Here is a 121,896-nt window from a genome sequence, read left to right as displayed (position 1 = left end):
AATTCAAAATACTTGATAATATTTATGACATTAAAAGAGATTTTTGTTTGTTTTGTCTTTAAGATGGTAAAGGCATGGTAATATTTTAAAAAGAGTATGTGGGATGTTTATGACATTTCATCTTTGTCTGAATCACCCAACAATTGTTGATTTTGGCTGTGTTTGGAACTCTGTTCGGATAAAGCACTTTACTCCAGGTCAGATCCAGTTGGAGATCATTCCACCTCTGAAAATCTTGCCCAGCCAATTAGGTTTTTTTCTCACTATTAAACATTTGACAGTGAATTCTAAGCATTTCCAAATGATACTTTTTCTTCTTTATAAAGTCAACAGAGTCTCCATTGACTACTTTGAAGTAATCCCACAGATGTGATTTATTATGCGAGCTTTAATACTTTGCCAAGAGATCTGTAGGGAAGATAACACTTGAATCAAGCCCTTCTATAAAGTATGCCTTATGCCTAGGGAATGTAGCCACATTGTTTTAAGAGCCATATAGTATAATGATTCCAAAGAAAACCAATAGATCACTCCACCTTGTACTCCTTCCACCCCCAAATCCCAAACATTTATCAGTGTCTTCCTGCCAAAGACTACCATGAACTCCTGAAATTGGTCAAGTAGTACTAACCAATTCTTTGTTTCAGTGAGGGAAAACTTGCCAAGGAGAGCTGGGAGGCATCTCATCTGATGATCTGATTTGTACTTTGATTGGGTGTTTTGGAGATTGTGTTCCATTTTTGAATTGGAATAATATGTAAAATGGGGGATAACACTGGTTTTTACTGGGTGTATCAATATCTCCACACTTTTTTTTTTCGTCCTGAGAATGGAAGTTAAGGCCTTTGGAGAAGTGCTACCAAAGCTTGACCCCTGAGCTGCATGCCAAGCCCTCACTAAATCTCTGTAAGAAGGGCAGACGATAATGAGACTAAAGATGCAGTGGCATGTAAGCAGCTAGTACAGAGACTGGGAGAAGGACACAAGTGGTATTTCATGGATTAGACAAGGCTCACATACCATCTGTGTTTACATGTGATTGTAGGGGGATCTTTATTTTCTCTTGTTCCTACGTGATATTGAGGTTCTATAAAACTTTATATTTTCCAACGTGAGAATGCAAACTTCTAGCTGTGAAGGCCAGAGCAACCTCTAGCAAATACCAGGGCAATAGTAGAGGCAGTTTCAAGAAGTCAGAGGTTGCTTTTCTCTTTGTGGACTTCTTTCCAGAGGCCATCACATTAAAGAGTCCTTTTTAAAGCATGCTTAATCACAGCGCAAATGTGTGTGTGTGTGTGTGTGTGTGTGTGTGTGTGTGTGTGTGTGTGTGCCTGCCCAAGACTGACCCCATGTGCCTTCCTTGATTGCTCTGCACCTCATTCATTGAGGTAGGATTTATTCAATAAACCCAGGGCTGGATGATTCGGGAGTCTGATTGTTTCAGAAATCTCCATCTTTATTTTCCAAATTCTGAATTCATAGGCATGCTGGCACACCCATTTCATATTTATGTGAGCTCTGTGGGTCCTAACTCTGGTTCTCATGACCAGCACATGACAAGCACATTCACTGCTGTGCTATTTTCCCATTTAAGAATCTAGATTCTTAAATATTAATTTTCGCATTTTATTGTATTTAGTTATAAAGTAAACAGCTTCTTCTTTGACTAATAAACCCTTTTGTTCTCACATGTGCCTCCCTGAATAGAGTCATCAGATATACACTCACATATACCTCCCTGTACATAGTCATCAGATATACTCTCACATATACCTCCCTGTACATAGTCATCAGATATACTCTCACATATACCTCCCTGTACATACATAGTCATCAGATATACACTCACATATACCTCCCTGTATAGAGTCATCAGATATACACTTACATATACCTCCCTGTACATAGTCATCAGATATACTCTCACATATACCTCCCTGTACATACATAGTCATCAAATATACACTCACATATACCTCCCTGTACATACATAGTCATCAAATATACACTCACATATACCCCCCTGTACCTAGTCATCAGATATACACTTCTTGGGCCCTTCTTAGTAATAGACTTAATATTTATTTGAAGCAATGGTCGATCTTTTTATTGTTTTGGCTGTGTAAATACACATTTACATTTGTTCCTCTTTCTCTTTCTAGATTCATATTAATTGGACTACTTCATTAAATCTTTAATAACACTAAACTCCCTTCCCCCTACCCTTGACTGTGAATCTCTGCGTTTTTCTTTGATCTTTCTAAGGTCTTTTTGACTGCTTTTTTTTTCCTGACCATGTACTAGTTTGAAATTTTTCTGTTAATATATTTTAATTTCTGAGTTCCTTCTCTAGAGGCAAAGTTTTCATTTTTGTAAAGAAAATCTTTTCTGGTTTGATGGGAGGAGAGGTACATTTTCTTGTTTTATCCCAGAGTGTGGTAAATTTAAGTACCTTTGTGGTTGGTATTTTCTTCTCTTCCTTGTGTTGGCTGGATTTCTTCAAATGCCTTATATGACTTTCATATATATATATATGACAGTTCAGCCCCTAGCTTTCTACTAGAGGCTTTTGTAGATGCTGGACCTCGTTGGCTATATCCCTATATTTTAAACTCGAGGTATTAAATGCACTGTTTGCAAGCTTGACATTCATAGGTAGGGCTTAAGACTAAGAGCCTCATTGTTGGTTGGACAATCCTGTGAGGTCTGAGCAGGTTCTGAAGGGCTGGGAGTGGGGGAGGGGCACTGAATGATTCAATCCCGGATGTTTATCTTTTACAGTGCTACGGCAAGGACTCTGCATTCTGTTTCGGAGGTTATAATTGTCCATCCACACTCTCATAGGTGAGAAGCTGAAATAAGGCCTTCAGGTTCTCTGCTGATGTCTTTTCTGGGAAGACTCTCAAGCTTTGGTGAGTAGGGAAAAGGCAGTGACCTCACCGTGAAACTGATGGTGGGCCATAGACACCTACCTGCTTCCAATCCAGTCACAACAAAAACTATTCACTATGTGAAGTTCCTTCTCACGTCCAGGAGCACCAGGCTTTTCTAAGTGCTGGGACTTTGTGAGCATCTCTGGTGCACGCTAGCCCCGTCCCCTTTCACCATTTATATTCTTGAGTTTCAGTTCTCTTCTTGCGTCACACAGTTGACTACTTTGAACCGTTTTGGACTTTGTTGACCTCTTTCTCCAATCATAATTTGTTTTCTTTTTCCTAGTGGAATATATTATTATTTTTTTCTTTTTCTGGGGATTTGAGGAAGAAGCAGAGTAAAAACAAAAAGGAGGAGCATCAAATCCATCTCTACAAACAGATGTGTTGGCTTTGATTATTACTATTTGATTGATTGATTGATTTACTATTTTATTTATTTATTTGAGCATTCACAATAATGGGATTCATCATGGCATCTTCATATCTTTATACACACAGGTCATTATACTTCCTTCTTATTCAAGCCCCTCTCTTGCCACCCTCCATTAGGTCTCTCCCTCCTCCATCAGGTGATCTTTTATGTTTGTTTTTGTTTTTGTTTTTGTTTTTCTTTTTTGGTTTTTCTAGACAGGGTTTCTTTGTAGCTTTGGAGCCTGTCCTGGACTAGCTCTGTAGACCAGGCTAGCCTTGAACTCACAGAGATCCGCCTGCCTCTGCCTCCCAAGTGCTGGGATTACAGGCGTGCGCCACCACCACCCAGCTGAGGATTGAACCCAGGGCCTTGCCTTTGCTAAGCAAGTGCTCTTCCACTGAGCTAAATCCCCAATCCCTCATGTGTTCTTTTGAAACATTTTAAAACTGATAAGCACGTTGACAATATTTACATTTAGTTTATATTTAAAGCTCTTGTGCTGACATCTGAACCATGAACCACTAACCATCAGGACTTTTATTAAAATACTACACCAAAACATTAAACACTATTGTTTTTATCCCTTGTTTTGAATCAGTAATTTATCCAACTACTGTAGTTTTATATCTTTAGAGAAAATACTAGTAACTGCCCTACTTCCCTGTTTTAATATTTGACTGGATACTTTTAAGGACTGTCATCTTTTTAACCATATAATATTTTATATGAATTCAAGATCATGCGTTAATTTGTTTCTTGTTAGTGAAGTACAGGCTGCTTAGTAGGAAATCGAAAGCAGTCTTAATGAGCCTCAACAATGATGGTTTTAAGGTAGTGTGAAAATCATCAGATGAACTTCTGCAGTTGATTTATTTGAGTGTCTCTACTGTAAATGTCAAGTTTTTATTGTGGTCAATGACATCAATTAATTGAAAACAAAATGCAGAAACATGCAGACGCCTGTTTAAACAAGTGCATGCAGCGTGGCCTGTGGTAGGTTTTCTTTTGCAAACAGTGCCTATTCTTTAGAAGCTAGAGAGAAAACAAGTGCAGACTTGAAAAGAGCCGTGTCGGATTGAAGGAGGAAGGTTTCAGGTGTTCCTTCTTATCCTAACATAGAGGGTTTCCCACACAACTATAAGGAAATAAACATCAATGGATCTAGTGATCTTGCATTTAGTAATGTTTCACTCAATATTTAAAATGTGCATGGTATAAGTTCTTCATTGTCTTCTACTACAAGGGACTCATTCTCCACCTATTTACAGAAAATGCTCAAATATTTGGTAATACTCTTCTAACCTGTCTGCTACATTTAATACAATCTCAATGATTTTCCTGAGCTAACTTGAAAGCTACAAATCTAACATCAATCAAATTCCATTCCAACAAACCTAAAGTCCCTCATATATTTCTTAATACATTTACCAACTAGGAAGTGACCTAAGTGAACTAAGAGGCTTAGTTATATTCCATTGCCTATAACAGTTCTTTTATCAGTGACCAATAAATAAATGGGCATATGCCCAATGCTTTCAGTCCGTCTGATCGTTTGGTAAATTATATATACTCTACTCCAAATTCAATCTGCTTTCAAGATGTCCACTTTTGTTGCTTGCCCTTAATGTAGACCCTCAAGCCTCTCAAGAATTAAATCTATGACATCAGTGCCATATGTGACATGTAGCACAGATCTCATCATTTTTGTTATTTGGTTTAAAACATATAACCTCTCACTTCTATCCACAAAACCAAATTCCGATTTCACTAGTCTTTCTAAATTCTGGATGCGACTTTTCTCATCCGTCCTGACTGAGCCTTTCCCTAAAACCACACCTTTCTACTACCATTCCACGGGATAATTTCTCATATCCATACCTTCGATGATACGGTTTCTCATCAGAAATGGGCCTTCTTTGTGTTTTCTTGCCTGCTCCTCTTTAGGTTCCTAGTTTGAATACCTCCATCAGTTAAGTTTTCATGCTTTGGATCTAGCTCTCAAGAGTCTAGATGCAATTATGTACTCATGCATCTGCCTCTCTTAAAAGGCCTGAAATCATAGCTTACAGTACATAGTGGGGAATTTTCAGAATTAGTCTCGAATAAAAGCCATTTGTATATGATCTGGGAAGTTATATATAGATTTCAGCACTTAGCCAAAAGAATAGGCTAAGATGCAACAAGAATGTCTTGGAAACCGAAAAGAATGTGAAAACATTTTAATGTAATCTTTTATATGACATGGATTAAAATTTTTAAAAAATGAGTTTCACTGGAAAATAAGACTTAATTTGTATTTTTTTAAATGAAAATATGATTACATCATTTCTCCACTCTCCTTCCTCCAGCCCCTCCCCCTGCTACATGTTCCCTCTCTTCCCCCCAAATTGACAGCCTCCTCTTCTCCAATGGTTCTTGTCATTCCTGCGTGCACATGTAAGCACACAAATGTATAAACACAACTTCCTGAGTCCATTTCGTGTCGCTTGTATGTATATAACTGCAGTGCTGACCATTTGGTGTTGGATAGCCAATGAGCGGCTCATCCTCTTGGGTGACAGTGTCTCCCTCTCTCAGCAGTTACTAGTTCCCTGAAAGGTAGGATATAGGGAGACACACTCTGGATCTCCCAGCTCTTCTGTGTTCTTCTCCATGTCCTTTGGAGTCTAGGAACCAGGGAGGGAGGGTTGTGCACGCTACAGGTCTGTGTGTTTTCACTCTTCCTTCTCCATCCCCTGAGACTCCTTCCCTCAGTGGTTTGTGTATTCTAAGTGAAGGCCTCAGAACCTCAGTGCTTAAGATGAAATAATGTTGCTGTAGAGCGGAAAGCATTCTATTCCCCGCTTTTGAGAGGTTTTATTTTCTTCCAGGTCCTCTAGGGAGCATGAGTTGTTTTTAAACTTACAATCCCTTCTCCCTTTGCTGTGTGTTCTCTTTTCTTAGGAAAGGAGAATTGGAGGAGAGGAAGCAGGCTGTTCTGCAGGACACCTTAGCCTCCCCTGTGTCAAGCTCTGTGTTGCAATGATCCCATGTATAATGTGCCCACTGGACAGGTAGCATGGTGAGAACATGCTACATCTGAGTTTTAATTGCACTGGTAGTAAATACTCCTTGTTAGCCCAGAGGAAGCCACTCTTCAAGTTCGCTTTCTTTTTGTAAAGAAGCACTTGGCACAATTAGAGAGAAATTATCAAAGGGCAGAGCTGAGACCAAGTTCCTATCTCAATCTTGATGTACACTTACCTATAAGAAAGTAGTAATTATACTTACTAAACAATGGTATTAGGCTATGCTCCAGCAGAGGGATGTTCTTTCTTTTAACTCTTGCTGTGGTTGTTGGTGACTAGGTCTCACTATGGAGCTCTGACTGGTCTTGCACTTGAAGCAATCATCCTGCCCCTAACTCCCAGGTGCTATGATTAGACCCATAAGTCACCATGCCTGGACTTCCTCTAACTCTTTGTTTTAACTTTAAATCTTTACTTCTTATTTTACATGTATATAAGTTAAAAAAAAATATGTAACTTCATCCAGTTCCAACAAATTCTAATTTTATGGCCAATCTTATTTTTCTAAACTTTATTCATATACTTCCAAATTATTTTAAAGCAAACCATATATTTCATTAGTAAGTATTTATAAAGATATACACAGGAATTTTAGTAGCAGTATTGTAATAAAAGAGAAAAGAAAAAAAACTCAAGAGTTTGCTTTAATTAATGAAGTTCATCTTCTACATGAGATACATATTTTGTTACTGAAAAAGTTAAGGAGATGTGGGGTTTCCATAGCATATTGAATTTGCAAAGTTTACATGGAGGTATGATTATGTGAGCTAACTCTGTCTCGGTGATTAATCTCCTCCGTACACAATAGCACTAGGGTTCAGGAACGCCCCTCTTCTGGTCACCTAGTAACTTTTCACTGGTCAACAACAAGCTAAATAAACTCTTAGGTTGCAGAAGAATGTTTGGCTGACTTGGATCATCTATGAGATTTTAGAAGAAATAACCATCGCTAAGTTTGAATGTGCTAAACCTTTAACAGGAGATACATATATTATATTGTTTTTGGAGCTTAAAAATGGATACAGAAGACAAGGGCTTCGGTAAATTAGGACAAATACTGAAGCATATTTGGAGACAAAACCAACTGTTAAAGCAGGCTCTCCTGGGTGATAGTCTTTGTGAGGTGGCTGGGGGAGCCACTTGGCTAGCCACAGTGATCTTTTTGGGTCAAGGGCTCAGTGAAGCCCTTCATCAACTGTTGGATCACACTGTAGGGACCCTTCAGTCCACCTGCCAGAAGCTGCATATACTACTTGAGAAGGATAATCAATGTGTCTGGAGACAAGGCAAGTAGTCTGTTTTGTTTGCTTGGGTTGACACTTTCTTTTGAAATACTCATCTGGTCAATATTTTAAGGAAGGGAATTTACAGCTCTGCTAGCAAATATGTAGTATTTAAACTGATGCCTAAGCAACTAATTGGAGGCATGCAACTGGAAATTCAGGTGCTTGGGCTGTTATTTGCAAGACCAAAGCCTTAGAGGAAGGAAAGTCCAGGACTAATTAAAGCAGAACAGGCCGTTTTTCTATGTTGGAAGAGCATGTTCTAACTCCAGAGTCATTTGAGCCTAGTCCTACTAATTACAAAACCATGGGAAAGGCTAGATGTGCTAGAAGAAACTGGATCCCAAAGACTGAGAGCAGGATGTAAATTCTTGGGAATATGACCAGGTGTGTGCACTAAAAAGTATAGTAACCATGGAGAATGCAGTATCTGAGGACAGTGGTCTTAACATCAATGCTTTCAGAATCTAGGTGGCATTATGAAATCCAGCTCTCAGACATATAGTGTCATGTCAAGGTGAGCAGATGGACCTCACTCAGGTATCCACAGTAGACAGCACTAAGGAGTTCTGTCTAGAGACCAAATAGTGAATATCAGAGAATCTCTCCCACAGCATGTGACCCCAGGACCATCAGCAGGAGCTCACCACCAGTCAGTCTCTGGAAGGATTGAACACAGTCCTAGACAACAAGCTAAGGCATTTAGTAAGCTACCTAGAAGGATGAGTTCAAAATAAGCATGGGATCGCAGGCATCAGACAAAGACCAAGTTGTCAGAACTGCAGTGCAAAGGCAAGCCCAGACTAGTGAAAGGATGATTTGGTGACAGTGAGATGTGTGACCTTCGGATATGGACTCCTAGCTCAGAGCTGAGAGTCTAGAACGGTTCAGCCTGAGAGAAGCTTGAGAAGTGAGAGGCACAGATAGGAGCTTAGGATGGAGTGAGAATTGGATTGACTCGGGTTTGATGTTGCTTAGCCTTGGAGTAAAGCAATTTGTCTTAGTTTGGTTGTCATTGATCAACCACTGCAGGGTCCAGTCAGAGAATGATACGGTCAACGTTATTCTTTGAAAGAACAATTTGACATATTTTAGTGATCACATGCTCAGTAGGGGAAGGATTGAATTTCCGACCAATATACAGCATCTGTGTCATCATAAATCACATAGCTGTTGCCTTTCTGCTATTGACCTGTCCTGGGTGTTCAGATAAATATATGTCTGATATTTGAAATGGACAATTGATATAGTATAGTATCTCCCAAGGCAAAGGAACAATTGTCAAATATTCCAAATGATTGAGGAGTTCTTGCCTCCATCCTTATTAAGGAGAAGGATTCTCACATTTTTCTATAAGGTTTAAAGCATACTTATGGGGGGGAAAAGGCCCAGTTTCACTACTTGGCTACTATGTTAAAAGTAGAATTTTCTTTCCTTGTAGTTATATAAGTGTTAAAAGCTGGCAAATTGTGCAGATAATTCCTTCATCTGTGTAGAAGCATAATTTGACTTAGTTTTTACTTCTTTGTGTGTCTACATGTGCAGAAATTATTGCTTTCATAGAGTGCCTCATGAAAATGAATGAACATTTGGGGAACACTGCTATGCTTCTAAGGAAAGAAGAAAAGGAGATGTGTAATTTATGCAGCCTGCATGAGGACCGTACTCCACAGCAGACAATATCGGCCATTCAAGATACCAAAGCAACAGACATTGCTCCAAGAAGGGAACTAAATGTCATGGAAACAGCTACTGTTTCTCCTACAAATGTAGAGGAACGTCATTACACAAACCAGGTCCAGTTAAAAGAAAATCAAACCCAGATAAATTCTGAATTAGGGGGGAAAGAAAACAATGCATCATTGAGTGGAAATGTAATAGGGCAAGAAGAATCACAGAGCGCAGTGTTCCCAGATAATGCAGAAAATGAAGATGAAAAACAAATAGAACACATGACTGCTGAGAACATAAATGGCAACAAGGAAGACATTCATGATGCAATTCAGACAACAAGGGAAACTCGAGAGACCTCAGAAAACAGAGGAGAAGAGATTATCATATCCCCAACAGCATGGGATGTCTCCAGTAAGGATGTGAATAGTCTTCATAATGACTCAGAGAGTCCAAAACAAAAGAATAACATAATGGAAAAGGAGTGAGTAAAGACACCGTGAGAAATGTTTATATATGCCTACTTCTACATTTGTTTCTGTAGTTCTTAAATGCCTTAATCCTGCTGCTATGACAAACTACCACAAACTTGGTTTTTTGTTTTTTTTTTTTGAGTGAAAGATTTCTTAGAGTTCTAGAGGTGGAGAGACAAGGAAGGCACAGGAGATTCGGTGTCTACTCAAAGCTTACTGATTCACAGATGGTACTTTCTTGTTGCATTCTCAAATGGTGTAAGGGGCAGACCAGCTTCAAGGTCCTTTATTAATGATGCAAATCCCATCCATGAGGACTGTGCTATGACCTAATTAGGTCCTGCAACGGCCCCGTTTCCTAACAATCCACTATGGGATAAAAATCTCAACATATGATATGAGGGAACACTCAATGTTTTATAATTTTGTGTCATGTCTCCAACATTTAGTGTAAACCAGTGATTCAAGTTAAAATCAACCCACAGAAATTTATGTGGCTGCTATTGCTAGTATCACTCTGTTCTTCATTGTTTCAGGAAACACTACTATTAAGTAGTGCTCTAAAGGAAAAATAATAAGTTATGAAAGTAATTCAGAGCAGCTGTTCAGATCATGAACACTTTTCTAAATAACAAATTCAGTTTTTAATAAGAAAAATGATTTCAGAAGGTTAAAAAATTAAAAGACAATTTGCTAATATGATTATGGTTATCTCTAAGATAATTGTCATCAGTCTTTAAACCTTGCCTCCAGAGCTCCAAGGAATTTATGGATAGGCTTTCCAGGGTTCTTAAAGGTAAATATGATGGTCACATCTATTCAACTCAGAAAATTGTCAGAAGTTTTTTGTTTGTTTGTTTGTTTGCTGTTTTTAATCAGATTCTCTAAAAGTCCATGGAATAAAGAAGGGGAGAAAGATTAATATATTTTATGAGCTATCTCCCCGCCACTGAAAGGGAGCATTGATTCTTGATTTGTCTAAATTGATAGTTTCTAACTATATTTTCCCAGATAAATACAACATCTTCCTTAGCAATGTGATATAGTGGGGAAAAATATTTGGGGAGCAGGACAAAATTAATTTTTATTTTCTGTCTTATTATTAGCAAGTTATTTTGAAACTGGGCAACTTGCTTCATGTTTTCTTTTCCCTTCTTTTTATTTGTGTGTTCATTTTTGGTCTCAGTTTCTCAGTCTCTTCTTCTTTGGCACATGTGATTAGCAAATGAGACAATCACAGAGGGAACTAGTGTTGGGTCCCTCTGTCAGTGTTCACACTCAGCCAGATGTTAGTATGTTATGTGATGTCATGCTCCATAAGATGAATCATTAAACAGTCTTATTAACAAAACAAAACAAAACAAACAAACAAAAAAACAGGAGCCAAATATTGGGGTGAAAACAGAGATCAGAGGATAGGACAAGCCACAGCCAACCTCACCTTACCAACTCCTCAGCCTCCAGAGAGAACTACTTCCTTTATACTGATGCATATATGCCTTTCTGTGCCCTGCCATCTTACTTCCTGTCTGTCTGTACATACCTCCAAACCTCCATGGTTAGTGCTGGGATTAAAGGCATGTGCCACCATGCCTGGCTCTGTTCCCAGTGTAGCCTTGAACTCACAGAGATCCAGATGAATCTCTACCTCTTGAAGGCTAGGATTAAAGGCATGTGTTACCGCTGCCTGACCTCTATGTTTAATATAGTGGCTGGCTTTGTCCTCTGATCCCCACATAAGCTTTATTGGGGTGCACAGATAAAATATCATCACACAGCCCAGCTACTTTCACTATCCTACCACTCCTCTCTGCTGTTCTACACCTGTATCCTTCTTGGCATAACATTGCTGATGGTCTACTGTGTGGGCAGGAACACAACACCGTTCCCAGGAAAACATCACCGAGTCTATGTTCTTCAGCAAGCACTTTGCTTATCTTGATCATAGGACTCTATAAAAAAATGAAAACAGAAAATAATGTATCCACAGCAAAGAGAATTTAATGAATTCTGTTGATGAATCTTTCAATGCATGAAGACCTCCATGGTTTGCAAGCATTACTGTCCCTGACAAACAACCTCTAAAGATGTCAATATGTGGTTTCCCATTTCACTTGAGAAAAACATTGACACTTCACATCCTCCCATTTAGAAATGACTCAAAAGACCAGCTTGTGAATCATTGCCTGCACCACTCCCTCTAACACCTCCTTTAGGTGTTCCCTGGTGAGCGACTTCCTCTGTGGCATTGAACCAATTGTGCTTGGCTTGCATATTTACCAAGATGACTCTTCAGTGCAGTCCCCCAGGCTAGGAAGCCATCACACCACATAAAAGTGTATGCAATCAACAAAACCTTGCTTGGGATCTTTTGTGGTTCCTCAAATTTCAGTTTCCCAAAAGCCCCATTCTTTGGAGGTAGCTGTACTAATGTGTACACAAAGAGAGGGAAAAAACCCTAAACTAAACTAATGTAATCTATTTAATAACAAGACTAGTCATAGTTGATTAAGACTGTAGAGAATGGATCTATTTACAAATCTCCTGTACACTTTACTTGTCATTTGGGGACCACACCTTATAGAGGTGGGGTGTGTGGAGATGGTTTCCAGGATACAGAAGAGGGCATTCCTGGACTTAAATGAAGCCAGTTCACTGCATCTTCAGCTGAATAATGTTTCTTTTTCTGAATTATCATTATCTCTATGAACAAAAAAGTTAAGCAGATCAATGTGCTGGAGATCTTTTTTTTTTAAGTTCAGAACTGTATACATAAATAAATGACCTCTATGAGTTAAATGTTTAATTATATTTCTTTATGAAATTATAAATTATATTTAACAGTAAACTTCAAACTCTATTAACAGTAAAGGAGAAACAGCTAAAACTTTATTAATATATAACTGAGAAAATGATGCTGTGTTATACATAGATCCTGTCATATACCTTCAACATTGCCTTTGTTTCTATTATTTCTCTGTTGTGAAATAAATATCAAGAAGAGAACCTCAAGTGAATGGTGTTAACATAGAGATCAAACCATTATTGATCATGCAGTTTATTCAGATCCATTACTATTAAATAGGTTTAAATATTAGATCTCATTTAAACTTCACAATATCATAGATTAGATATTAGTTTCAAGCTGTAACGGATGGAGCAATCATTACTTAGGGAAGATTTGAGACAGGCATGACAATATTGAGAGCTTTTACTTCCACATGAAGAAGCATAGAGTAAACTTTTAGTTCTAAAACTGAACATCTATGAGATTTGTAACAAGTTAAAAATCTCAGCCTCAGTTTCCCTATCTGCAAAATAGTAGAGATAATAATATCTCTTGACACAGAAGCTATAAAAATTAAGTAAAACTATGTGCTAAAACCTGACCAACAGGAAGCATTAAACTATTGACTATTCTGAGAGGTTGTGATATTTATGGGCAAACAAATAGGAAATTCCTGGTCTCAAATTTGAATTCAAATGTATAAGGCTCTAAAAATCTGTGCAAAGATGGTGTTGAGGAGAAATAAAATAGTTAAACTTTTCAAGTGATAATCTGAGGATTAGAAATAATCTATTTGTGTTTAATAGGATTAGTGTACAAAAACTTAAATATCACTATTTGACTTAGTGTACTTGAACAATTTCTGTTCTTCATATTCATCACGTCTTGACGCAATAGGCATCATACAGATCCCTTACCTGCAGGTAAACAGGCAAATAAATAAGAGGTTTTAGGTAGATTAATATACTTTATACTTAAGCATTTAAGATGGGCAACTTCCTCATTCTTCTTCTTCTCCAAGTCAAGGACTTGGTGGCCTTTTTCCCTCCAGACAGAACTTTCAAGTCTCTCAAGGCAGGTGGTGAGTCAGGAGTGAGGGCCTGAAAGGGAGCAATTAGCTTTTCTTCTTTGTCTGGATTATTCAGTGTCCTGCAATCACCCAAACTAGCCACTTTTGAGGAAGAAAAGGAATCCACTCTACCCCTAATCATATGTAGAGTCTGAATATCTATGCACTGTTTCAGTCTTATCTCTCTGTCTCTCTCTTTCTCTCTGTCTCTCTGTCTGTCTTTATCTCTGCCTGTCTCTTTCTGTGTATGAGTGTGTTTGTGTATGTGTGTTAGTGTGTGTGTGTGTGGGGGGGCGTTGTGTGTGCATGTGTGCTTTTGCTTTCAATAAGATTGGAGGGATGCTGGGACTTTTCTTTTTCTGACTTTTTACTTTTAAATCAGAAAAAAAAATTCATTCTTCCAATCCTAGAGGACCTCACCATAAAGGCATCTCTCTCCTCACAGTTAAGTAAACTACTAATTTACTTTAAAACATCATTAATTTTTAAATTTTATTATAGGATGAACAATAATGAGGAATAAATCAATCACTTTGATAATACAATTAGTCAAAAATATTTATAGCTTATGTGAAGTAGATATTGCTTTCAACCCATATTGCAGGAAATTGTGGTATACAGAGGTTTAGCATCTTTTTGATTACAGGGTTAATAACTGGGAACATTAAAGTCCACATCAAAGCAATGTGCCTTACATTTTGTGACCTTCTGCATTTGTCTATAAAGTACATGGATAGAATGGCTGGAAAATGAAGCTCACTTTTTTTTTTTTTTTTTTTTTTTTTTTTTTTTTGGCAGGTATCATGATGTGCTGAGTGCTGGGACTGACCCTCAAGTGTCTTGTTACATCACAGCACCATCGCATGTCCTGCAACAGCTGGATTGCCAGATAATTAACAGCATGAGCTCATTTATAGTGAGTGCTAATGAAGAGCTGGTCAGCAATGTCATCGCTGTTGAATGCTCAGATAAGGGAAAGAAAATCCCATTCCCAATATGCATTGCAATTCCTTTCAAGGCAAGCTACAAGGGCAATTACAGAGACATCCTGGTGAAAATGACTGACACAAACTTTCAGTCCAGTTACCTAACTCCAAATTCATTGGAAGGAATGAGGGGAACTGATAAGGTCAGTAAGGCCTGAGCTGCAACTGTGTTTGTTGTTTCTCTTCCCTTCTTGTAATTCAGAATATTGCGTAGTAATGTAGTAATAATTGTTCCATTATGTAAGTGTAGACATGTTTGTGTTAGAATACTCATTTTTTTTTCTAAATACCATCTATGAAGTTCAAACAGTAGAAATTATTTACCAAAGTTAGTAATAGAGAATGGGTTTAGGGCTCAACAAATGTTACTTTTTTCCTCCTAGAAAACAACCAGCATCATAGCTTAATTCACTTCATGGTTCATGCTAACTTCATAATTACGTATCTACTGTGTTGGACTGCTGCCCACACAGAAGCATTAGAATCTTCAGATGCTATAGTGTTAGTTTTTATTATTCATAGGTTGGGAGAATGTATATAAAATATAAACAGTGTGTATGTGCATGCTCTGATGAATTGATTAAATTTATAAATGGAATTTAGTCTAAACATTGAGGATTGTGTTGTTAGTCATTGGGATGAGGGCAGTAAAGGAAGAAATGTGGTTCCCACATTTGGCTGTAGTGTGAATTTAGATGGATCAAGACACCTCTCTGTGACTCAAGTCTTTGATTTGAAAAGTAATATAAAAATGTCTGCCAGGTAAGATGGCAAAAACTAAATAAACAAACCATTTAAGAAGATGGGAAAAGTCTTTATACAAGCAAGTTGTTAATAAGTTTTCACAATGTGAAACAGACTTTATTGTAATAATATTAAAGCTCTCTATGTCACAAATTCAAATGTTGCTGAGATAGAATCCAGAATTACTGAATTTAGTATTAGAGAACTAATGAGGATTCAAGTTAAGAGTTTTCTGTGGGCTACTGAATTTATTTGTAAACAATTAAGGTGTTTATGTTTTTTATGCAAATGTTTCTTATTTGGTGGGAATAGAAAAGAATACATGTTAAAATCTTTGTAATACATTCTGTCCTTTTGGTTTGTTTACAAATCCAATCAAGGCTGCATAGTTGAATAATAAAGCTAAGTCTGTTCTCATTACTCCTATTCATGCCAGTAATACCTGTTAGATTTTAGACTAGCTGCCTATGAATATGGGAGTCTGATTAGCATTGCTCTAGAGTAGGCCTCTCAATCTTGGCGAGTCTGTGTGTCCTTTATAACAAGTACTTTAGAAACTGCTCACAGTACAAGTGCCTTTCCCAGATGGGCTCAAAAAGATGTTTTGTAAATGAATAATCAAGATACAAGAAAAATTAAGAGGATCATTGTTTACCAGAAAACTATACTTTTCTTTACAGAGTGGGCTAATGAGAGTTGTCTCTAATTTTAGCTCAAGAACATTTGAGTTCTGGATTCCTTCCTCAGTTTTATGTGGGTCCTATGACATTTAACTGCTCTAATTATCAAAGGCCTTTTTAGTTTCCCCGATATCTGCCAAATGTGGTCTCAGTGCTCAGCAACAACCACTTGTTCCCAGGAGACCTTTTCTTCTCACTACTTCCCTCTGGCCACTGAAGCAGGATCATTGTACTCCGAATTTTCCCAACTGTGATATTGTGAAATGTTTCCCTTAGTCAGCTTTCAAATGGTAGATTATTTTCCAGTGTGAATAACCCTGAAATGTTTGTGTGTGTGCATGCGCTATTATCCACTCATGCTGGGTGGAGTCTAGCTGGTATTCGGGAAAGCATGAACAGAGCAAATGATTTCTTGGTCTGCCTCCTTGTTTAAAGCATTGGTGATTATACACGTAGATCATTTTCCTTTCATTTCTGGACTCAGTTCCATTTTGCATGATAAAACCATTGAGTATGTGTTTGGATACATGGTTATTTATTTGAATATAAATACAGAAGAAAGAAACAGTGTATTACTCTGCAGTTATGTTTCCACTGCAGAAAGAAATAGAGACAATGGCTTTATTATGGCATCTGAAGATGTTGTGATCTGTCAGAAGGAAGAATTTTTCTGACAGTACACTTGCTGCAGTGTTAAAGTAAAATGCCCAGGAAATAAAAATTTTACTCCTTGGAATTCTGTAAAATAGCATAGAAACTTCTAGACACGTTCTATATATAAAATTCATTCTATCCAAAAAAAAAAAATCAGTCTAGCCAAAATTGGCTAGGATTTCAGAGTAACTAAAACTTGTGAAGATATTATGACTACCTATTATACATGTGTGAAGATTTAATTTAAGTTACAAAATAATTCGTTTCTCATTTCTCTATTGGGAAGTCCAAGCTTAAGAAACTATTAATATGTCCTTATCCTTTCCCTCAAAAAAAGATCACATCTCAGTGAATGTGATCCCTCCACACCATGGGGGATTATGGGTAGTGTATACATTTTTTGCTTGTTTTGACAGCCCACAAAATATGTGTTATATATGTATTTCTTTAAAATAATGCTAATTGCTTGCTTCAGTAAAGTGTCTTTTACTCCATACAGGGGACTTGTGCTGCAGTGAATGTTTACAAGTTGGGTATGTTTTCAGTAGTGTCATGTTTAAAGAAACAGTCTTTCACAGTGACAAAAAAAGGACTCACTCTAAAGTCAAGTGCAGATGCCCGGGTAGCCTTCAGTTATCCTGCAGGAGTTTTCAGCTCACCAGTGCTTGTCCAGTTAAAGGTAAAAATTAAAAAAGGTAAATTAATTATATTCTGTGTTTAGTGGGCCAAGCATGGTCCTAAAGATGTAGAGATTGTAGATTTGTCATATAACCATGAAGCTTACCTTCTCTTGTATGGGGACTCATCTATAGTGAGTTGAGTGATACAGTAAATATTTTTAGCACATCTGAAACACACCTCTGCTTTCCTAAACAGTCTTCTGCATTACTTGTTTATATTTTTGGCAAACATATGCTGAATGTCTACAAAACAATTGCTGACAAATTTGGGGGTATTTATATAAATCCAGATTTCCAAATAAATTAATGGAAAAAGAGAAGAAGCTACTGATCCATTCAAATGGTTATTACCATGATTTTTGGATTCTATTTACTGAAGAAAATTAGCCTTTTTTGGAACAATAATTTAATGTACACAAACACTATTTTCGTAACATGTAATGCCATATCAATATACATCCCAGAAGATTTATATTCCCCAATGATATGCCTTATCATTTCAGCCTTGTTCTTCCCATTCTCTCTTTCCTATTTTTCCCAGTTCCTATCACAAATAGTAAGACAAGGAGAAAGATTGGGAGGAATGCCTAGCTTTGGTATTTTATTTGAAAATATTTTCTATGACTTTGAGTTGTGTTAGCTCTCTTCTCAATTTTGTGCTGATCACATGACCTAAAAGTGTGATAGAGTTACACAAAATGTCACTTCTGTTTTCTTGGCCATGTTGTTGTTTACAGTTTAGAATGTTTCTAAAACACACACACAACATGTATAAACATAAATAAATGTGTGTGTGTGTTTGTGAGTGTGTATGCATTTATGTGTGTTCATGTGTGTATGCATATATGAATAGGAAACCACATTTTCAGAGATTTTACTCAATTGTGTGCCTTTATATAAAGAATTTTATTTCCAAGCAAGAATGTACAGAGAAACACATAAAAATACATTCCCTAATGTTTTCAGAAAATTGTGTTAGGGCCATGCATCCTCTGAATGTATGTGTACATGTGTGTGTTTGAGTGTGTATACATGGACATGGACATATTTTCCCTTCTTTTTTGTTTAGATCCAGCCAGTCGACCCTTCTCTGGTGTCATATTTAAAAGCACAACAAGATTCCTCCTATTCAGTACAGTCGACAAGTCCTCTTATCCACATCCAGCACCCATCAACTCATTCTTTTCAAAAGCCAGTCACGGTATTCCTTCCTTGTTTTCCTCTCCCCGAAAAAAAGAATCTTGAGTCTGAGAAAGATCACAGGAGACCAGAGAGTGCCATAGTGCACAGGAGCCTGCCAACACCCGTGTACTTCAACAGGTGAGTCAGAGACCTACTACTGCTAACTAATTCAATGGGGGACAAAGAACCTTCCGTGATTACTTGTAATCAGTTGACTTGTATTTAAATATCTGAGTAAAATAGTATGAAGTATGTTCTCACGGTTGACCCACAATAGGAAAGAGTTTTAGTTCTAATGGACTTAAAGCTGTACTATGTGAAAAATGGTGCTTTTTAATAATATAGATATGAGATTAAATCTTTCAAGAATTTATGAGATGGTTAATTATGAGAACGCAACATAGGACTTATAATTCCTTCATTCAATGTATGAATAAGGTAAATTTGATCTTTCAAAATAAAATAAAATTTCCCAGGTGGTGGTGATGCATGCATTAGGCACTTGTGTATCAGAGGCAGGCAGATCTCTATGAGTGTGAAGCCGGTGTCTGGTCTACGGAGTGAGTTCCAGGACAGCCGATGCTACACAGAGAAATCCTGTCTCAGAGTTAATTAATTAATTAACTTAATCTGAATTTACACTTACCTACAAGTGAATTCCTTCTCCCAAGTCATATAATCAAACAACATCTTCATGAATGAAGTCGAATATACATATTAACTCACCAGCCAAAATAAACAAAAAGTGGAAGGCAAGCAAATAGCACATATTGCAGGACATTAAACCTGACCTTAATTCCCATCTTTTAACTTAAGATTAATTGTCTTTCCTAATAGAGGAGACAGAAGAGGATATTCCCATTTGCTACACATGAAAGGACTGGGTTTGGAAAAGAAGAGCTGAGTAAGAGCTACTATTACCTGAGAGGTCACTCTGTGGCAGACTTGGGTGTTGTGGCCTGCATGATCACTTCATCACTGTGAAGACTGAAGCGTAGTGACAATTAGAACCTCTGCAAGTGTGCTAACTAGTGAGGGATGCGGTCATGAACTGAACTCGCACATTTCCTCTCTATTGAGGCTCCGCCATTTGTCTGAGTTAATGGCTGTTCTCGTGTTCCTCTTACACTTGGAGCTTAAGAAACTTGGGGCAGCACTCTGTTGATTTGTGGCTGGAGGAAGATTAAACATTCTTTACTGTAAGATACATGATACGGAACACAGAAATAGACATGATCAGTTGTTTGTAATTTCGCTACTCAACTTCACCAGCTGAGCCAGTTTCTAGCACACTTTCTCACTTCTTTACTTCTGTTACATGTTTCCATAATCATATATCTATGGCAATGTGCCATATAATTTTTCACATTCCCGTTCAAAACACCCCAATGTTAAAAAAATATTCTGACCTTTAAAATATATTTTAAGGTGACATTTGAATTACTGTTTTTAATGTTTTCTTCTAAATTCTCTTATTTGTGTTTGTCACTTACTAAAATTTCCTAAGTTCTTGGTATTCTCTTGCTGCTTAGACCTTAGTCTTGAGAATTCCTATCTGTGGAATTCTGTTTCTTCTGCTAACTGTGACTAGTGGCTGTTTCTTCATTTGGAAGCTTTAATGCCTGGGTGTGCACTATAGGATTTCTGCTGGCATGAAATGGAGCCAGTTGCCTCAGATGGAGTGTATTTCTGTCTCTGTTGAGATCCAACTCTGACTTCAAAACTACTTTCAACAGTTTCAATATGCTTTCATGTTCATCTCTCCAGTGTGCCTGTGATCCCAAGGATGAACAGCTTCATATTCTGCTCACTTGATTATTGTTTACTGCTGCTGGCTTCTGTTTCTTGGTTATTGGAAGAGCATTTATGCACATGGAAATCCCTCATTCCCGTCTGACTGTTCCTCCTGTTGTAACTGTGACCTTACACATCTTTTTTCTTGTCAAAAAGTTTGGGGAATTCTTTCCAGAGTCCCCTGCTTTATGCAAGTCAAAATATTATGGATAAAAATTAAATTTATTATCCTCTGTTTTTGCTTCATTGGGGAAAGAGCCTCATATGTCCCATCGTTACTTATCCCTCTGTGTTATATGTATTAAGTATATAATCTTTTGAAGAATCAATTCGAGAAAGAAACGGTAATGTTATAGATAGTAATTTCACACATGCTGTACCGTCCTTAGGGGAAGGGACAACCTACCATAATAATGTCACAGTTTCAGTGAGACATGGGTTCAGAGAGCTATGGAGCAAATAAAATGTTTCCCTTTTGTTAAACCTGAAGCTATTGCTTTGTAAAGTTTTCAAACATACCATGTACTATTGCATTCAAGAGTATTAAGTTCCTGGAGGGTTGAAAATCCTGCTTTGGAAAATCAAGAGGAAACCCCTCTTGAACACTCCCTAGCAGAATATCTTTCCACTCATGGAAACACATTTTGAAGTGACCAGAAGCAGACCTTTTTATCATGGGATATCATACCTTGTGGTATGATTGAGCATTCCCTGGGTATGTCTTTTATGTGGCACTGGAGGAACTAAGGAAAGGTGAGAAAAGCAAAGTAATAGGTGACTGCCAGGCCTGAGACAGCGACCCTGGGCTGTGTGTCTATCATCCTGTCTCCCTGGCAGATTGTCTAGGGAAATTAACCTAGTTTCTAGAGCTCACCTTTTCTGTCCAAGCAGACTCAATAGGAGATGTCCTTGTTCTCCCTTTCTGTTCTTGATCCAGCTGGGATCTCCTGCTCCCCTAAGCTCCCTTTCCCTCGAACCTTGGTCTTCATTACCCCCACTCATGTCCAGGTTGTTCCTGTAGATCTCATCCATTTCTCTGTCATTGGGCGATCCCTGTGTCTTTCTTAGGGTCCTGTTTTCTAGGTAGCCTCCCTGGAGTTGTGAGTAGCAGTCTAGTCATCTTTGTTTTACATCTAGTATCCTCCTATGAGTGAGTACATACCATGTTTGTCCTTCTGAGTCTGGGTTACCTCACTCAGGACGATTTTTTCTAGATCCATCCATTTGCCTGCAAACCTCATAATGTCATTGTTTTTCTCTACTGAGTAGTACTCTATTTTGTATAGGCACCACATTTTATTTATCCATTCTTCAGTTGAAGGGCATCTAGGTTGTTTCCAGGTCCTGGCTATTCCAAATATTGTTGCTATGAATATAGCTGAGTATGTGCCCTTGTGGTATGATTGAGCATTCCTTGGGAATATGCCCAAGAGTGGTATAACTAGGTCTTGGGGGAAATTGATTCCCAATTTTCTAAGAAAGCACCATATTGATTTCCAAAGTGGTTGTACAAGCTTGCATTCCCACCAAAGTGGAGGAGAGTTCCCCTTGTTCCACATCCTCCCCATCATAAGCTGTCTTCTATGTTTTTGATCTTAGCCATTCTGACAGGTGTAAAGTGGTATCTGAGTATCATTTTGATTTGCATTTCCTTGATGATTAGGGATGTTGAGCAATTCCTTAAATGTCTTTCAGCCATTTGAGCTTCCTCTGTTGAGAATTCTCTGTTTAGCTCTATAGCCCATTTCTTAATTGGACTGTTGAGCATTTTGATGTTTAATTTCTTGAGTTCTTTATATATTCTGGATATCAGCCCTCTGTCAGATGTGGGGTTGGTGAAGATCTTTTCCCATTCTGTAGGCTGTCTCTTTGTCTTGTTGACCTTGTCCTTTTCTCTACAAAAGCTTCTCAGTTTCAAGAGGTCCCATTGATTGATTGTTTCTCTCAGTGTCTGTGCTACTGCTGTTATATTTAGGAAGTGGTCTCCTGTGCCAATGCATTCAAGACTACTTCCTACTTTTTCTTCTATCAGGTTCAGAGTAACTGGATTTGGACCCACTTGATCTTAAGTTTTGTGCACAGTGACAGATATGGATCTGTTTGCAGCCTTCTACATGTTGACATCCAGAAAGGGACCATGATAAATGAAGAACCCATGGGAATAGGAATAAGCAAAGTGCTAGAGAGGTCCCCAGAAATCCTCAAAGATACATCCACAACAGACTACTGGCAATGGTCTAGAGAAAGCCCTAACATACCTACTCTGGTGATCAGATGGCCAAACACCCTAACTGTAGTGGTAGAACTCTCATCCAATGATTGATGGAAGTGGATGCAGAGATCATAGGCCAAGCCCCAGGCAGAGCTCCAGGAGTCCAATTGGTGAGAAAGAGGAGAGATTGTATGATTGAGAATTGTTGAGACCAAGATTGGAAAAAGCACAGGGACAAATAGCTAAACTAGTGAAAACACATGAACTATGAACAAATAGCTGAGGAGCCCCCAACTGGATCAGATCCTCTGGATAAATGAGACAGTTGATTAGCTTGAACTGTTTGGGAGGCCCCCAGGTAGTAGGACCAGGACCTGTCTTTAGTTCATGAGATGGCTGTTTGGAACCTGGGGCCTATGCAGGGACACTTTGCTCAACCTGGGTAAAGGGAGGAGGGGACTGGACCTGCCTGGACTGAATCTACCAGGCTGAGCTGAAACCCCAGGGGAGTGTTTGCCCTGGAGGAGATGGGAATGAGGGGTGGATTGGGGGGAGGGAGGGCGGTGGGAGGAGGGAGGGCAGGGCAATCTGTAGCTGATATGTAAAATTAAATTAAATTATAAAATAAAAAATAGGAGGTTTCCATATTAGTCAGTGTCACTGCTATAAGGAAACTTTGAACCCTAAGTGGCTGACCCTGTGCATGGTCATTGATATGAGAAGAGCTTTGGACTCAAGAAATAGCAACATCAATTTCTTCATTTGTTCACATTTTAACATATAAAGTGAATTTTCTGTTGCTTAGAAATAGATACTCACTGGTAATACAGAAAAATAAAGTAAAGATGAAGAGAAAAATAGGTAACGATGATATTTGTCTTCTACATATAGTTTTTCTAACTTATCTATTTGCTCCATTAACAAACATGTGTTATTATTAATTGCTTCATTTTATAGTTGGGTAAAGTAGATTTAGTTATCTTTTATTTTATCAAAAATAATCTTAACAAATGTTATTTCATTTGTATACTCCTTGGTATATGATGTTAGTTGCCTTGGGGATGGATAGATAAGTAGGTTAGAAACAAGAGCCTCCTGAATGGAAATTGATTGGAGTCATCACCCTTATTTTTCCAAGAAGTACAGCATTATGGAAATATTTCTTCTTTGTTTGTTAGATATTCTGAAGCCTGCTGGAAAGAAAAAAAAAATGAAGAAGGGAATTTGAATGGGTAGACCCTGCAGATCAGTAAAACTGGTTAGCAGTGTATATATTTTCACTTTTGAATAAATAAATGTTTATGCTAGTGCTTAATGTGCAGTGTCTTTGGGAGCACAATCTCAAGGTATAGTAACTGACTTTCATATGAGCTTAACAGTGAAAAGTGTTCTTATATTTTTAAATAATAACTTTTGGATTAGAGACATATGCTAGTGGCTGTACTAATACTGGCAGATCATGAGGAATCCCCAGCTGTCGTGAGCAGATACACATCCACAACACACTGTAGATTATAAGATGGAGTCTGTGATAAGTGTAACTGGGACTAAGGACATTCTCAATCAGGCAAGACCCCAGAAAGTTTATGACTTGATAATTAAACAGAGTAGTTGAACCAGAAAAAAAAACAAAAAACAAAAAACTTTTTTTTCTCAATATCAGTCATTTGAATTGAAATCCCAAAGTGATTATACTGGTAACAAATATTAAATTCAGAGTGCACAATTTGACCAAGAAAATGGTCACCCATTTGCAAACTAAATACAAACCATGTCGAAAATAGACCACCGGAAATTCCTCAGTATGCCATACACCCTAGGCAATGTGACCGTGCATACAGTCATTGTCCATTTACTTTTCTGTGTTAGGTTTTTCTGTTGTTGTGATGACGTTGTGACCCAAAGCAACTTGGGGAGAAAAGGGTTTATCTGGCTTGCACTTCCATATCATAGTCCATCATCACTGAAGGAAGTCTGGGCAGAAATTGAAATAGAGACCATTGAGGAATGCTTCTTACTGGCTTTCTCTCCATGGCTTGCTCAGCCTGCTCTTGTATACAACTCAGGACCACTTGCCCAAGGGTGGCACCACCTTCAGTGGCCTGTCCCATATCAACCATGAATGAGGAAAATGCTCTACAGACTTGCTACAGACAATCTGACGGAAGCATATTTGCAATTGAGGTGTCTCTTCCTGGGTAACTTTAACTTGTGTCAAGTTGACAAATTAAAAAAAAAATGAGTCAGGAAACACTTCTATTTTAAAACGGTTCCATCATCAACATGTATAACTTATAATGGGAGTTGTTTTAGTTTTTTGAGTAAAGAAATTCTATGTAAAAATCAGTACTTTAATGACTAAATTAGTTTTCTGAGAAAAGTTAATCCTAAAGAGTTGACATTCATATTTAAAAGCCCATGCATTATGTATACCACAAAGGGATTGTTCTGAAGGCAAAATGTGATATGAGAATTTTGATAATGTGATTGCTTGCAGCACATGTTTTCTTAGAGATTAATAGCATATTTATTTTAATTAGCATCTTCACAGAACCTGATTCTATTTTGGGAAAAGATGAACATTTTTAAATAAACCATTTTTAGAAAGATGCACTATATTTTATTTATTTTAATTTTTCAACGTGCATGTGTGAGAGTGTGTATGCACATGGGCATGTATGTGGAGATCCTAGGTTAATGTTGGGTGTCTTCCTCAATCACTCTTCACTCTGTCGACTGACAGGGTACCTCCCTGAATGTGGAACAGACTGGCTCAACTAGTCTGTCTCATCAGTTTGTTTCAAGGATTCCATATGTCCATCTCCTGACCAGTGGGATTGTAAAAGGGCAGACACACCTACCCACCCATCATTTACATTAGTAGTAGGGGTCAGAATTCCTGTGCTCATGCTTCATGTTGTGCTAGCCAAACTATCTCCCCAGTTCTGGTTTATATATTTTGGAGAATTGTCATAACATCAAAATGTCATTATTTTTATCTTGACCAAGTACTAGTCATTACTAGGCAACATTATTTGTCAAGGTTTGCTAATAGTGCATAAGTAGGGCATAGTTTAGTAAGAGAGCTGTTAATCCTAGGATGTGTGGATGTATCATGCCATTATTTGACTTAAAGATATATTGCATCTATTATTGCACATTCTGTTCTTTAACTCAGGACTGTTTCTTTCTTGTGTTTTGAGACAGACTCTTGTTCTATAGCTCTTCTGGTACCTCCTGTGTAGCCCAATTGGCCGCACACTCTCTGTTCTCCTTCGACCTCAGCCTACTCAGTCCTAAGGTTACAGGCACATGCTATTAATCTTGGTTAATAAGGACACTTTTTAAGTCACAGAAAAGCAAACAAAAGTCTTCAACTAAAAAGCGCTATAACTTTTTATTTATTTATTTATATTTTTGTGTACTGGGAATAAAACATAGTCTCTCATTTGTGTCCTTTCCTGAACCAATTATATTCTCTGACATGTTTGTACCTCATGCAGATGATACCTACTACATCTTCATAAATCCAAGTCAGACAAAAATAGGAATATTTCCCTCATTTATATGCATAGAATCCTAGAGCTGAACTCCTATTCCAAATTTATTAGATACTCATAACTGGACCTAGAAGAAATACAGAATACAGATCAGCCTATGTTATAAAGTAATAACGAACTTCTCAACAGTCCTTGAATCTTATTATATGTATATAACAACGGTATTTATATCTCATTCCATGCTATGAAAGGCTGCTTCTTGCTTCTTATGCCTGTACTTAGACACAGAACAAACACTTTCTGGTTGCCATCATAACTACAGAACAACTTTGGGTAGATCCACTAGCAATAAGCCTTGTGTTCCCAAAGTGACAAATCTCTCTTCAATTTCCAATTATTTAACTGGAACTAGTCACATGGTCTCACTCAACTATAGTGATAGAGACATGCAACCCCATTGTACACACAAAACAAAGGATTAGCCAATATTTTAGTGGCCATTGCTCATGAATGCCAGATGCACTATTTGGCTGAATCAAGTAACTGTCTGTCCTGCGTCAGGGTGTATGGACTTTCACTACACGTTATAACCTCATGGAAACTCAGAGCATTGGCAGAAAAAAAGTGAATAGTTACTACCATGGGTGAGTTTAGGAAAGGATCAATATTGTATTTAGTGAAATTTATTTCTAGTGAATGATCAATATTCTGATTCAGTTTGAGTATATTCTCTTCAAGGATTAAAAAAATCTACCACATCTGTGATTATAATCTAACATCCCAAAGCCAATTTCCATAATTTTTTATTTTATTTTGTCAGAGTTCCTGAAAAACCAATAGAGGATTTTAAAAATAATGTAAGTTTAGACCAGTTCTTTGTTTCTGCGTCATAGGATATATTGGTCTGTGAAACTGAGGTAAATTTTATAATTCTACTTATCTACACACAGACACACCACATCACATGAATGCAGAGAGAGAGAGAGAGAGAGAGAGAGAGAGAGAGAGAGAGAGAGAGAGAGAGAGAGATCTTGATTTTGGTAGCTAGCTAAATTGTTTCTGTCCCCCAGCAAGTTGCAGGACACTTTTCTCCAAAGATGTCCAGTATCAACAGTTTTTTTGTTTTTGATTGTGAAGAACAGATATTGTTTAAATGAATGCAAGAAGAACATTCATTGAAGGACCTCATATTAGTCTTGGAAGACTCTAATGTCTCTTTCACATTAATTTTTTTCTTACTCCCTTAACATCTAAATTTTCTTCTTAGTATGCACACTATCAGTTGATTTCCTTAGTCCAGAGCTTTGCAACCAAAGGAAAGTGATATGCCACAGTCTCTGAACTCCGACATAGCCAAATTCCAAAGAAAGGGAACCACATTGGCTGGCTCTTAGAAACTGGTCTATGGAATGAACTCTAGCTGGCAAGCAGTAACATGTGGTACTTAAAGCTATTAGACTTTGGGTGTTACATAAGCAAGAAAAGTATTTAAGAAAGAATATCAGCTATTTTCTGCTGTAGGATGTGGTATGGGAATATTAATACCACTTAACACTTTCAATGAATGCTTTGTAAGTATCCACACTTGCATATATAATCCTATAATAAAGATAATATTGTTCTAATATGATAGCCAGTGAATTTGAGATACATAAATATAAAATACGTTATACATGGTCATTTGATTTTTAAGAGACGGAACCCAGCCAGAAGAAATGGTGGTGGAGTTTATGATTTTACCCAACATGCTATACAATCATTCTTGAGTACCCCTAAAGTGTCTGTACTTGTCCCTCTGAGTCCATTATGTTTCTAAGTGTTCCCTTAAACCTTCTTTTGCCAGTAGTAAAATGTATTTCATTCTCTTATTATTATTATTATTGTGTGTTTTAATTTTATACATCAGCCATGGGTTCCATTGTCCTCCCCCCTCCCGCCCCCAACTCCACCTTCCCCCCAGCCCCTCCACTCCATTCCCATGTCCTCCAGGACCAAGACACCCCTGGGGATTCATTTAAACCTTGTGGATTCAGTACAGGCAGGTCCAGTCCCCTCCTTCCAGGCTGAGCACGTGTCCCTGTGTAAGCCCAAGGTTCCAAACATCCAGCTCATGCACCAAGGACAGGTCCTGGTCCCACCGCCTGGGAGCCTCCCAAACAAATTAAGCTATTCAATTGTCTCACTTATCCAGAGGGCCTGATCCAGCTGGGGACTCCACAGCCATTGGTTCATAATTCATGTGCTTCCATTTGATTGGCTATTTGTCCCTGTGCATTTTTCAAACTTGGATTCAACAATTCACGCTCTTGCAGTCCCTCCTCCTTCTTGACAGTTGGACACCTGGAGCTCCACCTGCGGCCTGGCCGAGGATCTCTGCATCCACTTCCATCAGTTATTGGATGAGAGTTCCAAGACAACTGCTAGGGTGTTTAGTCATCTGATCACCAGACTAGGTCAGATCAGGCCCTCCCTTGACCACTGCCAGCAGTCTACAGAGGATATATCATTGTGGATTTCTGGGGACCTCTCGAGCACTCTGCCTATTCCTGTTCTCATGTGGTCTTCATTTATCATGGTCTGTTATTCCTCGTTCTCCCTTTCTGTTCTTGATCTAGCTGGGATCTCCTTCTCCCCTAAGCTTTCTTACCCTCAAATCTTGCCCTTCATTACTCCCACTGTCGTCTAGGTTGTTCATGTAGATCTCATCCATTTCTCTGTCATTGGGTGATCCCTGGGTCTTTCCTAGGGTGCCGTTTTCTGGGTAGCCTCCCTGGAGTTATGTAGCAGTCTAGACATCTTTGTTTTACATCTAGTTTCCTCCTGTGAGTGAGTACATACCATGTTTGTCCTTCTGAGTCTGGGTTACCTCACTCAGGATGATTTTTTCTAGATCCATCCATTTGCCTGCAAACCTCATGATGTCATTGTTTTTCTCTGCTGAGTAGTATTCCATTGTGTGTATGTACCATATTTTCTTTATCCATTCTTCAGTTGAAGGGCATCTAGGTTGTTTCCAGGTTCTGGCTATTACAAACAATGCTGATAATGAACATAGCTGAGCAAATGCCCTTGTGGTATGATTGAGTATTCCTTGGGTATATGCCCAAGAGTGCTACAGCTGGGTCTTGTGGGAGATGAATTCCCAATTTTCTAAGGAAGCACCATATTGATTTCCAAAGTGGCTGTACAAGCTTGCATTCCCACCAGCAGTGGAGGAGAGTTCACACCAGCATTTTTATTCTGCAAACATCCTTGAATAGTATATTTGCTCCTAAACCCCCCATACTTTCTTCTTAGTACCACCCAGACCGTCCCAAGCTATAAACAGGTAGTACTATGATAGTGTGTGGTACTTCTAGAAACAAGGGCTATAATCGTCCACCTTTCTATTCTTGAAGTTAGAAATAATTAGGAATGCATAGCACACATATGATGGATTATTGCTGGATTAGTCACTTCATGAAAAGTAGATTTTTTAAATGTGATTTGTGCTATGTGAATTTTTACCCATTTCTGTTAAACATTTTATAGGACCAAGAGTGCCTCCATCAGAAAACCTGGTAACAATGCTTGTGAAACTTTGAAATTACTAGGATTCAGAAGTAGAGACAGTGGTTGGCTTGGGATTGATGACGTCGTGGTGAGAACTGTCCAGAATGGCTTGGTATCTTTCGAATTGTGTGAACACTTAGAGAGGTAAGGCCATAAGAAAGGATCAGAGGTGGTGGTGCTCTCCTATAGCATATAATTAATGTGTAGGAATGGGATCATAGAAACATATGCTGGCTTTTAGGGTGTATTTAAAATGCAAACCACAATGGACATGGATCCTCTCTTTGCAATTTTGCTTTTGACAGCTTAAGTAGGGCTTTTGAAACTTACCTTCAACATAGGTTTATTTTTATAGGTTTCTCTTACCACAAAAATAGTTTCAAAACAGCACCTTCATTTCTTAAATTCCACAGGAGAGTAATTAACTGTTCGTATTATGCTCATCTCATAACTATGTAGATATAAACTGAATTTGTTATTTCAGTTCCTTCATTTAGCTTTCTCATTTCCATGTATTCTAGATGGCCCATTAAAGGAGTGTTTTAGACAGTTTTCAGGTACATGAGGAGTAGACACTCATAAAGAGAGATAATCACATGTCTAAAGATAGGTTTCCTTTCGTAATGACGACCCGACCTCTGTGATTATCCTCAGGCCAAATTCTGCAGAAACACAGTGTGAGCTATGAGGGCAGGTGGCTGACTGAGGAAGGCCTCTCAAGAAGATCCTGTGAGGAAAGGAAAGAAGTGGAGGAGTCCAGGGAACATGATGGCAAAGCTGGTTTTTGTTGGCTCTTTCCCAGCCTGGTGCCTCAGGGGAGCTCTGGAACACCACAGTGGTTGGCTTTGATGGTTACACCTGGCAGTCCTTGTCTGTGAGAGAAGTCTCCTCTGGATGAGAGCTTCTGGTCTCTGGAGGCCAGTCAAGAGTTAACTTGTCCTGTTCTGGGATCTAAGTCTGTATTAGTTTCCCAGGGGTGCTGTAACAAAATGTCACACATTTATTTATTATCATACAGTTCGAGAGGCCCCAAGTCTTCAATCAGAGCATGTTTAGGGTTTGCTCCCCTTGAGGACTTCAAGGGACGAATCTGCTGGAAGTCTGTCCTTCACTTATAAATGACCATTGTCCTCTGTGCACAGTATTCTGTGTGTTCTTCTTTTTCTGTTGAAAACTCTTGCTTTGAAGTACACCAGTAATATTGAATTAGGGTCATCCTAGTGCCCTCCCCTTGGTTTGAATACCTCTGTAGTGAAATAAAGTGTCACATGAACATTAACATTTGAGGATATGATTTAGGGTGGGACAAAATTAAACCCCCAACAAGACCCATCATAAAAATTCTCACATCACAGAAATGGAGATGAGTATTTCACCCCCAACTACATGTGTTACAGAAATGGATTATTTTCAATATCATTTGCTTCTGTGTTTTGAAGTATTACTTGGATACTTTTCTATAGCCTTACTCTGTTGACTGATGGAATAATGAATATTTCAAACCTTGGCAATTGCACTACCATACAAAGAACACAGTGTACTCACACAAACCTGGGTAGCATAGCCTGGAATAAATCTAAGAGTGTGTGGTTGCAGTTGATTTAAATATAAAATGGCTAGTTTATCAAAATATATTTCAGTATACTAAAAATATTGGATACAAGATGTTTTTAATAGAATAGCTATGTAATGCTTTGGCTGTGGATGAAGCTTGCAAGGCAGGGCATGGTTCTGGGTGAGCCTGAACACTGAATCTGAAGACCTAAGATGTTAATCTACACTGTGGAAGATTTATAAATACTGTGTCATTGGTGAGACTAAATTTACTGTGTTTTCCTTCAATCATAAACAGTATTACTTACTATTATTTTATTATTTCATATATTTGAAAATTTCACATTTTGGGTCATTTGTGTTATCAATTAACTTAAAACAGAAGCATATTGTTTGGCTATATAAAACTGTTTCCCTTACATTCTTTTTTCTTTTCTTTCCTAAGAGTGCAGGAACCTATGATGTTCCAAAGAGAGTGTAGGGTTTCCTAGGACTGAGGGTACTGGTAGTTTTGAGCAGCCTGCTACCAGTGCTAGGAACCTAACTTGGGTCCTACACTAGGACAGAATGTGATCTTAACCACTGAGACATCTCTATATGCCTTGTTTACATTTTATTCTCTGCAAATTTCTATTTTAAGTTGTTATTCATTTATTTATTTCATATTGTTTGAGACAGGATCTTGCTATCTACTCCTGGATATTCTCAAACCTTTCTATTTAGACAAAACTGACCTCATGTTCATGGCAATCCTCCTGCCTCTACCTCCTTACTGCTGGAATTACAGATGCAAACCAAACCATCTGGATTTATTTAATTTTGTTGTTTTTAAAGTCAAAGACACAAATAAACATTATTCTAAGTCTACATAGCATCAGAATCACCCAAATACTGTCTTTTACTTCCTTACTCTGTCCCAAAGAAGCTCTTTAGGGACAACAACATACCTGGAGCTGTCATCTTTTATGAAAGCAGTGTCTTCTTCTGTTCCGCAAACATTATGTAGATTGGAATACATCCTAAACTAATAATCAAAATACATTAAATACAAAAGGCAGTAATATAGTTGCTTATTGTTATCATCAAGTATCATGTACTATGCATAATTATATGTGCTGCAACTTCATACACTTGGCAGGGCAATAGGTTTTTCAAACAACATCACCACATATATATGAGTAATGTCCTTGTACTGTGGTGTTAAGACTACAACATCACTAAGTGATAGAATTTTTCAGCTCCATTATATTCTCATAGGAACAACCAGGTATGTGCAGTCACTGATTTAAATGATATGGAATGCATGACTCTATAATGAAAACATAGAACCACTTTTAGAACTCAGCTGAGACAGAGTGATTACTTTAAGGATATGTTTTAGAGGGAGATATGGTAGGTTTCACTTGTAATCTCATCACATGGAAGGCTGAGGAAGGACTGTGTGAGTTCAAGACTAGCTGGGCTACATAGCAAGAACAAACTACCCAACAATATCCAAAAGCATCTTTTAGAATTTAGCTTGAGACCCAGGGAGAAGTCTTGGTCAGTAAAGTTCCTGCCATGCAAACAACAGGACCTCAATTCAGTTCCCCAGCAGTCAAACACCTTAGTATGACAGCTGACTTGAGTATTGAAGAGAACAGAGACAAGCAGATCTCTGGTACTCATTGGCCAGCAAGTCTAGTGGACCTGGTGAGCTCTCTTAGGTTCACCAAGACACTCTATGAGACAGTCTATCTCAAATAATAAGATGGAAAGGGATGGAGAGATACCTAACATCTAATATTGATCTCTGGCCTCCACATGCATGCATGTACATGTGCCCACACACCCAAATGTACAGATGTATGCACCCATTCAAACAACATGCATATAAAACACACAGCCAAAGACAACAAACAACTTAGTTGATCTGAAATAGTTTCTTGACTGCCTGGGATTTCACTAAAGTGCTTCATTAATACAGGTAGTTGATCATCAGAATGATTGCTCTAAGTGGAAGTTAAGATAAGCAATTTTTTCTTTGGGTTTGTGGTATTTCAATGCTTTGTGTTCACTTTGGGTCTCGCCTCTGTCCTTTTACACAGGTTTATTGTGCTCCACCTGTCTTCCACAGTGGACAACAGCCACTTGGTTTCTTTTGTGAAGTCTTTAGAGGAAGCCTCACTCAGCACCAATGCCTGCATTGTACTGTCACACCAGAAGGACAACCCACACAGAGTGGTCATTTTAGTGGTACCTTCGAAGGAGTTAAATCTGGTACTGAAGGACTTGCGCTCAGAAGGCTTTGGAGGACTTCCAGAATCATCTAGACATTTCCAAGTAAGAGAAGGAGAACAACTTCTTTTAAGGTTTACTGGAAACATATTTGGCTCAAGTAAGTATGAGGAAATATTCTTATGTGTTTTACAGACTATAAGCCACAAACCTTAGATGCAACACCCCAAACTTGTATTACTAAGGAAGACTTCCCTTTAGAGAATTTGGCGAAACATTTACTGACTAGTCTATCTAGGCACTAGTCTTTTTATGTACAGGGGCACATGTGTCTTTTTGGACAGATTCCAAGTGACATTCTTTTAGAAACAGTCTTCTTCATGATTGCTCCTGAGTTCAAGCTAACATCACCTCTTCCTTGTGACAACTCCTTAGCTTCTAAATGCTACCTGCTTCCACCTGGCAATATGAATATGTTTCCCTAAGGAAATAACAATTTGTTGAGAAACATGTCATGTGACAGATGGCCCCCACTTATGATGATTTGACTTAGGAAAGTTTGCTTTATGATATGCAATGGCAATATACATTCAAGTAGAAATGGTACATTCTGAGTTTTGGTCTTTCTCCACCTTATCTGCTTCAGGACTAATACTGTCTGTGATGTCATAGCTCCTAGTTGGCCACTCAGTCTCAAGGGGAAAGAACTAATATTCTGTGGTATGTTGGGTTGCTAAGCCATGATGTTAAGTATTTGACAAGTCTTAAGTGTGTTTTTGACATGATGTATTCTATTTGTTACTTTTGTAAGAAAGTGGTAACAGCACAAATTCAGGAGCATCTGTCTGTCACTTTTCTAGCAGAACTTTATTAGCTTCCATTGCACCTAAATTATCTACATACTCTTTAATGTGTCCGTTAAGAATCTGGCATGGGTCAGTAGACTCCCATGAGATATATGATTAGAAGTATGCCATGTAATTCCTTATTTTAAATTACATGTATTTTATTTTACATATTTTAAAATATATTCTCAGAAATATATTTTATATTTGGAAAGTTGTCTGAGGTACAAACGAAGCTTAAGAATATTATACATGGGTGACACACCCTGCAGATTTCTCATTCCCACATTTACCCAGTATTGCTCTTGTTCTCATTATAAATGACATTAAAATTAGAAATGAGTGGCTCCTAGGTTTGGGTTTTACTCATATTCTCAGGAGACATTCTTCACTGGAATGAAAGTCCATGGCACAGTGAGCATGTCTTCCTCATCTGATGTCCTCTGAGCCTAACAGCACCTTCTTTCATTGACTGTAGAGTGAATGAAGATATGGCAGTGCTGAAGAAGATGAACAAGATGACGGCAGTGGGAAATGCTGTGGGGGAGGGAGAAGTGAGTGGTTGGGGAGATGGAAAAGATTCAAGACAGTGAAAGGGGAAGTGAAAAGAAGAAAAGAGAAGAAGAGTAAAGGGATAGGTAAAAGGAGAGAACAAAAGGTCTTGAGAGGAATTGCCATCTGGGTATTTCTTTTTCATCAACTAGTTCTAATTTCCAATTCCTTCCTTAAGTAAAATAGAATATCAAAGGTATGGTGATAGTGGTGGCATGTGAGAGAGAAGGGTGGATTAAAGGGTGGATTTTGTGGGGAGTTCTGAATCAGGAACCTTACTATGCACTTGACTTGATGTAATATTCTTTGTATATTTATAAATTAATATGTATAATATTGAATCCATGATGCCTACTATCTCTCATTCAAAAAATGGCCCCAAGGACTTATGTGGTATTTGTAGCTCACAAAGAAAATGAGGTTTGAAGCCAGTGCTGACCCTCACAGGGATAAGTGAGACCCATTATTACTCAGTATCTCCCAATCTAAAGTGTCCTTTCCACTCTTACACGTCTGTCACTGGAGGAGAGGAGGAAAGAAGGATGGGAATGATGCCTTTCTACTTAAGTTATGAAGCAGAAACCAAACTTGACACCCAAGGAAGAGAGATAGTCATAACTCAGAAGTACTCCACCCAAACTAATGATGCAAATGATTTTTCTGTACTAACAAAAAAGCAGCTATGTTTACCTACTGTCTTAAACAGGACTGAACTGTTGTCTTTACAGTCAGGGGATCTGTTGTCTTGACTGAGTCCAGGGTCCCATGCTAAATTAAGACAGCCTAAAGATGGACAGCATGTTTGCCAGTCTGTCTATGAGGGATGGAGATGACCTCATCTTCATACAAAGAAATCAAGGCAGGCAGATGCCCATATTCTTTCTATTGTATTTTTCTAGGAGATTCTTGTTCATATTAGGATCCTCACTGGAATTTTCTGGATTGAGGAGGAACATGGCTCTCCACAAAGAGTTGATATCTATCTCTACATCAGAACATGGGAAGCCAAAGGAGATAACCCCAGGTGTCCTTTGCCTGTTGGACCCTCATCTCCTCCGCTGCTTATCTCCAATCCTAATGTCTCCTATTTCATCTTCTTAATGATCATGTTTAAGGATGTGTTCCTTATTCTTCCCCACCACATTTTTTTAGAGCCCTATTTTGTTTTCACAGATGTTCGCCCTTTCTTTTGTGTCCCCTGCCACACATGCCACTTTCTATTTACTTATTTAGTGCCATTTTCCCTATAAACACTCTCATTGGAAGGGAGCAGTCTTGTTGGGGACACCATGCAACCCCTATCACCTAGGATAATACAGGGCAGATAGAAGGAACTCTGTGATTAGAAATGAAAACAAAGGTCTTGGCATTGCACTAATGATTGTGGTGGTTGAATGAATTAACGATGAATAAATTCATTAATACATTATTGAATTTAGACAACTCTTCAGTAAAAACCTCAAAGTCCTCTGACTTACAGATATGCAACATGGATGACTCTTGAGAAAGTTTATAAGGCCTAAACACTGTTCCTATTTCTGAGATGAGACCAAAGGGATGTTTCTGCAGTGTGATCTTTATCGTTTGTTTGTCATTCTTCAGGATAGAGGTAGAGCATGCTTTCATTCTCTGTCAGAGCTGTCAATACAGCACTTACACATTTTGCTGCAGGACCCTTAGGATCCCTTTCAGTGCAAACAAAATCCAGAAAATGCTAACAATTTCTTGGGAGTTTTAATATAGTGATAACTTATTCTCACTCCTAATGTCTAGAAATACTCTGTGCAAGCCCATGTGCCTCAAAGATGTTGTCAGTGTCTTATGTCCTTTGGCTCTGGGACGTGATTCTGCTATGTCCATGGGTAGCATATTCAATTAATCATCCTTTTATTCACTCCATAAAACTTACCAACTATTATGAATACTGTCATCTATCGACAAGACAAAATAAGTAATTAAGTGAATACAATATACAATATAATGCTGACTAAAAAGCAAACTGAAGAAAACCAAAGCAGGAAAAAGATAAAGAAGATGCAGAGTTATATTTTTAAACAATGATTATAGAAGAGCTATTAAGTAGGTGACATTCATACAATTCTTTAAGGACATGAGAGAATGAGCATAATCCCATCTCAGGAAGTTTGTCTCAGGCAAAGGCATTAAAAGTGCACATACATTGTGTGCTTGAGGCCAGCAAAGGCTAAAAAGCAGGATTAGAAGGCATGAGGAGAGGTAGTAGGAGATGCAGACTGATCACGCCTAGGCCCATTACGAAGACTGTCTGAGACACCATTTGAGATGAGTGGTCCACGGAGGAGTAACAAAACAAGTTACACCACAACTCTATTGAGAGTAAGCTGTAAGGTGAGAGTTGACATAAAGAGGCCATATAATAAGCCATTTCTGTAAGGCCATGGCAGACTGTCCAGGAGAAGCTGTGCATAGTCGGTAAGAATCATAAAAACACACAAAGGCACTGTTTTTCTTGGGTTATTTTGGTTCCTCCTATAACTAGCACTTTTGCTTCCTCATTTGCCTTTTCTAGGGAAAGCACTTCTTCTTGTATGTGAATGCCTATGACATCAATAAAAGACATTTAACCCTCATTTCCGAGAAGAATATGTATTGCTGTAAGAAACCTCCAGTAACTCACAAAATATAAATAAATTTTTACCATGGCAAGCATTTGTGCAATAGTGGTTGTCTCAGTTCTCTGCTCAGGGCTATGTGTCTCATATGGTCAGAAGGGGGAAACACTCTCCAAAGGTCAGCCAGCCAATGCTTGCCTTCTCTGAGTTCAAAATGTCGCTTTCATTTTTACTTCTTTGTGTATGTCAGAGGGGGAGGAAAAATACTGTCATTTATTTTATGATTTTCAGGCTTTTGTTCCCTTTTTATTAGAGACTGAAAACCCTCAAAAGATCATGTTTTCTCTTAATCAATACAAGTCCAAATATTTTAAAATTATGTAACAAGTTCTTTATAAGATCGCTCATCTGTTATTGATAATGTCTCAATAATTGCATCCTTATTTAATTTACAGGTGTGAGTTTTAGAGTTCCATTACAGATACTACCAATTTTTAAAAGGTGTTTACACAGTCTAGATCTGAATTTAACCAATGTAGGCTTACCTCCAAATCCTTGCATCCTGTGTATTAATCATCACTTACAAGTAATTGTAAAATTTCACAAGGAAAAAAGAAATTTTCTAAGTCACAGTTGACTAGGTTCAACATAGTTTCTTCTGATAATTCTTGGGGTGGGAAGCAGAGACCTAACCAGGCATTATTCAAGGGATCTGAAAACATCATTTTCCAATATAGATCACATTTTAATCATCCAAAATAGTTTATCACTAAAAAATGCTAACCTGAAACCTTCTTAAGTAACACACTCCTTTCCCCTTAAGTAATTGCCTTCAATGATCTGCTTCAGTCCAGGAACCGGATTGCCACGACACAATCCTAAGCAAAGGGGGCCACTCCTGCCCTTTCCATAATGGAGAGCTTGTCTATTCCTACTTTTAAGTGAAATTTAGAAATTTGCCAAAATGCCTTTTAGCAGCCACAGCAGGGAAACAGCAATATCTTCTAAATCTTTTACTAAATCTCCCCCCCTCCACACACACACACCCCAGGCAAAGCAGAAGGCATTCTTTCTGTGAGAGATAGCTAAGGACCACCAGCTTGATGGCTTCCTAGAGAGCGGAACGTCAGTTTGGTGTTTCCTTACAAGTTTAACTATTTTGTATAGCATACAGATGCAGTACAACAACAGAATCAGGCTTCTTTCTCTTCATGTACTATCGTGCTGTCGTTTCTTCAGCACTGAATATGTACCAGAAGTTGGGGCAATTATATTATTCATATTTCATCGGGTCACTTTTAAGGGTAGTCTTAGATGGTTAATGCTGTTTTTCCTGTTTTGAAGATGAGGAAGTTAAGGACCTCAAAGTTCCCCAAGCGTGGGAGCACTGGGCATACATTACCATGAAGATAAGTGGTGGAGGCTGGACTTGACACTAGACCTTTACACCCCAAATATGCCCCCCCCAGCTGTGCTATCAGAGCTCCCTAAAGATGTTGCATTGATGACACAGGCCAGCACTGTCTGAGGAAGCATAGACATGTCTTCTATTGTTGCAACACGGGGCCCTAACACCTGCAGAGGTGCAAATTCCTGTTCACAAAAGCTTCATTATTTTCAAAGAGAAGACTTATCTATGTCTTTGTTTTCAGAGCATCCACCACATTTTCTTAACAGTTCCCACAAATCCAGTCACTATTCCATTTGGAAGTTCCACAACAGCACTGTCTTTTTCCGTAATTGTGGCAACATTTTATTTCTGTTCTCTTTAATAAGGAAGCCATTAGCTGGGCCATTGTGGCACACACTTTTAATCCCAACACTTGGGAGACACAGGCAGATTTCAAGGCCAGCTGGGTGTATAAAGTGATTTCCAGGATAGCCAGGGCCACACAGAGAGACCTGGTCTTGAAAAACAAAAATGAATCAACTAAACAAAACTAAGCAAGCCTAAGATGTGGTAGACACTGAGCACAGTAAGCATGGGTAGAGTGAGTGACTGAGAAGCTGAATTTTTAAACACATTTTTAAACATTTATTTACGTCCTCTGTGTGTGTGTGTGTGTGTGTCTGTGTGTGTGTGTGTGTGTGTGTGTGTGTAGATGAGAGGACAGGACAACTTGCAGGGGTTTGTTCTCTCCTATTGTGTGGAATATGGGGATTGAAGTCAGGTATTTAGGCTTTGTGGCAAGCACTTTTACCTGTTGAGTCATCGAGGAGGCAAAATAGATGAACTTTTAATGGTCTTTCATTTAATTTTAATTTACACTTAAGCAGCCACATGTCCCAGGAGAATACAGTACTAAAATATCCAGTGTGTGCCCATGGCAGTGTACAATATGAAAGGAAGAGCACAGCGGAAGGAGAAAGGCAATTCTTGAAGAGTGAAGGTGACTTTCTCAGTACTGGAAAACATGAATATTTCCAGAAGTTCCTTGGTAGAAAATCATGGAGAGGAAAAAGAAAAGCAAAAATTATTTGTGTAGGAGCTTCCAGAGAATATGTGGCCCAATTACAGATGAGAAATCGTCCTAATTATCTACAATAAACTGTCGTTGCTGTTAGGGTTAATGCTCACAAGGGGTGACAGCAGGCAAGACACTTGAACTAGATTTGATAAATGAAAGGTCATTGGGATTTTCCAAATTAAAGGAAACCGATTATCTTTTTGGTGACAAATGTATCTCCTTTTCAGGCAATGGGAAGGATTATGGGAAAGACTACAAACTGATCTTTCACCTGCAAAGAAAACCCAGGCTAGAACTCCACATCAAAGAGGTGGATGAATTTGGGAACTATAGCTGCCCTCATTATAAAGGCACCATTGTGGTCTATAAAGTACCCAGAGAGAAGATTGTCCCCAACTTGGATCAATCCCTTCATGAACATCATTACCATTTGCCAGTTTGCAAATTACCACTGAAATTGCCAAAGGTAAGTCCCTCCCCTTCCTGTGTGACAGCTTTTGTCGCTTCTTTGTAATTCCCTATTACAATCAGTTCTGCAAGCAAATGGATACAGAAGGCTAAGAAAGCACAATACCAAATTTGATAAAGAAAGGTTAGGTGCGGCCAACTCTAGAGTGATAGAATGTGCATTGAGTTTCTGCTGTTGCTGATGTTAGTTTTCTCTAACTAGAGCAATGGAAGTAGATTGGTTCCTCACAGCATGTTGTCAATGACCATGGCAACAATGCCGTTCATCTTCTATAACTACATCTGAGGAACTGCGATATCATTTGTGAAAACACTGGGTGCATTGCAGAGTGTATTTGGAGGACAGATCAATCTGAACATGGGACTAACATCAAAAAAACTTTGCTAAGACAAATCTATTCCAGCATGTTTACTTTACAAGTTATTCATATCTAATAATCCGCCTCATGCCAAAAAGTCAGATTAAGTTATTTTCCAAAAGGCTAAACACATTAAAGCATATAAACATTTTATTATTGTACAAGTAATTACTCTCTATGAATGAGTATAACTACCTTGTATTCTTAATGGGAAATAATGCTGAAAAATCATGTTATCACTGTCTTGCAAAAAGACATTTGTTACTTTTAAAGAAAGCCTTTTTCTGTTTTTACCTTCTGTGTTTTGAATCCCAGAACATGTTTTCCATGTACAGATTTTGTGCATTTTTTAGGTGTCATGTAGCTCAGACCAACATAAACTCATGATGCAGCTGAGAATGACCTTGAACTCCAAATCTTCTTACTTAAATTCCAAGCGCTAGGATGATAGGTGTGAACCTTCACAGCCCATCTTTGTACAGGCCTTATCTAACAAATACTAACTGTACTTCTGAAAGAGATTGCTCTCCTACGTGTTATCACAAATACAGTTATAGAAATAAAATGTAGTCAGAAGCTGTGTTGTCCATAATGGAAGCTTCCATCCACCATGGCTATCCTCAAACATAAGACACATGGCTAATCTCAAAGGAGACATCCTGTGTCAGGTAGATCCAGTAAGGAAATACAAATGAATCATAATTTGTAATGTTGAAATTGCACTTTTGTAATATTTTGGTTTAATCAGGTTGAATAACATGTTCCATAAATCAATTTTAGTTTTCCTTAAGTAACTGCTGCATTGAAAAGCACAACTCAAATTCTATGTCTGTGGAATAGCACTTTTGTAAATGAATGTAACCTAGTGCGGAGTATGTAAAACATGTATCTAAAACTGCATTGTAAGATTATAACTGATTAGATAATGGTATAAATAATGCATTAATAGTTATTCAGAAGTTGAAAATAGCATTGCAGGAAGCTGAAAACAGTAGACCTTTTGTGGTGATTACATCATTTTTTTTTTTTTTCTAAACTGTTTTTGTTCTTGGGAATTTAACCACTAGACACGAAGGGAAAACTGGCTTACAGCAAGAAAATGGAATGCATTTGATTGCGATGATAGAAATATCTTAGCAGAAATTCACATTTCAATGAAAGCCATTACCATAATTTCTAAAATACAAAAATCGCTTTAAGTGCTTTTGCATGCACCGTGTCATTAAATCCTCACAGAATCTTTTGGTGCAATGCCATTGTTCTTGCGTTACCAGAAGTGGAGACGGAGCAGGTTCAGTCATGTTGTCTGGGATCCTAGAGCTAAGTGCAGAGGGAGGATTCCAACTCAGGAAATCTGTTTGCCAGGTGTTCAGCAGCCTCTGTACCCTTGCCTCTTAGCAGATAAAACTTTTATTCTTATCCCAGAAAGCAGGATAGAGTTACAGGTACCCAGATTCTCCCTAAAAGTTGTAAGACAAGTCAAAAACAGTAAGAGTGTAGACAAACGATTAGAAAAAGTTAGCAAATAGCATGTCATGGACTTCAGCCAAACCAAAGCAGCCTTAGTGCAGAGAAGCTTCATTACAAAGAGCAAGCACTGAGCCATGTGAACCTTTTCCTTGGCGGTTTGGAGGAGGTACTGGGGTGCTGAGCAGGGAGGCACATGCTGTTAAACCACGGATGGTAGAAACTGCAGAATGTTCAGAACAGTATAGTCATGTAAATGAACACTCACTTCCATTTGTGCATTTTCTGCAATGTTGATGCTTCCATGTTTATTTATAATTTCCTTCTAATAAAGAGTCTACATATTTTAAATTTTATTTCACTTTTTAAATATTTAAAATTATATACAACATTTAAATTTATATAGTTAATATTTAAATTATATATAAAAATATTTAAATTTATATAGTTGATATTTAAATTATATATTAATATTTAAATTATATATATATATATACACAGTATGCAGGTGTGTGTGTATGTGTGTGTATGTGTGCATGTGTGCGTGTGTGCGTGTGTGCGTGTGTGCGTGTGTGCGTGTGTGTGTGTGTGTGTGTGTGTGTGTGTGTGTGTTATATGTCCATGTGTCTGTGAACATATATATGCCACAGTGGAGGTCTGGGAACAATTTGCAGAAATTGGTTCTTTCCTTTGCCCTAGCTCCTACTTTGAGTCTAATGGACAGAATAATTTTACATATTGTCTGGGATATAATGGAGTAAAGAGCATGTGCTTAGCATATGTGAGGTTCTGGGTTCAGTTGCCATCAGCAATAACCAAGGAATGCACATATTTATTATGTAGAACTTTTCGATATATACATAACATATAACGATCAAGTTGTAATAATTAGCATAGCCATCACCTCAAAGTTTATTTTGGAGTACCTAGAAAGGAAGAATTTGAGGGTTCTCCTGTACTCAGCTCTTTAACATTCAAGTCCCTGCCCACATACTATTCACTGTTCTTATTCCTCCATCCCCCATCTCCTAGTCATCTTTTAACCTGGAACCCTCTTTAGGTTTATTTGCTGTATTTACACCTAGTCTGTCCTGGCCAGGTCCTGTCCTGAATGGTGAGAACAGAGCATGACTCAGATCAGGTACTAAATATGTGTGACTACGTGAGAGAGCTGTCCATACAGCCCTCATTAACTTCCTTGGGGATCACAACTCTGGACTGGATGGGACACTCAGACTTTCTCAGATTGGTGTTTTAGAGCTTAGTTGTACGAGCCCTTGCCTGTCAGACTGAGGAGTGGTTCTGCATGAACACATAAAGATGCAAAGTAGAGAATATCCATGAGGGCAGCTCTCCAGGCTGCTTAATTGAGTGTGTTTCTTCCAAAGAGCTGCGTTGTATTCTGCAGCTGTGGCCATCAGAGAGAGACAAAGCCAAGCTCCATAGGACTTTCTAGTAGAAGGAGTCAGGACTTTACTTCCACGGTGCTAGACAATGGGAAGAGAGAACGTATGTACAGAAAAAAAAAACTTCAATTCAAACATGTGGCATACATTGAACTTTCAGTTGTCCGTATTTCCTCTGTGGCCTGTATGATTCTTGAGATAATTAGCCAAGGTAGCTAATTTAGGAGTGTACACAGATTTTCCCTGTGAAAGTTTGTAAGTGATCACCACAAACGTGTCATGAGCTCTTTTCCTGCTCTGACTCTGACACACACTTCTCACCCAGTTGCCTGCTCCTGTTGGCCTCCTCTCGTACCTTTGCCTCAGTGTGACCTCTCCCAGGAAGCTGTGGGTGTTCCTGATATGTAGAGCTACAGATTCTATACTTCATCTGATGTTGTAGTTACCACATTTCATTATAATGCCATGCTTATTGTTTCTCTACCTGCAAACCCTTTTCAACCTTGCTGTCTTTATTGAATTCATGTGGATCTTTTAGACATTTTATTGAATCACTACCAAGCCCTCAGAAATTCCAATACAAACACATTGTATATACATATATATGTGCAAATATGTCTGTTTCAAATAGAAGTATAAACTCTTTTTTAAATCTGTATATATATATCACTTATTTTTATTTTCAAACTCTCCATTATTCCATGCTACCCCCTTCCTTTTCCTCCAATCACTGTCTTCTTTTTTCCACTTAGTCCCCTAGTGGCTACACCATTCGAGAAAATGATACATGTTCCTCTAGCAGCTGTTAACAGTCATTAGCTCTTCAGGAAGGGTGGGGTGTGGAGGGCTACCAAATGGTAAAAATACTTGTAAAAGTGTGTAAAGCCCTGTAACTTTGCTTTATATAATTGAAAAAATAAGTTAAAAAAGAAAGTTTGGAATGGAGGTACCTTTCGTTTATGGGTGGATAATTCTGTTCTAAGAAGCCACAGGCTTTTAAGCAAAATCTGTGTCAGATGTGGAATACCTCCCTATGAGTTGTTGGCCAGAAAGGTCTCAGAGGCTCCAAAACAATGCAGCTTGTGGTCATTGCTCTTGGTTTCCCACCATTGTGATAAAACCTTATCCTGAAGATACTACATACTTTGGTTATAGGACACAGAAATCAAGATGGAACTGAGCTGGGATCTCTCTCTCTCTCTCTCTCTCTCTCTCTCTCTGCTAGCTAGCATCCATAGTATTGGAAGATGCTGTTCAAGTTGCTAGGAAAGTAAACTCATCAATGGCCTCACTCAGCTGTAGACCATGTTTGCTGTAATACTGACCTGCCAGGCAAGACGCCTACTGGTTCAATAGTACCACTACCCCTACTATTTTGGGGAAAATCCACCAACTGCTCTGTAATTGGATGTGAAGCCCACTCTACAAGAAGGAATACAGACCTGGTACTATAAAGCTGATCAAAAGCAAGTGGCTAGAAAAGACATTATCCAACTGGGGCACACACTAGTGTTTCCCAAAATAAGCATGTTGTGAAACTGCCTTTTGAATATTTCTGAATCTCCCTCCCTCCCTCTTTCCTCTCTCCCTCTCTCCCTCTCTCCCTTTCTTCTTTCCTTTCTATCTCCTCATCTTCCCTTCTCTCTTTCTTCCCTCCCTCTCTTCTTTTGGTCACATTCAGGAAAAAACATCCCTCTTTGAGGGCTTTGTTTCTCTAGCTGGTCAGGCATGATTGACAATACAGACTTACAGATTTTTCTACTCAACTCTGCCGTGCTTGTGATAGATCACACGAGTTTAGAGAATGTTTATGAATGACGAGATTGATGAGGTCATTTCTACTAGTCTTAAAATTGTCCAACCTTGAAAGTGATGATCCTGAAACTTCATCATCGTGTTAAATATAGAATGTCTTAAATATCTGCCGCTTTTTGTAGGCTAATTGACTATCAATATGCCATCTGTACTTTCCTTTCCTCCCAGATGGGTTTGTACAGGGCTTTCCAGATTCACACTCTTGGCCATAACTTTTATACAAAGTCTCTGCAAAAAATCTCCCCGGGGTTGAGAAAGAATCTGTCACTGAGGAGGCTTTTCTCCTCTTTTATAACTAATGTAAACCTAAACAGGAATTGAAACTATGACCTTTGTTTTGTGGGAACAGACTACTTCCTCAAAATGTGGAATAAGAAAAAAAAAAAAATCTCCATCTCAGCTAAGCAGCATTAACATGTGTTACTTTTCAGTAAATAGAAGTACCCACAGAAGGCAAACAGAAAATACTTTTAACAGAATAAATGCTGTGGCTTAATTTCCACAAATAGCAGAAGCTATAATGTTAAATACCACTTAGAACAAGCAGGTTGAATACCTTTTCTCTTTAAACGATTCTAGTTTAAAATATACTAACATTTAACGGCCACCACAAACAACTCCACCCTAGAACCTTGGGAAGGTCTAAAGAGCTAAGTGATTGCTACAGGACAAATACAATTTTGAAGGTATTTTATACCTGTAAGTTCAAGACTTTAAGAGTATTTGAAAAACAAGCATCTCAAAGACATGGTGTATCAACAGATGGTCATGATGTGGTGTGTGTGTATATAGTCACACATATTTGCACACAAGTAATCACAAGGTATAATGTGAGGCTCCTCGAAAAGTGAAGATGCGTTTTAGTTTTTATCTGTTTACTTCCTGCTTATGAGAATACCTTACATCCTTCAACTTCCACATTTTGCTCATTCATATATTAATTCATTCAAAAACCATGCTTTGTATGCTGAGGACCAAACATACAATAGTGCTCCTGTATAGACAGTATAATATATATTCACTTTTCTTGTCACTGTGACCAAAATACGTTATGAGAAGCAAGTCAAGATTTGTTCTGGTTCCCAGTTGGAGGTGAGAGTCCACTGTGACAGGAAGACTTGGTGACAGGGGTACTTCACAGGTGCAGCACTGCGGGGGTGGGGGGTGGGGTCTCACATTGACGTGCTTCAGGAGTCATAGAGAAACAAATGCTGGGGTTCGACGACTTCCTTTCTCCTTTTTACCTTTTAATTCAGTCTGTTCCCCCTGTCACAGGGGATTTTGCAGCCCACATTCAGAGAGAGTCTTCCCTTGTTGGTCTACCTTCAATGTACACACTCTCCCAGACACCAGAGGTGTGTCTCCCAGGCAATCCCAAAGTCCCCTAAGACGACAATGAAGCATAATGGCCACAGTCTAAACCTTCCCTGGCCTCTCTGTGGTCCACTTTTGTTTTGAGGACAGAGGTATCTTTAAAAACATCATTGAGATCACATGTCCGTTTCAAACCCTGCAATGACTCTGGTTTCCCTCAGAGCAAGGGCTCCACTCATGTACAGGAAATATGTGCAAAGATTCCCCATGGATGCTAGAAATTATTGAATCCTAAGGGAGTGGATTTTTTATGTATACATAGCTATGATAAAGTTTAGTTATAAATTAGGCAGAGTAAGATATTAATAGGCACAACTAACAATAAAATGGAACAATTGATAATTCACTATAACATAAATTCCTTAAGATTTATGGATTTTTTTTTATTTCTGGGAATTCCTGTTTAATACTTTCAACCATAATTGAGCATGTTATCATGGAGGCTGAAGGATACTAAGTCCAGAAAATACAAACCACTCATAAGGGACAGCTACTGTAGAAGTCTCTATATGACCTACAGGCCCACTGATTCCATATCCTTGTATCCCATCCTCTTCACTTTTTCAGCTGCAATTCTACAGTTATCCTGTTCCTGCTTCTAGAGCACACCACAAAGTCTTCTGATGGAAATCTCAAACTTCATTTTTCAGTCAAATTTCACATTCTCTCTAAAGTCTTCTCTGAATCTATTTAATAAGTGATATACTTCTATTCTCTTAATGCAACACTCTAGTGTATCTGTAAGCTGTCTTAACTTTGTTTTCCTCTAAAGCATTGGAGCCTCATGTATTAGGTATGTTGCAAGTACAAGGACCTACACACAGCAAAAGTGGAGGTAAGCTCCATGACTACAGGAAGTTTGTTCTGTTCCTTCATTATCTAATGGCACAGATGAAGAGCAATGTTTGGCATAGATCACATGTTAAACAAATGCTGGTTGCATGAATGCATTAATAAATACAGCTATATTATAGATAATAAAACATGAGAGGAGGAAATGAGAAACATCAAGGAAGGAGACAAATTAGCATCAGAGGATAAACAAAATTGGTGGCACGTGTGTAAAAGTAAGACAACAGTGAGTTAACTTCTGGGCTGAGGAAGAACACACAAGAAGCCTCTCTACCTACATTTCTAGGAGAACATCAGATGGGGTAAGGAAAACAGATGACTAGACTCTGATGTCTTGAAGGAATATCATTAGAGATATGTGTAATGGTGGCTACGAAGTGGGATAAGGTCTGCAGAAAGGATCAGAGGCTCTTAGTAGTACTTGGTAATCCAGATGCCCTTCTGAAAATGTCAACAATATGTGTGAAAATATGTGGCCACAAAGGACAATAGTTTGCCTATGAATCATTTCTCAGTTGTGCCTTAAACAGTTTTTTTCCAGAGATGCTCAAGAACATTGTATTGATATTACATTCATTTGTATGCTGGCAGAAAGAAAGCACCTTTGAAAAAAAATAAATGAAGAGTTTTGGGGTGGAAGGAAGTGGTTAGAATGTTTGGTGCCAGAACATGTGCTTCTGAAATCCCCCAGATGGCTGGCTCTATGACATTTGGTGACTTTCGTCAGCTTGGGCTGTGACTTCCTTGTACTTCTCCCACCTGTTGGGTGGTTTTGCTTGAATGTGGGAGGGGCTTTTAATCCCCCTGGCTGAAGTCTATGGGAGGCTGGAGTTCCCAGTAATACCTCAATGACATGCTTACATAAGCAACACTGACCCAAGTCCTGCTGAGATAGAACTTCCTTCAAAACAAAAAACAAACAGCAACAACAACAACAACAACAACAAAAAAAAACCTGAGAGATAATGTGTCAGCATTTCCTCTCCCACCACTTGAATAGCAGACCATGTTAAAGGAAGGAAGTGTGTAGGTCCTGCTGCATTAGTTAGTTCATCAGCAGTGTTACTTTCTCTTGATTTTGGACTTTCATTGCATTCTCCCGACCCTGAGAAGAATGATTCTAACACTTTATTTTTTTCCTAAGAACATGAACCCTTAAAGTAATCTTAACTAAATAAATTAGTGGATTCTGGAGTTGGAGAAATGTTTATGGTCACAGGTACCTTAGTTTTGCTTACAATTTTCAGATGTAGTTATTTTGTAAAATTGTATTAGGGTTAATAGCTAAAGTATCAACAGCACATATAGGTAGCACTAACAACACTCGTGAGTTATAAATAAAAATAGTTGGGAGACAAATGTGCTGGGAGACCAGGGAAAAATTAAAGGAGTAGGGTATGGGGATAGAGGTATGATTAAGAAACACTGTATACATGTGCAAGTTTTTCAGGATAAATAAAAATACTATTTTAAAAAGTGGAATTCATTAGTTTGTTTCTAGCTTATAAGAAAACACATTAGGAAAACATATATATAAATATGTTTTAAACACTATCAGAAAAACCAAGGTAAGTTGTTTCTTTCTAGAAACATTGAACTTAAGAGAGTTTTAGAATTTCCTATAACTTAATTCCACATTTCCTATAGTAGAGGCAATTTCAGCAACATGTCTATTGCTTTATGCTCCACCCTTTATCAGTCAGAGAATAAATTCACTAAGATCTTGATAAATTGAAATATTATGTTAAGTTATTCAGAGAATGAGATATCTTGGAACACTCAGTCCTAAATTGGATGTCTCCATCAAATCCCTCCCTTTATAGCTCAGGGAACCCTGCAGAAGAGGAGGCAGAAAGATTGTGATAGCCAGTGGAGATGGAGGATACCAAGAAAACAAGGCCCTCTAAATCTGCATGAGCAACGCTCATAGGAACTGACAGAAACTGAAGAGGCATGCATAGGGCCTGCACGGGCCAGCACCAGGTCCTTGGTGCATATGGTATGCCTTCCCGTTTAATGTTTTTATGGATTCCTGATTGAGTGAACCGGTGGGTGTAACATGAATCTTAAAGCGTTCTTATTAATAAGAACAAACCCGAGGCAGGTTATTGGGGTGAATGCTGGAAGATCAGAGAAGCAGAACAAGCCACAGCTATCTCACCTTGCTAGTTCCTCAGGTGATCTTGTTTCCTCAGGCTGGAAGCTTCTGAGTCCTCCTCCACATGAATCTCAGCTGAACTGTGTTGCTCCAAAGCTTAAACTAACTACATGCTTTTTCCTCTTTAGTTCCTGGTCCTCACGCCTTATATACCCTTTTCTTTCTGCCCCCACTCCCTGGGATTAAAGGCGTGGGTCACCATGCTTAGCTGTTTCTAAAGTGGCCTTGAACTCAGAGATCTGGCTAGCTCTGCCTCCCAAGTGCTGGGATTAAAGGTGTGTACCACCACCGCCCAACTTCTGTTATGGCTTACTCTTCCCATTTTCTAGCCACCATTTCTGGCTCTGTTCTAGTGGCTGTCTGTTCTCTGACCCCAGATATGTTTATTTCGGGGAACACACAATATTTCAGGGAACACAATACCCACCACATTTCCCCTGTTTTTGTCTAAAATTAAAAAAAGGTTATAACTAATACAAGAAAAATCATATCTAATAAGTATACACAATATACACAGTCAAGATTACATTAATGATGTCTGGTCCATTAACATTTGACAGATTCAGGTAAAAAACTCCATTATCTATAATAATGTGCAGTCCAGTAACATTTGATAAACTCAGACAAAAATTTTTCATTACTTATCCTATCTTTTCTTTTTATAATAGATTTAGTAGTCTACCTTTTGTCATTTTTATATCTTCTCCTTTTCCTTTTTAGAGTAGATTCAGTGATCTACCCATTTATCCTATTATTTCTTTATCTTTTTTTCTCAGGGTAGATTCAGTGATCTACCTCATATCTATTTTCTCTTTTTCCTTTTCTTTTTTTTAACAAAACCTCTGAATCTAATCTTCATGTTCAGCTTTTTTCCTGACCATTAACAATTAACAACTTGTAACCATTCATCATAAACAATGACAATATCCAAAACTCATTAAACGACCGAAAACCTCCCATCCCACCTTTTGGGGATGTGGGCGTCGTCCTCTTAAAATTACTTCCATCTTTAGAGGATCCTGAAAAGAAAATTTTTGGGTTAATTGTCAAGTCCTGTATCATTTGTCCCACCGCTGCATAATGAGAAAGTGCAGGGCTTGTTTCAAGTCCTTGTTTAAGTAGTCTGTCAGGCTGTATCATCTCAGCCAGTCATCTCGAAATTGTCCTGAGCAGTTTGTAGTCCAAAGTCAATCTTTCCATGGTGTTAATGGCTTTACCATAGTCCATGTGGCATCATCATTGTGGAGTCCCATCATCCTTTTGAAGATTTCAAAGTCACTGTTAGGCATGATCATGGTTCCCTTTAGATTTTTTTTTTTTTTTTTTTTTTTTTTTTGTGCTTCCTCTGTGGTTTGGAGCAATCACAATCTCATGTCTGTCTGTCTTTCGGAACCATGAACGTTCTTCCCTAGAAGAGAAAATCTTCACAGCAATTTCTCCCCAGCATTTGTCTTGCCAACCTTTTCCAAACTGACCTTTGCCTATGCTTTCTTGTAACATGATGGTCCTGGCAATTCTCTGAACAAGCAGCAGTAAATTCTTTGTTCCAGGTAGCAGCATCACCAAAGTCACCAACATGATGAGAAGCAGCCAGCAACTCAGAGCAGCAGTCTCTGCCTCCATGGTCCCACCAACACTGTTTGTGTCTCTGACCTGGCCAAAGCTTCTCCTAGGCCGGCCTCAACTCTGGATCCTCCTGCCTCTGCCTTCTTCAGTAAATTCTACCGGCATGTGCCACCACAGCCGGCCTAGTGTACCTCTGGCCTGAGCTGGGCCTGCAAGGCCACAGGCAAGAGGCTATTTAATGAATTCGTACCATGAACGTTGGGCACCAGATGTAGTAGGAATCCTAAAGAGTCTTATTAATAAAATCAAACCCGAGGCAGGTTATTGGGGTGAATGCTTGAAGATCAGAGAAGCAGAACAAGCCACAGCTATCTCACCTTGCTAGTTCCTCAGGTGATCCTGTTTCCTCAGGCTGGAAGCTTCTGAGTCCTCATCGCAATGGCTCTCAGCTGAACTGTGCTGCTCCAAAGCCTGAATACTTCTCCAGTTATGCTTAACTACATGCTTTACTCACTACAGCTTTTTTTGGGGTCAGAGAACAGACAGCCACTAGAACAGAGCCAGAAATGGTGGCTAGAAAATGGGAAGAGTAAGCCATAACAGAAGTTGGGCGGTGGTGGTGCACACCTTTAATCCCAGCACTTGGGAGGCAGAGCTAGCCAGATCTCTGAGTTCAAGGCCACTTTAGAAACAGCTAAGCATGGTGACCACACCTTTAATCCCAGGGAGTGCGGGCAGAAAGAAAAAGGTATATAAGGCGTGAGGACCAGGAACTAAAGAGGAAAAAGCATGTAGTTAGTTTAAGCTTTGGAGCAACACAGTTCAGCTGAGATTCATGTGGAGGAGGACTCAGAAGCTTCCAGCCTGAGGAAAAAGGATCACCTGAGGAACTAGCAAGGTGAGCTAGCCATGGCTTGTTCTGCTTTTCTGATCTTCCAGCAATCACCCCAATAACTGGCCTCAGGTTTGATTTCATTATTAAGAACTTTTAAGATTCCTACTACAGGTGGGTGTCTGATTCTTGTGTCTCCTTTTGGGGTCTTTCCTCTCTATTGGTTTGTCTTGTCCAACCTCAATATGATAGTTGTTTTCTCTTATTTTATTTTATTATTTTGTTATTTAAAAAAAATGAATGAATGAAAACCTAGCCACTAGGGGAAAAGTTAACAACTGAACTTTCACTTATATCTGCTGTGAAAATCAGTTTTCTCCAATAGAGTGCCAATGGGTATATCAACCACTCCAGGAAAACTTCATGTTCAGGAGTGGTTCACCAACATATAATGGATGTCACAGTTTTTTTGTTTGTTTGTTTGGTTGGTTTTTTTTTTTTTTTTTTTTTGTCTGTGTGTGTGTGCTTTTTATATGGTCACAGTTTGTGGGAGGGGTTGTTTGTTTCTGTTTTCCTTTTTGAATATTATTGTATTTTGTTTTCTTGGTTTTGGGGGTTTTGTTTTGTTGCATTGAGTTTTTGTTTCCTTTTTGAGAACGAACTTAATGTTGGGTAGCTAAGGATTTGGTGGGACTCAGGGGTGAGTAAGAATATGATCGATTGTTTTAAGTAATGGAAAATATAATAACAAAATAAATAAATAAAAAGAAAAATATGTTTTGTTGTTGTTTTAGCTGTAAGCTAAACTTTACCTCTTGAGCTTAGTTCTGACTCCCCTTGGCTCTCCCTATGGTCCTGCTTGCCTGTCACCCATCAGCGTGAGCCTCAGAGACAGACACAGTTGTGCAGAAACCACTAGAAAACACAAGGGAGAGAGATGAGCAATGCTTTGCCCACCTATGTAATCAGAAGAGATTTCCCTCCCTTCTTCCCAGACCCCTTGCTCTCAATCTTTTCCCTTTTTCTTTTTCTTCTTTTTCTCCCTTCTACCTTTTGTCCTCCCCTCTCCCATCACCTGTCCTTCCTTAGCTTCTGTCCACACAGATTTCTCTGAACAGAAGCCTGAATAACAAGTCAGGAGTTGGGCACTGCATTTTCCTGAATCTTAAATGACTATGTTTAATGAGTTAAAATGGTATTTATTAATTTAGCCACGTGTCTGTCTTCCTTTTGATTCTCACCTAGCTTTGTCTTTTTTCTTTAGACATGCCAGACAGAATATCAGCAAATCATAACATCTTAATACAAACAAGATATATTATAGTGGTAAAATATTCTGTTAATGAAGATCAATGACCGGTCCTTAAGAAAATTTCAAGTTCAGTTTATAAAATAAGCTTCAAACTTTTTCTTCTTTTTTTAAATTAAAAAAATGTTTTTTCATACAATGTATTATGATTATGGTTTACTTCCCCCAACTCCTACCAGGTCCTCTCCACCTCTCCAAGATTCACCTAAATCCACTCTCTTTATGATTTTGTCTTATTAGAAAACAAAAAGGCATCTAGAAATATAAAATAAAATAAGATAAAACAAAAAACAGCTAAACCAGAATAGGACAAAATAAACTGAGAAAACAAGAACCAAAGGAAAAGCCACAAAGTTTCATGCACAGAAATCTCATAACAACAAAACCGGAAACCATAATATATAAGCAAAAGATATGGGGGGGGGGCAGGGGAAACCCAAACACAGCATTACGAGATTAAAATCAAAACAAAACCTCCATAAATACCATGGAGCTCAGTCATGTTGACCTTCTCCTGCTGGATATTGGGCCTGCCCTTCGGTGAGGCTTATATACCTATTGGAGATAACTGATTTTTCCTTTACAATCAGTAAGCAACTGGAGATAGCTTCTGGGGGTAGGGGTCAGGTCATGTCCACTTCCCCTCTTAGCACTGGGATCCCATCTGCCTTCAACTTGTCCAGGCCCTGTATGTACTGCTGCAGTCTCTTGTGAGTTTGTAGGTGCACTAGCCCTGTTGTGTCCAGCAGGCCTTCTTTCCTTGATGTCATCCATCACTACTGACCCTTAACTATTTTTGGCCACCCCTTTCACAGAGTTCTCTGATCCCTGAGGGGAGGGATTTGATGAAGACATCCCACTTAGAACTGAGTATTCCAAGGTTTCCTACTCTTTGCACATTGTCCCATTGTGGGTCTCTGTATTTGTTCCCATCTACTGTAGAAGGAAGCTTCTCTGGTGATAGCTAAGTGAGACATTGATCTGTGAATATAGCAGAATGTGTTTACGAGTCATTATGCTGTTACAATTCTTCAACAGAACAGTACTATTTGGTTTCCCCTTAGGTACCTGGCCTATCTAGTCTTTGGTTCTTGGCCACCCAAGCAGTGTCAAGCGTGAGTTCTATCTCATGGTATGAGCTTTAAATTCAATTAGAGAGTGGCTGGTTATTCCCCCAGCTTCTGAGGCAATATTACACCAGTCTATCTTGCAGATAGGTTGCCATTGTAGATTACAGGTTTATTATTGGGTTTGTGTTTATCTTTCTCCTGTGGTCACATGCAGAGTACTTACCCTCCAGTACCAAGAACACTGGTCAGTAGAGCTGAAGGCTCTAGATAGGCAGCAGGTCAACTTCTCTGTGTTCAATGAGATGTGTAGGTGCTATCTTCAGTAATAGGGCCTTACTATCAATTTGTGGAGAGCAACCAATAGTTTTGGCAATGGCCTGGCTCATTGTGGTTTCCATGGGTCCCCTTTGGCCAACAAGTCAATTATATGTAACACATTCCCTGGCAATGGAAATTTCATTTGGTGGTGAAAGATATCCCAGAAGAACTTTGTCTCTCTGGTTATTTGGTGATTCCATTTAGATTCTGTAGCATGAGTCTTAAGAAGTCTTTTTAATGAAAATAAACCTGAAGCCAGGTACTGGGGTCAATGCTGGAAGATCAGAGAAGCAGAATAAGCCACAGCCACCTCATCTTGCCAATTCCTCAGCTGATCCTGTTTCTTCAGACTGGAAGCCTCTGAATCCTCATCCAAATGAATCTCAGCTGAATTGCTGCTCAAAAGCCTAAAATCTTAATTAGACCTGATTCCTCATCCTCAGCATTAAATACCTTTCTGTTTCCTGCCATCACTTCCTGGGATTAAAGGCTCTTGTTACCACACCTGGCTGTTTCCAAGTGTGGCTTTGAACTCACAGAGATCCAGACAGATCATTGCCTCTGGAATGCTAGGATTAAAGGCATGTGTGCCACCAATTTCTGGCTTCTACATCTAGTGGTTGTTCTGTTCTCTGACCCCAAATAAGTTTATTAGGGCTCACAATATTTTGGGAAACACTATATCACAAGATTCCTTTCATATAGGTATATATTTTAAGAAGCTTCCTCTGTAGTAACTTTCTATACAACTCCTCCAGTGGACCCTAGTCTTAGATATACCACCCCATATATGAGATAAATAGCAACCAAATACAACAATACAACAAAATCCAAGGACAATAATTTATGATAAACTGCCCTCTATGGCTGTGTTTTAGTGTTTTAGAGAGGTGCTAATTCTTATGTGTTATTATGTAACAGTTTCCTCTGAGTCTGAAACTTTTCACCTTGCAGGGAAGCTCTTTAAGCAGGAAAGTTAACAACTTGTAATAGCTTCAGGTAGTCCCTGAAACTGACAAGATTCACTAGGCCCCTCCCTGCCAGAATAACCAATAAAAACTAAGAGTCCCCTTTAGAGGAGGAAGCTGAGCTGCAAAGAAGACTCTCAGAGGAGCAAAACTGCAAAGCAGCCTCGGATACCAGACCAGATTCCTATAAGAAGAAACAGAAACCAGCCAAGCTGCCTAGAAGTTTGGACCAAGTGAGGCGCCTGGAAAAGGCACTCCAACCTGTTCAGCTGCCCGCAGGCTGTGCAGTGTTCTCCAGGTTCTCAGCTTTGTGAGTTGTCCCTCACCCTGGGCTGGGCTTTGTTGATACAGTGAACTGTAGTTGGAATCTAAGCGACATCCCACAGCGGTAAACAGAAACTTCAAAATGGGAAAGAACCAGGTGTATTTCAAGAATGTATAATGAGTCCTTCTTTGAGGCTTGAGTGGGAGGTGTGAAAACTTCATATTGAACTCAACTGAGGAACAATGGTGGAGGGATTTGGATTCCTTGTTTGGGTCACATGAATATCTAATTCATCAGGAGAATGTGATGGACTTTATGACATAGAGAACATGTGCAGTTTTTAAAGATCTTCTCAGAGAGACAGTATGCAATACATAGTAAACAAATCCCAGGTTTCTAATTCATAACTAAATTTAATTTTATAGGAATTTAATTGTAGAGAAATAATTAATAACAAGCCACTAAAAAAGTTTAACTAGGAGAGTAAATGGTAAAATTTTGTTTGTAGTGTCATTGTAATAGATGGAAATATATTCAGGAGATGAGTTACTATCAGTAAATCAATGAGACAGTTAAGTAATTCATGGATGAGATGGTGATGTTGGTAAGAAGAGGAGAAAGACACAGAGGTTTAGGGATGGAGTCAACTGGACTTGTGGATATGGGTGGAGCTAGGAAAGAAAAGCACAGTGGTGAAGAGAGGAAGCTGTGGGAAGGGGCTTTTGGCAGCTGGTGTGACCTGTTGTCTTATGATCATTGTAGTGTATTAGTGAATTACTTTGGAAGTGTTATTCAGATTTGCATTTATTTCTATTCTTCTTAATACAGACCCATTAGAACTGTTTTACCCTGTCTGTAATCAGTGCCTTTTTCTACTGAAGGCCAGCTTTCATATAACTGGAAAGCATGGACTTTCTCAAAAAATCATTAATTTATATCATTCTTACTAAGACTCTCCAATAGGTAGTGGGTGTCCATGGGTCATCTTGGCATAGAAAGCCCTTCACAACTCCCATCCTTTTGCCCCTACAGCCTTTTCATGATACCTTGCCCTTAATAACATCTTTTGTTCCATTTCTTTGACTCATTATAATCATGACCACTTCAGGGTCTCTTAACGTAAGTTCTTATATCAGTAATGACTCTTGCACTTATCTCTGTTGTTACCTCCTTAGAGAAACTTTTACATTTACGAAACAAAAATAAGGGAAGTTGGTTATAGGTGCTGAACAGTCACTGTAACCAATGTATTTGCACATTTACTAATGTATGGTCCACTACAGTTTTTATTTATAGAGAATAATTAGTACTATTAATTCCTACACTCTGATAGCAATTTGATAAAAATTTACCGATGTTAAATGATTTTCTGAAAAAGTACATTGTTGAAGAATGACAGAGAAATTTTCCCCTCAGAAGAAGTAGTACATCAAGTTTAGTAGTACAATAGACCAGATTGGTCTGACTCCAGCATCAGCCAACCTGACCATGACACCCTATTTCACCTTGTGTGACTAAGTTTCTTGGAGCTAGAGGACCTCATTTAATTTAATATTCTCTCCTCAGATGCTTTCAATAACATTTTGCTGAATTCACTGATTAACAAATGAATACATACTAATAGCAATCATGAATAATTGAAGTGTGTTTTAATAATTGACAAAACTTTAACCTATTTTCTACTCAGCTAACAATTAGCAAAAGCCTCTCATGACAGAAAAGCCTTGGTTATTGTTGGGATTTCTTAGACTGTATAAGATCTAGGACTATGTTTGTGAATGTCCAGACCTTTCTGGTAACTTTTATCTCACTGGTGTTTTTAGAAAGTCTGTTCCTAGCTATAAGCCCACCAAACACAAAACAATCAGGAACTCAAAGTTCATTTAGAATAACCTAGAAATAATTATTCTCAGAATTTAGTCACCTTGGTGGATGTTCTGACAAAATCTATTAGGAGTATGATCTTGAAGTGGAGCCTTCAGAAAAAGTTGTTAGGAGTAATGGCTTCTCTTTTTGTTTTCTTGAGCAGCTTTATAAAAAATAAATACCACCTCCCATGTAGTTGCATTTGTGGGTCAAAGAGATTTGCTTTTTGCAGGAGCAAATTGGAAAATTGGGTAGTTTTAAAAACTTATATTAACAATCATGAATATTTATGAAGTTCTGGTAAGTGTGAAATGTTTCATTAACTCCTGTAGCATATCTTTTGCTTTTCTCATTTGTTCGATAATAACAAATGAGAAACCCTGAGGCCAGGGTTATCAATTTAAGACTCATATTGTTCTATTTCAGACTAACTAATGATGTTTTTTAACTGTCTTTAAATACTCCACATGTTTTTTCTGAACGATTCAGATTTCTCCTCACTTTACAAATGCAGCCATTGTTAGAGGCATCTCTTCCTATCTGCCAACTTCCTTAAATTCCTTGAGTTTTTCCTGAATTGATCCATCCTTTTACTAGGGCTTGAAAGCTGTCTCCTTTTATGACTAGATTTATCAAGTCAAAGAGGACATATTCATTTTTTTTCTTATTGACAAAAGCATCATCAGATTAATGTCTTGAAAAGAATGAAATTATTTTTCAATTTCAAGCAATGGTAAAAGTAATGAAGAAGCAATTGTAAAACCTGCTGCATAGAAATCAGCATAGGCTTAAGCAAAGAAGAAGCTGAGCTAGGCAAGTGAAGATGCCTGGTACTTCCATACCAGCAGCACCTGTTTTCATTTCCAAACTTAACTATTCAATTTATTTCCTTGTGATATCTATCCAGATTAAAAGGAAAAGATTGCTCTGAACTCTCAATATTTTGTTCCTTAATGATCATACTTCTCCTTAGGTTCATGCTGCCCTTTCATTGTGAGTACAGAACATCTCTTTCTAGGTCATCAGGGAAGTTCTATGCTGATTATAGAGTTAGCAAAATGTCTATATGACAACAACCGCAGGATATTAGCCCACCCATGCTGGTGTCTTTTAATTTCTTTATTTAAAAATCTTTTTGTGTGTTGTATGTATACACATAAATGTGCACCAAAATAGAGAAAATACAGAAGGAACATTTTTTTCATTATTTTATGCCCAGAATTGATGGTATTACTTCTTCTTATAGGAGAATTTTAAAGCAAATAAAATATGGCATACCATTTCATCTAGAAATAATTACTTGCAAATGTATTTCTAAAGGGTGAAGAAAAAAATTGATCACAATATAATCACTTCCTCCATAATGAGCTGCTGTGAATATCATTCTATATGCTATGAATGTGTTGCTCTGATTTGGTTGATAAATAAAAAGGTGATTGGCCAGTAGCCAGGCAGGAAGTATAGTATAGGAAGGATAAGCAGAGAGGAGAATGTGGGAAACAGGAAGGCTGAGCAGGAGACTCTGCCTGCTGCCTCCATGAGAAGCAAGATGTAAAGATACTGGTAAGCCACAAGCCACATGGCAAGGTACAGATTAATAGAAATGGGTTAATTTAAGATGTAAGATCTAGCTAGCAAGAAGCCTGAGCCATTAAGCCATACAGTCATAATTAATATAAGCCTCTGTGTGTTTATTTGCCGGGCATGGACTGGAGAAAACTTCAGCTACAATGAGCTCCAGCAAGCTTATGTTTTGTGTTTAATGACTAACAATTTTTTTTCCTTTTCTTTTCATGCATAAAATATAGGATCCAACAAGTATTTGCCAACCTCTTTTGAAGTCTTTTTCTTCCCCCCGAGAAAGAATGAGCAATTTTATTTATTTTTCATTGAAAATAGATTTCTCTCCCATACAACACATCCTGATCATAGTTTCCCCTCCCTCTAGTCCTTCCAGCTCTTCTCCATCTCCCCTCTCCCCCAGATGCACTCCCCTTCCATTTCATTTCATAAAAGAGCAGGCCTCCAAGACACAACAACCAAACTATGAGTTGTTGAAACTCAGCTTTGCAGTAGAGTCTTGGATGATGGTTAATCTGTTCACCTGGACATTCTCAGCTTCTACAACAGAAGCAGCCTTCCATAATCACATTGGTTTTAAAGACTTAGTCTCATCTGAACATGCTGGTAAGATTTTTCTGCTCTATTCCAATAGTGACACAGCTCTTAATGTGCCAAGCAGATACTGCAGCTATCCCTCTACCCACCTGGATCTGGCTTTCTCTGATTAGAAAAGTCTTGTTCCCATGATGACTCATCACCCCCATGTTATTAAAATGTTTTCTCTAGAGCTTGGGAAGACACCAACACCGTCCAAACATATTTACCCTGAATGATGTAATTCCCAGAAAGTAAAAAAGGATGCTTTTTTATACAATGTTTGTCCTCAATTTTTGGAGTTGCTGGCAGTGTTTTCATTTATTTCTTAAATTAATACATAAATTACCTTTAAATAAAAAATAGAATCACATGGTGAGGCAGTTGTTCTCTTTTTAGTCCCTTTCTCTGATCTTGTGAATAGAACTCAGGCTGGTGTTAATGTTTCTGCCACTTGCAAAACTCCCCGTATTAGCTGAGAATTGCTCTCAGGTTCAGAAATCTTGCCTAGCAACAGAATTTAGCAATGTTGTTTTGTTTTAATTGCACTTATTTTTAGAGTTTCTCTTTGTTTATATAAATGAACTTCCTTTTAAGTAGGCAACAAGTAGTAATCTTTTAAAAATAAATAAGTAATTACTGGTAATATTTTGAGCACTTTGTTGAACATTATGCCATGATTTAAAGGAACATGATATAATTCAGTGCCTCCTTTCAATGTCACTGGGGAATAGGTGCTATTATTCTTGCTTGTTAAGTGAAGAAAGAGGAAAAGGGGAATATTTTGCTTAAAACTAAATGAATACTAGGGCCAGGAGTCAGACTCTTTACCATCTCATACTACCTCAAAGACCAGAGAAGCAAAGTCAGCACATGAATAAAGACTGTGGTGTAGGAAGTATTAGAGTAACTAAATACAAAATTATATGCTATATCCATTTTATATGCAAGTGTTAGCTTACAGTTATTAATATGCGCTATGATTTTCTTATAGATATTAGCTTGAATGCTATGTCTGTCATTTTGAATGTATATTTTTGGCCAAATTGTTTTCTTTCTTTAAATCTGTCCTCTTCATTTGTAAAATATACATAATAATGACTTCATGGGATACACACAAAACTGCATTTTGCTGCAAAGATAACAGGATATACTTTTTTAGAGTAATTGCTAGTGCATGGTTACTAATCAAAATCATTGGTTAATGTTGCTATCAGGGAACATCATTATCCCCTAAATTAGAGTTTTAAGGAGACCTAGGTTTTAAATCTGATTTTGCAATATCCTAACCATGTTGCCTTGGTAAATTTACATTTGTGAAATAGGCATGATAATTAGTCAAACTGTTGTTTTATCTTTGGAATGAAATAATGTTGTAGAGCATAGAATGAGACAATGCAGATATAAGCTCTTACTTGATTGACAGTTATAATGAATCTATATAGTAGAATTTATGCTAGTATTAATTTTATAGCAGATTACTTATTTGATTAATAGTCTATCTAGCTTGCCTATAATAAGAAATCTTTAAGAAATCAATGTGAACCATGTGTTATAAAACTAAGAAAATAGTCTACAACTATGTTGCTATAAATGCACTCACATGTAAGTGGTAACTATTATTAAAATTCTTTCCACACAAAATAAATAGATTACAGTATGCAGTTGTATTATTTACTTTTCTATTGCTGTGATAAAACACTATGAGCCATGCAACTTATAACATAAAATGTCTAATTGGGCTTACAGTTTCAAAGGGTTCAAGTTAATGATGGAAGAGCAAAGACATGAAGGCATGCAGCTAGAGTGGTAGCAGAGAGCTCATATCCCACTCCACAGCAGAAGGTAGAGAGAGCACACTGGGAATGGTGGAAAGCTTTTGAAGCTTCATAACTTCCTGGTGCCTCCTCTAACAAAACCACACTTCCTAATCCTCCCCAAACAGCCACCCAGTGGGGAACAAGTGTTCAAATACAGAAGCCTATGGAGGTCATTCTCATTCAAATGACCACAACAGTGAATGCCAGAACTTGCTTATGGTGTTTTAAATACTTCTTATAATGCAGACAAATACTAATTAGATACATTTTTGGTCCATTACTAAAATAAACTTGTGTGATTTTAATAACAAAACAAATAATCTGGTCACCAGAAACATCTGTGGCAAGGTGGATGAAGTATGAGGAGTGTAGGGCAGAACAAGATGAAGGAGTTGTTACCACAAGATATTATAATAGGTACCTGCAAAATTATCTTCAGGATTAAGTGCCCCAAGATACATGTTAAAAACATTATGACCTTTCTTATTTTTTGGTAGTGTGAAAGTACTATTTAGTCATTCTACTATATGACATCAATGTGTAAGGATACTCAAAAGAACAAGGAATCTCCATCATTATCTAATAAAAACTGTTTCTTCTCTGGAGACTCCCATAATGGAATGCAGTAGAAACTAAATAAGACAAAGTTATCATTTATTGCTTGTACATCTACCAAATTGTAACATTATTATCATAGATACTTTTGAAATTAATTTACCACTTAAACTATAATTTAAACACACTATTGCTCTATATCTCAAAGATATAGTTTTATTTCATTGTTTATACTTAACCACTTAAGATTCATACAAAATAGTCTAAATGATATAGCTTCCCTGGGTTTTTCTCTTTTAAAGCATCCTTTTCCATTTTACCAGTTATTGTGGTAGACCCTGGGCTTGGGTCACCCCATCATCTTTGCTGTGTTCTCAACTATGACCTACATTCAATCATTTAGGCTGGGAGGGTGTGATGATGAAATGATGTCACCAAGCAAATCACCCTGAAGCCGGCCCACAATGGCTCTTTCTTCCTCTGCATTGTTTTGCCCTTTATTCTCACCCATGTGTTTCTATAGTGACGTTGCCTTGGCTAGTGAATGCACCATCATAAGCTCCCTGAGTGCACATTACAATGGGTTTGAGTCCTAGCTGATACTGAAATGCTGAGTTTTTTTCTAGACCAAAGTACTGTCAGAGATCACATGTTCCACAATAGTTTAGCTATTCCACAAGGGCTGCTGTGAGACACAGCATAGAACACTATTTCTGAGGCTACTGTGCAATGGTGACATTAACTGAGATGGGGCTTCCCTCTAACCAAGCCTCTATTTGCATCATAATTACAAATGGAACTTTGGACACTCATCTATTAGAATGATAGTTGTGTAGAAACCCTTCATACATGCAAAAATGACACCCAGTTCTTCCCAAACTTGTGTGATTAAAAACAGGTGACTTCTACTGAGCATACATTATGTGTCAAGAACTGACCTGGGCCATGGCATTTAAAATGCTTTACAGTCTCTCCGTCTTAATCTCTGTTGCTATAAAGAGTACCAATGAACAATTAGGAGGAATTAATTCTAGAGTCTATAAAACAGTGGGATAACTATTATCTATCTGTCTGCCTGCCTGCCTGTGTATATATGTATGTATGTATGAATCTATCTATCATCTATACGTATATCCATATATTACAGTAAGTAGAACAGTTTGCGATTGCCAACATACAGAGATAATTAGTATAACAAGGAGTGTCAAGACTGATCAAGGCTGGATCTTGGAGAGTGAAAAGACCTACAAGGGGAACATGTAATAGATACCTCTATGTCAATTTGTTGAAAATAACACAGAAAAGCACCTGAACTCACAGAAAAGATCTCAGTTAAATTCTTTAGTAACTTTAATCATTCAGGAAGAGGATTATACTTAGGCAGGACAGAAAGAATGGTCAGCAATGTTTGGAATCCCAACAATAGAAGCTACAAAAGTCAATATTTATACTGTTTCAAGCCTAAGTGGTGTTTTGGGTTTCAGTTCTTTTTAGTGATTTTTTATGAGAAGGGGTTCATAAATAGCAGTATAAATATGTAACACCTGTACCTACCCAAATTATTTATAGCTCATATTGATATCCTTAAGAGGGTTATAGTGGGGAAAAAAAGCTGCCATATAAGTCTTGCTGGTCTCTTTTGTAAGAGAGTAGTGTATTGAGGAAAAAGTTTTGAAAGCATGGAACCATGTTTTGATTTGTTCAACAATCTTCATGTGCCATGAACATTGAAATTGATGAAGAAATTATATTCAACATGCCACAATGTACTAGTTATCATACAAAAAGAGTCCTAATAAAAATAACAAGCCTTCCTTTAGCAGATGGCTAGGGTAACAGAATGGCACCATCTGAGTAGAAAAAAAGAGAAAAAATAAAGGAGAGAAGTGGAGCTGTTTCTGGACAGGAGGCACAGGGAGCCTTCTGGGGACACTGGGACCATTAGAAAGAAAGATTGCATGAGGGCATTCAGAGCCTATTTTGGCTTGGGGGCAGTTCTGGACACAGATAGCTTCAATGGCAATGCTCCAGGCAAAATAGCATACAGACAAGAACTGTGCCCCAGTAAAAACCATGCAAAAAATGGATGGAGTAGTAAGCACAGGCAAGAGAGAACCAGGCAAAGGAAGGTGGCATCAAAAATCTCTTATGATTTCACGACTGAGCACTTGGTATACATACAAGTAATATTATACATACAGAGAAGGTTAGATTTAGGAATATATGTTTTATAAGTATACAAATACAATAACTATTAATGAAAGAAGAGGTCATGAATTTGAAGGAGGATGGGAAGAGGTATATAGGAGGATTAAGATAGAAGAAACGGGAAAGAGAAATGTTATCATATTATAATCTCAAAAATTAAAAAAAAAAAAACAAGCCTTTATGAGGAGACTGGATGGCACATACATGTGAAAAACCCTCTGTATTTAAACATCAGAAACATTGTCATACATCAAGATGCTTTGAGATATCTATTAGCAAAGAACAATTTCTTGGAAGCAGGGAAAAAATTACTGATACATACAGAAAGCAATACCTACGTTTTGCAATGCCCATTGATGGGGAGACAGATTCTGTTGAACAAGATGGCTCAGTGTTTAACAATATTTGCTGCTTAATAAAAAGACCAGAGCTAAAAGATCCCAGCACCCACATATGCTGGTTCACAGACACCTACACCTGAAACTCCAGCTTTACAGCATCTAACACAAAAGCGTGAATGGGTTCCTGCACACATAGATGCTTACACACACATAAATATTAAAATTATATATAAATTGACATATTTCAAATAGTTGATACATCAAAATTAATTTAGATTGAAGTGCTATAGTATAATATACCTGAACATATATTCATTTCTTAATTTTCTCCTATTAAAACTTCTTAATGTAAGTTTTATATTCTTCCATAGAACTGTGAAAAGCATTCCTGTAAGTACTCAGATTCAGTGAACTTGCTGTTTTAAGTGCATAGGATGTGCCACATTTTAACATATAGTGCTTTTATCATTCTTACATCATTGCTCTGAGGTAGTTTTTTTTTTTTTTAATTGGGGTGCTGATAGTATACCTCGATCTTGGTATTAGAACATTTGTTACTACGCATATGGCCACTGGTTTAAACCCAGTACACACACACACACACACACACACACACACACACACACACACACTCAGAGACACATATACTCACACACATACACACACACACACACACACACACACACACACACACAAAGAAAAAAGAAAAGATGGATTTTCAGGAAGTTGGAAAGGTAATAGAGAGAATTATGCCTTTTGCAGCCAATGTTCTTTAGCAATCACATCCCACATGACTGCAATGTACTGTCAAAACCTGGAAGGTGACATTGATATGTTTGTGTATAGCACTGTGCTATCTTATAGCTCGATGAATTGCATACCCATCATAGCATCAGTGCAGGACTGGTTCATTATCACAAAAACCTCTTTGTCCTCCTTTATAGCCATGTCTCCTTGATCCCTACCTATCAGCAATTACTAGTAATCTTTCCCATATTGAAAACAATTGTCATTTTAAGAATGTGATCTAAGAGAAACTAGAATAGGTAACTTTTTAAAACAAATATTTTGCAGTTAGCATAACACCCTATGGCACTTCTATTTAGAAACTATTGGATGTTTCAATTTTTTATCCCTTTTTGTCCCTCAATTATGTGTCTTTTATTTTTTGGTAAGTACTGTTCCATAATTTGGATGTAGCATTCACTTATTTAAGACCATCTTGGTCATTTATGGTTTTTTGTAGTGATAGATGAGACTGCAGTGAACTGTGTGTGAGAGTTGTGGGACAGTTTTAACAAATATATTTCACTGAGATTGATGCAACTTTGCTTCTCAGCCTCTAAGTACATGCTTAAAGCCAGACATTTTTGCTTCATGTCCCGCGCTATTTTTCAATCTTCCACATTAACTGTGTATAAACTGTTCCTCAGGTAGTTTCAAAAGGAATGGTTAACTATGTGATTAGTTCTGGAAAAATAAGTTTTAAAAATATATGCATAACCACTTAACTGTTTTTTTTTGTCTCCTATATACATATCATTCACACAAACCATTGTTTGACTCTCTGTTTGGGTACCAAGTCCTGAGTTGAGTGTTAACGCCCAGTTCTGGCCCACATGGATTTTATGAATTATGGTTTGGGTATAGAGTTTGTGTGGTACTTTACGCTAGTGGCTTTTTAAATTATCTTCCATTTTAATTTCATTTGGAGTTCATGTGGTTTCTATGGTGATACTTAAATGTGTATTACTAAGTGTCAGTTTCCTGAAACATCTGGGTTGTAATTTGCTCTAACACAGGAAAACCACTGTTGAACACACACACACACACACACACACACACACACACACACACACACAATCTACGTTTGCAAGGTGTGTAGTTTGAGTCTTGCAAATAAGGGTGAGGTTTGGGTGGAGACTGAAGCTTATTCATTAGTGTATAATTTCCTCCATTTACTCTGCTTCCCTTTCTCTGAGCAGCACGAAAAAGTAATCAACCGTCCACGGAGCACCAAAAGAGTGTCTACAGACCCTCTAGGTAAGGAACCTTGGCTTTGTCCTGGTCATACTACTTTTTATTTTTATATAGTTTACATATATCTGAGTACTTTTATAAAAAAGAAGTGAGAGAGTGACACTATCATTGCTTGAAAGCCCATCAGTGGACTTCTTTGGGAATTCATGTGTTTATAACCTAAAATAGCATTTGCAAATGTATATGTAATTAAAATTTCATTGTAATTCACAGAACTATGAGCTTTAGAAAGCATTTGGCTCAGATTGTAAGAAATTTCTCACTTTGATAAATACACTCTAGTTCTGTACTATTGCAAAATTGTTCAACTTCAACTCTTTTATTTGTCACTATCTAAATGTTGTCAATTAAGGCCAGCCTTAGAGGTTAGTAGAGATGTAATTGAGGTGTGTATTGCATTGAAACAAGAGAGAGTAGGTTCCATAGTGTAATACTAAACACGTTGAACTCTGAAACCAGAGGGAAAAATATTTTGTTGTGGTTATGCATAATTAGTTAGGTTTCATATTAATAAGTAGGTGGCTACCTAACAAAGATAGGATTTGACACTTTGATTCTATTTAAGCTTTTAAATGTATTATTTAATGATGATAAATCTACAAATTCTATAGTTGGTGCTCTTCAAAGGCATCATGTTATTCACCATGCTTTATTGGCTCCACCAGGAATGGGACAGAATCCTGATTAGCAGGCCTTATGTGTTAGTGAAGAAAATGCAGGCACCCGAACTGCATTGTAGAGAGAATAGGAATAAACCTCATTAGTATGCACTTTATCAAATCAACACTTTTTAGAAGAGAGCAGGTGAAATTCACACAGCTGAAGTGGGTGAAATCCCACAAAGTTTAGCAATGTTAATTTTTAAAGAATTTTATGTTTGATTAAAAACATAATAGTTATTGTTGTCAATGACCATCAGATTGTTGTACAGGAGCCTAACGCTCCCCCTTATGTGTACTAGGAAGTTCCAGGTATCATCAAAGCTTCAGATGGAAGAATGACCATAGATGGAATTAAATTTGGGTTGTTGACCCGTCCCATGACCAGCAAGACTAAGTCTGAAAGACTGAAGGATAGATGTAGAATGAATTTCTAAACAGCCTTGTTAAATAAGAAACACAGAGCCAAATGTGAAAGCCACAGAAATCAGAGAAATAGTGAGAGTCACCAGGTAACCTTAGCTCACCACATCTCCACAGTTGCTTCCCAAGCGAGAGCGACTGCTGGTCTAACCTGTGCCTTTCTTGCCTTGCTGTTCTGTCCTCTCATTGGCTCTTAGCCCAGCCACCTCACTTACTCATCACAGCCTGTCTATACAGACCTCCAGATCTCTATGGTTGGTACTGGGATTAAAGGCATGTGTCACCATGCTTGGCTGTGTGCTGGAACACCCAGAGACTCTGTCTACCATGTGATCGAATTATGGGTGTGTGCTACCACCACCTGACTTTTATTTATGGCTGGCTATGTCCTCTGATCTCCAGGCAAACTTTACTTATTAACATACAAATAAAAAAAATCACCACATTTCAGCATGAATAAAATATCACCACAGATAAATTCCAAAGGTCTGGGTGGAGACAAACTAGGGCACTCCAGGCTTCTGAGCTCTGAAAAGTAGTGCAAACAAAGCACTCCTCATTTTTATTAAGGCAAACAAGAGATAGGGTGATGTTTACGGGTAGATTAAGCAAATATAAGTGCACCGAGGGAATACACTTTATTTTATGTCTCATCATCTTGGTCATGCCGAAAGAATCAAGAATATTCCTCTTAGCCTTTTGCATTTCCCATGGGAGTAATATGGACAGACCAGGGCATTCCTCATGACCTTGCTTTCAAGTGCATTCACTTATCATTGTTGATGCAATTCTTCCTAGAAGGGTACCTTGTGGGAAGAACATTCTGCACCCATCCCATCCATAGTTCACAGTAAGTTCACAGCTTTGCTGCAGAGGCCCCCATAGTAAGTTAACAATCAATAAACAATTACATGTGTAAAATGCCAAATTAAGAAGCCTTAGTAACAGGATTGGCTTTCAATAGATTTATAAAAAAAAGGATCGACAAGATCAAATCAGATCTTAAACCCTTAATAGCTATGTCAAATACAAAGGCCAAAATTGACAGCAAGAATATGAATGAGAACCCTAATTCCTTCCAGCAAGAAGATAGAACACTGCAGCTGTCAGCCTTCCAACACTGACAAATCAACCAAGGACATTGATTTTAAAATGGAAGAGGGCCTGAAGAAATGATTCAGTGGTTAAGAACACTTGTTGCTTGTGCAAAGGAACTCAGTTTGGCTCCCAGCACCCACACAGTGGCTCACAAGCATCTATAACTCCAGTTACAAGGAATCTGATGATCACTTTGGGCCTCTGTTAGTACTGCATCCACAAGATACAAACATAATACAACCAAAACATGAATACATACAAAACAAGACAAATAAATCTTAAAAATATTTGAAATATGAAAAGCTTATTTGGGCTATTTCTCCATGGATTTCTGCCAGTGGAGTGCATTATGGTGGAAGGATATGGCACTAGAGCGATGTTCATCTCATTCCATCAGGAAAAAAAAAAAGAGAGAGAAACAGGAAGACCTCAGAAGCATAGTGTTCCCCCAACAAGAAAGGCCCAATGACCTAATTTCTTCTCACCAGGCTCCACCTCTTAAGGGTTCTTCCATCTCCAAATAGCACCACAGGCTTAGAAACACGGGTCTTTTAAGGACAATATTCAAGATCCCAACTACAGCAAGAATGGTTAATAGTGTGTCAGCAAGGCTGGAAAACAGAATAAATACTTGAAATCTGTAAAGTTGAGGTAGTATTTAGATATAAGAATATGTGAAATGAGGCCGGGCGGTGGTGGCACATGCCTTTAATCCCAGCCCTTGGGAGGCAGAGCCAGGTGGATCTCTGTGAGTGTGAGGCCAGCCTGGTCTACCAAGTGAGTTCCAGGAAAGGCACAAAGCTACACAGAGAAACCCTGTCTCAAGAAAAAACAAACAAAGAGTATGTGAAATGAGCTTTGAGAACATTGAATAATATCTAGTATTTTAGCTTACTTGGCCAAACTATGACATTAAAAATCAAAGAAGCAAACAAATGGAAGGAAAGTCAAGCAGCTAGAAAGAAGAAAAGGCCAAAGGTGATAGTTTTAATTTTATAAATATGATATCTCAGTTACCTGTTCTATAGCCATATTGATGAATTCATCCCTCACCAAGAGGTGAATGTTTCAGTACTATAGTAGGTCCAAAAAAACAAAGCTAAAGATGAAACTATAGTAGATTGGGGTATGTTATATATAGGAGAGAGGTAAGTAAGCAAGAGTGTATGAATTCATTGAGGGGAGACATAAGAAATGGAATAATTGGGTTGGCAAGATGGCTTAGCAGGTAAAAGTGCTCTCTATATAGGCCTAAAGACCTGATTACAATCTCTGGTCTCCATAGTGGGAGAGGATTGACTCCAAATCCCAAACATTATCTTCTAACCTACATATAAACACAATGGATGGCATATGTACACCCACATTCTCATATGTACACCATATACATACACACAAAAGTTAAATTTATAAAACAATAGTTCCTTCAAAAAATTCAAGCAAACTGACACAAGAAGGTTCCACTGAGTTACACTGGGAAGATGAGTTAATAAAGGGAAGAGAGAAAAGAAGGACACCATGAAACACTACTACAATAAATAATAATAATTAAAAAAAAAACAATGTCACCGGGTGGTGGTGGCACATGCCTTTAATCCCAGCACTCGGGAGGCAGAGCCAGGCAGATCTCTGTGAGTTCGAGGCCAGCCTGGTCTACCAAGTGAGTTTCAGGAAAGGCACAAAGCTACACAGGGAAACCCTGTCTCAAAAAAACAAAAATACAAAACAAAACAAACAAACGACAACAACAACAAAAAAAAACAATGTCATGGTCCATGGGTGTCATAGAAGATTCAGAGTAAGAGCCAGTTGCTATAAGTAGTAACCAAATGTCTCTAGGACAGTTTGAATAGACTTAAAGGCAGAAGAAAAGATTCATTGTCATTGATACAGAAAAAATTAAATTGAATTTAGAACAATAACAGATTTCCACGTGCATTGGTCAATACCTCAAATAGTATGCTTGATAGAAAGTTGCCTAGCTGGTTACATTCAACACATTTTTCATAACTCTGGGAAGCCCAAGTACTTTGAAAAGTGTTAAGAAAGCAGGATTAAGGTTGGAAACTGGGAAACAATGAAGGTAAAGAGGAAACACATTTTAAGTTGGTTCAAAGACCATCATGGATAGAGAGTTGAGCCTTTAGAGCAGCAGAGGTTCAGAGGCAGGTGGGACTCTGCATAGATTACTGAGTGAATGGGAGGCACCTATTAGTGATGAAGGGAAGTGCTCATCCTCACAGGAGCAGAGGAATTGGAGCCATGGAAGTCTAGGATGTTGAGGAAAGTAATAATGACGAGAAATTTAGGCCACAGAAAGGGGTTCAGTCTCACTGACTGTGAAGCACAAGATTTTTCAGACTGTGAATGGATGTAGCTCAGTAGTAGAGTTAGCATTCTACAGTGTGGTAGAGTGAGTTCTAACCATGGGTCAGGCCCTGGTCTTGATCTTCAGCAATGCAAAAGAAGAAAAGAAAACAAAAGAAAGGTAAGGGAAAGGAAGGGAAGGGAAAGGAAAGGAAAGGAAAGGAAAGGAAAGGAAAGGAAAAGGAAAGAAAGGAAAGGGAAGGGAAGAAAAGGAAAGGAAAGGGAAGGGAAGGGAAGGGAAGGAAAGGAAAGGAAAGGAAAGGAAAGGAAAGGAAAGGAAAGGAAAGGAAAGGAGAGAAAAGGAAAGGAGAGAAAAGGAAAGGAGAGAAAAGGAAAGGAGAGAAAAGGAAAGGAGAGAAAAGGAAAGGAAAGGAGAGAAATGTGAGGATTGGCTCCTATTTGTTTTTGGAAACAAGACAGGACAATGGGATTGTGGTTAGGGAAGTGAATAGTTACCAGCAAGACTGGGGATGAAGCTGCTTGATAATTGCAGAAGAAGGATGAAGGACATGAGGAGAGGAAGATCTACAAAGTGCAGTGGACACCAAAATGAGTGCATTGCCTGATGGTAGGAGGACATTGTTTGGAAAACCAGGAAGGTTGTATCTGCCCCTCTTCCTCAGTAATCTTCACAGGAAAGTGGATTCAGAGTTTGATTCATGCAGGTAGTAGAAGGTGGGAGTCGTGGCAAAGCTGTGAAAGAAGGGAGTAGGGCAGAATGATGCTCTAAATCACGCACCACAGCCACCAGTAATGACTTCAAAATGGAATCAGAAATATAAGAGACGAACAGGTTGTTTCCAAGCTTGTGCATACTGCACATGCTCAAGATACTTGCAGATCTAAGTGGTACAGAGGTCAATGGAAATTTTAGTGTAAAGGACCGTCCATAGAAATGTCTGCCGGGTACCCTGGCTTTTGTTGCCTTTCCTGTGAAAATGACTAGCTGATGTATTTATCCATCTTATCAGTACTAATAAAGATAAATAACCTGTTTGTACCTGTAAAACATCCTCTAATGCAGTACTTTTCAAAGAGTGGTCTGGACTCCAGTATTAGCATCTACTAGGTAAGTGCTCGTTAAAACACCAAATGCCTTCCTTATCCTATTACCGCTCAATCATAATGTGAATGGGGCATAAAAATCATTTTAACAAGTCCTTCTGGTGCCTAGGGACATTTGCATCTCTAAGCCTCTGCAGTAGCTGGTATCCTTAAATGACGACGGCATTGGCAGATATTTGGCTGCCTGCCTGAATTGTCTCATAGCTTCCCAATTCTCAGAGGCTAAACCTGAAAACAGGTAGATTGCACGTAAGCTGGTGAGGAGAGTTAATTCATCACGTGCCTAAGCAAGAGTCCTAACCTTACTATCCTCACCTAACCTTACACGTGCCCTGACAGAGGCCCTTTGGGATAACTTACTTCATTGGCTGGCCGAGGAGCTCTCTGAAGAAGGCGTTGAGGTGCTCACCACATCCCTACCTCTGCGCCGAAGCACAGTTCAGCTCATCAGACTCAAGCACCCTGATGATCTGACAGAGCAGATCCATGAACTACTTTGCTTCTGGAAACGATCACTACCGACTTCCATGGACAGAATTCGCCTCCTGGCTCGCCATCTCCGCAAGTTGGGCCGGTGTGATCTTGCAGAAGAGCTCAATTTCAAGTGGGAACACAAGGTGTTCACGGAACCTCAGCCCTGGTTTGATGTGACTGCGGAATAAAGGTGTGCTCACTCTTCCTTTACCCTAGAAAAGGGCTCATGGATTTTAAAGATTGGGTGTCAACTTTTTCCAGCTACTGAGTAAGACTGTTTGAAGTGAGTCTGTTTGAAAGACCCACTATTGAGAAATCAGTGGAAACAAAAGGGAATCTTCAGACAACTGAAGGCTTCTCTTGGGTGTCAGTACCTTCAATGATAACTGATGAGTTTTTCTGCAATCAACAGCACCATGGGTTCAGCTAAGCTTAAAGGCATTTGCAATAAAGTTTGCCCCCGTCTTAGTTAGGGTTTTTATTGCTGTGAAGAGACACCATGATCACTGCAACTCTTATAAAGGAAATACATTTAATTGGGATGGCTAACATTTTCGGAGGTTTAATCCATTATCATCACGGTGTGATATGGTGGCATGCAGGCAGACATGATCCTGGAGAAGTAGCTGAGAGTCCTACATCTTGACTTAAAGGCAACAGGAAGTGGTCTGAGACACTAGGCATGGCTTATGTGTGTATAAGATCTCAGTGCCCTCCTCCAGAGTGGCACACTTCTTCCAACAAGACCACACCTACCACAACAAGGTCATACTCCCTTTGTGGGCCATTTTTCTTGTAAACCACCACACCCAGTTTACATTTCAATAGCCGAGGTTGTTTTCTAAGTGTGAAGTAAATATATGTTATAGCAAACGACTTTTAAACAATTGCTAAATAAAATTAAACTAGTATTTTGTGACTCCAAGCAACCAATTCCAGTTACATGATGTCAGAGGCCCAGCTGTGACAATGTGAAATAAAGGATGCCAAATGATAAGTAGTAACAAGTAAATTTTAGGAAATTGAAAAATCTTAAAATCAATTAGTAGTATAAAAGCACTTCAGGCAGTTACTGGCAAAAGCTCTTTTTATAGCAAGGTTACTGACGATTGGTGACATTTCATACTCATTGTTAAGGAAATGAAGCAATACAGAAAAAAAAAGTGAAGTTCTGTAAAGTAACCCAAGATCTCTTTCAATTACTTAAAGAGGGCATTAATTACACAGTTGAAAGAAATCCTATTGCATGAATATTCGGGTTGGAGGCAGGGAAAGAGGCATAATAGTACAGCCTGAGATGTCCCTTTATTAGGGACCTGGACTCAGGTCAAACTGGAGTTAGTGGTTTCAACACAGAAAAGAAGTTCATGACTAGCCTGCATGAAGCAGAGCTGGCATTTACTAGAGATAGTTCAAAACAGGCATCAGCATGCGGATTATGAGAGAAGAGAAACACCCAGAAGGGAGCTGCTCAGACAGAAGTGTGAGGACTTCTCTAAGATAGTCACAATTGACTGTCATAGTTTACCAGTCAAGAAATATTTTTACACAGCACCCAAAAGGTGCAACTTGTATTTTCTTGTGTTCTTGAAGTGAAGAGAACAAAAGAAAACATTTAGTGCTTTTCTGAATGCAAAAAGATTTCATGTTCCTTTTATTCTGCCACTAGAGATTACTATTAAAGATATTGTTTCTTTCAGGTGTCCACCTCTCTTTCAAGAAAAATATTTTCTTTTTATTCATATGGGTTTATGTTTTCACATTCATGTATATGTTTTTGCAAACAACCACCACACACAAGCTTCCTAATATAGATGGCCTCAGTCACTCAGCCCCTTAACCCTATTCATCTCCCCAGCGTCTGTACACACATACACACACACAAGCATATTCATAAGCACACATCTTTTTACACCTCTCACAATCTCACTGTCTAACATACTATTTACGTCACAGTCTCACACTTACCTGTGTACCTCATGTGCATCTGAATAATGTAAGCAACACACCACTTCCACCTATTCAAATACATTTTTCATATACATAATCACATGTACACACATGGGTATATTATCAAATCGACTTGCATACTTTCACATAGACTCACAGGCATATCCTGTCACATATAATCTACTCCCACATGTCATACACATATCAACATGTATATCCTCAAACACACACACACACACACACACACACACACAAAAAAAAATCTTTACCTGCACACTTATCTCTTTTCACACATTCCCTCTTCTCTTACACAATCTACTCTTGCTCTACCACTTTTTCTCTCACACACATTTAAATACATATTTGAAAGGGGAAAACATACATGCATCCCTTCGTACATGCTGACATAGTTTTCCCAGTGTTAAAACATTTCTCATATTATTGCAACATTAAAAACACAAAAAATGCTCCAGAATTCTCTACAGCCACACCCCAGCCTGATGCACCTGCCTTCTGGCTGATGTGCTGACCTACACGGATCACGTTAGTAGAAGCACTGACTTCCAGCGGGGTTTGCTCGCTGGTGAGACAGAGCATGAGACTGGAGGGAGGGAGGGGTGAGGGTTACACTATGTCCCTCTTTCCCTTCCTGTGGTCGTGGTTGTAAAGCTGTGTCTCTCATCTGAACTCCTCTCCAGGAAACCATGCTCCCTGAATTTTGGTCGCTGCTTTACTCCTTTCTTTAGGTCTGGAGATGGCACCCACTTCCTTGTGAGGAACAGCTGCACTATTCCATCTGCTTCCCATGCAATCCCTTCTCTTTTAAGACAAGGCTCCTTTATTCCTACTCAATTACCCCTTCTGTGTCTTATTGAAATCTTGACCCATGTACCTCTACAACCTTGCCTCACGCTCTAGAAACCTGTATGTGCATATTTTACCACAAGAGGAGTCAGGTATTTTGTATACAGTTCATACTTTAAAAAATTAATGTCTTATTTAATTATGTGCATTTTCAATGCCTTTAAGTGTTTTGCATGAAAGATGGTATCATATCATAGTTAATTTTAGAAAATGTTTAAATTGAGGAATATGACATGGATTCTCTGATGTTTGAGTTTTTAATTCGGTTTTATGTTGGTGAAATGCATATTTTGCCACATATGGCCATAGTTTGTTCATTTGCATTATGGTCCAATGTTTCATTATGGAAAAAATAAAATTATGCATATATTCTTTTGTTAATTTTTATTCTTTGTCTTTTCAACACAGGGTTTCTTTGTGTAGCCCTGGATGTCCTGGAACTTGCTCTGTTGACCATGCTGGCCTCAAAATCACAGACATCCACCTGCCTCTGCCTCCTAAACATTGGGATTAAAAGCATTCACCACCACTATCTGGCAAATTATTCATACATTCTATTGTAAATTGGCATTGAAATAAATTCTATTTTCAGATTGTCATATACAGTGCTATTATGAAAATTCTTTGCACACATTTTAGCATATATAGGCATATAATTTTATTTTAGCATACGTTTAAGCATGTATATATACATATATAACTATATGTATATTAATCATTTGTTCCTCTACCTAAGAATGAAATAGTAGGCTGGCAAAATTAGTTTAGCCTTGCTGCTTCTTTTATACCACCAGGGTTAAGGATGATCTACTGTTTATGTTAATCACCAACTTCACCAGTGAAAAACCTATTACCAGCATCATTCTGCTAATTATTAAGCACTTTGTTTTTATAATTAGATAAAATTAACATTTATTATTCAAAATCACAAGGCTTATGGTGCTTAATCATAGTTATCTTGGTTAAATGGTTGTGTCTGCAGTGTGAATTTCTGAAGCATTTCAGAGAAAAATACCCAAGTCTTAGTAAGGAATGAGTGCTTTGAGAACGGTCATAATCCAGTTTTCAAAAGAGTTAACTTCTGTGGGCAACGGTCTACTTTTCCAATGAGCACTTCTCAGAAAGACGCTATGATATTTTAAATGGAATATTACATAAAGAAAAAATTAACCTGGTGGCACAGAAAATGTGGGAGTGGCCAACCAGTGACTGGTCCAGCTTGAGACCCATGCCACAAGAGGGAGCCTGCCCCTGAAGCTGCCTGGAGGATCAGAAACCAGGGGCCAGAAAAAAAATCCCTAGTGAATGATACTCTGTTATACTCAAAAACCAGAGCCTGGCATAATCATCACCAGAGAGACTTCAGCCAGAAACTGATGGGAGCAGCTGCAGAGCCCCAAACATTAGGCTGAGCTTGGTGAATTTTGAGGAAGAGGGGAAGGAAGAGGGAGGAAGGATTGTAGGAGCCAGAAGGGTCAAGGGTATCACAAGAAAACACATGGAATCAACAAGCCTGAACTCATAGCAGCCCACTGAAACTGAACCGACAATCAGGGAGACTGCATGGTCCTAACCTAGGCCTTGTGCATATATGCTATAGTTGTGTAGCTTGGTCTTTTTGCGGGGCTCCTATCAGTGGGAGCATGAGCTGTCTCTGACTCTGTTGTCAGCTTTGGGGAGCCTTTTCCTCCTGCTAGGTTGCCTAGTCTTATTACAACTTGATATGCCACAGTTGGCTGATATGCCACAGTTGGCTGATATTCCTGGGAGGCCCGCCTTTTTCTGAAGGGAAATGGGAGAGAAGTGGATGAGAGTGGGACTGGAAGGAAAGGAGAGAGGGGATATAGTGATATTTTATTTGTACTGAAATGTGATTTTATTTGTATATTAATAAAGTTGCCTTGGGGTCAGAGCAAGCCACAGCAGAGGCTGGGCAGTGGTGATGCTCACCTTTAATCCCAGCACTTGGGAGGCAGAGCTAAGCAGGATCTCTGTGTGTTCAAGGACACAGCCAGCATGGGGACACACGCCTTTAATCTCAATACCAACCATGGACGACCTGGAGGTCTGTACAGACAGGCAGTGACGAGGAGGTCATGTGGTTGGGTTTACAACCAATGAGAAGGCAGAACAGAAAGTCTATAAAAAAGAGAAAAACACAGGAAGTAGGCCTCTGGCAGAGAAGAAAGACAGCAGAAGCAGTGAAGGGTGAGATTTTCAGCTATCAGCTATTGCTCTGACCTCTTGGCTTTTAACTCTGCAATTGGCTCTGTGTTTCTTATTTAACAAGACGGTTACATATACAAGGGGAAACTGCAACCAGGGTATAATATATGAGAGAATAAATTAATAAAAAAAAAAGAAAAAAAAAACTAACCTGAACTGGCTCATTCAATTTCAGGCCATTAAACATCTCTCCCTCTCCACACCAAGTGATTAAAACACCCCTAGAACCCACGACTAGTAAAATGGTTCCACAAGGTTCTGCCCATGAGGGCAGTGGTGGGTGGGTGAGAAGGTGAATGTAGTAGGATGTAGGCACTTGACTCAGCCTTTGGTTTGATGTGGAGTATGGACAGGGAAAGGAAAATCTAAAATATTTAAGCTTTGAAGTTTAATTTGAGTTCCAAATTCAACTCCCCAGCTGCTACCAGTGTCATCAAGAACCTGTTTTTGTTCAGTGAGACTGTTTCTCAGTGAGGCGTCCAGATCCATCATGGAGTGAGAGGTTTATCAAAGATACAAAGTCATGCTCCCTCAAATTATAAAGTATGGGGGAAGAAGGAAACAGTGAGTGAGGTCAATGCCAGGGCGGATGCAGGCTGGGGGATTCCCAGCAGCTTAGCCAAGCATTGTTCCAGTAATATAAGCTCTCAGTAAGTCACAGCATGGTCTGTACATTTTCAGAGATAGCACATCATTGATCCTTGAATCGTTACCTTTTCCAATTGTCTCCAATTTATTATAGTTTGCTTACTTGTTACCGTTGTTTACATTGTGTGAGTCAGCACCCTCCTGTGTATGTACACAAAGGCCAGGTGCTTGTTTCCTGCTCACTGATATATTCCTATTGCACAGAATTCTGCTACCAGGACTCAGCTGACTGTGGTGGCAAATGTGTTTGGTGCTAGTAATCTGGAGGCTGAGACAGCAGGATGTCAAGTTCAAGGCCAGCCTGAACAATATAGGAAGACCTTGCCTCAAAACCCCAAACAATCAGAAACAATAGACAAAACCCTAGAAGATTCTGTTCCAAACTTCCTTTTCTTCTACTATGGGCTACTCTTCTAACTACTTCTCAGTCATCTAGAGCTTATAAACTTGACAATGTTTTTGAGTTTTCCAAATTCCCAGGATAAGATTAATGTCCATTGAACCCCACCTGCAAGTACAGCCAAGGCTTGTCTGTACACGATTATAATCGCCTATCAATGCATATTTCTCCCAGTCGCCTTTTAGCTTTTGTAAGCACAATTCCTTAGTTTTTGTCTATCAATGGGGTCCCCGAGTTTCTTAAAGAACATGGCATATAGCAGGTACTCAAAAGTTCTTCATTAAATTAATGAATGAGCAAGTACACATGAACATACTGATAGGCCACCTGGACTCTTACTGTTTCATCTTTCTCCCCAAGACAACATTGTGAGGCAAATATCATGTTTGAAAAGAGAAAAATGTGTGAAGATTTTAACAGTCATCCCTACCATTCACAAGGCATAGGTAAAGCTAGCCACAAATTTAGTAGGAATCAATACTGTGGTGGTATTGTGTTCCCCAAAATATTGTGCACTCTAATAAACTTAGCTGGGGTCAGAGACAGAACAGCCACTAGATACAGAGGCTAGAAAATGGTGGCACTCACACCTTTAATCCTAGCATTCCAGAGGCAGAAATCCCTCTGGAACTCTGTGAGTTCAAGGCCACATTGGCAACAGCCAGGCATGGTGACACACACATTCTTAATACTGGGGTGTGATGGCAGAAAACAAAAGATATATAAGGCATGAAGACAAGAAATTAGAAGCTTTTGGCTGGCTAAGCTTTTAGGCTTTTGAGCAACAGTTCAGCTGAGATCCATTTGGATAAGGACACAGAAGCTTCCAGTCTGAGAAAATAGGATCAGCTGAGGAATTGGTGAGGTGAGGCAGCTGTGGCTTGTTCTGCTTCTCTGATCTTCCAGTGTTCACCCCAATAACTGGCCTCAGGTTTGATTTTATTAATAAGACATTTTTAAGACTCTTGCTACACAATACTACCCCAGACATCATAGCTCTGAAGCATCTCCTTCAAGTTATTTCTTCCTACACACTGAGAAACTTGTTCTCCAAGTCATCCAATACAAGAAAAAATTGCCACTTGAAATTGTATCAGTTAGGAAGGAATCCCTTACTTGCCTGGAGGATTGAAGCCACTTGGACACAGAAAGGAATTCTTGATTTACAAGCTGATGTGCCAGGCTATGTCCAGATAAAAAGCCTCTTGCTATAGTATTGAACATCCAGCTCGGATTTAATGCTACCAGGGAGGGACATTTTACACAGCAGATCTGATGCTCACATCTGCACTTGCAGCTCTGTTTTGATTTGTGCCCATTGAAACAATAAACTTACTCCCTTGTACTAAAATAACTCTCTTTGATTTTTTGTAACAAGACACTGGTCATCCCTTTTATATCAAAGAGCCTGCTTTGTGGAAATGAATCAGTAATCACAATTTTGTTGTTTTCCAGATGTGCCCCCGGTGGCCCTTCCCTATCTCTGTTCCTGTATGATTCTCCTGTACTCAATGCTTGAGTTTTCAAACTAGCTGCATATTATGTCAGCATAAATCTTGGGCTGATTCTGATAATTCTTGCTTGATTTAGCCTCAAGTAGGCTGTAGGAAGGAAAATGCAAAGTTCCTCACTGCAGCCAGGTTAAGAATGATTTCTTGGGGTTGGGGATTTAGCTCAGTGGTAGAGCACTTGCCTAGCAAGCACAAGGCCCTGGGTTCAATCCTCAGCTCCAAAAAAAAAAAAAGATTTCTTTTCTGTTCAAATAGACCCTGACATCAATGGAATGGGTGTTAAAATCAGTTTCATAAGATGAAAACTCAGCCCTCTAAATCAAGTTTGGATTATGGATAGTCACCAAGTCCCTCAGGTCACGTTTATGCCAATAATGTTGAAGGGCATTGTCCACTGTGTTCTACTTCCTGCCTAGAGCACTCTTGCAATTTTTAACTTTTGTGTTTAGTCCTGGGTCAAGAGTAATAGGAGGGAAGAAAGAGAACAGAGAAAACTCTGTCTATGCTGACGACAAAGGCTTTTCCTTTGGAGAGGTCATTTGAGAAGATGTATCTGTTCACAAGACTGAGCAGAGTGGAGCCCAGAGCCAAGATAAGGGGGTGGAACAGGGGAAGAACTCTTAACCCCGTCCGTCCATCCCTCCAGGAAGAGAGAAATTCAGGTCTGCAGTGTTACAATGGGAAAAGCTGACTGTGGCCATGCTGAGTGGGTAATGCCTCAGGAAGCTGCTTCTTTATAGCTAGTGTAAATTAACTTTTGATTGTTTTGTTTTCAATGACAGAATTGTACTCCAATGTTTTCGTGCATACTAAAAGATGTAAAGTACAACACACTACCTTTATAGTTCTTAGATTAATTTGGGGTCATTTGTACAGACACTGAGGGTCTCCACAATGAAGTGAGCCTAGCCTTGCTTTGCTGTCTAGACCACATCTGGAAACTTTCCTTTATGAACAGTCAATGCAAATGTGTCCATATAGCCACAAGGGGGAACCCATGTTTCACACAAAATCAAGGATAAGAGCAAAACCTTACGAAGAAATTTCTTTACATATTGAAAAAATATTTTGCATGATACTTAATAATAACATTTGGGAATAAAGGAAAGAATATGACATATAGTCAATATACTATACATGTAATATTCTTTTTTTTTTTTTGCTAAATTAAGCTCTAACAGTAATAATAGTCTCAAAAGTCTAACACCCATTTGGTATGACAAAACAAAGTATGTAGAAATTGCTGCACATGGTTTATATGTTAGAATGTATTTTGTTTTTCTTTAATAAAAGCAATCTAATTGATAATGCAATGTAGGATTGGTAACTTGAACAATGTGTAACTTTTTGAAATTTTCTGAGAGGAGCAAATGTAAGTATAATTGATGACACTAAGAAATAAATATACTCTGAGCTCCATTCAGTTTCCAATAAATGTTTACTAATTTTATTAATAAGCTGATTTGATTCTTAGGAATCAAGAATTAATTTCTAATTTTTAAAAATGTTCTGAGCCATATTCTGTTATTATGATTTAGTAATAAATGAAAATGGCTAACATCTATACACTAAAATATATTTCTTACTATAGAGTCATTTTTAATAGACTGTGACTTTTAGCATATTATTTTTAGTTAGTGTTCCTTTTACTGTGCATCTCACAACTGTAAACCAAAGCTATCGGCTGGTGGAACAAGACAGAACACGTTCTCTCTAGTAATGCCTGGAAAAAGGAAGAAATCACAGTTGAGGGAATGTCAGGAAGTTCAGCTGATGCTCTCTCTTGGAATACAGTTAGCTTTAAGTCACCTGCAGTAAACCTCACAATTCACTGATCAGAGGCCAAGGCCTACTAACCCTGTGGAAAGGCAGATGCAGTATGCACTGTGGAAGGAGTGGGAAACCTGAATCAGATCTCAGGAGATCTGTAACCAGCAGGGCAGAGATCACTTACAAAGTCCCTTGATTCAATGATGTTAGATCACTTCAGAAACCCAGCTTCCGTCTATCATAGTAAGCACATCATAGCAAGGGCCAAGGGATTTGTCTGGGGAGAAGAATCTTGCAGGCCAAGGAACGTAATCCACAAAGCTATGTTCAGTTATGATCAAGACACTGGAAACACCAGAGACCATTTGCTTGGTGATGTTGTAAGACTCACTAGGAAAAGTTGGGCAGTAGGGGTGGAAAGATGGAGGATTTCAGCAGAGATGGAAACTATGGAAAGAAGTCAAACAGAGCCCCAGAAACAGTAATGCAGAGGAAGAATAATATTCATTGACTTCTCAGTGGACTTGACATGACTGAGGAAAGAAATACAGTTGAGGCTTGGCCAGCATATCCCCTCCACACTGAAATCCAAAGGGAAGGAGAGTGAAAATGAATCACAAAATACCAACAGTCCATCAAAATGGTCATGCAGAGGAAAAAAATAAAATCAATTACTAAAGAGATAAGTCATCTTGATCAGATGTACAATGAAATAACATTGTGAGGGGGATTATTTACTTGGGGTTTTCCTTACAAAACCCAGAACCCAGTCTAGTAATGTGAAAATATTAATTAAATCCCAAGTCAGAGGCATTGTATGAAATACATTAAGAAAACTCTTCAACACTGAGAAGTCATCTTAGAAAAAAAAAATGTCTAGTGTCACGGGATGACTAAATGCCATGTATGGAATCTGGGTATGATCCTACATGATTGTAGGTTGATGTCACATCAGTCTGGGTTCACTGATAATAATCAATGCCTCACATCAATTACAGAGGCTGATAACAGGGAAAATCAAGGGTTGAAGATGTGAGGGAAAGGTAATGTTTTCTTTCCATCACTCTAACATTCTCAATATTGATAAAAAATTGTCATAGAGACTTTTTGTGATCATAGACATTGTCTTATACTGAGATAAATCCCTTGATCGCCATCAGCTCTGAGAAAATCTGTATAAAGATGGGAAAGAAACAGAGGATCATTTTATAGGCCAATTCAAATCTCTTACTGATTACTACCTAGAAATCTATCCTATGATTCTGAGGGCCAAATGATGTGTGTTTCCTAGTGAAAGAAGAGGAAAGGCAGCATTAGAAAGCCCTACGTTGTGGTTTGAATGTGTAATGCCCTCCACATGCTCATGACCAGAAATTTAGTACCCAAACAGAAGCACTGTTTTGTGAGGTTCTAAAATTGAGGTGGGACAGCGCTAGAGGAACTAGGTCATGGTAAAAATTCCTTAGGATTTTGTCCTTGGCTGCTTCCTCTCTTGCTCTTTCTACTTCCTATTTGAGTGGAAAGTAAACAGGTGTCCAAGATAAAATGTCCTGTCGGAATCCTGTTGAACTTAGAAGAACCTTCTGGCCCAGCTCCTTTGTCTTTGTTTATGATTTGTTACCATTCTTATGAAGCAGAATATGTTCCTAACATGAGTTATTATTTCCCCTGCATCTAAAGTCCCTTTTCTGTTAAATTTTAGAGCACTTTTACTTATTAAAAATTGATACTGTACCCACTAGAAAATTCCAATTACGACACATAGGAAATCGGCTAGGACAGAGTAGAAGCAACAGTAACACAGCAGATTGATTGCATCTGTCTTTGAAGTTTCAGAAAGCCTATGATACACTTTCATTGTGAACATAAATCCCATGTGCCTTGGAGAAAAATATGAGCTTTGAGCTTGCTAAATATTTGATCACTATTTGTATGGGGATTTACTACTTAGCTTCCTTGTATAAATGAGCATTTGTTCTTTTAACATCAAACATAAAAATGTTTAAAAAGATAATGAGCATGAAAAGAGTAGTTAGCATCTACTGACTTTTTACATTTATAATTACATGTGTTATCAATTCTCATTTTTAAAAAATCAATGTTGGGGTGTCCAAAACTTGTAACTGTACTACTTTATCTGGCATACGGGACTTTGAAGACATGTTGAAAGGAAGGGACCTTGAGCTGGGTAAAGTGTCCTGGCTTAGGCAGGCAGACTCATTCTAATCAATGAGCCCTTACTGGTGAATACCCTTTCCCACCTGTCAGCAGAGAAAGTAATCTGAAAATAGAAGAAGGCTCAGAGATGCAGTCTAAGAAAGACGTGTTACACTAAGAGCAATCTCACAGTGAGTGAGTGCAGTGGTAGAATGTATACTACAAAAGCAGCAAGTGTCATAACTGAGGTATTTTTTCCATTGGAGACAGTTTAGTATAATCCATCATGTACTTGTAATCATTGTATTGTGGGTTTTCTAGTAAAAGTCATGAGGAAATAGAAATATGAAGTTAAATAACTTCAAAAAGACAGAATCAAATGAAATTGAGTTGTTTCATAAAAATATTTGTGGTAATTAATTCATAAGCATGTTTTTAATCTTTTCATTGACTAAGAAATTTAACTTTTTATTGCTGTGTTTGTTAGTTTTTTTGTCAACGTAACACAAGCTAGGGTCGTTGCTGTATAAATAAAATGCTGTTTGGCCAGTGGCCAGGCAGGAAGTATAGGCGTGACAAGAGAGAAGAGAATTCTGGGAAGTAAAGGCTGGGGTGGAGATATACTGCCAGCCACCACCATGACAAGGAGGATGTAAGGTAATGGTAAACCACGAGCCACGTGGCAAAGTATAGATTAATAGAAATGGGTTAATTTAAGATAGAAGAAATAGATAACAAGAAGCCTGCCACAGCCATACAGTTTGTAAACAGTGTAAGTTTCTGTGTGTTTACTTGGTTGGGTCTGAGCATCTATGGGCCTGGCAGATGAGAGAGATTTGTCCTGACTGTGGGCCAGGCAGGAAAACTCTAGCTACAGGTCATCTGGGAAGAGGGCACTTCAATGAAGAAAATGATTCCATCAGAATGATGTGAATGCAAGTCTATAGTGTGTTTTCTGGTTGGTGATTGAACTGGGAGTATCTAGTCCACTGTAGATAATGCTATCCCTAGGCAGTTGGCTTTGGGAGATAAGAGAAAAGTAACTGAATGTAAGCCCCAGAGCAAGCCAGTAAGCAGCTTTTCTCCACAGCTTCAGTTTCTCTCTCTAGGAGCCTGCCATGAATTCCTGATCTAACTTCCCTTCATGATGTATCACAAACCTTAAGAAGAAATAAACCCTTTCCTCCCCATGTAGCTTTGGTCATGGTGTACATTGTGAAATGGAAATCTAATTTGGACAATTTCTATGCAGCAGAATATTTGATAGAAGCTTTCTCAATTACAGCATATCTCTTGCCCTAATCTTTACTGAGTTTCTCTTAGTATATTACCATATTTCTGAAAAAGTAATCAAAATCAGGTTCAATAATACAAAGTTCAATTAAATAAAATAGTTAATGACTATTCATTCATCCATCTATCATTCCATAAATCAATTAAACCATTGACCCAACCATCTATTAATTTGTACCTTCAAATAAATATTCTGACATCTCTTCAGCTTGAAAATATATTTATTAAGTAGTGATTATAGTCTAAGTTCTAGATACTTGGATATTAATGAACTAAAGAGGCAAACATTCTAAATCAATAGTAATCTTCATACTTCAGGAAGCCTAATTTTAAAGAAACAACACCCAACATCCTCTACCATCACAAATAATATTATTTTGCAGGTTAGGGGCTTTGTGAACATAAATGTGTTACTTTGAAGAAGTCCTTATTTATTTAAAAACATAGCATCCAGCCTGGTAGTTCTCTGGTCATTTACTGCTCTTCCTTTTTATGCTACAGCTTTTTTCTCTCTTATGTAAACAATGTCATCTCTAGAAAGATATCCTCAAAGTCTCATCAAGCACACAGAAGGTTTAGACAAGGATCAGTTTTTGAAGCCATTCTTCAAGAGACATAGGACAAACTTTACCTCAGACAAAAGGATGCAGAAGTACTGGGAAGCTAACAACAAATTTCTCAACATAGAAGAAAGTTCTAAACCTAGACAGAGGAAGTTCCAGAGCAGAAAAAAGTGCTAGATCTAGAGCCTAGATAGGAACTTCATTCATGAAGACACTTGGCTCCTTTGAGAGATATAGCATTGAGCAGGATAGACATGAACAAGACCAACTCTATCTCTCAATCTTCTAACCACCTGCTTCCTACATTGCCTCATAGTGGCCATTCCAATCTAAAACCATTCCATACGAGAACCTGGGTGATACAGATCAACATTGGAGCCAGAAAAGCAGGGGACAACTCTAGATGGAATGTATATAGGAAGTTTTCAAAATGAAACATATTCAAATAATGCTTCTGACAGAAACACTTCAATATTTCAATATTCAATGTTAGGGAACTATCTAAATTAAGACACTGTCTTCTAACATGAATTTTAAGACATTAAGATATATTTTTGGCTGATGGCGTTTTCCTCTACGTTGACTATGGACCTGGTACAAGCTGCTAACCCTAGCACAGACTTTCCATGTTATTAAAGTATGCTCCTGTTTTACATCAATCAAAATCTTCCAAGCCTTTCCCTTTTCATGTTGTACTTACTTAAAGTGGTTCAGACACACACTCCAGATCTCCAAAACTAGGCCAATATAGGACAGGGAGAAGTTCAAGTAGCTCAAGTGGGTTGCCTTTCACTTTAGGATTTGTTAGTGCTTACTTATGCAAAATGAAATCTTATTTAAAGAAGGAAGTTTTGAGGAATTGTCCTCACACAAATGGACTTGAGGAAGCTATATGTGTATGTATTTGAAGAAAAGATAAGCAAGCTTTTATTCAATTCACATGCTTAACCACCAGATGTCATATGAAGTCCAATACATGAATTTCTTCTGTTCTTATTGTTGTCAGTGGAACAGAGTATGAAACTCAGGGGAAAGTTCTCACAGGCTCTTTCCACCAAAAACTAGCTTTATCATTATCATAAATCACAATCATAATAAAAGTTCATTTATATTTTAAAACAGGGGCCAACTAAGTAGACATGGCCAGCTTTGTATCTTCTTTTTAAATACAATATTCTCTGATTTTTCCCATGAGATCTAGCACCTCATTGGTTTAGCAAATCATTGTTTAGTGGTTGTGCTGTCCCTAGATGCAGAGGGTCGAGTAGGTTGAGAGGCTCTCTCACTGACCCTGACTTTGTCCCTTTGATTGTTCAGAGTATTTTTTAAGCAATTCATAAAGATTCAATGCCTCCAACTGAAAAATCATTATTTATCACTAAAATCTGCTTATTAATCACAAGTAATTGCTTCCTCAATTGCATAGGAAATCTCAATCTAGTCTAGTTCTGCTCATATCTTACTGGACAACTTACATACTTTTTATGCTGTATTGAGATGGGGGTTTTCTACATTGAAACCCAGTTTGTTCACACTATGTGACCAATACACTATCTTTAACTTTTTTGAAAGCTCTATCGCTCCCATTCTTTATGTCGTCCATATATTGCATCAATACTGTCATATTCCTTTACAGGTCTCAAACATCATGCTAGATATCACCAGACTCAGTGCTGGGTTTTGTGAGACCCAGTTAGGCACCTAGTGTGTCTGGACAAAGCACAGTGCATCATTTTCACCTAACACTTGTGAATGGATTTTCATTAAATCTACTGCAAAACACACAGTTTGTAACTGGTTTTCGTCACCCAGATGGTGAATAAACACATATATAAGAACAAATCGGCCTTGCTAAGCAGACAGGGGTTGTGATGTCAAATGTTTAAGATGTTCAATATTACTTTGTTGTCTGATTATTTATTGAGAACTTCAGAGTTGGAGAGCATCAGTCATCATACTACTTTACAAAACAAGGGTGCTGTACAACAGTCTTTGTACGCTGAATATGTACTGCTCTCATTGTTAATAAAAATGGATTGGCCAATAGCTAGGCAGGATTTTACAGGCAGAGTGAATGCAGTAAAGAAGAAGGATGGAGTCTCAGGAGTTGAGAACAGATGCAGAGAGAAGATGAATGTGACTTATTGAAAGAAGGTACCTCCACATGGCAGAGGGTAGATAAGAAATATGGGCTAATATAAAATGTAAGAGCTGGCTAGAGACAAGCCTAAGCTATTGGCTGATCATTTATAATTAATATTAAGTCTCTTGTGGTTATTTGGGAGCAACTGCTGGGACACAGAAAAACTCCGCCTATAAATGGTGGCCAAACATCTGTCACCTACATTCGCCTAAGACCTAGGAAAACTTTGAAAAGTTCTAAAAACACAAAAAAATAGAGTGAAATGAAGCTTTTTAGTCTCATATCTCTCATTCCAGTCATAGTACAGAGATGCATCTCCTGGCAGCTCGCAGCATGCCTTGAGCTAAACCTCATGGTGGGTTCCTACAGTCTCTCACGTGGGCTGCAGAACAGAGAGACTTCTCTCAGCTGCTCCCTAACAGCATGCTGAATGGTAGGTTAGGGGTTTTGCTCATACAGACAAAAGAGATTACAGATACACAGTAAAGACAGATCCAGGTGGAAAAAAAATCCTCTAAAAGGGTTACAGTGTGTTTTAAAAAGGACATGGCCTTGGAAGAGAAAAGAGAAATGATATAGAAAGTTATAAAAAAATTATAAATATAGTTTAAAATAGTAAGTAAAGTCCTTAGAAGGGAGTAATATAAAAGAAAAAAAGCCATGTAAAGATAGGCAATACACAGTCGAGATTCTGTATGTTAATGTGTTGTCTTCAGATGTTCTGATTGTTAATAAAGGAATGAAAGCTGCTAAGACACATTGGATTATAACCTGTATATTTTAAAAATATCTTGACTTCAAAATGGAAGTCAAAAGGTGTGTTTGGGAGAGAGGTTATGCTTTTATTTCCACAAGAAACGAGAGACTGTGGATTCATTCCAGGTTAAAGATGATCAGATTTGATCAAGGAAGACCCCCCAAAACCCTTGGCTACAAACATAAAGAAATGAACCTTAAAAAAGTGAAAACAAAAACAACTAAACAAAACAAAAACATATAATGTATATTTTACTTGCTCAAACATAAAATAAAAAAATCATTTTTGGCTCACTTGTCTATTCTTGTACTAATACCAATATGTTTGTTACCTTCAAAAGCTTATGTATTTTCAGAGCAAGGGAAGCCAACACCATTGAAAACAAATGGCCCAGGTGATCCACATCTCAAAATGCCACTGTTGTAGTTTCCTCAGAGTTCTGCATCCAGAACAGTTTTAAGGCTGCTGGCTGAGATGGTCCAGCCTCACAAACTATTCTGGTCAAGACCTAACAATTACTCTGATTTTATCAAGGTTTCCCCAAAGACAACAGTACCCAAATAGACAACAGAAAGTAGTTTAGAAAACAATGCCCATATTCCCACGAGATGGGGTATTGGCAGGTTTTTGTTATTCAATGGATTGTGAATGTTTGTCATTGTTTAAGACGGTTAGTTAAAAGTTGTTAATAAACATAGTCAGAGAAAAAACTAAACAAAAAAGTTAAATTCAAAGATATCTTTCAAAAGGAAAAAAGGAAGATATAACACACGAATAATAGGAAAAAAGGGTAGATTATTGAATCTACTTTAAACCCCCCAAAAAAACCAACTATTAATCTCAAGATATTTTACATTGGTTCAGATTTTGGTTTATTGATACAAATTGAAAGTTAATATTATACTGTATGTATGTTTCTACTCCTGTTTAGGGCATTTTGTCTATGCAGCTCATTTAAAAATACAATGCATAATTAAGAAATACAAATTAATAGTCATCAATAATAGTCAAACTTACAGTTATGTTAGATAAGTTTTTCAAGGTCATAAGCAGACATATTTAGATAGATAGATGGTCTTCAAACACTTCAAAGACCTACAGAATATGATATTTAAAATGTTTTAATAACATAAGACTTTTCTTGACAGTAAGATATGTCTGCCCCTAGTAGCACAAATTTACTTCAGAGAAGATAATGGACATCAAAGAAACTCTGTATGAAATTTGCTTTCATGGCAAAAGCTGGCAATTTGAGCAAAGAAACTGCCCTTGTCTCAATCACTGACAGTATACTGTCCAAATTGGACCAACAGGATGAAAAAAAGAAAGTGACCACCAAACTTCACCAAGATAAAGTAGGACAGTCCTTCAAAATTCCCTGCTTGGAAAAGTCGGTTAGATATACTAGGCCTATAGTCCTAAGATGGATGCCCCAACATTACAGAAGAATTTTGTGTAACTTATCCAGTCAAGCAGATGAATCTGTCATTAGGTAACAGTTTACCCCTCTGGGGTCTTTGATGTAGTTGAAGACTAAATAATTAGGCTTAAAGTTTTTCCTTAGCTATGATAAAAGGTAAATTGGTTATAAAACTTTAGACTCACAGAGATAAGATAAATAATAGAGTATTTGCTTTAATTTTGCCAAATACAAATGGACTAGATATTGAACTGTAATTCTCACTTGATAACGGTTTTTATTGTATATAATTTTACTATATTAAAGTTAAAGCTTTCATTTTTAATTAGACAAAATGGGTAAATGCTGTGGAACAATCTTTGTACACTGTAAATACATATTTCTATCATTGTTAATTAAAAGCTGATTGACTGATGGCTAGGCAGATTTTCAGGGCAGAGAGAATGCTGGGAAGAAGGAGGGCAGAGTCAAGAGAAGTAGCCAACAAGACATGGAGAGGAAACAGGACCTTCAAGATGAAAGAAAGGTAATACTATGTGGAATAATGTAGATTAATAGAAATGGGTAATTTAATTTGTAGGAACTAGTTAGTAACAAGCCTAAGCTACCTGCCAATCATTTATATTAATATTAAGTCTCTGTGCATTTATTTTGGAGCCAGCAGCCCAACAAATCTCTGCCTACTCGGGGATTTGTTTTATGTGAGAGGTTTCCCACCAAATGATCTCCAGAATCAACTGAACACCCATGCCTGGTACTCCCCTGAGACTTCTGGACTTACTTTCTTTCAAGGAACCCAGGAATCTTGTGGTTCTGATGAAGTATTTTTCATATTTTTTCTGTTTATTACTGGGATTTTGTGTTAATATTTTTCATTGTCCCCTTGGTTTGTTTAACTGCACCCAGTATAATTCACCAGACGGAGACTGAAAGCTGATGGAGTAAAGAATGCCCTTTCTCTTGTCTGCTCTTTGTTTCTGTTGGCATCACTCTAGAGATGGCCCTTCCACTCTACAAGGGATGACATTAGCTTTCAGCTTTTGTTGGCACTTTTGAATTAATGGAATTCTATCTCTCAGTTTTATACCTACTTCTCCAAACCCCTCATTTGATTTTCTGAGGCACTGGCTCTGATGGATGGTGATCTTACTAAATAGCTCTGGTTGTCATAATAGAACACAACAGGCTAGATGACTATCACAATAAAGATTTGATTACTATAATTCTGGAGTTTAGAAGTTCAAACACAAGGAATCTTTAAAGGACTGCCTTTGTGGCATCTTGCAACAGCCATCGTCTTGGCATTGCTACCTTGGAGCTGCTGCTCTATGTGCTCACATCTTGCTTCCTATCAGTCATATTGCATCAGGGCTCCACTTTCATGCTTTATTTAGTTTATTCTCAGTTGTGATTTTCAAGTATCCCATGTTGATATACAGTCACATTAGGGGCTTTGATATGTGAATTTTTAGAGACACATTATTTGTTTCATAACATAGACTTCTGGGCATGACAGCAAATCTTGTAGGACTTTTCCTTCAAGTTCCCCAAGTTCCACCATCAGGTGGGCACTTCCCAGACTTAGACGTCTGAGTGACAGTTTTCTGAGTTGTAATCTTCTGACAACCCCATACCCTTTCTAAAACCTCTCCTGTCTGTAGAGGTGGTAGTTGTTTTCTGTGTTTACTATTTCATGTTCATTTTTATGCTTCCTAGGACTGTTACCATCCTTCAGCACCTCCTGTCAACACCCTTCAACAGCCAATTCCACAATGAATCTTCTTCTGTGAAATGCTTACTGTGGTTTCCATTTGCAAGCTGCTGACAACCCACTGAAAATCTGTGAACTATTGTTATGAGTCTAGATGAAGAACCATCCAGGCAGCAGGAAGATGAAATGTGAGAACAATGTGTATACCATGAGTGGTGCAAAATTAAATAAGAAACTAGTACTAGGAGATGATATCAAATGATGTAAGGGCCAGGAATTATAGAAAAAAACAGCTTTGTCTGTATTTCAACTTCAAAGGAAAGTTACTGAGAAGTTGGAGATGTATGTCATGATGGTTTTCTATTTGTTTGATGGTTTATGATCACCATGGACTTAGGAGAATTAAAAACTAAAGGGGGGAAAACAATTAGGAGTGATGATGGTAATTTTAAGGGAGTAGTTGTAGTGAAGGCAATAAATAGTTCATTTATGAATATGATTTTATAGTGTAGCATGTTAGGCTTGCCCGCAAATTTGACATGGGATGACACAAGAGGAATTACTAAGTGACTGAAACAATAAAGTTGCTATTTACAGAAATGGAGCACTCTTTTGTGGAGGTGGAGAACAGGCAGTAGGAACTATGGCTTTTGCATGTTAGCTTCAAAACATGAGATGGCATTAGACAGTTGTATTCTCTGAAATTCAGAGTGGAAGTCTTAGATGGGAGTTGTAGACTTGAGACATTTCATAATATAGAATAAGTTTAAATCCATGAAACAGGATAAAAAAGAATCTGGGATGGAAAAAAATATGTATTGTATGTTTAAATTGAAAGAAGGAGGAGCTGGGGAAGACCTGTCAAGAGATGAAAGAACATCCAAGAAAAGCAGAGGGACACCAGCAGAAGGAAGTATGTGGAAAGCCAACAGTGAAAGAATTTTCCCGATGAGATTGTGACAAGCAGTGATAAAAGTTTTGATAGACTGACTGAAAAAAGTTCACTGATTATCTTTATAAAGAAAATCTTTTGTAGAATAGTAGGTCTGAAGCCCATTTAGGGGCTGAATTAAAGGCTGCATGGAAGATCAATTGCAGCCAGAAAATGTGGAAAACTTAGAAACATCTCCCAATGGCAGTGGTGGCACACTTTTAATCCCAGCACTCGGAGGCAGAGGCAGGCTGATCTCTGTGTTTGAGGCCAGGCTGGGCTACAGAGGGAGTTCCTGAGCTGCCTCCTTTTCAGTTTTGATTCTTGAGACAAGATCTCACTAAGTTCCCCAGGTAGTTATGGAACTTGGGGGTCCTCGATCACAAACCGCAGAGCAGCTGGGATGACAGGACTACACCACTAGACCCAGCTATGATTAATTCTATATTAAACTAAAATGAAAGCCCCAGTACTCTGAAGTTCTCTAGATCTGTAGGTTGGTTATTGCTTTGGAACAAAAGAGCAACCATAATCTGAGATCCCATAGCAAATAACTGCAGGTACTCTAGTTCCTTCTCCAAAGGATTTCTAAGTCTTACCTTACATATTATAGAAACCTATCTTGTTTGGCTTAGCACTTTTTATCCCACAAAGTTACCTCTGGGTGCCTAATGACTACTATCGGTCCATAGCAGACTTTATCCCAAAGTGAGTCACAAGAAATAGCTTATGTCAGGTTCTAGGTTTGTTTGCAGTTGGTTTCAATAACCATCACCTGTTCTGTGGTGGTTTGGATGAACATCTCCCCACATTCCCCATATTCCTGGGAATCTGAATACTTGGTTCTCAGTTGCTGGCTCAGTTTGAGTAGGTTTAGGAAGTATGGCCTTGTGGAGGAAGTTGTCACTGGGAATGGGCTTTGAGAGTTTCAAGGCTCACACCCCCTTAGTTCTTTTATTTTGTACCTGCTGTTTAAGATGTGAGGCCTCAAGTTCTGGCTTCTGCTGCCATGCATTCACTCTGCCATCATGGGTTCTAACCTTCTAGAACTTTAAGCACAAATAAACTTTCTTTTGTAAATTGCCTTGATCACAGTCTGTTATCACAGCAACAGAAAAGTAGCTAAGACATAGTAAATGCAGTAACATGATTTCTAACAACGTGTGCTTAATTACCATGATTGCTTTAATAGATGAATGATTATCCACATTCTATAGATGTGTCCACAAAGATCTAAAAAGTGACATAGATCCCCCAATGATATGTAACTAATAGATAATTATCCAGGATTTAAATCCTCATCATTGGTTCCAGTATCCATCTTCTGAAAAGAGAGGGAATTATAATGTAGAAAAAAGGAAAGCTGAAAGTGGATGAAAATTTTCTCTCTCTCTCATATGCTGGGCAAACTCATTAATTTGAGTCCTCTGAATACAGGACATGTCTTTTATGGCTTCTGGCCTTTTATCTTAATTTAGGTGCTTGATTCTCTATATTTCATGCGAATTCTTTTTTTTTTTCTTTTTATTTGCCCTCATCACCTGCTCTCAGCTATAGAAATCAATGTATTTGACCACACAACCTCTACAAAGACAAACTCAATTCAAACACTCAGTAGAACCTCTTCTGTGATTAAATAATAAAATCAAATTCTCAACTGCTTGGTCTGAGGCCTGTATATTTCCATTTGTTCAATTTATTATGCCTATATGGCAAACAGGGTCACCACAAATGCCCCTAGAGAAACAAGGAAGGGGTGTTGACATTCACCTTAGAATTTAGTGATGGCTTAGCCTTTAAAAGGACACATTTTATACCCCCACTTTATATACAAGATACTGCAAAGGTTACACGAAACAACAGTGGCATCTGCTACTTCTAGAAGCTAAGAAGAAAAAAATAGGATGTAACATGACATATGACTTTTAGTGTTACAAAGTAATTCTGTAAAATTATAGCATTTTGCTCTGTAGGGATATGGTACAGTGCCCAAGGCTAGAAATAAAAATCAAAAGAGATCACTAAAAATCTTTAAAAGGACTTTCATGTGAGGAACTTTGTGGGCAAAAAGTGCTGTTGAGAAAAGAGTATCTTAGAGAAGACTATTTCCCAAGACTACACTCCAGGTGTTTAAGTTCTGGAGTATTGGAAAGTGAATAGAAAATCTACCTTTCTAAAATATGTTGAGAGTAAGATATTTATGGGTAATTCATGAGACCAACAAATCAACTGAATGTCATAATATCTGTTATGAATACCATATAGGGCACAGTTTTATCCTAATATGTGTGTGTGTGTGTGTGTGTGTGTGTGTGTGTGTGTGTGTGTGTGTGTATGTGTGTATTAACAGTAATACAATTACCAGCCAGTAATTAATAATTTAATTTGTCAAAAAGGCTAACAAATAAGGTCAGAACCTTAGTCTCTTAAAATAACAAAAGAGATTTTTTTTTTTAAATCTCTGGAAATAATGTTTATGGGGTTGTTGTTGTGCCTTGGACAGTAGCACTCAATTTCACGGTCATGTATTTTATTATTCTTATATTAATAGTCAATTTTTAATTTAGTTAATTAACATAATTACTATTAATAATAATATTTCCCAGGGTTTGAAATGGTTTCACTATTGTAAAGCAGCTTGAAATTATAGGATGAGATGAGTGAGGCTTAGATTGAATCCCTGATTCAGGGTGCCAGTGTTTGAATACTGTCCTGTGCTCTAGGTTTCTTTGGCTCAGAGATCTTGCAGTCTGATGCTTGTTGTGAGAGGTGTTTCTGTGGTCTCCTGCTATGTTCTTTCATGTGCTATGAATCTCTTGGTCCCCTGTCATCAACCTCAGGCCACCATCTGCTTTGTTACCTCTGCTTTCTCCTGAGGTATTTCTACCCCATAACAAATCTAGCCTCCAGATACAATATATCCTGTTAATCAACCCAAACAGACACACTCATAACACATCATTAATACTTTTTATTGTTTATATTTCTTGTAAAGGTAATCTTTTCTTTAAAAAAAATATTTATTGTGTATACAGAGTTCTGCCTCAGTGTATATCTGAATGCCAGAAGAGGGCACCAGATTTCATTGCAGATGGCTGTGAGCTACCATGTGGTTGCTGGGAATTGAACTCAGGACCTCTGGAAGACCTGCCAGTACTCTTAACCTCTGAGCTGTCTCTCCAGCCCCAATAAGGGTACATCTTAATCAGCATCATTAGGAAGCTCCAATTTGTAAGAACTTTTCTAAAATACAATTTCCATTTGTCTAATAAAAAGTCTTCTCTATTACTCAGATGATTACAGAGTCTTATATGGATAAAGATGATGATGTCAGGTACAAGGACACTGTAGAGCTCCCTGGGCATACACACAGCAGTTACTGTGGTTACACTGATTCTGCTTGAGAGATGCCTTTCTCTGTATTCTTCAAAATTAGTGCTGGCTAGAAGTATTTGTGTGAATTTGGAAGCTAGAAATTTGAAAGTGCCCATTATTCTCTGAAACCTATTCTACAAACTTACATGAGAGGGAGATGTTCACAGATGTCTCACTTTGTGTTCATTTATTTCTCTAACTTTTGGAACTGCTCACCACAACTCCCTGAGGACATTGGCTTCTCTATAGGCCTATCATTTGGAGTTCACTATCTGAAGCTGGCAGGACAGGCCTTGAAACTCCAGCTCTGATGCAATTTATTTTCTGCTCCCATATTCCCTGCTATTATGCAAGACCTATTTCCTGTACTAATTTCTTATCCTCTAACTTTCAGACTGATATCTCTTTACTGATTAGACCTTCGTTAACGAATCAGCAAAACAAGAATGTTAATAGTTAGTGAAAACGGGATGCAAGGTGTTAATTATTCCCAGCAGAAGGTGTGGCCCACATATAAAAGTGAGCTTTTCCAGCTCAATTGAGCTGGATTAAAGTGTTTTCCCAGCTCAAAAGATCTGGATTAAAGGTGTATCTTTCTATCTCAAAGATTCAGATTAGAAGAGGATCTTCCTATTTCAAATTAAGCAAAAATTCCTCACAGGTGTGCCCTCTGTTTTTGAGTTTTGGTTAATTACAGATGTAGTTGACAACCAAGAATAGCAATTTGTACTGGCTGGTTTTGTATGTTCACAAACTAGAGTCATCAGAGAGGAAGGAGCCTCAGTTGAGGAAATAACTCCGTGAGATGCAGCTGTAAGGCATTTTCTCATTTAATGATCAATGGGGGGGTGGCTTAGCCCATGGCGGGTGGTGTCTGGGTTCTATAAGAAGGTGGGCTGGGCAAGCCATGGGAAGCAAGCCAATAAGCATCACCTCCCTATGGCCTCTGCATCAGCTCCTGCCTCCAGGATCCTGCCCTGTTTGAGTTCCTGTCCTGACTTCCTTCAATGATAAACAGCAATGCTGAAGTATAAACCAAATATACTCTGCCCTCCCCAACTTACTTTTTGGTCATGATGTTTCATTGTAGCAGTAGAAATCCTAACTAGCACACCATCACACCTACTGACAGAGGATCTATGTCAGACAGGAACTGAAATATTAAATCCTCAAATGTCCACCACAAGTGGTCTACCTTGGCCTCAGCTGATTTAAGAAGTGATAGTTTGACATGTCCAAGGGGAGGTATGACAGGGTAATTCAGTGTCAGGCCCTCAAGCAATTTTGATTTTGCATGTAATACAGAAGATAAAACCTACTGATGAAAGTTTGATGCTTTTAAGTTTTCAGTTATTACTGTAGAACATAGAATATTGCTCATCTGAAATTAATGAAGCCTGAGTTGTTTACTTAGTTGTCGAAGAATATGTCAAAGATTATATTTCTCAAAAATTTATTTGTTGTGGTTTCAAAAGATAAAAATAGACATTCTGCTTCACCAAACACCATGATTTGAGTGAGTTATTATGATCACGTTATTTTTTATTAAATGTACACAATTACTTTTATTGAGCATGTTGGGATTTTTGTAAACGGTATTTCATATAAAATATACTTAAATTTGAAATAGTCTGTCTTATGCATTTTAAATAAGTTATTTATGTGCAGCTCACACATTTAAAATATATCTTAAAGTAAATTTATCATTATGAAATAGATTTAGATTTACATAAAATTTGAAAAGACAAAACAATGAATTTCTATGATGACGGTTAGGGTATTCACCAATCTGCTTACTGAGGTAAGCCAGTTCAGGCACTACTCACCCTCTGTGCTATTGCCAGTAGTCTAAGGTGGGGTCATCCTTGTGGATTCCTGGGAACTTCCCTAGCTCCTGGTTTCTCCCTTATCCCCATGATGTCTCCCTCTATCATGGTATCTCTTTCATTGCTTTCCCATTCCATCTCTGTTCCAGTTCGACCACCCTGTTCCCTTATGTTCTCATCTCCCATCTCCTACCCTCCATTGCATTTTATCTGCTCCCAATCCCACCAAGCTGAAGACAAATATTAACCCCAGGAGCCTTTGGGAAATCATGCAGATGTACACGGGCTTGAAGGCCAAGACCAAAGTGTCAATGGTATTGATGACTCAAAGATGGGTGAAAGAGAACCTATTCTAGAAATTTCACCTGGCATCTGGCAATTTGCTGCCAATTTTAGGATTTTTTTTTTTTTTTGATAGATGAATTATTTCTGTTTCTACTTTCAGGTTTACATGGCAACCTTATTTGTATATGTGTCCATGTTTTGTAGATATCAGTCAGATTTTATTAGAGATTCACTTTTCTAGGACCTCACCCTAATTAATTATACTTGCAAAGACTATGTTTTCAAGTAAGGTCACATTTTGAGGTATTGACAGCCAAATCTGCAATGGATAAACACTGGGAAGATTCAGTTTAGCTCATAACATTTACAAAACACTTCCCATACTTACCATTGGGGGGTTATGATCAAACTCCTGAAGGTAAAATAGCAATGTAGATTACTTTGAATTCTACTATATGAAAAAAATGTGACTGTTATGTGTCACTTATGTATGTCAGAAGGGATATTTTGGATTTTAATTAAAGTCTTATTAACATGTAGCTCAAACTATTTCACCTTTGTCTATTTACAGTGTTATCAGTTGGCTTCTGTGTTTTTTCAGTATATCCCAGCAATAGAATTGTTTCCTTTGCCATTTTTTCTACAGAAGTTTCTTACTGTCAGATACTAAAATGCTTGTGGCACATATTACAGGTTTTCTGGTACTATAGTCAACCATTTCTTCAATAATCATTATATCTGAGCATTATGCTCATAGCCTCTGGCTTGTATGCCACTCTTAGGCCCTTCCAGCAGACAAAGCAAGTAGCTATATTCATATATGCTTCTTGTGTATATGTACACATATCTGCACATATTTTTTTAAATGTATACCTAGTATAGAATCTGTAGTAATTTAGCATGCATTGTCATGGATGTCAGTAACTCTATGCATCCCCATGCAGGTTATTTTAGTCTCCATTTATTTATCTATAATCCCCCACCAAAGCAACAAGAAACCTGGTTCCTACTACCCATCACCTATTAATTGTTCATATCCGACTCACATTTACAGAGTATTTATTTGCTTTTAATCTAGAGAACTATTAAATTATGAGTATTTATTAACCAAATTACAAATACTGAATATATAAATTCCACCACAATAATGTCTCACATTTCCCAGCAATAGCTTCAGACTAAATTCATGATATATTATTTCTTCTCTGGATCATAGTTAATGAGGCCAGTGCCATTAGAGAAGTACCATTGATTTTCTGTTTCATGCAAGTTGTTAAGACATGCATTAGCCCAATTAGGACAAATAACACAAACATCAGAACTATACACTCATCACAGTAGAATTTATAAAATTCATTATATTTCTCACAACACACAAATATATATACACATAAACAACACACACACATGCATACACCCATGCACCCACACACACACACACACACACACACACACACACACACACACACATACATATTTACACCTGTACTTAGACATACACAATTTACATATATGGACACAAATTTAACAACATTTTATTATAGACATTTCAGATACAGTAAGTTTGTTGAGTAAAAATTATACAGCATACAAGGCTAAAATAAAAAATATTTCCCATACATTATCTGGCTTTTAATTGTGAGACAAAAAAGTCCTCATGATGCCACAAAGGTTATGTGGTATAATTCTTTTTTGGGAGCATGGGAGTTGGTTTTTTGAGACAGGGTTTCTCTGTGTAGTTTTGGTGTCTCGCTTAGTAGACCAGGCTGATCTCGAACTCATAGAGATCCGTCTAGCTCTGCCTCCTGAGTTCTGGGACTAAAGGCATGTGACGACACCACCAACCGGCTGTTGGTGTAATCTTAATGAACTCAAATATTTTTATTATTATGTATAATAACAAATTTTATATTCTTCTTTATGAAATATATTATAAATGTATCAGTAGCACTTTTTCTATTTATTTGTTATATTTATACATAAATTGTGTTAAGTTTTCATAGTTCCATATGTTTAAGGCAAAAAAAAAAAAAACCATAAAACCATGGAATAAGTTTGGGAAAGTAAAAAAAAAAGCAAAGGAAAATGAAAAGGAGTTAGCATGAAGTATAAATTCACCCTACCTGTTGTCTACAAATTAGGACCGAAGTCTACAGGAAGTTATCTACACATTTGGATCTAAGTCTGCCTTCTTCCTCCCCTCCTCCTTTTTCTCTCTTGCTCTCTTCTCTCGCTCAAGAGCCCAGGTCCTTGTGCATGGCAGACAAAGCCCTGAAACTCTACTTTGTGGTAGGAATTTTCTTTGGGCTACCAACCAGCTCCCAAATAAAGACATGGAAACTTATTCTTAATTATGAATGCTTGGCCTTAGCTTCAGGCTTGTCCCACTGGCTCTTTTTAACTTAATTTAACCTGTTTTTATTCATCTACATTCTGCTTCCATGTGTTTTTTCCCTTTCTTTCATTCTGTATGTCCTATTTTCTTGCTTCCTCCTTGTCTGGGTGACTGGCCCCAGTATCTCTTTCTCTTTCTTCCCCAGGCCTAAATTCTTCCTCCTATTTACTCTCCCTGCCCAGAGTTGGCTCCTCCCTTGCTGTTGGATCCTCAGCTTTTTATTAGACCAATTTGGTGCCTTAGGCAGGCAAGGTAAAACAGCAACACACCTTTACATAATTAAACAAATGCAACATATCTTTATATAGTTAAACAAATATTCTACAGCATAAACAAATGCACCACACCTTTGTATAGTTAAATAAATATTCCACAATACTTCCTACTGGTTCATGCTTATCCAACACCTATACCCTACTGTAAACCTTCTCTGCCTCCTCTGTTTCTTATTATGTCATTGTGAAAAACGATTAAGGTGGGCTTAGTCTGATGTTTTTCAGGTGCAATAAGACAGTCCTAAGATTTTGGCTGGAGCCATCTTCCAGTCTCCCCCAATTCTGTAATATCTATTGATGTTGCTGTGAGTCCTGAATTCTACCTTATTATTTTTAAAGGAACATGATTATTTGCACTTAATCATGTCTATCCTAATGTTAGTTTTATTTTTACTGTTATTTTCATTGAAAACCCATACACCTTCTTGCATTTTCTTTATTTAAACACTGAATAGAAAATGGCAGTTTATCATTTGTTAACCCCTGGGTCTATCAGGGGAGGAAAGCAAGAATTTTTTTACGGGCCAAATGGAGTTGGTAATAATATTTTTAAAGTCATTTTACTCGTGTCTTAGTCTGTTTTGGCTGTTATTTAATAGAGAATATCTTAAACCGTATATTAGAAATTTTTTTTCTTATAATCTGAAGTCTGGGCTGTCTGAGACCAAGGCATTTGGATTAGTGTCTGAAGACATGTTATAGTTTAAATCCCTATTGTACCCTAGAAGCTGGTATGCTGAATGCTTGGTACCCATGGTAGCAGTAGCCTCCAGAGGTAAGGACCATTGAGAGGACATTGGAACATAAACTTTATGACCTTTACAATGGATGATCCATTGAAGAGTTCTTAGTTTTTTGAACATTGAGAGGACACTGTAACATAAACTTTATGACCTTTACAATGGATGATCCATTGTAGAGTTCTTAGTTTGTTGAACTGTCAGGGTGGGGTCCTATTGAAGAAGGGTGGTGCCAAGATCATGGCTTGGAAGAGTATATTTTGGCTGTGGCCAGTTTCTTTCTCTCTTAGCTTCCTGTCATCTGTGAGATACTTGAGTATAGCTTTGCTATATTGGTCTTGCTGCCATGATATTCTACCTTTCATCAGCTTCAAAACAAGAGCCCCCTGACTACAAATTGAGACATTTGACAACATGAGCCAAAACAAAACTTTCTACCTTTTTAAGGTGTTTTTTTTTTTTTAATGTCACATGCTTTGTCACAACAGCTGTGTAATGTTGAGGGCCCTTGTCCTGGTTAGTTTTATCAACTTGACATATGCTCGAGCCACTAGAAAAAGAAACTTCAGTTGAGAAAATGCTGCCTGCCATCAAATGGTCTGTAGGCAAGTCAGTGGTACATTTTCTCCATTAATGATTTATGTTGGAGGGTCTAACTCATTGTGGGTGATGCCACTCTAGGCAGTGGTTCTTGTATATGGTAAGAAAGCAGGGTGAGCATGCTGTGGGGAGCAAGACAATAAGCATTCCTCCATAGCTTCTGCTTCAGTTCCAGCCTGGCTTCCCTTACACTTCCTTGAAGTGTAAGATAAAATGATCCTTTTTCTCCCCCAACTGTTTTTGGTCATGGTTATTATTACCACAATAGAAGGCAAATTAGAATAATCCCTTTTCTGGTTCACAGATCGTTATCTTCTCTAAGTGAGCTCACTTGTTGTAAGTGGCAAAGAATGTCTTTTACTTTTTTTTTTTTCAGAGCACTAATTCTATTTATGATTTTTCCCCCCGCAGGACCAGAGCCTATCTCCTCTTATTATCAAAGGGGATTTTAAATAAGCTGGTCTTAAGAATGGAATACAAAGCTGTGATGAGTAACACACATATCAGGAATAAAATCTGGTGGCTCCTGGTTTATGGGCAAACATGGAATTTGAAGATTAGTTCATGCTTACAGAAGTCTCTTCACTTTGCAAGCTATGTTTAAATGTAAGCATGCTAGTGTGGTCAGGGTAGGTTGACCTGGAGAACAATATCATCATCATGACATGGATTTCTGCTTCATCGCCACACACGTGACAGGTACCTTTTCTCCCAGTCTCATGTGTAGCTGACTGATTCTTCATGTAAGCACTAAATCCTTCTCTCGTCTTTTTGCCAATGGCTTGACACAAGAGGGGAGAGTATGAGAGTAAACTACAGAGGATAATTTAAACAAAATTAAGAAGTCAAGAGGAAAACATTAAAGATTTCCTCCCCAGTCATTCAAAATAAAATTTAGGCTTTGATATATCACAAGAAATTCAATTAACCATGCATCTTTCCCATTTCCTAAAATGTTCTATTTGTATCTTAACTTACTGCTGTGCTCAGGATATTAAAGCCAAATACTAAAAATGAACATGTTGTCACCAGCAGCCTCATGCTAGGGACAAGACACTCTATAACTAGTTCGTCTTATCATTGGCTAAGGTCCTCTTAAAACCGAGTGTATAGTGTCCCAAATGTTCCTAGGTAAGTTTTATAATGAGCTTGAAACATGACTCTTTCTTGCTATTCAGTCACTATCCTACTTCATTTTCCTGTGTTTTTGTCTATTTGCCAGACTCATGAGCTCAGATTCTGTCACAGGACTTTGTGGTATTTGCATATTCATGCAGACCCAGGAGTCTGTTCCACCAGCTTGATGCAATTTTTTATTTTTTTACATTTATGACCTATCCAGCATTGCTTAATGAATACCATGAAAATCCATATTTGTTGGCCTTAAATTCAAAAATTATGATTTACTCTCTGATTTTGAGATTCAAAATCAAGATCTTTAAAATGCATATACCAGCAATTCATTATAGTATAATGGTATCTTCCACAACAGCAAGAATTACTTTTATCCACATGGAGGGACAAGACCTTACACTACTTCCTTGGCAATTGTGGGCAACTACTGATATCAGGTATAATGAATCCTTGCCATTCTATCAGAATCTGTCTATCTCATTTTGTCTGGTCCACATAAAAGACTTTATAAATGAGTATCAGGAGTCATGAATTCACGATTTCAACTCAGTACTGTTAGTGGAAATGAGTAGTTTGGCTTTTCCAAATAATTCTTGAAAGAAATGTCCACAAAAAAGGTGAGTTATTTGGCTCATAGAGGAATATCACTGGGCTCAGCTTAGTGACAAAATTCTACATTGCCATGCTCAGATGATCTGGCTGTAAGAACATCCTCATGATTCCAGAAGTCATACATAGTCTGACATGTTTTCACAAGAGAAAACAGTAAAAACTAGAGAAAAAATAATAATGGGGGTTACCCTATTCTACCTATTTTTATTTGGTTTAGTCTTTCCTTAAATTTAATTCCCCTGATTATAGAAATCACCACACTGCCTCATTAGTTTCAAATATACTGCCCCCATTGAAACCATAACATACTTATAATACAGCACAGATAATGTTACTTTAAAAACTGTTTTCATCATTTAATTTCTAGGTTGTAGTCCAGTATTGAGCTCTTAGTGGCTTGGTAGTAGATGAATGGTAATTATTTTAATTAATTAGATATATGACTATTACATTATTCGGTTGCTACTTTTATGCCACTTTACTATTTTCTCAGCTGTTTTTAGTCATGCTCCTTGTATTTTCTTTAGTTTTCAAATTATCTTTTTAGAAAGACAAATAAGGAAAAGTATGCTGCCGGGCAGTCATGGCACACATTTTTAATCCCAGCACTTGGGAGGCAGGCAGGCAGAGCTCTGTGAGTTCAAGGCCATCCTGGGCTACACAGTGAGTTCCAGAAAAGGTGCAAAGCTACACAGAGAAACCCTGTCTTGAAAAACAAAACAAACAAAACAAAAAACAAAAAAAAAATATGCCGTCTTAAAAAAAAAACATTATATTTAAGACAGAGACCTAACATGGATATGGGTAGAAATCTCTTAGGTCTATTTTTTTAATGTAAAACTATCATACACACACACACACACACACACACACACACACACAATTGGTTTACAGTTCCAAAGGGTTAGAGTCTATGTTGAAGGAGCAAAGGTAGCTAGCAGCCAGCAGAGAACTTATGTCTCAATTATCAAACAGGAAGCAGAGAGCACATTGGGAATGACAAGAGTCTTTTGAAACCTCAAAGCCCATCCCCCAATGACACTCCTCTTCCAATGAGGACACACTTTCTAACTCTTACCAAACAGGTCCATGGACTGGAGATTATGTAAACTCATCAGTGTATGAAGATCATTCTTATTCAAACCACCACAAGGTCACAAGTGTGTCTTGACATGATTAAACTCATCATGTTTTCGTGGTGACTCTCTAGGTCATGTTCCAAATCAATATGGCTCTAGATTGGTGTTGAGGCTGCCATAAGGCTGGGATTACATTGGATTGAGTGCCTAATTAGCAGGTATATTTTAGAAGACTGCAAAATGATTAGCACATATCCCCACACAGCAACTCTTTTGGACTAAACTCTATGTCTAAACACTCCTTCCCTTATTCTGTTATCTATCATGTTGTACTTCATGGGACTCTTTTTACTTCCATCTGGGGTGTTTTCTTAGAAATCTTTTACCAAATTGTATTTACTTACTTTGGATTGGCTGTGGTGATGTTACGATTATGTACCTCAAGGTAGCTATTCCTAAACTCTAAAACAACTAATTAGCTCATACTTTTGTGCACTGTGACTTCTCTGTGTAATTTAGTTAATCATAATTGGTTACAAATCGATATCTAAAAGTGTGTGTGTATATTTTCCCCCATGCTGTATATTGCATGAAAGTCAAACCCAATATGATGCATAGTAGGATATTGATGAACACCTTTTGGCTGAGTAGCTAGAGGAGACCAGAAAGAAACTTGTTTCCCTGGTAATGACCCAGACAAATCAGACTCTAAAAGCTTGACTAGATTTGATTATTTCAAATAATCGTCTTGGAGTGAAATCCTAGAAACTCAATGGGGGAGACCTTATTAGTCTTGCCCATAGACATCTCGCAGTTTCTAGATGATTGTATATATGTACGTGTATGCAAAGTACATTTTTCTAAATTTTCATTGAGTTTGTTCTTTGGCAATTTGATCCATTTTTGTGTACTCTGCTTATTAAAACCCCTATCTCCTTCTCACTCCATTATCTCCATACAAATCCCTTTCCCACACTCATGACATTTTTTTTCAACAAGTTTTTGAAGTTTCATATGTAGTTACATTGTATTTGTGTCATTTCCAACTACCTTTGCCTTCCAACTTCTCCAGTGTCTCTACCAACCACACCCTTTTGAATTCATGACCTCTTTTTTCTATATTTGAAAAGGGCTAGGCAAAAGGTGCTTGTTAAAAAAAGAAAAAAGTAAAAGACAATTACTAGTTTTAAATACTTTACATTCAATTGGATTGTTTTATATTGTATACAAATTATTATTATTGAGATTGAGATTGTTAGAATATACCATATATGTATTTCTAATCTTGTATTTATACCATTCATTTAACAATGTAATGCAATTTGCTAATCCTTGAATGTTAGTAATTACCAACTATTAGGATATATAGAAATGAAAATTAGTGGTTAGACATTACAATTGAACTTGTAGACATATTAGGTGTGTTTTCAAGATCAAACAGATATATTCTAGATAGACAGGTCATCTTCAAACCCTTCGGAGATCTACAGAATATGGCATTTAAAATGTTTTAATAACTTAAGAATTATTCTTTTTTGCTATGACTATGAGACATGACGGCTCCTGGCAGTACCAATCTACTTCAGAGAAAATATGGGCATTGAAGAAACTGCATATGGAACTAACTTTCATTGTTGCAAAAGTCAGCCACTGGACAACAAAGTATCCTTGAATCAACTGCTGACAAACAGGACAGACAGGACATGAAACCAAGGACTACCAATTCTTGCCAAAACAAGTGTGGTTGTGGCTTTAACAAAAGGCATCTTCTGAAGCCAGGACAATATGGCACCATCCCTGAAGTGAGTGACCTTTGCAATCTGTAAAAGGTACTGTGCCCTTTTCTTCGAAGGCAGCTGAACAGGGAGTTGGCCAATGGCTTCTGATGTGCAATGGAACAGCAGATGAAACAGTTATTCTTGAAGAATAACTAAGCTCACCCCTCTCAATAGTAGACTGGCGTTTAATAGAGAGATGTGGAGAAGAACAGGATGCCAAGATGAAGCCACATATATACAGCCAAGAATAATGGACAGCTGAATTGAAAAGACATCAATAATTTCCAGAATTTAAAATCCTGAATCGTGACATGACACTAATGGAATTCAGATGTTTCTGGTACATGGACTGCTCTCACCAAATGTGAGGTCAAACTGTTGACCTTGTATACATCTTAGTTCACAAAAGAGTCTGTCAGATACGCTAAGCCTGTAGACTGAAGATGATGCCCCAACACTGTGGAGAAACCTCAGGTGACTGTCCAGGCAGCTGGCTGTTTCTGTCAACTCACATTTTTTTTTTTTTTGAAGCTGCTTGCATGCACTTCTTGTTTTTATTTTTTATTAGGTAGTATTATTTCCTTCTTGGGTCTCTGAGGGAGTTGAAGATCAGTTATAGTTATAATTATCTTTGTTAAGGACTTCAGAAAAACTCACTAAGAGCTGTAAGTGTATAAATTTGAAAGATGTTATAAGACAGTTCCGTTAGCTATATAAGTTAGGATAAAAAGTGAATCAGGTACATTCTGGACTTACCAAAATAGGATAGATAATGGAATTATTTTCTCTGAATTTGTCAATTACAAATGGACTAGACATTGTTTAGGTATTTATTGTTTGTATATATGGTATATATAGTTATTGTACTTTTGTATATAGTTTTTCTTATATTAGTTATAACTTTTTCCTTTTTTTCTTTTTATTAAAATAGAAAAGGGGAAATATAGTGATATTTTATTTGTATTGAAATGTGATTTTATTTGTATTTCAATAAAGTTGCATTGAGGTCAGAGGATGCCAGAGCAGAAGCTGAGCAGCAGTGGAGCAAGCACTTAATCCCAGCACTTGGGAGGCAGAACTAGGCGGATCTCTGTGTGTTCAAGGACATAACCAGCATAGCAGACACACGCCTTTAATGTCAATACCAACCATAGAAGACCTGGTGGTCTGTACGAACAGACAGTGAAGAGGAGGTCATGTGGCTGGGTTACAACCAATGAGGGAGGAGAACAGAAAGTCTTTAAATAGACAGGACGCACAGAAGTAGGTCTCTTGCGGAGAGGAGGAACTGCAGAAGCAGTGAAGGGTAAGGTTTTCCGCTTTGGCTCTGACCTCGTGGTTTTTAACTCTGCAACTGGCTCTGTGTTTCTTATTTAACAAGCAGGATACATCTACAACACACCCCCTACTGACTTTGGTTAGTATTGCTCTTCTTGACCTAATCAATCTCTCTCTCTCTCTCTCTCTCTCTCTCTCTCTCTCTCTCTCTCTCTCTCTCTCGTTGTCACTGTCTCTGTTCTCTCTTTCATTTTCCTTTTATTTTAGAATCACTGGGTTCAACCAGGATCATCTGCACTACTTATGGGGGAGATGACAATCATGGTCTTCAGTTATGGTTTAGAAGTCAAGGAGCTTCAGGTGACTTCACTAGAAAACCAACTTCTGGGTAGATGGTTCCCTCTGGTGACCCAAAGTCACCATTGTGAACTTTGAGTGTCTGAGAGATAACCATGTCCCACTCCTAACCGAGAAGCTATTTGCTGTTGATACCTGCCGGGAAAGAGAAAATCTATTTTTCTCCACTACAGTGTCACTGGGTTTATCAACCGCACTCCAGGGCAGGGTCCATGACCAGAGTGGTTGGCCAACAAACAAAACAGACTCCCTGTTGTTGCTTGTCTTATTGGAAGTTTGTTTGTTGTGATACATTATTTATTGATTTATTTTGATACACTGAACAGGAAATTGGGTAACTAGAGAGGTGAATATAATCTGAACAGAGTTGGGGAAATGAGAAAGAATATGATAAATTATATGAAAAATAGATAAAAAATAAACAATATGTTTACCTTCATATAATTTACCTCCATATAGCATTAGGGTAATCTGTATACCTGAACTCCTAAAAGATAAATGAAATATGCATAAACATGGTAATAAAGACATCTACAAGATACAGCAGAAATAATAGCAGTATGCACTTCTCCATGGTAAGTGAGCTGGGAAGTAAGACCAGGACAGAGTTCATTAAGGAGATAATGTAGTACATCTGTGGGTTTTAGCATTGGGAAGAAACTCTCAGTAGAGGCCAGAGAGTCAGCAAGAATGGCTAACCTAATCCACTGATAGTTTCAGGTAACACCCATGCACTCCATGGGAGTAAGCTACTTTTTAATACCCATGTACTCAGAATTCTCATCTGATGTCATTTATTTCATTTATATGTAAATTAGGATCAACCATCAACTACACCTTTGTTACTTGGTGAACCATAAGCTGTTAGACTACTGACAGAATAATAAAAATAAAAGATTTTTTACCTTTCCTTATTCCTCTTTTATTTTCCAGTTCTGAGTGTTTTTTGCTGTATGTATGTATGTGCACAGCATGCCTGCCTGAAGCCCTAGAAGACCAGACAAGAGCGTGGACGCTGCCCGGAATGGGGTTGGATCCCCGGGAACAGGCAGTACAGGCGGTTGTGAGCTGCCATGTAGGCTGCTTACAGGAACTGAGTCCACTGCATGAGCAGTAACTGCTCTTAGCTAATGTGTCATCTCTCCAGATTCCTCTTTTCTTTAAATTCCTTTTTAAATATAAATCGTAGATTCTGATGTGTATGACTCTCCTCTTTCCTAAAGATCTTTTTATGTTCCTTTTAAGGTAATTCTACTGACAATAATCTCTCATGATTTTGTTTTATCTGAGAAATCTTTATTTCTTTGACACATTCTCACTGGACACTCTCGCTTTGCAAGGACACCAAAGCCTAGGCTGGTGTTTTGTTTTTCTGTCTGTGTTTTAAATCTTTTCCACACTCTTCCTGTCACCTGGTTCCTGGGGAAACATGAGCACAGCTCTTAGCTTTTTTTCTCCCCTATACATATTTTTATCTACTTTTTTCAATATTTGTGCCTTTGTCTCTGTTTTACTATGAATTAAATATCATGTCTAGATGAAAGATTTTATATTATTTTCATCAATAGTATAACTATTGGAATTTGTTCTGCTTCATGTTTTCTGAGCTTTCTGTATCTATAGTTTGGGATTTGATAGTGTTCTGGGTAATTTTTTCAGTCATTATTTCTTCACATATTTACTTCCTTCCTTCCCTTTCTTCCTTCTTCTCTTCTTTGTTTCTTTTATCTTGTTCTTATCCCTATACTGTTCTCACTGCATAGGCATTATTTCTCTGTGATGGGATCATGAGTCTTGGGTGTAATGCTCCATATTTTACTTTCTCCCTATTCCTTTTACTGTTAGATTCCTTAAGAACTATTCCCAAGGTCAGATTCCTTACTCGCTGACACACAGTCTATTAAGGACCTGTCACTGACAGTCTCCATTTCTTCCACGGTATTTTTGTTGTTGTTCTTTAGCATTTAATTCTGATTTTACATATTTCTTCTATTACCAGTTTCTTTACACACCTCTGCTCTTTACCATACTAAGTTGTTAGAGTCTTTGGGGTATTGTTCTAAACTCCCTGTGATAAATCCAAAATCAGGACTGTAAGACACATATGGTTTAATGACTATAGGACTACTATGAATATCAGAAGACTGATGTCTAGTCTTAATTCTTCCATTATTTAATTCTTCATATTAATACACTAGCTTATTTTCTGCATCTGTATTTGTCTAAAAATGAATTTTCTTCAGACCTCTAAAAATACATGGAACATGCAAATTCTCTTTTTTTATTTAAATTATTTGGAGAATTTTTGGTTCTTTCTCAGAACTTACATCACTTCTTACATTACCTGTTTCCTTAAAATGATGTCTCATTCATGAGTACTGTATTTGCATCAGTTCTCTCTACCCTTTTCTTTCCCTCCAACTCCTCATATGTCATGTTCTCCCCATTCCATTAATGACTTCTTTAATTATTAATGTTGTTTACATATGTGCATATGTTTATGTACATGTATATATATACATATATGTGTGTGTGTGTGTGTATACAATAGAGACTGATGAGTGCCTTTATCATTGCTCATATCTTAACAGTATGGTTGTCTAACCATGACCTAAACAGTAACAACAATAGTTGATATGCTAACATTGATGAAAGAGCTCTCCCAGGACCACACTCCCAAATAAAGAAATATAGGCAATTAATGACTGCTGACAGGGAGAATCATTCTTCTCTAGGGTTGAGTCTTCTCGTAAATTATCCAACCCCAAGTCATCTGCCTCAAACATGTAAATTATTATATCTCTGGAACAAAGCAATATATATATTTGAGACACAAATTCATTCATATAAAGAGTCAGAAGTGTAGCTAAGTGCTTTAGGACATTGAATTCAATTTAAAAATTTCAACCACTATAAAATCATGAGCAGTAGCATTAAACTCATGAAATTTATAGACTGTAAGGAATTGTAGAGACCTCTTGGTGAACCTCACCCATCCTAGGAATCCTCAGTTTAGAGACAAAGACAAGTGTAGTGCCCACATACAGACCCTGGCTAGCATCTCATCAGTCTCTTTCAGAGACAGGAAACTCCACCCAGTGCTTTCAAACACAGAAGACAAACAATCCAATTGAAAGCACATAGTTTCCTCCCACAAGTACTTTGAGGTCAAGTGTAAAATGTCCATTTAAACCAGTGATTCTTAGGAACCAATTTTACACAGGGAAGATTTTTCATTTAATTTTTGACAATGACTATAAAGAAAAAAATACAGGAATAACCAACAATGTTGGGAGTAGGAGGAAAATGTTTCCTGTTTAGTAATTACTGGATAAAAATAAGCATGTCCTCTATCTCATTTGCTGTGCAGGATCTTCCCCCAATTTAAAATTACTTTTTCATTTAAATATGTCTTGTTCCTATTATATTTTTGAGAGGTTTCTATACAGTATGATTAAAGTAGGAGACTGGCATTTTTTTTCCTTTTGAAAAATAATTTAGATAAATTTGTTTTCAGAGCACATGTGGCTTTCCTTGGTTCTTTATTGAAAAGAAGTCACTCTAGTTTGTTTCCAAGGACACGGAAAATTGCTGGTTGAATAGCTGGTAATTTCTTTTATAATGAAAAGAGACAGACAAGACATTTCCTAGAAAAATGAATCACTGTGAATGGGGAAAGTGGTTTAAAATCTTTCTGTTGAACTATTTGGAACATGACAGAGACCAAACAAGATTATAGAGCAAAATGAATTGATATAAAATATGTTAAAGGGACTTCACATTTTTGCCTTTAACATAATTCAATTTGCTGTGGAAATAGTCCCTTCCAATAAAAAAGACTGTTGTAGTATCATCCTGTGTAGAAGTAGATTATCCCTGTACTATTTCAGGCATAAAGGTAGAGAGCATCCCTTTAATTAAAAAAAAATGTGTCTTTATATTATTGATCATTCATGGAACACTTTTTATTCACCCAAACCTTGGGTTTTAGGCTGATTACTTTAATGTATAAAAGATGATAGAGCTCTTTGGACTTAAAAGGAGATATTCTGAAAGTGCAAACTATCATTTTAAGAAAAAGACTATTATCTTTTGAAACTATCAGTTAGAACTTCTCCCCAAGAACTGCTAGGTACACTACATGCCAGTCTTTGATCATTCAAACATGTAGAGACTGGACCAAATGTGGACAAAGACAACCAGGGAAGGCAAATAGATCAGATTACATTCTGAACAAATGTTTTGAAGTATTGCCTACTGTATCTACTGTGTTTATTTCAATGATAACCATGATAACTGCTCAGTCTTTTAAGCATGATGTATAGACTAGTGTCTATTGATATCTCAGCTTGACTGGGCTACAAATCTAAATGTAAATGCTGCCTTACGGACGTTTTCTAGATGTCATTGCTGTCACAATTAGCTGAATTTAAGTAATAGAGATATTTTAGATGATGTGAGTGGGTCCAATTCAAGCTACTGAGAGTAACAATCTTCTGCTTCTGAGAGTAACAGAATCTTTCATAGCTCCCAAGGACCTAAGATGCCAGATACTCACAGTCATCAAAGATTAACTTGACACCGGATCATTGTTCCAAGTGGTTCCAAGTTCATTGTCTTGTGCAAATAAAAATTAATGTGAGGACTCTATTGGAAATATATACAGTTAAAGAGGACTTAGTGAACATCATTACAGAAGAAGATGGACTTAGGGGTCATGGTATCTATGTCCCTCTTCCTGATGTGGTTATATTAAGTAAATATGTCCTTTCTGCTTTTCACTATTAAATTTGTTGTGGTAATTGTCTTATAGATGATTCATGCCTGAACCTGACTTTAGGGACACAGACTATGATCCTAGTTCTGAAACAGTCATGATGAACATAAGGAGACTGAAAAGCATACTTGTATCAGCTACCTGCAGGAAGGTGACCCCAGAGTGGGAAGAAAGATTAGAAGGTCTCAGACGCCCCTGGAGTAATTTCATTCCATATACATTTTCCTATCTTCCCACTTCATCTGGCATCAATTGCCTGTTTTCTCTATTTAGCAGAATAATCAAAACATTTAGACTTTGTTTTGATTCTTGAGAAAGTCTGACCCTTGTCATCTGTTAACTATGTCATCAGTCATCAGAAGTTCAGAAGCAGGAGGACGCTGAAGGTTGATTGCACATTTCTTGACTCTTAAAATCATGAAGGGGATACATATGGATGGCTATTTACAAAATAATTTCTGTGCCTTGTATAGGATTTGCCTGTGGGTTACCTGGCAAAGATGTAAGGCAATCTGCATTAATAAATAGCTGCACCCATCTTGTGACGTTTTAAACTTGAGTAAGAATATTGTTTTCCTTTTAATAATATTTTATAGTTAAATGACAAGATTTCATGTTTTGTTATGAGAAAATGATATTTTATGCTGTTTATGTTCAGATTTTGAACTACTGAAAAAAATTACCTTAACAGAGTAAAGGTTTATTTATGTATCTGTTTGTGTTAATATCTTTCAAATAACTGTCTTTTAAGAAACTATTTAAAGTCATTATATATGTATATATATACATTATATTGTAGTATGTATATATATATATATACACACTAAGATACACATATCTTAATATCTAAACTTTATATATCATAAAAAAGATCCAAAATTAAGGTGAATATGAAGTTGATACATGTAAAATAACTGATACATGTTGTTTACCACACATCTTTCTAAACAGCCAGGTCTGACTAAGGAAGAGGCAAAAACGGTGACTACAGCTAGCGTCAGCCCCATCAATGGGCCCAGCAGGCCAGACTATAACCCTGCTTCCCCTTGGACCTGGGCCAAAATGAATGTCTTGAACTAACCCTACTAAGAATGGAGAAGTGCAAGGCAGCGGGATGGCACCATCCTTGATGAGAGGAGGGACAACTTCTGGAAAGGTATAAAGGACTAACAGGGGACACCTCTCACTCTCAGGGTTTTACCCTTTGCTTTTTGAAAGGAACAGTTGCGATGAGTGACGGAATCTTTCTGTGTTGTATTAGACCTTGAAAACATTCTTCTTTAGTTCCCTTAGCTATTGACTCTAGAACTCAGCAGGTATCTACTTAAATTAGATAATGATGGGACTTCAGAGATGCAGCCAACCCTCTGTGGGAAGGCTTCACTACACGTGTGACATGATGCTAACGACTTAGTGTCTTCCAGACTGAAAGTGCCCAAGTAAAGAATCTGGCATTTAGACATCTTTGATATCTAAAATCTTGGTATATATTGGCTTGCTATAATAAAATAAATATCTTGTTTTTATTTGTATATGCCAGACTTGTAAATAACTTATTTGTATAACTGATAATATTCCATCAATTAGTAGGAGATACTAAAATCTTTTGAGTTTTGCAAATGCTGTAGTCCTATTAAATATTCTGTTAAGAGAGAAAGAATCATCCTGCTCCAGTGATAGGCTATCTAACTAGTTTTTCAGTACCAAGTAGTCAGCACTAAAAGCATAAACATATAAGCAACACAAAATGTACTCAGTAGGTGTTATATTTATATATATAATATATACATATATATGCATAATATTATTTTTATAATATATATTTATATGTAATAATATAAGAAAAAGAGACCATGAGTTTGACAGGGTTGTGGCTGGAGACAAGGGAGTTGGAGGAAAGAGAGGGAAGAGAAAATTATATAAATATAGTAATTATATGTGAAGTCCCCCAAAACATTTTTTAAAAATCTGAAATATTTTTAAATCTTAAAAGTGATTCTGAATTTTATTTCAATCATTGAACCTTATTAAACTTATGCAAATTTGTGTAATTATTCTACTTACTGAGGTTAATTGTTGCTGGCTCTTTTGTGATAGGCACTGTGTAATCCTTATACAAAGCATAAGAAAAACTGCAGAGATCGCATCTTTTAAATTAGAATTATTAACATTGCTAACCTTCTTCAGGTCTTATGTTTATGTATTCCTAGTTAAATTATGACTATTCACTTCAGCAAAGACAACTAGACAGTCTCTAATACCAGGAACCCCAAAGCAGTGCCTCCTGATAATTAAGTAGTATTGAACTTTGCTAACTCTGTAAAGCAATACTTAATTTTTAAATTAGTTTTAAGTGATAACATAGCTTCTAGCTGAAAGCAGCAAGCACAGGCCCATATTTTTAATACCACAAGTCTACTAGGCTTTCATAGAACATATGCAACTAATACTTCTTAAATTATTTGAAAAAAAAAAACCAGAAAGAGAAAGAACACTTCCAAAATCCTTAGTTTTTCTTATTGGCTTTCTTTTTGCAAAGTATCTGATAATATTCTGCAGAAACACAAAGGAACCTGAACAATAGTTTTGAAATAATACTCACAGGACAAATGAAATGCTTCTAGTTTCTGATCCTCAAGCCTTATATACATTTCTACTTTCTGCCATCACTCCCTGGGATGAAAAGACTCACTTCTTGGGATTAAAGGTGTATGTCACTATGCCTGGCTGTTTCTAATGTGGCCTTGCACTCATAGAGATCCACAGGGATTTCTGCCTCTGGAATGCTAGGATTAAAGGTGTGAGTGCCACCATTTTCTAGCCTCTGTATCGAGTGGCTGCTCTATTCTCTGACCCCAGGGGAGTTTATTAGGGTGCACAATATTTTGGGGAACACAATACTACCACATTATAGAAAAATAGTTCTATAACATTGGAGTCTAACTGAATGTATTCTAACCTTGGTTTCTACTTGTATTCTATTTCAATATTTCTTTTAGACATACACATTTTCCAACTCAAGACTGAGGGACTGAAACAAAGTGGGGAAATGTAACTTTTCTAGAAGGATAAGAATATTTTGAAGAGACACTTGTGTCTTTCACTTTGGCTATCAGACTATTGAAACAATGGACCTCAAGAAAACAGATTTCTCTTAGGAATCTCACTCTGGGAGAAGAGAAAGCCCAAAGCCTGAACTAGCCAGAGGGGGATCTTCTCAAGTAAGAGATTTGCAACTTGTTAGCCAACCTTGTAGTAGAGACAATGATGAACTGCTGGCTGAACAGGATAGCATCCTGAGAGCTGCTTCTATCTGCATGACATTAAGATATCAAAGATGGACTTGATCTCTTTGTCCCTTTTCCAGTGTGTCACTGGATCTCTTTGTCCTTCTTTCTAATGTGACCACATTGAATAGATCATCTTTTCTTCCTTTTTATTATCAACAACAACAGCAAAAATATTATTATGGAAAAGTGAGAAGCTGGGGGAAGTGAGATATTAAGGAAAAACAAGAAAAACTCCCAATAGCTATTGACAGGAGTCCCTGATTTTGTGCCATTCCTTGACCCTCAGAGATGGTGGTCTTCCTACATAATGTAAGTTGATTATTGTCAACTATTTAAATATATAAACTGTTGTTTTGTATTTATTTTTATGTATGTATGTATGTATGTATCTATCTATCTATGTATGTATATATAAATATAAAATCTAATGTTGTACCCAATATCGGTCTTCATGTATGAGTATAAGTAGGCCTATTTTCAGTCTGGAAAGAACATAATCATCAATCATGCACATGCAAGCTACTTATGTATAATTAATCTGGAAGGCTCATCTATTTTGGTTTGTCAGATGGTTTTATAAAATGCCCACTTTTGGTAGACAAAGAGTTTCAAATTATCTTGCATTGAATAAAATCTGAAATGAAAATAACCATCTCTAATCCTCAAGTGAACTGATTTTATTATTATCCAGAGGCCTCCCGAGAAACACCAGTCACTGTTGACATTTAAAAGACAATATTGTAGTTTCATTTCAATAAAGCTAAGGCTAGAATTAGGAAAGGCAATATCAAAAACACTTGGATTTATATTAATCAGCACTTCAATGAATTTGTATATACAGTATTTAAAACAAATGTATAAAGGTTAACATAACCCACATTAAGAATTCTAGATATTTTTGGAGTGGAGAATTCTTGCTACTTTGTTTAAAACAACCTAAAAGACCAGTAAAAAGCAGAATGCAAGCAAAGTGTAAGCCCCTTGTGAAACAAATGTCTGTGTGAGTGAGGACAAAGCATACTTTCATTTTCTGAGTGAAATATGTAGGCCTTTTTCTCTTATATGTATAACTAGCTATACAATATCGTAACTTTCATTTTACTATATAACTTCTCTTATAATTAAAAATTTTGCTTTCTGATATGGTATAATATCATTGAAACATAGCTGCAATGGTATTGTGTGAAGTTTGATGATAACATCAAAGGATAAATTTTTAACTCTTAAGAGTACACTTGTGTATATAAAATATACATATGTAAAAATTAATTTAGCATTAGTTGACACAGCTATATGTTTATACACAGAGAAACATTATATAAATGTATAATTATACATACAAGTATAGAATTTTTTTTACTTCTTCTTTTTCTTTATTATTATGTGTTTTAAATTTTATACATCAGCCATGGGTTCCCCTGTCCTCCCCACTCCCGCTCCCACCCCCACCTTCCCCCAGCCCCTCCTCTCCATTCCCATGTCCTCCAGGATCAAGGCACCCCTGGGGATTCATTTAAACCTGGTGGATTCAGTACAGGCAGGTCCTGTCACCTCCTTCCACCCTAACAGTTGTCTTGGAACTCTCGTCCAATAACTGATGGAAGTGGATGCAGAGATCCTCAGCCAGGCCCCAGGTGGAGCTCCAGGTGTCCAACTGTCGAGAAAGAGGAGGGTCTGCAAGAGCATGAATTGTTGAATCTAAGATTGCAAAAAGCACAGGGACAAATAGCCAAAACGAATGGAAGCACATGAATTATGAACCAAAGGCTGTGGAGCCCCCAGCTGGATCAGGACCTCTGGATAAGTGAGACAATTGAAGAGCTTGATCTGCTTGGGAGGCACCCAGTCTGTGGGACCAGGACCTGTCCTTAGTGCATGAGCTGGCTGTTTGAAACCTTGGGCTTACACAAGTATAGAATTTTTTAAAGAAATGGTATAACAACACTATAATTGTTCTTTGTGTGTTAGATGGAATTATTTCTAGAATAAGATTTTATAATAAATATTATTCACAAATAATTTTCATGTATTCAAAGTCAGTTGTGGTATGTAGGAATAAATTTGAATCACTATTTCATTAAAAATGTCAATTTTTATTAAAAATTTTAATTAAATGATGACATATATATGTCATTTGTTCATTGAGTATTTTATAAAACATGTTTTGATCATATTCTCTCTCCCTCTCCCAACTCTTCACACATCCATTCTTCCTTTTATACCCACTCAACTTTGCACCTGTTTTGTATTACCATCAAGACTAATTTGCTCAGCCACAAATATTCTTGAATGTGTGGTTAGCTTATCGGGGATTACACTATTAGAGAAAACGTGCCTTCTTTCTACCAGAAGCTAACTGATAATTGATAAAGCCCCTCATCTAGAGGTGGGGTTAATACCCAGTTTCCCTCTCCATGCTGAGATTTGGTCTTGCTTAGGTTCGCACAACTGCTGTAAGCTTATGTCTGTTGTGTCCAGGAGACACTGTTTCCTTGTCGTAGTTAACCGCCTCTGGCTCTATACTCTACCCCTACCCTCTTATACAGTTATATTGGGGCTATTGGAGGACAGAGTGTGGTATATACATCCCAATTAGAGCTAAGCATTCTGTAGTCTCTTATTCTATGTACTTTGGCCAGTTGTGGGTCTCTGTGTAATCATTATCTACTAAAAACAAAAGTTTCTCTGATGAAGGTTGAGAAATGCATTAATATATTCATTTATAATAATATATTATAACAATAAGTCATTAGACTTGGTTTTAATACTGTGTCCATTAGGCAAATAATAATATTATGTCAATAACCTGTCTAGCCATAGATTCGTGGCCCAATAAAGGTCCCAAGTATAGGTTTCATTTGTGGAGTAGAATGTAAATCTAATCAAAAGTAGTTAGTTACTTCCTGTAATGTTTATGGCACTATTGCACCAGTGGATTTGTCTGGCAACACACATCATTATTGTAGCTCAAAGTTTTCATGACTGGGTAAGATTAATGATTATATTTCACCTACAATAAGGTGCATAACACATTTCAGAACTATTGAAAGCTTGCCAATATGAATGAAGCATCCTGATCAGTAAAGGATTAATTTCTCCATATTTTGTGACTCAGTTGCATGGTATCTTCATCAACAAGGTCTTACCATACCATCAAGTTTTGAAAGGTAGCCATGAGCATCTCAATGTCCTCTAATGTTTAGGAGTCTTTGTGATTTCACTGGCCAATAACTCCAAAAGAATTAACCCAAATTTTAATTCATGAAGTCCAATTTTTCAATTTTTTTCTAGAACTATTATATTGTTCTTTAAAAAGCCCTTGCTTGTTATCCTAACCCTACCCAACACAGTACATGAAGTATTATCAGGAGCAATAAGTAAAGAGGAAGGGATAAAAAGAGATACAAATAGGAAAGTGAGGAGTTAAATTATTCTTATTTATAAGACATGTTCATTTGCATAAAAGTACAAAAAATTCCATCAGAAAAGTCTTAGACCCAATAAACACTTTCATCATAGTAGCAGGATTACATTTAAAAATCAATAGCCATCTTATATAACAATATCAAATTCATTGAGAAAAACAATTTAAAAAAATCATCCACAACAGCTACAAAATTAACAAAATACCTAGGAATAAATTTTACCATGGAGATAAAAATGCATTACTAAAAAAAAAAAAAAAGATAAAGATGACACTGGGAGATGGAAAAAAGCTCCCATTTATGAATTAACAAATCATTTTGTAAAAATAGCTATAGTTTGAAAGTAATTTACAGATTCGTAAAAATTTCTACCAAAATTTCAATTGCCTTCATCACACTAGTAAAAAAAAAAAAAAAAAAAAAGGATTCATCTGGATCCACCAGTGTCTAGAAAGAAGCAGAGTAACCCAAGAAACAGGAAAAACGGTGCTGGAGCCATCATACCTCCTTGCAAATTTCACTACAGACCCACTGTTACAAAAACTGTTATTGGCACAAAAAAATCATATAGATGAGTGGTACAAAACAGAATGTCTACAAATAAGTCCACATGATTGCAAACACCTAATTTTCAACGAAGAGGCAACGAAACGTGCACCGTAGTGGGGGTGGGGTGGGCGAGGGTACCCAGCATCGTTAACAAATGATGCTGGAAAACTGCATTTCTACAGGTGGATGACTGAAACTAGGTCATACTTTCCTCACCTTGAATAAAAATAGATGCATAATCAGTAGGAGATCTTAATGTAAGAACAGAAACTTTGAAAAGGCTAGAGGAAAACATTGACAAAACACTTGCAAAGGTAAGCATGGATATGGGCAATGTTTTAATCCCCGAAAACCAATTACCATAAAACTTCTCTAGAATTTCTACAGCTCTGATGTCAACTTATTAATTTTCCCCTCCTTTATGACAGATTCACTTGACTGAGACACTTCCAGAATTCACATATTCCAGAGATTGGGACCGCTGTAAAACAGACCGCAAGTAAAGCTGTGGGTTAATTTGGGTGTCACTAGGCAATATCGCTCTGGAGAGAGCTTTCCTTGTAAAA

General features: G+C 37.8%; 1 protein-coding gene across 1 annotated transcript; it reads left to right on the top strand.

The window, feature by feature from the left end:
- The first annotated feature begins 7,369 nt into the window (after positions 1-7,369).
- On the top strand, positions 7,370-73,709 carry Dthd1 (death domain containing 1). The gene is made up of 10 exons (XM_036200221.1): positions 7,370-7,702; positions 9,245-9,854; positions 14,499-14,829; positions 17,264-17,443; positions 18,514-18,764; positions 29,664-29,828; positions 33,326-33,615; positions 40,139-40,377; positions 67,071-67,128; positions 73,077-73,709. The coding sequence occupies exons 1-10, from the start codon at positions 7,432-7,434 to the stop codon at positions 73,397-73,399; spliced, it is 2,718 nt and encodes a 905-aa protein (XP_036056114.1). The 5' UTR covers positions 7,370-7,431; the 3' UTR covers positions 73,400-73,709.
- The last annotated feature ends 48,187 nt before the right edge of the window (positions 73,710-121,896 follow it).

This window comes from Onychomys torridus, chromosome 10 (assembly GCF_903995425.1).
Source record: "Onychomys torridus chromosome 10, mOncTor1.1, whole genome shotgun sequence".
NCBI lineage: Eukaryota > Metazoa > Chordata > Mammalia > Rodentia > Cricetidae > Onychomys > Onychomys torridus.
Note: the sequence above shows the minus strand (reverse complement) of the source record. Positions and strands in the feature narration are given on the sequence as shown.

Bases quoted from the DNA above. Each gene is read 5' to 3' on its own strand.
- Dthd1 (XM_036200221.1), top strand. From the start codon at position 7,432: ATGGATACAGAAGACAAGGGCTTCGGTAAATTAGGACAAATACTGAAG. The intron at 7,703-9,244 runs GCAAGTAGTCTG...CTACATGTGCAG, and splicing joins TCAATGTGTCTGGAGACAAG to AAATTATTGCTTTCATAGAG. The intron at 29,829-33,325 runs GTAAGGCCATAA...CCTTTTACACAG, and splicing joins TTGTGTGAACACTTAGAGAG to GTTTATTGTGCTCCACCTGT.